This window comes from Xenopus tropicalis, chromosome 7 (assembly GCF_000004195.4).
Source record: "Xenopus tropicalis strain Nigerian chromosome 7, UCB_Xtro_10.0, whole genome shotgun sequence".
Lineage (NCBI taxonomy): Eukaryota > Metazoa > Chordata > Amphibia > Anura > Pipidae > Xenopus > Xenopus tropicalis.
The window spans coordinates 116,555,950-116,700,128 of NC_030683.2; the positions used below are offsets into that span (position 1 = coordinate 116,555,950).

Genomic DNA, 144,179 nt, shown 5'->3' on the forward strand with positions numbered 1-144,179 from the left:
TTCAGTCATTAATCAGATGTCAAAGCCCAGGCAAAAGACAAATACTTGAACTTTATCAGTAAAACAAAACATACAGAACAATGCTGTCTTCCATTTAGCATAGGGCATGTAGGATATATATATGTGTGTGTGTGTTTTTGTTTACAGCATTTACAACTGACCTTGACTTTGTGCTCATCTGTTGTGAAAAAGATTGGAACAAAATGTAGGTGTAAAATAAATTAAGTTTACAAGGTCTAAGTATATAAGTCTAAGGGATTGGATGAAATGTCCCCCCTAAGATGTCCTGATAATTTACAATAGGGGTACGGTATTCCCACAACTACACACAAGTCATGGATATCTTGTAAATAAAGTCCTTATACGTGTTTCTTAATGATGTAATCGGTTATATAATCTCTGCTTGTAACTTCTATTGTAATATCCTTATGTGTTCCAATAGGGGGTACATTATACATGTTTCTTAAAGGAGAATTTAAATTTAAAAAGCACACTGTCCAATAGTCCTCCTATTGTTTAGTACAAACGCCACACTTTTGGCTCACCTAATCAAATATTTACTCAGTCACACTTACTTCACATTTTCTAGAACATGCAGCCATCTCTAAAAAGGTATTCTCCCTTCCTTTCCCTCCTTGCTTCATACTGCACATGTGTTTCATTCCCTCCCCCCCCCTCCCCTCTGCCAGATCCGCTTCTGATTGGCTGGTGGGCATGTGTAGCTCAGAACAGGAGACAGGATCAAGTTACACACATGCTCAGAGAATAGGAAGGCTGCCGCTGGCACCTACAGGAAGGGGAGAGAGATTTCAGTGATGTCACTGTAGGCTTCACACTGCTGTAGGCTGCCAGCACCATATCTCAGAGAAGCAAGCAGGGATCTGGGAATTTAGATATGCAGTAAGTACTTAAAAAGAATGCCTTTAGACTTACTTTTAATTTATATTAACCTTTCATTGTCCTTTAATGATGTAATCGGTTTTAAAATCTGTGCTTGTAACTCCTATTGTAAAATATAAGGACTGGTAATATCCTTATATGTTCCAATAGGGATACATTATTCCTACATTATCCCACTATAAAGAGAATACCTGAATAAATCTGCAGCCCTGATTGTCTCCTGCTCCTCTCAACCTTGTTTCATGGCCACTTTGCTGGGTTCTCCATTCAAAATGTAAATTCCCCTTTACTTCCATCCCTTCCAATTCCCTTTGTCCAGATTTTATTTTAGAGCTCAGCTTTGCCAAGTGAAGAAGGCATCACTGTATCCAAAGAGTACATCTCAAGTCCTGTCCCTTGTGGTGAGCAAAAAAACACAACTATGGGTGAACCATAAAGCAAACCATAAAAGGACATTCTGAGTTCGATGCCGGCCGGTAACACTTAATACTAGTCTATGAATTAAAAAAAAAACATAGGCAACCAAACAGGTCTGGACTGGGATTTAATTTTAAATAGGCCACTGCCTTTCAAGTACCCAGAGGCCCAAACTAGCCCCCACTAGCCCTATAAATAGTGACTGTCTATGGCATCTTACAGCAGCCCCTCTGACATTTGCCAGAATCCACAGATTTCCCGCCCAGGCCTGCTACCAGCAGCTAGATTAATGCCCTACCTATAGGGATTCCATAGGACATAGTTCTGTCTTGTACAAGAGTCCCAGAATTGTAGTTTATAATCTTACTTGCCCTTTAAATTCTGTGGCTCTCACTCAAATGTAACACATGTTCCACTTCTGTTTCCCCGGATGGATGTCTGCACTGCATCACTTTCAGTGCTGGTAAGTAGCCTCATACTTCATCCCCATTTTAGCTCTCACTCTGCCTGATTAGAAGACATCTGGTTGGGAATGGTTCCATGGCTGTTGGCCAGAGCAAATGTCAGTGAAGGAGCCCCCATGCACTCTGCACAGGATCGTGCAATAAGGCAGAAGGAAGAGTCAGACCGGCTGAAAATGAGGTCCCCGCTGCGCAGCACTTGCTGATGATTGGGTGCCATGACCCTCTTTATGCATGAAAATGTGTTGCTCAAAGCCATTTTACATCCTACAGAGCCAGCCATGTATCTGCATCCTAGAGAGCCAGCAGGGACTGTGCATTGAGGATACCCACACAGGCTGCCCTCTAACCCTTACACACTGAGCCCCTAGAACACTGAGGACGATGGTGCAGGTTGGATAAGTTGATTTATTTTACTCTCAGAATTATTTTACTCGCAGAATAATATGCAGGGTGCCAGCTGTTCTAAAACAAACAGTAACTGATTTATTGCATATCCAGGCAATAAACCTACAGCAGTGCAGTTCAATCATGGTATAGTCACCATTCAGGCAGCAGTCACATATAAATGATGTCTGGAATCATTTATATTTTTTAACCCTAGGGTTGCCCTCCGGCCGGTAAAACACCCGCCAAGGTCGGGCCGGTATTAAAAATTTACCAGCAATGTAGTTGCCAGTAAATTTGTGATATCATTAAATTAGCCCCTGACCCGCCCACCTAAGCCCTCAACCTGCCCCAATCCTACCTTGTTCCTTCCCCAGTCTCTCCTGGATCCAACCGCTAGCTCTGCATTGTGTCATAGCCCTGCCCATTTTGATATCATCCGCCCTATTGCCTTGCATATGTTACATGGCTGATACAGTATATAGCTTTAAGAAGGGGCTGGATGGATTCTTAGCAAGTGAGGGAATACAGGGTTATGGGAGATAGCTCTTAGTACAAGTGAGGGAATACAGGGAGAATGGGAGATAGCTCTCAGTACAAGTGAGGGAATACAGGGAGAATGGGAGATAGCTCTCAGTACAAGTGAGGGAATACAGGGGTATGGGAGATAGCTCTCAGTACAAGTGAGGGAATACAGGGAGAATGGGAGATAGCTCTTAGTACAAGTGAGGGAATACAGGGTTATGGGAGATAGCTCTCAGTACAAGTGAGGGAATACAGGGGTAGGGGAGATAGCTCTCAGTACAAGTGAGGGAATACAGGGGTAGGGGAGATAGCTCTCAGTACAAGTGAGGGAATACAGGGTTATGGGAGATAGCTCTCAGTACAAGTGAGGGAATACAGGGTTATGGGAGATAGCTCTCAGTACAAGTGAGGGAATACAGGGGTATGGGAGATAGCTCTCAGTACAAGTGAGGGAATACAGGGGTAGGGGAGATAGCTCTCAGTACAAGTGAGGGAATACAGGGGTAGGGGGGATAGCTCTCAGTACAAGTGAGGGAATACAGGGGTAGGGGAGATAGCTCTCAGTACAAGTGAGGGAATACAGGGGTAGGGGAGATAGCTCTCAGTACAATTGAGGGAATACAGGGGTATGGGAGATAGCTCTCAGTACAAGTGAGGGAATACAGGGGTAGGGGAGATAGCTCTCAGTACAAGTGAGGGAATACAGGGGTAGGGGGGATAGCTCTCAGTACAAGTGAGGGAATACAGGGGTATGGGGAGATAGCTCTCAGTACAAGTGAGGGAATACAGGGGTATGGGGAGATAGCTCTCAGTACAAGTGAGGGAATACAGGGGTAGGGGAGATAGCTCTCAGTACAAGTGAGGGAATACAGGGGTATGGGGAGATAGCTCTCAGTACAAGTGAGGGAATACAGGGGTAGGGGAGATAGCTCTCAGTACAAGTGAGGGAATACAGGGGTAGGAGAGATAGCTCTCAGTACAAGTGAGGGAATACAGGGGTATGGGAGATAGCTCTCAGTACAAGTGAGGGAATACAGGGGTAGGGGAGATAGCTCTCAGTACAAGTGAGGGAATACAGGGGTAGGGGGGATAACTCTCAGTACAAGTGAGGGAATACAGGGGTAGGGGAGATAGCTCTCAGTACAAGTGAGGGAATACAGGGGTAGGGGAGATAGCTCTCAGTACAAGTGAGGGAATACAGGGGTAGGGGGGATAGCTCTCAGTACAAGTGAGGGAATACAGGGGTAGGGGAGATAGCTCTCAGTACAAGTGAGGGAATACAGGGGTAGGGGAGATAGCTCTCAGTACAAGTGAGGGAATACAGGGGTATGGGAGATAGCTCTCAGTACAAGTGAGGGAATACAGGGGTAGGGGAGATAGCTCTCAGTACAAGTGAGGGAATACAGGGGTAGGGGGGATAGCTCTCAGTACAAGTGAGGGAATACAGGGGTAGGGGGGATAGCTCTCAGTACAAGTGAGGGAATACAGGGATATGGGAGATAGCTCTCAGTACAAGTGAGGGAATACAGGGGTAGGGGAGATAGCTCTCAGTACAAGTGAGGGAATACAGGGTTATGGGAGATAGCTCTCAGTACAAGTGAGGGAATACAGGGGTATGGGAGATAGCTCTTAGTACAAGTTGCCCCAGGGACTGGTCCGATTGCCATCTTGGAGTCAGGAAGGAATTTTTTCCCCTCTGAGGCAAATTAGAGAGGCTTCAGATGGGGTTTTTGCCTTCCTCTGGACCAACTAGAAGTTAGGCAGGTTATATATAGGCATTATGGTTGAACTTGATGGAAGTGTGTGTTACTATGTTACATTATGGCCTTCCCCCTTTTGTCATCGCCCCCAGCCAGCTGGTAAAAGGAATTTTAAAAAGGCGGCAGCACTATTTACCCCTATTACTTGGGGTGACCCCACGTACTTCTATCATTAGGGCTCACCCACCAGAGTATAAGCTTTACTACAATTCCTCAGTGGAGTTGGGGGCTCTTGTTATTAGGGATGCACAGAATCCAGGCCTTTTTCAGCAGGATTCGGCCGAATCCATGGTCTTGGTCGGACCAAATCTGAATTCTTAAAATCATGTGACTTTTTGCCACATAAACGCAGAAGTTGAAAATTTTCCTTGTTTTTACGTTTTCTATGCCTTTGTTTGTACAGGTATAGGACCCATTATCCAGAATGCTCGGGACCAAGGGTATTCTGGATAAGGGGTCTTTCCATAATTTGGATCTCCATACCTTAAGTCTACTAAAAAATTAATAAAACGTTAATTGAACCCAATAGGATTGTTCTGCCCCCAATAAGGATTATTTATATCTTAGTCGGGATCAATTACAAGGTTCTGTTTTATTTCTACATAAAAAAAGGAAATCAGTTTTAAAATTCTGAATTATTGCTTATAATGGAGTCTATGGGAGACGGGCTTTCCGTAATTCGGAGCTTTCTGGATAACGGGTTTCCGGATAAGGGGTCCGATACCTGTATATGCAAGTTAGGATTCAGTCTAATCTTTCACAAAGCATTTGGGGTTCAGTTGTGGATTTGGTACATCCTTACTATTTCTCTTACATTTCTGTGGATCTCCCACCAGCCCTCGCTACTCCCGCTCTCGCATAGTAACCTACTGTAAATGAATCTGTTACTGGACCATGTGAGCTCCTAGAAACTTGGTCTCATATCCCTGTTATTCTTTAATTAATATCCTGACCCCTCCCCTGCCTTACATACAGTAGAACCCCTTATTTCGGGGAAAATGTAAGATCAGGGACATATATTATGCATTATATTGGAACCACAAAGGAAATGTGTAAAATCAGGTTTTACTGTACTATGCTAGAGGGGGGTCACATGGTCCTGTGTATCACATGGGGCACTAGACACGCCCATGCAGGAATTACTCACAATGGGACTGCCCTAAGTTCACCAACTATATTTTACCTCAGACAAGTTGGTTCCTCACTCTCTATTATGTGACACTGCCCCAGGGATACAACACGGATAGTAATTCCATGATACACACCATTATACCCTTTATAGCTTTCCATGTTTAACTTTCTAGATTTCCTCTTATCCTTACTAATAGGTACAGTGTTGGACTTGCCCCCCTGGCTACCAGGAAACTCCCCATGGGCCCAGCTGTCAGTAAGCCCTCCTGCTCTCTACCATTTGGCCTATTTCATGGTCATTCTTTATTTTGGTACAGGAACAAGGATAGGTTATAGTATGTAAATAAAACAGACTAGGAGAATAAATTGGTTAAGTTATGAGTGGAAGAAAAATTTTTGGAGGGTGGGCCTATGGTCTAAGGCTTTCTGATGGGCCCTCAAGCACCCACCCCAGATGGTGGGAGATTGAAGGAAGGTATAAGCCTGTGCTAGAGGACATTACTTTTACATTTGGAGGTTTTGAGCAATAATAACAGATATCCGTTAGGTGCTACGGAGTTTTGAGTCACATCTAAAAGGAGTTGGGAGTTGGCAGTTTGAAGGATTTGAACCAGAGCTAGAATAGGTGACAGCTAGATGATGTGACTGTTTGAAGTTTGAAGGCTGTGATCTAGAGCTAGAAAAGGAAAATTAGACATAGCTGAAAGGGGTGATTTTCCAGTCTGCAGGCTGTGAGCCATAGTTGGAGGTGTGAGCTAGAAATTCGGAGCAAGGCAAGAGACAGAAGGTGGGTGTTTTAGGTTCTTAGAGAGAGACAGAAGATGTGACTTCAAAGGTTATAAAGCAGAGATAGGAGTGAGTTTTGAGGTGCAGATCACCTACATGCCCTAAGTACTTCAACAGGGAACATGTTTTTCAGGAAGGAGACAGCTGAAGGCTCCAGTGCAGGAAACTGCCCCTAGTATCTGGGTTCCGCGCAAAAATTCGCCGCACGTCCAAAAATTGTCGCCGGCGTCAAAAAATAATAGTCGCGAGCGACAAAATAATAGCCGCGGGCGACGAAACAATAGCGCGCGACAAAATAATAGCCGCGGGCGACGAAACAAGAGCCGCGTGACGAAACAAGAGCCGCGGGCGACGAAACAAGAGCCGCGGGCGACGAAACAAGAGCCGCGCGCGACGAAACAATAGCCGTGCGACAAAATAATAGCTGCGGGCGACGAAATAATAGCCGCGCGACAAAACAATAGCCGCGGGCGACGAAACAAGAGCCGCGCGACGAAACAATAGCCGCGTGCGACGAAACAATAGCCGTGCGACAAAATAATAGCTGCGGGCGACGAAATAATAGCCGCGCGACAAAATAATAGCCGCGGGCGACGAAACAATAGCGCGCGACAAAATAATAGCCGCGGGCGACGAAACAAGAGCCGCGTGACGAAACAAGAGCCGCGGGCGACGAAACAAGAGCCGCGGGCGACGAAACAAGAGCCGCGGGCGACGAAACAAGAGCCGCGCGCGACGAAACAATAGCCGTGCGACAAAATAATAGCTGCGGGCGACGAAATAATAGCCGCGCGACAAAACAATAGCCGCGGGCAACGAAACAAGAGCCGCGCGACGAAACAATAGCCGCGTGCGACGAAACAATAGCCGTGTGACAAAATAATAGCTGCGGGCGACAAAATAATAGCCGCGCGACAAAATAATAGCCGCGGGCGACGAAACAAGAGCCGCGGGCGGCGAAACAAGAGCCGCGCGCGACAAAATAATAGCCACGCGACAAAACAATAGCCGCGGGAGACGAAACAATAGCTGCGCGACAAAATAATAGCCGCGGGCGACAATTTTTTTTGTCGCACGACATTTTCGCCGTTTCGCGGATCTTTTCAAAGATTCGCGAATTTTTCGGCGAAGCGAAACGGAACAGATTCGCTCATCACTACTCATTAGGGCTTATATACCAAATCTCCTGCTACAGAAATAAAATCCAACTCCTTAGTACTGGTGGACAGTTCCTTGCACAATGTGCAACACTGCAGATCTGTCCATACTACATGCTATAGACAGCAGCAACATGCACCCAGGAGGGGCAGGAGATCGGAAAGAAGATGTCTATGGGGCGTGTTTACTAAGAATGGAGATAAATATAACTGGTGATGTTGCCTGTAGCAACCAATTAGGTATTTGCTTTAATTTCTAACTTGTAGGTGACTGTTTAAATCTTATTGCTGATTGGTTGCTATGGGCAACATCACAGGAGATATTTATCTCCAATCTTAGTAAACAAGCCCCTAAGTGCCTCCCCAGGCTGGCCCTCTTGTATGTTAGGGTTACCTTTTCTGTGGTCCCTTATTGGGCAATGACGGGAAGGCAGGGAGGAAAATAGGTGGGGCTGTGAAGTGGAGGGGGGCGGGGCTATGACTGTCAGGAAAGAGGGGGATTGTGGGGCAGGACTGTGGCAGAATTGGGGGGTGCCAGTGGCAGAACATTACAGTTTACAAATTTACATTGCTGGTAAATTTGTGATACTGGCCCTGGCCCTGGTATTTTTCTGCCTATGCTGGTGAAAAACTAGCCGGGTTCAACCCTATTGAGAGCTGTGCTGTATTTATTGGGGGAGTGCTGGTTTTTGTAATCCAACCTGGAGAAGAGACCTGCACCTATGGGTGCTCACAACTAGGCAGGGTGCAAACTGTGAAAAACATGGCAGTTTGCTCCTTTTCTTTTGCACTTTGTATCCATCCCACAGCTTGTACATGAGCCCTTCATGTTCAAGATCTTTGTTTGAACGTCATCAACACAACTCTTTTATCTACAACAACAAATGAATACAAACAGCGCAGTATTTCATTCGTCACCGTGAAAAATGTGTGCATGTTCAAAAAAAAAAATGTTTATGAAAAGGTGAAAGCAACAGACAGAGATGTAGCATATAGTCATAGAGGGGGGAAGGTATTTTACTCTGAAAGCTTTTCATTCCAGCTAATAACTGCACTCATTCTGAAGCAATACACTGTGTTGGAATGTGCAAGGATAAAACCAACCTACCTCATCTGATGTAGAGAATTCTATTGTGCGACAATTTGCAATTGGTCTTTATTTTTATTATTTGTGTCTTTTTAGTTATTTCACTTTTTTGTTTGGCAGCTCTCCAGTTGGGAGTTTCAGCAGCTATTTGGTTGCTAGGGTCCAAATGACCTTAGCAACCAGGGGGCGGTATGAATGAGAGGCTGGTAAATGAATACAAGAGGGCCTGAATAGAAAAATACATTTAAAAAAAAGTACCAATAACAATAAAGTTGTAGCCTTATCAAGCAATAGTGTTTGGCTGCTGGGGTCAGTGACCCCCATTTGAAAGCTGCAAAGATTTAGAAGAAGAAGGCAGATTGTTCAAAAACTATAAAAAAATAAATAATGAAGACCAATTGAAAAGCTGCTTAGAATATGCCATTTTATAACATAATAAAAGTTGACTAAAAGGTGAACAACCCTGTAAACACATTAGCTGTGACCACATACTGAAGCAGAGGAAGGACTCTGGAAAACTCATTACCCCATGATACACAAATAAAATACAATAAAATACCCGTTATCCAGAAAGCTCCAAATTACAGAAAGCCTGTCTCCCATAGACTCCATTTTAATCAAATAATTCAGATTTTTTTAAATTGATTTCCTTTTTCTCTATGAAATAAAACAGTACCTTGTACTTGATCCCAACTAAGATATAATTACCCCTTATTGGGGGCAGAACAGCCCTATTGGGTTTATTTAATGGTTAAATGATTCCCTTTTCTCTGTAATAATAAAACAGTACCTGTACTTGATCCCAACTAAGATATAATTACCCCTTATTGGGGGCAGAACAGCCCTATTGGGTTTATTTAATGGTTAAATGATTCCCTTTTCTCTGTAATAATAAAACAGTACCTGTACTTGATCCCAACTAAGATATAATTACCCCTTATTGGGGGCAGAACAGCCCTATTGGGTTTATTTCATGGTAAAATGATTCCCTTTTCTCTGTAATAATAAAACAGTACCTGTACTTGATCCCAACTAAGATATAATTACCCCTTATTGGGGGCAGAACAGCCCTATTGGGTTTATTTAATGGTTAAATGATTCCCTTTTCTCTGTAATAATAAAACAGTAACTGTACTTGATCCCAACTAAGATATAATTACCCCTTATTGGGGGCAGAACAGTCCTATTGGGTTTATTTCATGGTAAAATTATTCCCTTTTCTCTGTAATAATAAAACAGTACCTGTACTTGATCCCAACTAAGATATAATTACCCCTTATTGGGGGCAGAACAGCCCTATTGGGTTTATTTAATGGTTAAATGATTCCCTTTTCTCTGTAATAATAAAACTGTACCTGTACTTGATCCCAACTAAGATATAATTACCCCTTATTGGGGGCAGAACAGCCCTATTGGGTTTATTTCATGGTAAAATGATTCCCTTTTCTCTGTAATAATAAAACTGTACCTGTACTTGATCCCAACTAAGATATAATTACCCCTTATTGGGGGCAGAACAGCCCTATTGGGTTTATTTAATGGTTAAATAATTCCCTTTTCTCTGTAATAATAAAACAGTACCTGTACTTGATCCCAACTAAGATATAATTACCCCTTATTGGGGGCAGAACAGCCCTATTGGGTTTAATAATGTTTTATTGATTTTTTAGTAGACTTAAGGTATGAAATTACTGAAAGACCCCTTATCCGGAAAATCCTTGGTCCCGAGCATTCCGGATACCTGGTCCTATACCTGTACTACTTTTGGGCAGGGTTGGACTGGGGTGTCTGGGGTCCACTGGGGCTGCCGTCTCAGGGCCCCCCACCCCAGTCACGAGCTCCTATACAATGTCAGCCCCCGCGCGTACTACACTTTCTCCTTGCAGCTATAATTGGGGGGAGATGTGCCGGCGGTTACTGGCAGAGGGAGTGGGCCTGGGTCGGAGGAGGCCGCGGGGCCCCCAAGGTGCCCCGCTGGTTCAGTCTGACCCTGCCTCTGAGGAATGCTGGGTAAGAGAGTGACACGGCACTGTAAGCCAATGCACCATAAAGTATATGTATATTGAAAAATCCACATGTAAGCACAAATGGATACAGCATGTTATTTCAGTGAAAGAAAAGCAGGGCCAAAGCATTCTGTGCTGTAGGGTGTGGATAAGTCTATAGAACTAAAGAAACTACAAAGAGAAACAAAGACATGTTGGGAGCTGCAGTCACATGGTACACTGTAAATACAGAGTAGGGTTACTTTGTTCTATTCACAGTGCCTCCGAAATATGTAAAAGAGTTAAAGGGGAAGGTTCCCAGATATCCAAAGTGAAATCTGGGGACAGGAAGGGGCAGTGGCACACCATACAACATTGTCATATGCCACACCCACTTTGGGCCACTCCCCCTTTGAAATACACCCACCCAACATCACAGCCAGATATTTTAATCTTAATATATTTTTCCTGCAAAAGCCCAGGAATAATTGTATACATATTGCCCAGGTGTAGTGTCCCATAGCATGTTATTTGACAAATAAAGTTCATTTTACAGTAAAAAAGAAAAATATACCCCCATTTTTGACATAAGTTCATTCATTTGGGTTTATCTATTCCAATTTGATCAATGATTCCACAGATTAAATAGGAACCATGATGGTCTAATGAACCATTTCCATCCCCTATCAGGCTCACAGTGTAATGCAAACCCTCCCTCGCCTTCTTCCATTGGGAAGTGATGGATTCTGGGATTGAATGTCCAGGGCTTTTCATAGAGCGTGGTGCACAAATTCATTAAAAATTCATTATTTTTAGAAGCTCATGTAGGATGGGGGGGGGGGGTTAATCTGAAATTTGTCTCTTTTAGTGCAGAAAGTGTAATTTTGCTCTTTGCACTGGTGATACCGTCTCTGAGCTATAAATATGGAGGGATGTGCCGGGGGATACGGTTGCCACCTTTTCTGGAAAAAATTACCTAGATTTTTACCTTTTTTCCTATTAAAAGGGTTGTTCATCTTTATGTTAACTTGTTATATGTTATAGAATGGCCTATTCTTAGCAACTTTTCAATTGGTCTTCATTTTTTCTTTTTTATAGTCTTTTTCTTTTTTCATTTTCCTTTTCAGCTTTCAGATGGGGGTCACTGACCCCGACAGCCAAAAAACTATTTATCTGTGAGGCTACAATTTTATTGTTACTATTACTTACTACTTACCTTTGTATTCAAGTCCTCTCCTATTCATATTCCAGCCTCTCATTCAAGTCAATGCCTGGTTACTAGGGCAATTTAACCCTGGCAACCAGATAGATGCTGAAATTCCAAACTCGAGAGCTGCTACATAAAAAGAGAAATAATTCAAAGACTACAAGTAATAAAAAATTAAGCCCAACTGCAAACTGTCTCCGAAATCATACTAAAAGACAAAGAGTGAACAGCCCCTGGACTATGGGTAGGCAGAAATTAAGCATGTTCCTAGTACCCCTCCAACCCCCTACCCACTCACCCCCCGGATTTCCTATGGACATCCATGCTGGAGGTTGTGGGAATTTTCTTTTTTCTAAAATTAAAAAAAAAAGAAAATAGAGGCACCTGAGGGCCAACCCCCTAAGGCTGCCCCACCCAAGGCACAGGCCCTCAGGTGCCCTGTGATAAATGCGGCGTTCTGCCTACCCAAGGTTGGCCTGGGCGGCTGGGAAAAATCCAGGTGGGCCCCGGCGGCCCAGTCCCAACCCTTGCCGGCCCTCCCCCTGCCTGACCATTCCTCTACCCTCTCCTCCTCTGCACCCCAATCAGGCAAGAGGGGATATAGGGGGCCAATCAGGCGGGGGGGTCAGTGTGGCTCCCCAATACCATAGGGCGGCTCTTCAGACTTGTCGATGCTCCAGCCAAGAGACAGGGGAAGAAATGTCATAGCGAGGGGAAACCCATGTGGAAGTGAAATTCCCCGGTGCTGCTGTGGCTTCTTAGGGGAAGACATTGGGTGGGGGACCCTGCGGGGGGTTAGGTGGGACCCTGTGGGGGGGTTAGGGGCCCTGCAACTGCCCCATCCGACCCTGTGCCTACCCCTGGTTGTGGCCCTGCCCAGCCTTCAACAGGATTGATAAATAGTGAGTATCTTTGGCATCTTACAGCAGCCCCTCTGGCATTCCCAGTACCCAGAGGCACAAACAGCCCCCCCACCAGCCCAATAAATTGTGAATGTCTATGGCACCTTACAGCAGCCCCTCTGGCATTCCCAGTACCCAGAGGCCCAAACAGCCCCCCCACCAGCCCAATAAATTGTGAATGTCTATGGCACCTTACAGCAGCCCCTCTGGCATTCCCAGTACCCAGAGGCCCAAACAGCCCCCCCACCAGCCCAATAAATAGTGACTGTCTATGGCACCTTACAGCAGCCCCTCTGGCATTCCCAGTACCCAGAGGCCCAAACAGCCCCCCCACCAGCCCAATAAATAGTGAGTGTCTGTGGCACCTTACAGCAGCCCCTCTGGCATTCTCAGTACCCAGAGGCCCAAACAGCCTCCCCCCCAGCCCAATAAATAGTGACTGCCTATGGCACCTTACAGCAGCCCCTCTGGCATTTGCCTCAATCCTCAGATTGCCAGTCCTAGCCAGGCAACAGTGCATTAGTGCTAGCCAAACATACCTGGAAGCAACTATCTGCCCACAGGCCTCCAGCTGGACAGCCTGCCCCTTAAGTCACTTTCTTGTTGCTAGGATAAGTTAGGCTAACAACCAAACTCCAACCCTAGGGGCAGAATGCAAAAGAAAAAGGTAAATCTTTTTTTAAATGAGGCGACTATTAATTAGAATAGAAAGGTTTGTAGCATGCAGGGGTTAACTCCCTGTCCGTGTGTGTGTGAGTGCGATGGTAGGTGGAGTGTGTGTGGCTCCATGCAAAGGTGTGTGTGTGACTCCAGCCCTACTGAGCCGGGGAGTCTATAGAGGGAGGGAGGGGGAGAGGCAGAGACGCTGCACGGAGGGAGGGAGGGGAGAGAGGCAGAACCGACAGTGCAAGGTGAGAGCAGCGCACAAGGCAAAGTTTTCCCCGAGTGCCGGGCCGCGATGCTGCTGAAGGAGTACCGGATCTGTATGCCCCTCACGGTGGAGGAGGTAAGTCCGGGAATCCAGTCCGCCTCCAGCCCCTGTCCGCTCCGGCAGCCCAGCGCCTATGTACTGTACATCCCACTGCTGCTGCCTCTAAATCGCAGCGCCTGCGGGCTGTAGGGGAGCGATCCGTACGCTGCGCACTTCCACTTGCGAGTCGTCTGTGCCTACTGCGCCAGTCGTGGGTATAAGGCATGGCAGTGCCAGCATTGCTATGTACTGAATGCTTTTATATTACTGATTAGCTAACCCCTGCGTTTTGCTCAGCTGCAACTCTTACAACCCCCCCCCCAGCTTCTTGCGATTTCTGTATCTGCAGCAGTTAGACGATCTGGACCTGAAGAAGCAGCAGCCAGCTCTCAGGGGGGTGTAGGGAGCTGTAGTTCAGCACCAGCTGGTTGTGCTATAACATTAACAGGAATGAGTGGGTATTGCGGGGAATTTGTCACTCTCAAGCCATCAAAACTTGAACTAGTTATGTCAAGACATCCTCATTGATCTGAATTATGTATTTGTGCTACAGCCCCCCCCCCCCTTGCAACCCCCTGCTGCCTTTAACTCTCAAAGTGCCACTGCGTTCAGTGTAGGCATTGTGTTATGTAATGGGAAACCCCGCCAGTCCCACTGTTGCCCCTTGGCATCTCCTTAGAGAAGTGTCTTTTGCAAACATGGGCACATTAAATGTTCAGCTGTAACTATTAACCGTGAAAGAATGTGGTGCTGAATCCTACCCCCCGCCGCTACGCAGAAACTGCCCTGGGACTGCAGCCGCTCACATTGTCTATGGAGGAAGGAACACAGAGACCCCCCCCATACCCACCCATACCCCCTTTTTTTGGTGGAAACTAAACATGGAATGCACCCTAATATCAGAGGGGAGAAAGCAGAAAGAAAATAGTGGAACTGGAGTCACTGCTACAATCTTGGTTACACAGGGAACCCTACAGCAGCCCTATGCTGTGCTACAAGCCCCCCAGGCAAAGCTTAAATTCCTGGCTTTGTTCTACACTACAGAGAATGTTGGAAACCGTGGGATAATGGGTTAATATATTTTATGCATAGGGAGTCAATGTTTGTTTTGTAATGCCTCATTTTGTTTTTAACTCTTGAAAGGTGAAGCACAAAAATTCCCTTTGATGTTAATGGCACAAACAGAACGCCGGGCGATTATAAATTGTGCGTGCCGTCATTCTGAGGTTGGCCTCTTGCTGAGAAACTATTCATTAGTATAAGTAAACTTTGTACGGAAGTTAGGGGAATAGCCCTACTGAAAGGCCAGATGGGCCAGAGTTGTCCAGAGGCCCCTTTGTGGCTTATGGAACTGTACTTAGGATTGCTGCCCTGGGAATCAGGCCCTTGCTTTGTAGTGGCAGGGCCCGGGGCAAAATAGTCTTTATGGGGCGCTGTTATAGCCACTTGGGCTGTGTTGGCTAAAGACTCAGCATGGCTGATAGAATCCAAAAAGTAGGAAAAAAGCTTCAGCAGATTTACTGCAAACCATTTATTGTGGGTAGTGGTAACACAACATGTTTTGGGTCAATACACTTTATAAAGTGTACCAAAGAAGTTGTTCCCATCTTTCGAAATGTCTACTATTACCTACACTCTACCAACGCCCACCATTCTGCCAGTCCTTGTTTCTTTGGGGCTCAGAACAAAATTGTCTTCCTGTTTAAGGTGGCCATACACAGGCAGATTTAAGCTGCTGATTTGGGCCCCTGGGCAGATGTTTATTGTCAGATCAGGGACATTTCTGCTCATCTATGTGGCCCTTGTGCCGACGGGTCCCATTCCTGTTTTTGGTCCAAAGGCGAAACAGTTGGATTTTGCATATATCGGCCACCTTAGGTGGGAATGTTGGTGGAAAGAGGTTGCCAAACGAGGGGATCTTATAGTGTATGCAGCGCCACCTCAGGGGTCCTGGCCGCCAAGTTAATGCCACCCCCTTCACTCACCCCCACACTTAGCTTTATTGCGTCAGATTGGGGTGAGGAGGGGACGCATCGGTAATGCAGATAGCACAATAGTGCTCCCTGCACTATAGAAGAGTTGAAATTCCGATTTAGAAATCGGAATTTTGGCTCTTTAACTTACCAGGAGAGGCTTTTTGCCACCCAAGGTAAATTGCCGGGCACCTTTAGTCTTCAGTAGCTCTCTGGGAGCCAGCCAAACAGTTCAGATGTCACCCACCTTAGGTGGGAATGTTGATGGAAAGAGTTTGCCAAACGAGCAGATCTTATAGTGTATGCAGCGCCACCTCAGGGGTCCTGGCCGCCAAGTTGATGCCGCCCCCTTTGCTCCCCCACGCCTAGCTTTATCGCGTCAGATGGGGGCACAATAGTGCTCCCTGCACTAGAAGAGCCAAAATTCCAATTTAAAAATTGGAATTTTGGCTCTTTAACTTACCAGGAGAGGCTTTTTACTGCCCCCGGTGACTTGCCGGGCACTGCTGCCTTAGGCAAGTAAGGCCATCTTTAGCCTTCAGTAGCTCTCTGGGAGCCAGTGTACATTACAGGACGGTTGATTTACTGATGCTCGGAACAGCGCTGCCCAACTTTTGCCAAGCTTTGGGCCAAATATCATATACACCAAATGCACGGGGTCCAAATTTTTTTGAAAGCATGGTTACACACAGAATGTTTCATGGAACCTATGTGGCGTGGCGTTAGCATTGCTGCCTTTGCACGGAGGTGGTCCTTGGTTCAATTCCAGGCAGGGCACTGCCTCTGCAACTTACTTGAAGGTTAATCGACCATCGTGTGGGTGATCGGGACCTTAGACTGGAGCAGTGACTGCTGGGAATGATGTATAATCTCTGTAATGTGCTGTGTGAATATGCTGGCGCTATATAAATAAAGGATAATAATAACTCTGGGGCCCACAAAGATCCCCTGGAAAGCTGAATCAAACCACAACCAGCCTGTTTTATGCCGACATAGCATGAATTCTGCTTTATCCAGCAATAACCAGCTAGGCCAGTGATTTAACATTTTTTAGTTTAGTTTGACATAGCACCTGCTATCCATCTAATGCAAGATGATTCATGATTCTGCAGGCTCTCCTTTAAGTGCAGTTGCCGCAGCTTCCATCTCCCCGGCTGCTCGTGTGCAAGAACTAAGCCAAGACTTATGGGGTGTTTACATTTAATGACATACATATGTCACGGGCTTGACACGTAAGGAGAAAACGCAAGGAAACGCTTCGGCGTGTGAAGAATGTTCAGATCCAGCTTCGCTCTCCTTAATCTGTTTTCAGCATTAAACTGACGGATAACTTTGTTGATGATGGAGTGGGATGAGTGGAAAAGTCTATGATTGGTCACGCGGTTGGCGCTAATGGAAGATAGTGACAGCACACACAGGCAGTGATGCACGGTATCTGGGTGGTACAGCGGCTGCCAGCGGTGAGAAATCGGCCCCATTACTGTTCTTGGGTCAGAACAAATAAAGGCAGTATGTGACGAGTGCGGGGGTTCTTAACCCCTTTCTTAAGGGGACCAAAAAGAAGTTGCAGGATCAGCTTCTCAGCACTAAAATGAACCAGCTGTACATGTTGTTTAAAGTCTCTGTTGTAGGACAGAATATAGGTTATTTATTATTATTATTAACATTTATTTATAAAGCGCCAACATATCCCGCAGCGCTGTACAATAAGTGTTTTCATACATTGGACATACAGAGTAACATATAAAGCAATCAATAACCGATACAAGAGGTGAAGAGAGCCCTGCCCTAAAGAGCTTACAATCTTAGTGGGGTTATGGTGACCAATCAGAAACAGCATAGAGACCGGAAATCACCCTCTTCCTCTCCCATAGTGAAAGTGATAATTGCAATGCATACCATATGCTTTTGGGCATTGACCCCTCCAAGCACAACCAGCTAAACCCTATAAGTGCCACCAGCAGTAGAATCAACAGTGTCCATATTAGAGCACCTTGTACCAACGCTATAGATTCTACAGCTGTGGGTTATTATTATTGTAGCCCACTATTAACATTTATTTATAAAGCGCCAACATATTCCGCAGCGCTGTACAGTAAGTCCTCTTTGACCCACGCCATACCTTGTGTTCAATGGCAAGACCAGAGGACCCTGGCATGTAGAGGCACTGTTCTTCCTACTTTAAAGATTTAGAACAGCAGCTGCTTTGCAAAGGTCATCATGCCCTATAGGCTCGTTGACGAGGTCTTCTATGGGTCTGCATAGGAGTGTAGTATGTTCCAATTTTTTGCCTTGGGGCCAAATGATTGGATCAAGCTGATATGGTCCGGTATGTGGATGGCAAGATTCTCATTGGAATGACTGAAGAGCGGAAGGAGGAGATATGGGTCCTCTAACTTCTTTATTTACCCATACATCCTCCACCTGGTGAGAAGGTTAATTCTCAGTTTGGTTAAATTTGCTCCTTTGGCGAGATCGCCAAATAAGCAATCTTTCCCTTATATGCATACCTGAGGTGGTAGATATCAAGCTAAGGGCCAAATGATCAAATTACAACATAGAAAGGAGCAGTCGGAGTAAGGGCCACATCAATGATCCAATGCAGTACCCTGATCTGACTTAAAAAAATCAAACCTTCCCGATCAACACCTGGCCTATTTTGGCCAAATATCAGTCAAGTAGGGCCATCGGGAATCCCTATACACAGGCAGATAAGCTTGCGAATCGGTCTAGTTAGTCTGCAAGGACAGGTGACTAACTGCTCCGAAATGCCTTTCCACCAGTAACAATAGGAGTCGCCTGCGGTAATAGAGATCTATCACGGGGGTGACTAACTAGCTCCGTGGGACATTAGCCTAATGGACTTGAATTGGCAGCTTAAATCAGTGGCCATCAAAAAAACTACCTCTCTACAAAGTCAGGCAGCATGGTCTAATTTGGCCAAATTGCCCTCCAAAATCTGGGCATATCTGGCCAGCTTTTCAGCTTTTAGAATCATACTAAAAGATTCAGGTGAACTTTCCCTTTAGCTGTTTTTAAATCCAATTGCAAGTCTCTTAAGCTGCTCAGTCTCTCATCTTTGCTTTTCCACAGCCATGTATCATTTATTTGCAGAGTTTTACAGCCGCGGCGTAATTATGGTACAGATAACAATGGGCATCTGCCAGAAACTGGCGCTGTACATTCTCTTTAATGCACTGAGAGATATCCTCATTTGACTCATGTTGGAGCTGATGTGGGGATGGATTTTGTTGTTTTAAAACTCTGCCTGTCTGTGTTCCTTCTGGCTGCGTATGTACAGTATAATCTCTGCCTGCTAGGCCGTGTCTGCTTATACAGTTGGAAGGATATATTGTTATCATAATAACTGTTTACTTATACACTCCGTGCGCTGTGTAACTTTCCAATGTGCATTAACCGAACATTTTCGACGGCTTTTAAGTTATTTGTAAACGCGATTGCAATTGAAAGCAGCACTTGTTTACCTTTACTGATTCTGACTTCTGAGACAATGTACTTGAAGTTGGTTCTCCCCTGGGGTCTGTTATCTGCTTCCTGGTGCAATATTCTTTCAGTAGTACTAGGGCTGCATCTATTGGAATCCCTAGCCGTCGCTCAGGAGCGGGGCACCATACTCGCCAGTAGCCGGCACCATCACGGTCTTTGGAAATGAAATCACCTGACAAAGTCAATGTTTGCTGAGTACTGACTTTTCTGCAGTCGTGTTTGGCTTCGGCTTTGGTTTCCTGCTGAGAAGCTGCAGTTCTTGGAAAAGTGGCTGAAAGTAAAGTTATATGGAATGTGATCATATGTGACCAAATTGCCCACCCAAATCGCGGAATGTCTGGCCAGCTTTTCAATGCCAGTGTGTACATCATAATCACAGACTCAGGTGAACTTTCCCTTTAGCTAAAATTCAAAGTTAAATTCAAATTGTGGCAAATGAGATTGTACTGAAATACCCCAGGTTGGTACAGTTTTATGCTAACAGGAGCACCGGCCCAGGGTATCGGGTAAGCAGTTATAATCACTAGGCCTCCTACCTTGCCTTAAGCGCAGCCATGCAGCATGCATCTAAATGAATTGCTAATTAGCCATGCAGGGTGTGAATTTGTGGCTGGTATTAACGAGATGAGGTGGAAACCCTAGCCAAATGACCAAACTCACATTCTCATACATATACAGTATACAGGTATGTGACTTGTTATCCAAAATACTCGGGACCTGGGGTTTTCCGGATAAGGGAGCTTTCTGTAATTTGGATCTCCATACCTTAAGTGTACCAAAAAATGTATTTAATTTAAACATGAAATAAACCCAATAGGATAATTTTGCCTTAAATAGGGATTAATTATATCTTAGTTGGGATCAAGTACAGGTACTGTTTTATTATTACAGAGAAAAGGGAATCATTTAACCATGAAATAAACCCAATAGGGCTGTTCTGCCCCCAATAAGGGGTAATTATATCTTAGTTGGGATCAAGTACAGGTACTGTTTTATTATTACAGAGAAAAGGGAATCATTTAACCATTAAATAAACCCAATAGGGCTGTTCTGCCCCCAATAAGGGGTAATTATATCTTAGTTGGGATCAAGTACAGGTACTGTTTTATTATTACAGAGAAAAGGGAATCATTTAACCATTAAATAAACCCAATAGGGCTGTTCTGCCCCCAATAAGGGGTAATTATACCTTATTTGGGATCAAGTACAGATACTGTTTTATTATTACAGAGAAAAGGGAATCATTTAACCATTAAATAAACCCAATAGGGCTGTTCTGCCCCCAATAAGGGGTAATTATACCTTAGTTGGGATCAAGTACAGGTACTGTTTTATTATTACAGAGAAAAGGGAATCATTTAACCATTAAATAAACCCAATAGGGATGTTCTGCCCCCAATAAGGGGTAATTATATCTTAGTTGGGATCAAGTACAAGTAATGTTTTATTATTACAGAGAAAAGGGAATCATTTAACCGTTAAATAAACCCAATAGGATTGTTCTGCCCCCAATAAGGGGTAATTATATCTTAGTTGGGATCAAGTACAAGTAATGTTTTATTATTACAGAGAAAAGGGAATCCTTTAACCATTAAATAAACCCAATAGGGCTGTTCTGCCCCCAATAAGGGGTAATTATATCTTAGTTGGGATCAAGTACAGGTACTGTTTTATTATTACATAGAAAAATTAGAATTATTTTATAAAGTGGAGTCTTTGGGAGATGATCTTCCCATAATTTGGAGCTTTCTGGATAACGGGATTCCGGATAATGGATGCCATAACCCACACTTAGGTTCAGCAGGAGGCTAATTGCCATCAGCAGAAGCGACGTGTCATTACATTTTAAGACATGCAACTTCAAAAGCTGGAATTTCTGCTCCATTTACACATTATACGGTCTCAAGCGGAACTCCCATACCATCACCAGGAGAGATTGGGGAGGGAATGATGGGGGTAACTGCACATTCTGTCTCATTCTGTTGATACCCAAGCACATTCTGTTGCTTGGATATTGATAATACAGCAAACAGAGGCAATTGCCCATTATATGGTAGAATAATAAGAATAATAATGCATCCCCCCTTTCTATTGGGACACTGAGTAAGTAATATAGAACAGACTCACCACTTAGGGAAACCAGGTTAGTGACTGGGGTCACTTGGGGATGCCTTGCAAATTGGCACCCTTGAGGTTGAGTTCTCCTTTAAATGAGCAATTAGCCGAATTACTCTATGAATACGTCAATCCATTCACAGGCTCCAATTAAAAAAAATAGCAAAATTGTGTAAAATTACAGAAAACAATTTCCTTAAGTATTGGCAAAGAGTTTTAGTAAGGGAACTTGTCACATTAGCATAACTGATTTGCCAATTATAATCAAGTGCTTAAATAATTGGGTAACGAGCCGCCAACCCTGCCGAGTGAGGCTTTGCTTAGACAAGTTGACTTTATAAGACGGATGTGGGAAGGGAAAACCTGTGGGACAATGTCAAATATTTGATGTCATAATTCGCCTTACGTTTATTGTCATTCTTATTTACTTTTCGTTTGTGATGCAGGTATGTTTGCCCATGGGCAGAATTGACAAATAAAACATTTGTTTGTTTTTTTTATGCATTTTTAACCCCAGAGTTGGGTTCAAGGGTTTAGGATATCGGAAGCTAACACAATTTGCCTCAGCCGTCTGCACTTGGAACCACATTCCTGTAGCTCTCTTTGGTCTACGTATGTAAATAAAAGGTTATCTATTAACTTTCCCCATCATTCCATGCTTTTTGGTGGTGCCTATGTCGTTCAATAAGATATGGAATCATTATTCTGGGCTGGCCATCCTATCAAATCTAATACTAATACTAATAAAGTGGTGGCACTTTATATGACCTGTCTCCTTATTTCTGTGATGTATTACCGAGAGCAAATGGTGGCCTAAATTGTATTCTGTGGCCTAAGAACTGGAACAGTACACAAGGGCCTGTTTATTTCTTTGATTCCGCTATCCAGTAACCATCTCTGTGGTTGGCCGGTGTCCATGTTGAGGTGTGCAGAACATAATTGTGCATCAAACCAGTCAAAATGGACTAAATGACTACATTTGGATTGGTTAAACACACAGATTAGTGCCCATACACACTTCAGACTAGCTTTGCTTAAATCCCATTTATTTGTGGCTAGCTCACACAATATAGGGCTTGTACTTGCCACCAGGAATTGTGAATGCCCTTACTTCATCAGGAAGTGCTCCAATAAAGATATTGTTTGGGGTAAAAACACTGATTGGCTGGAAAGATCTCACCCCATGTATTTCTTTGCAGACGTAGGTGTAGGGAAGGGCACTTTTTCAGCCCCAGAGGTAACTATTACCAAACAGGTTATTTACATAACAAGTGATCTCTCTCACTGATGCCATTATGCTCAAATAGTTGTCACTTCAGATTTAGAGATACAGGTTCTTCCGTAATGTGGTACCAAAGCAGCACTCTGTGAACCCATAATCTTGTCTGCAGTCACGTCAAACACTGTTTCTCAGAAACCACTGTGTAGGGACAAGTGAACTACTATAAAAGCAAAATAAAAGGCAGTATTAGTAGGCTATGGTGGAAGCAGTAACACCTAATATCAATAGCAGACCTTCAATTGTTGCCATCAGTGGTTACTGGGAACTGTACTTCTGTATTTGTGTTGTTGGTTGAAATGATAGCTAATGGGATCCAGCAAAGTCGGAATGTTGTATGTATGCCTATTGATATTTCTATAGAACCATAAGGGATAGCCATGAACAAATACATTTTACGGTTGATCAATAGGAATATCAGATAGAGTTCCCCATGAAGATAAGTGTCCCTGCCTACACTGTAAACACTAAGGGGGACATTTATTAATGTACAAATGCTCCGAGCGTATTTTCTGCGACAATTTCGTACCTTGCAACAAAATTTGTGCAACAAAATTGTATTGTTATTTCCTTGGGCCGGGTTGGAGCTGCAGAGTGCCATTGAGCCCTATGGGAGACTTTCCTTGGGCCAGGTTGGAGCTGCAGAGTGCCATTGAGCCCTATGGGAGACTTTCCTTGGGCCGGGTTGGAGCTGCAGAGTGCCATTGAGCCCTATGGGAGACTTTCCTTGGGCCAGGTTGGAGCTGCAGAGTGCCATTGAGCCCTATGGGAGACTTTCCTTGGGCCGGGTTGGAGCTGCAGAGTGCCATTGAGCCCTATGGGAGACTTTCCTTGGGCCGGGTTGGAGCTGCAGAGGGCCATTGAGCCCTATGGGAGACTTTCCTTGGGCCAGGTTGGAGCTGCAGAGTGCCATTGAGCCCTATGGGAGACTTTCCTTGGGCCGGGTTGGAGCTGCAGAGTGCCATTGAGCCCTATGGGAGACTTTCCTTGGGTCGGGTTGGAGCTGCAGAGTGCCATTGAGCCCTATGGGAGACTTTCCTTGGGCCGGGTTGGAGCTGCAGGGTGCCATTGAGCCCTATGGGAGACTTTCCTTGGGCCGGGTTGGAGCTGCAGAGTGCCATTGAGCCCTATGGGAGACTTTCCTTGGGCCGGGTTGGAGCTGCAGAGTGCCATTGAGCCCTATGGGAGACTTTCCTTGGGCCGGGTTGGAGCTGCAGAGTGCCATTGAGCCCTATGGGAGACTTTCCTTGGGCCAGGTTGGAGCTGCAGAGTGCCATTGAGTCCTATGGAAGGCTTCCAAAATCATGCACAGAAGGATCAAAGTCGGAAAGGTTTCCCCGCTGTTTACAATCGTTCGGTACAAAAATTTTGTGACTTTTTGAGCGCCAATACTATATTATCCTGACTATTACGATTTTGTTCAGAAATTATAATATCCAATCCGAATTTTACCCATTTCGTGATCATGATTTGATGAATGTGCCCCTAAGAGACGTACGGACAAAACTGATGAGAACTAATAGCGATTGACAGCACAGAAATGCTTCCGTCAGAAGGGTTTTTGTAGCTGCTCCTGTAAGATGAGCTTGTGGTAGCCTGGCCCATAATGCTGCTACGAGGGAGAGTGTTTCAGAGCAGGAGGGAGAAGGCTCTTTGGAAAGGATTCTAGTGGAATTTGAAGCATGCAGTGGAGAGCTGAATTTATCCGTAGAATGGCGAAAGAGGTGATTGCGTTGTAAGGTGGAGCTCCAGCAGTAGGTCAATATAAACACAATAGCTAGCCAGATGGGTGGAGCTTATATGTGTAGAAGAAGACAGCATGATCTGTGGGGTCTTAGGATATTACAGAGGGGAAAACTAAAAAAACAAGACCCCCTAAGTATTAAGCTGCCATGTGAAATATAGGAAAAATATTTTTAAAAAGCAAATATAGCTTATCAATAATGCCATTTTATACTTCTTTCATTTCCCTTGAATAAGGCAGAAGGCATGTGTTGATTTTCACACCTAACGTTCTTTCTATTTATATTTGAGGGTTTTTGCATGTGATGTAATTAATTTACCGTATTTATTGAAAACAGTGTTTTTTTTTTCTTAATGTTTTTGCTCACTAGCTATAGAACAAGTAATACAGGTGTGGGATCCATGTCCGGAAAGTTCCAAATTTTAGGAAGGTCATCTCCCATAGACTCCATTTTAATCCAGTAATTCTTTAATTATAAAATAGTAGCTTGTACTTGATCCCAACTAACAAATAATTAATCCTTATTGGAGGCAAAACAATCCTATTGGGTTTATTTAATGGTTAAATGATTCCCTTTTCTCTGTAATAATAAAACAGTACCTGTACTTGATCCCAACTAAGATATAATTACCCCTTATTGGGGGCAGAACAGCCCTATTGGGTTTATTTAATGGTTAAATGATTCCCTTTTCTCTGTAATAATAAAACAGTACCTGTACTTGATCCCAACTAAGATATAATTACCCCTTATTGGGGACAGAACAGCCCTATTGGGTTTATTTAATGGTTAAATGATTCCCTTTTCTCTGTAATAATAAAACAGTACCTGTACTTGATCCCAACTAAGATATAATTACCCCTTATTGGGGGCAGAACAGCCCTATTGGGTTTATTTAATGGTTAAATGATTCCCTTTTCTCTGTAATAATAAAACAGTACCTGTACTTGATCCCAACTAAGATATAATTACCCCTTATTGGGGCAGAACAGCCCTATTGGGTTTATTTAATGGTTAAATGATTCCCTTTTCTCTGTAATAATAAAACAGTACCTGTACTTGATCCCAACTAAGATATAATTACCCCTTATTGGGGGCAGAACAGCCCTATCGGGTTTATTTAATGGTTAAATGATTCCCTTTTCTCTGTAATAATAAAACAGTACCTGTACTTGATCCCAACTAAGATATAATTACCCCTTATTGGGGGCAGAACAGCCCTATTGGGTTTATTTCATGGTTAAATGATTCCCTTTTCTCTGTAATAATAAAACAGTACCTGTACTTGATCCCAACTAAGATATAATTACCCCTTATTGCGGGCAGAACAGCCCTATTGGGTTTATTTAATGTTTACATGATTTTTTAGTAGACTAAGTATGTAGATCCAAATACAGACCCCAGGTCCTGAGCATTCTGGAAAACAAGTACCTGCATTAAACAATACACCATTAGTATGTTTTTATAGCACAACTAGTGTTAAATGCGCCCCTTGGGCATCTATCATTATTCTAACTGCATTAGACCATTCTGAGGAAACGTCTTAATTTTTTTTTGCTTAAATATGGAGAGATATCGGCATCAAATCCTCACCCTTCTGTAATTGGAGACATAAGTATGCCCCTTTGAATAATGATCAGGGTTGCAAAAAAAAAAAAAAATTTTCCATTGAGGACCACATCAAGCTTGAATTTGGTCCCAGGCCAACAGGTCTGCAAAGCTAAGTTATTTGATAATGCAATAAAATCAGACTGGTTTGGCCCAGCACTTGGGTAACCAGAGATTGATGGCAGTGGCCAACTTTCTGGAATAGGGCAGATCTTGCCCATGTAAAGGTGCCCACAGGCTGAATTTTAGATAATTGTATGTGGTTTTGTAGGCCAAGTCTAGGACCATGTCTGCTCTACTGAACCATGTCTGCTCTACTGTGAAAGAAATGATATGTAACCCCTGTTTGGCTGTAAACAGTCAAACCCAGGCTAGTAGAGGTTTAGAGTGTGGGGTACATGCGTACTTCAGGATGGGCCTTCGATATATGGAAATAACCAGGGAGCCAGGGGTGTAGTGAAACTACAACTCACTGTAGCTGTGTGCAGTGCAAATTAGCAATAATGGACACCAGAAGGTTCTTGCAGTTGAACAACAGAACTAGTTAATCTTCAGAGACTATCAATGTGCAGGGTTATTGCAGTATACTCACATACAGGTGTTATATGATAGTAGTACTCTGAGGACAGCAAAGAGAGGATGCACCCTGGTTTATCCCACCTTCTTTAGAGACTGGGCAGGATAAATGCACCTGGTCAGCTTGGTACCCCTATGGGAGCAGTCAGGATAGATAGATATTTCCAACTACTTTCCTTGGTGGAGCCAAAACTGCTCTTGCTTCCTTCCCTTTCTATTGCACTTTCCTAGAAAGTGCTTTACAAGAGTAACTATCTAACTGGTCCTCATTCACGGGGTCCGTGTCCCTGACTTCATTAGAGTAGGTGATGACTCTAGGGTAAATTATGGCTTTACTGGGGCCCTGTTGATCCCAGGCTCAGTGGACCTTCACCTGAGACACAGAGGCAGCCAAAGAGGAAGACCCATCCCTTTGCTAAACACTATATCAGAGTGCAAGAGGTGTGGTCAACCCAAATAACCCATAAGGCAAACTCTAAACCCAGTAGCAGCATAACTGAGGAAGCTGTAGGGTTCAAAGCCATAGGGGCATATTAACTCTATGGGTCCCTACAGATACATATTAATTTCTGAGGTTAGTTTATATTTATATTTGGACTGCAAAGATGGTAAAGTGAAATGAGTTGCAAAAGCAGAATCCATTCCATGGAGTAAGCTTATCCCTGTTTTTGTTGTAAGCAGTTTCCTATAGACAAATTACACTTTTGAGATCAAATAATTTATCAGAGGATAATTTAGGGAGGAAGACAAGCATAGCGGGAGGGTTTATATAGATAGCAGGGGAGAGACTGTCAGATGAAAGGGAATCTAATTAACAGAGTGTCCCTGTAGCGGAGAATGCACAGGAGCAACGAAAATGTTGATTTATCTACTAATGCTGTCTGCAGGTGAAGGTAACAGAACTTGGGCCATTACAGAGCATGAGAAATGGAGGCAGCGGATTTAACCTGAGAGACAGAGAAGGGGACACAGTACAAATTTATATAATCTATAACCTTGTGGCAAAGATCGGCTTGCAATTTACTGCCCATACGTCGATAGTCATGAAATACATAGCAGAAAGCCAATGATGTGTAAATCTATCTCTGGAGGTTCTGAGCTATAAGTGGGACCATCGTGAAATTGCTCATTTAATATGAAGGCTGAGTAAAATAAAAACTGGTACTTTAGTCTTCAGAACAGAAGTAATAATATTGGTCTGATGATGAAAATGATATGCATACTGTATATTCTGTCATTTGTATTTATTATTTTTTTGTACAAAATTCATGTAGGGATCATAAGAGATCATGAAAGTGTGACCAGGGGTTCCCCTACTTGGCCCTCTACCCTCTCTCTAATTCTGCAAAGAAAACCCACTAAACAGGGTACAGGGTTGGCGGCCACCATGACTAGCCCCTCAACTGCTGTGCTCTCTTGGAGAAATCTCTGACCACAATAAAGGACAAAATGGACGCTTTATGAAGACCTCAAGAGAATGTGCTTTTAGTGAACATTCATTAACACTTTTAGTTGTGCTCTTCACCTCACTTTTCTTGAAAAATCCATGGGGTTGTCATAAGTACAGGTCCCCATCGCAGCTTGCATTCGTCAATGCTCCCAAACGTGGGTGTCTGAATGATAAGTAAGTTAGATGACAAGAGTGGAAATGCGTATGTGCCCACCACTTGTGCTTACGGCACTGTGAAATATATGCAGTACTATATTCATGGTTGAAGACTCTGAACTCTTTGCTCAGAAAAGAAGACATCTGTGGCAATTCATCTAGGGTGAAGGCAAAAAATGGTGGTTTCTACCAATTTTTTGCACTTTGCATCCTGCTTTACACATCATCAGTGACCCCTAAAATGTTCCATGCCCATGCTCGTGGTTGGTCATTGCCACTACGGAGCAAAGGACAGAAAGTCATGGTGGCAGTCAATCCTGCTGAACGAGCAGTACTGGGGAGTAGGGCTTTCCCATGTGGTTTCTGTGCTTTGGGATAAGGGAGAAAGGCGGACCTTTGGTTAAACCTTGCATTTCTTTCTCTTGTACATTAAGGGGTCACATTTTGTACCTGCAAAGGGAAAATGCCATGGAATCTTTCTCTACAGGCCACTTGTACCTGCAAGTGACCTTCGAATATTTCATTTATTAGGAAGGTCCATTAAGCTGCCCATACACGCGTTGATATTGTCGTATGAAACCTCGTTTCGTACGATATTTGGTGCGTGTATGGCGGCTCGACGAGACGACCGATATTACAAAGGCTGCGGATATCGTCCGTCTCATTTATTGTCCATCTCATTTATCGGCCGGGTTGAAAGATTTTGATTGGTCGCAGTTGAAGGCACTCGAGAAAAATCTATGAGGTAGGTAGTAGGTGGAGGTAGAATTCCTATTGTTTCCACCTCCATATCTGACGATTCAGCCCTGAACGTCAGTCGGGGAAACAAACAAAATTGCTATGTGTATGGCCACCTTTACACTACTCAGTCCTGAATTTAGAAAGCAATCCATTCTCTGTATGGCTTTTCTTCCTGAATACAACAAGGAGACTCCCAAGCTTCAGAGATGCTTCATTCAGACATTATTGCTCATTACAGCCAATTAAGTCTTTTTCCATGATAATATCACAACTGTAGGGTATTAGAGTATTAGTTTGTCTCAGTAGATCTCCCTGATTTAAATATATGTCTGAGTCCCATACAATGGACTGTTTTATAGTTTGGCGGCCAAATTGGGCTGGGTTGGTCCTAGTGGAAGGCTGATGGTTTTGCTAGCAGTTGTAGTTTAATAGCATCTGGAAGGCAGCAAATTGCCCGTGTCTGACTTTAGCCAATATGTTATTACCGAGCATTTCTAGGAATGTAAAGTGAATCCAAATTCCAATAAGAGTGCATTGCTCCTTCATAAAACCCCTGGGGCAAAGTCAGAATCGTGACCTCCTATTTATGCCCTAGACTTGAGTCAGCCCTGACTTTGTTGATTTGACATTTAGCAAGATTGCGTCTCAGTTCAATGCACGATGCCTCTTGGCCATGGTGAAATGCCTGAAATAGGCCTTTTAAATGACTTGTGCTCATGGTCTAAATGACTTGTGCTCTTGGTATAAATGATTTGATCTCATAGTTTAAATGACTGGTGCTCACAGCATATTCTCCTCTACAAATGGCATAACTGTAGATCAAAATAATAAAAACCTTATTACAAAAATTGCCTTAACCCACACATGTCCCTGCTATTTTTAGCTTAAATCTAAGAACAGGGTGGGGGAGGAGGAAAAAAAATCTGCTGCTGATCCTTAAATTATACGGTGCGGCTTATGGCACCCGTAGCTTTATTCTGCCAAGTGTCAAAGTCAAAGTTTCCCTGCCTTACAGAATGCACCGATCAGGAGTAACTTCCCTCTGGGTGATGGTTTTTCCAATAGGGAACCCCAGTACTTGTGCGGTTTATTGAATCAACTATTTTTTTTTATATCCTTACGCTTATTGCAAAAACTGATGTGACGCCAACCTTTAAACAAAAAAGAAACACTGCGGTTTCCCTGTTCCTTGCCATGAATTGTATTGCTGCGAAATGCAATCCCGGAAAATGGCAAGCGGGAGGCTTGGCAACACCACTAACTATCGAGCCCATTGTGTTGGATACTGTAGATCCGGTGCCATATGATTTTTAGATTTAATTATAATTCACAAGCCAAAATACTTTGGCACCGTGTGACATTAGGATGGGCCGGAAGGCAAATTGAGAGCCAGTGTTTTATTATAAGTAACTGTGCAGTTTGTAGGTGTGGCCTTTTGCTGCTTCCGTGTTTATGCATTTCTCCCATTACGGTCTGTACTGACTAGGCCTTGATGGTCCTTGGTTTATTTAGGTCCGATGCTGCCTTAAGGTGCACATACACGGAAAGATCCGCTCGCCTGGCGAGGTCGCCAAACGAGCGGATCTTCTCCCGATATCCCAACCTACAGGTGGGCGATATCGGGGGAATTTAGGCTAATTCGGTAGTTTGGCAAATTGAATTATATCAATATCTGTGCGATCTCAGGCCAGATATCGGTCGGGCAGGCCAGTCGTTGTTTCCCCTACACGGGCCGGAAAGCTGGTGAATCGGTCCAAGGGACCGATATCGACAGCTACAATCAGCCCGTATACGGCCACCTTTAGGCCCTAGGCCCCTAGATTGTGCGCATGCCATCAAAAACTGTCCCTACTCCTCTCCCCCCCAGCCTCGTCGCTTGATTTCCTATGGAGATCCATGGCGGAGACTGGGGGGCATGCATTCAAGAGCTGCCCCCCTAAGGCTGCCGCCCTAGGCGCCGGCCCTTTGGTACCCCATTATAAATATGTCAATAATTGAAAAGCAATGGCACTTAATGCTTGATAAAGGGGTTCCTTTGCCCCGAAACGTTGCACCTCCGCCCTGCATGTAATTGCTCTGAGTGCCAGTGCTTTTCAATTATTGAATTGTTTGGGAGGGTCCCTCCAGCATTGTACACCGAGCGCTAGGGTGTGCAAGGAAGGTTTTCAATTTGTCTACATGCCATTATAAATATGTCCCTGAAATGCATTGTAGGTCCCTCAAGGATATCGTCAGATACACAATACATGCGCAGATTTTATTGCTAGCCGACCAAACTTTTCTAACTGATCTAGCTGATCTAACTGATTTAGCTGTGAAGATCTATGTGTCTAATATTGCCCGCCCTTAGCCCCCTATTATCTTTTCTGCTGCACAGTACATGCCTGAGCTTAGGGACCAACTTACAGTATGTAGTATGTATATAATATAAAAACGCACAGTTCAAAGCTAATGAGTAATTCATTGTGTAAATTGGCAATTCACATTAGCTCAGTAATCAGTACATACTACCTTTTGAATTTAATATTAATCAGCCTTGTAGCATCAGCTTCTATGACAGGGGAACCTAATTTTTAGCTTGACCCCCAAGTTTAGCTGCCCAGAGCACACTGAGCATGTGCAGTGCCACTGACAAAGATCATTATTATTATTATAGGGCTGCTTTCTGCTCGTAACCATTGGTTACATATGTAAAATATAGCCTACCTTGCTTTATGGTAGGTATATAATATTAGAGCCTGTGTACTAGAGCCGAAACAGGATCAAATATGCTTTATCTTAATGGTTCATAAACATTTGCTGCACTGCTGGCTCGAATGTCTGCGGCTGGCTTAAAAATGAGAGTGAAAGAGATAAGGAGGCTTAGCTGAGGCAATGTAAACAGATGTATTATACTTGTATACAATATAAATGCATGAAATTTGAACCTCTGGTATAATACAGGATAAGAGAACACTTACACAATGGTGTTGCTATAAAAGGGGATCATTTTATGACGGCAGTATCCCTTTAAGCCTGAACTCGGATACCGGCTTATTCGTATCACTGCGACACCTCCAAACATGGTTTAGCAAACAAATCAGATTCACGTTTTGATCTCTTTGATTTATGTTTCCTTTTGGAGTTCGGCGTGGTTTATGCAGCGCGGTAATGTCAGAAAAGCATGTGTGTGACTAATCAGATGTAATGACTAATGGCTTAGTTAGAGACGGGGAAAGTTTGGCACAAGATAGGGATTATAAAACAGACCTGCAGTGTTTGAGCTTTTGGCTTTGGAGTTTCCCCACCAGGTTCACATTAAAGATAAAAGGCAAAATCTTACTTGCAAAAAGGCATGTAATGTACTAAAGTGCTACATCTCTCTCTCTTTGTACAATTCCTTTTTTAAAGGGGCATAACCCCTTTTTGCAACATGATTGCACCAAATAAGGCTTTTGCCGAAAGTGCTTTTTATCTACTGGTTTAATCAGGAAAAGTCTATGGAATTTGATTTCTTGAGCTAAACAGGGAAAATTGAAGCTACTCCATGTTTGGTCCTTGTGACGTAGATTATTTCCTGCTATACAACCCCCTCCCTTCACTCTCTGTCATGACTGATTTGTTAGCAGGAGTCCATTATGCAGGAGGATTATGTCTACACTGGTTATCTAATTGTCTGGCTTGCAAGGACCAAACATGGAGCCTCTTTCTCGTTCCCTATTTGCCCTGGTAAGCTCGAGAAATCCCACCCTTGTTTAGCGCCTCAAAAATTACCCAAGGGGCATCTTAACACTACAGGTAAAGAATGCTCGGGACCAAGGGTATTCCGGATAAGGGGTCGTTCCGTAATTTGGATCTCCATACCTTAAGTCTACTAAAAATCGATAAAACATTAATTAAACCCAATAGGATTGTTTTGCATCCAATAAAGATTCATTATATCTTAGCTGGGATCAAGTACAGGTACTGTTTTATTATTACAGAGAAAAGGGAATCATTTAACCATTAAATAAACCCAATAGGGCTGTTCTGCCCCCAATAAGGGGTAATTATATCTTAGTTGGGATCAAGTACAGGTACTGTTTTATTATTACAGAGAAAAGGGAATCATTTAACCATTAAATAAACCCGATAGGGCTGTTCTGCCCCAATAAGGGGTAATTATATCTTAGTTGTGATCAAGTACAGGTACTGTTTTATTATTACAGAGAAAAGGGAATCATTTAACCATTAAATAAACCCAATAGGACTGTTCTGCCCCAATAAGGGGTAATTATATCTTAGTTGGGATCAAGTACAGGTACTGTTTTCTTATTACAGAGAAAAGGGAATCATTTAACCATTAAATAAACCCAATAGGACTGTTCTGCCCCAATAAGGGGTAATTATATCTTAGTTGGGATCAAGTACAGGTACTGTTTTCTTATTACAGAGAAAAGGGAATCATTTAACCATTAAATAAACCCAATAGGGCTGTTCTGCCCTAATAAGGGGTAATTATATCTTAGTTGGGATCAAGTACAGGTACTGTTTTATTATTACAGAGAAAAGGGAATCATTTAACCATGAAATAAACCCAATAGGGCTGTTCTGCCCTAATAAGGGGTAATTATATCTTAGTTGGGATCAAGTACAGGTACTGTTTTATTATTACAGAGAAAAGGGAATCATTTAACCATTAAATAAACCCAATAGGACTGTTCTGCCCCCAATAAGGGGTAATTATATCTTAGTTGGGATCAAGTACAGGTACTGTTTTATTATTACAGAGAAAAGGGAATCATTTAACCATTAAATAAACCCAATAGAGCTGTTCTGCCCCCAATAAGGGGTAATTATATCTTACTTGGGATCAAGTACAGGTACTGTTTTATTATTACAGAGAAAAGGGAATCATTTAACCATTAAATAAACCCAATAGGGCTGTTCTGCCCCCAATAAGGGGTAATTATATGTTAGTTGGGATCAAGTACAGGTACTGTTTTATTATTACAGAGAAAAAGGAAATCAGCTTTAAAATTTTCAATTATTTGAGTAAAATGAAGTCTATGGGAGATGGGCTTTCCATAATTCGGAGCTTTCTGGATAACAGGTTTCCGGATAAGGGATCCCATACCTGTACTACTCTTCCTGCAGGAATTAGGAGAAAAAAATTATGCTAATATGATAATAGCCTTGAAAAAACCATATACACATTTTTGGAGGACATCATTGAGGACAATGAGATACTTGCGCTAGTGAGTTTCATTAAAATCAATGAAACGGAACTTCCCAGCATTTTGCAGCTACTATTTCACATAGACAGAATAACTTGGCTATTACCCCCAAAATCCTGCTACATGGAAGTGCTCTATACAGAAGAACTGATTTGCTGATGCCAGATGGGCCAGGATTCACAGTGTCTGCTTCTTGGGTACTTGGGCTAATTAGGGAAAACGATGCCTTATTTTGTTGCTTTAACATTTAATCACAACAAGAGAGAGAGAGAGTTGAAATGAATAAACACTGTGGGAATTCCAATAAACATACTGAACATACTTTTTGCCTGTTGTTTTGATCCTCCAAAATCCATGGTTTTTCTTATTTCTTGAGCAAAACAGGGGAAATGAAGCTACTCCATGTTTGATTTTGCAAGGTAGATAATTAGACTAATAGTGTACATTCCCCCTCTCTAGTTAGGGTTGACACCTGGTTGGTATTTCACTTGGCTATATGATAAAAGCTAAGGCCAGGGCCGGTAGTAACCAGTAACTAGGCCTCTGATCCTGGTGCAATTGTGATCTGCCCCAAATCCCCTCGTGATCCAATCGAAATCCCTATCCTAGCTCCTCCTCTACATGCTGAACTTACATATTATCCTCTGATACTGACCCTGATGGCAAGGCCCCTCCCTGTATGTGTACCACACCCCTTATGGCACAGACCTACACCCTCAAGGACCCACCTCCTCCAGTTCTAGGGTCCTGAGTTTGATTCTGGCTTGGGCACTATCTGAAAGGAGTTTGTATGTTCTCTCCGTGTCTGCATGGGGTTCCTTCAGGTACTCCGGGGTCCTCCCACTCCCCAAAAACATACAGGCAGGTTAATTGGCTCCTGATAAAAATTGTCCCTTCTGTGTATGATTGTTATAAGGACCTTAGACTGTAAGCTCCACTGGGGCAGGGACTGATGGGAATGTGATAGGGACCTTAGATTGTAAGCTCCACTCGGGCAGGGACTGATGGGAATGGGATAGGGACCTTAGATTGTAAGCTCCACTGGGACAGGGACTGATGGGAATGGGATAGGGACCTTAGATTGTAAGCTCCTCTGGGGCAGGGCCTGATGGGAATGGGATAGGGACCTTAGATTGTAAGCTCCACTGGGGCAGGGACTGATGGGAATGGGATAGGGACCTTAGATTGTAAGCTCCACTGGGACAGGGACTGATGGGAATGGGATAGGGACCTTAGATTGTAAGCTCCACTGGGGCAGGGACTGATGGGAATCAGATAGGGATCTTAGATTGTAAGCTCCACTGGGGCAGGGACTGATAGGAATGTGATAGGGACCTTAGATTGTAAGCTCCACTGGGGCAGGGACTGATGGGAATGTGATAGGGACCTTAGATTGTAAGCTCACTGGGGCAGGGACTGATGGGAATGGGATAGGGGCCTTAGATTGTAAGCTCCACTGGGGCAGGGGCTGATGGGAATGGGATAGGGACCTTAGATTGTAAGCTCACTGGGGCAGGGACTGATGGGAATGGGATAGGGACCTTAGATTGTAAGCTCACTGGGGCAGGGACTGATGGGAATGGGATAGGGACCTTAGATTGTAAACTCACTGGGGCAGGGACTGATGGGAATGGGATAGGGACCTTAGATTGTAAGCTCACTGGGGCAGGGACTGATAGGAATGGGATAGGGACCTTAGATTGTAAGCTCCACTGGGGTAGGGACTGATGGGAATGGGATAGGGACCTTAGATTGTAAGCTCACTGGGGCAGGGACTGATGGGAATGGGATAGGGACCTTAGATTGTAAGCTCACTGGGGTAGGGACTGATGGGAATGGGATAGGGACCTTAGATTGTAAGCTCCACTGGGGTAGGGACTGATGGGAATGGGATAGGAACCTTAGATTGTAAGCTCACTGGGGCAGGGACTGATGGGAATGGGATAGGGACCTTAGATTGTAAGCTCACTGGGGCAGGGACTGATGGGAATGGGATAGGGACCTTAGATTGTAAGCTCCACTGGGGCAGGGACTGATGGGAATGCCGTATAATCTCTGTAATCACTGTGGAATATGTTAGTGCTGTATAAATACAGGAAAATAAATAAATAAAAAATTCAAGGTATAAAAAGTCACCTTGGATTTGGAGTTGCTTGTCTAATTCAGCTGTAAGGCTCATGGGATAAGTTCTCGGCTAGCAGCATGTTTCACCCTGTGTGCCATAAGCCTAAGAGATAAGCATTCTGGCTGAGGCAGAACACACAAACCATGGGACTTCTAAAATGCGTAATCTAAGCCTCTAATATGACGGCCACGTAGCCAGCGATATATAAATGATATGTTTAAAACAAGAAATACATTTAGTGATTAAAAAGCTTAATGAGACTACAGTATCCCTTTACCGTGACCGCTTTGGAATTGTAAGATGGAAGCCGGAGCTCTATACATATAGGAATAATAATAATGCTTTACAGCAGCGTGAAATGCAGCGCGTCCACATCGATGCTTCCGCCGCAGCCCAGTGTGCAATCTCGCACTCTCTCCTATATCATTTTCCATTCTTAATTGAATGCTCAATAATTCAAGACGGATAACAAAGCAGCCAGGGCCTGGCTAATAAGATAGCCTCGTGTTTACTCATACACTAAATGGATTTGGCAGCCGAGCCCTGGCTCACGTTGGAAACCAGATGATTATAGAGTGACTAGTTAAATGCCGTATAACAGTAGCTGCTAGTTAAATGCTTTTATTTTAAATCATTGCACTTAGATATTATCTTTTTTTTTCAATCTCTTCCTTATTAAAACGCCAACATAACATTTGTGCCTGGGAGCCAGAACATAGCGCTATTTCTCTACAGGAATGACATGGGAGGCATAGCGAGCTATTATGTGCAAACTCTTTGCATTTTAGCTCATATCAACACAGTTATTTCCACAGGGTGATAACCTTGCAAAGTGCCATTATGCTAAGTGCCACCTAGGAATGCGCCGCGGAGAAACCACACAGAATGGGATTGCATAATACCGTGCTTAGGGCTGAAAGGAAGAAATTCATATAAGACGTTGCCTTTTTAGGAGTAGCTTCAGACTCGGCCTGTGCAATGGGGGGATATTACAGAGCTTTGAACATTTAAGAACATTTAAACCCCCCGTAATTTTATATTATCGCTGGGAGAGGAACAGAGCAGTTGATTGCAATGATGGGGTTTAAGCGTTCCATAGGTGTGGGATAGCATTACAGTAATCCCTCGCCCCCGGCTGTGACCCACGTTATGTTTCGGGCTCTATCTCAGACATTAGATATGGATGGTACCATTTTCCACAGCAGACAGGGAGGCTGTTGATCCAGGGACTGGTCCGATTGCCATCTTGGAGTCAGGAAGGAATTTTTTCCCCTCTGAGGTAAATTAGAGAGGCTTCAGATGGGGTTTTTGCCTTCCTCTGGATCAACTAGCAGTTAGGCAGGTTATATATAGGCATTATGGTTGAACTTGATGGACGTATGTCTTTTTTCAACCTAACTTACTATGTTACTATGTAATATTCTCAATTTGTGTAGAGGTTTTTGAAACCACGGCTAAACTCATTTCCACTAAAACTATGAATGTCTAGTCATTTAGTTAAGGGTTGGTTAACCTATGGGGCACATTTACTAATTCTCGAATCCGAATCCCCAATGGGAAAAAAACGGATTAGAAACGAAAATTTGGTGATTTTTTTCGTCGCTGTCGCGATTGTTTTGTATTTGTAGCGACTTTTTCGGCGCCGCCGCGACTTTATCGTATTTTGCGTGATTATTTTTTGCCGTCGCGATTTTTTTCGTATTGCGCTATAGTAAACGGCGGAAAAACCAATTCGAATTTTTCGCGCCCGTGACGAAGAAGTCATGGAAAATATACGATAAAGTCGTAACACCGACGAAAAAGTTAAGCAAAATACGAAACAATCGCGACAGCAACGAAAAAAACGCAAAAATACTGATCACTACGAAAAAACGCATTCGGACGCTTTCGGACGTTCGTGGATTAGTAAATGTGCCCCTACAAGTTGACTTTTAGTATGTTATAGAATGACCAGTTCTAAGCAACTTTTTAATTGGTCTTTATTATTTTTTTTATATAGTTTTTTAATTATTTGCCTTCTTTTGCTGACTCTTTCCAACTTTCAAATGGGGGTCACTGACCCCAGCAGCCAAAAATCTATTGCTCTGTGAGGCTACAGTCTTATTGTTACTTTTTAGAATTTATTTTTCTATTCAGCCCCTCTCCTATTCATCCTGGTTGCTAAGGTAAGTTAAACCCTAGCAACCAGATAGAGGCTGAAACACCAAACTGGAGAGCTGCTGAACAAAAAATGAAATAACTAAAAAAAACTACAAATAATAAAAAATCGAGACCAGTTGCAAATTGTCTCAGAATATTATTCTCTACATCAAACTAAAAGTTAATTTAAAGGTGAACATTCCCTTTAAAAGACCCGAAGTGAAAAAGGACGAACGAAAAAATAAAGTGGAAACTGTGGCTGTTTCATATTGTCACACATATACAAGCGTCAAAAAAACACCTCCTCATTTAGGATCCTCGATGGAAATGCTGCTCCTGTTCTGGCCTAGGAGGGGGAGGAGCTAATGCCCAGCCCAGTGCAGTTCTCTTTGATTTCCAGTAGCTCCGCCTACACTGAGAGATCAGGCCATGTCAGCAATCTGATACTGGCACATATAATAAATGGACTATGGGAAAAACACTGTGTATTGACAATGTGGGGAGCATTAGAAATCAGACAGATTTGTGCTGGTGTGAGATCCCTTATTCGGAAACCCATTATTCAGAATACTGGATACTGGAATACTAAATTAATTATGGGAAGGCCATCTCCCATAGACTCCATTATAATAAAATAATTCAGATGTTTAAAAATGATTTCCCTTTTCTCTGTAATAATAAAACAGTACCTGTACTTGATCCCAACTAAGATATAATTACCCCTTATTGGGGGCAGAACAGCCCTATTGGGTTTATTTAATGGTTAAATGATTCCCTTTTCTCTGTAATAATAAAACAGTACCTGTACTTGATCCCAACTAAGATATAATTACCCCTTATTGGGGGCAGAACAGCCCTATTGGGTTTATTTCATGGTTAAATGATTCCCTTTTCTCTGTAATAATAAAACAGTACCTGTACTTGATCCCAACTAAGATATAATTACCCCTTATTGGGGGCAGAACAGTCCTATTGGGTTTATTTAATGGTTAAATGATTCCCTTTTCTCTGTAATAATAAAACAGTACCTGTACTTGATCCCAACTAAGATATAATTACCCCTTATTGGGGCAGAACAGCCCTATTGGGTTTATTTCATGGTTAAATGATTCCCTTTTCTCTGTAATAATAAAACAGTACCTGTACTTGATCCCAACTAAGATATAATTACCCCTTATTGGGGGCAGAACAGCCCTATTGGGTTTATTTCATGGTTAAATGATTCCCTTTTCTCTGTAATAATAAAACAGTACCTGTACTTGATCCCAACTAAGATATAATTACCCCTTATTGGGGCAAAACAGTCCTATTGGGTTTATTTAATGGTTAAATGATTCCCTTTTCTCTGTAATAATAAAACAGTACCTGTACTTGATCCCAACTAAGATATAATTACCCCTTATTGGGGGCAGAACAGCCCTATTGGGTTTATTTCATGGTTAAATGATTCCCTTTTCTCTGTAATAATAAAACAGTACCTGTACTTGATCCCAACTAAGATATAATTACCCGTTATAGGGGGCAGAAGAATCCTGTTGGGTTATGTTTAAATTGTTTTTTAGCAGACCTAAGGCATCCAAATTACTGAAAAACCCCTTATCTGGAAAACCCCAGGTGCTGAGCATTCTGGATAATAGGTTATATGGAAGGTGGGAATGCCCTCACAAGCAGCTGTTAAAGGCTGGTGAAAGTTTAGCTGATGCCAACAAACCCCATGTATTTCTATGGCAGCTGTTGGTCACAGAGTTAACATTGTGTAAAGGCTCTAGTTTAACCCTGTTGGTTGGCAGCCACTGTTGTGGTGCCCTACAGTACAATATAGGGTGGTATTGTGTACGGTTTAAAAAAACCCTCATTTGGCCAAAAAATGACAGGTTATTGGGATTTGGCTACTGTAATTTTGTTCATAGTGATCTCCCAAAAAAAATGGAACAACAATTTTTGTGCCTTTTTTTTAAAAAAGAACTTTTGTATTTTTTTTTTTATAAGCTTCAGGGGAACTCTTTAAAAAACCTTTGTTCTTGACTGGAGGCATATTCATTACATGTAAGCTTAGACTCCGGAATCACTCTTCTCCTTCTTGTGAAATGACACAATGTTCCATATACAATTCTTCCTACAAGTTCAACAAAAGCTCCTTAATTACCAGTATGGCTCGTGCCAAGTGGCTGAACGTTGTAGCAGTTCTGAAATACAATATCTTTTGGAAAGTTCCATCCTTTATCGGGATGAGCGGTGTAGGAACCTGGCGCTGGTTATTAAGAGAGCTTTGGCGGGGGGACGGGGAAAAAGGGCCCCAGCTAATGCAGGATTGCTTATAAAATAACACATGGTTAAGTATAAACTACAGTCCTGTCCAAGATTCTGGAATTGATATATACAGTACACCCAATCAAATCAGCTCTTTAATGTTAAAGAAGGGAGAGGGTAAGTTAGAGGTAATGTGGGGGGAAACATTCTATCTTTCCTACCCTCAGTTGTGGCATTTGCACTGGGAATGTATGTATGTATGTACAGGTATAGGACCCGTTATCCAGAATGCTTGGGACCAAGGGTATTCTGGATAAAGGGTCTTCTGTAATTTGGATCTCCATACCTTAAGTCTACTAAAAAATCAATAAAACCCAATAGGACTGTTCTGCCCCCAATAAGGGGTAATTATATCTTAGTTGGGATCAAGTACAGGTACTGTTTTATTATTACAGAGAAAAGGGAATCATTTAACCATTAAATAAACCCAATAGGGCTGTTCTGCCCCCAATAAGGGGTAATTATATCTTAGTTGGGATCAAGTACAGGTACTGTTTTATTATTACAGAGAAAAGGGAATCATTTAACCATTAAATAAACCCAACAGGGCTGTTCTGCCCCCAATAAGGGGTAATTATATCTTAGTTGGGATCAAGTACAGGTACTGTTTTATTATTACAGAGAAAAGGGAATCATTTAACCATTAAATAAACCCAACAGGGCTGTTCTGCCCCCAATAAGGGGTAATTATATCTTAGTTGGGATCAAGTACAGGTACTGTTTTATTATTACAGAGAAAAGGGAATCATTTAAACATGAAATAAACCCAATAGATCGGTTCTGCCCCCAATAAGGGGTAATTATATCTTAGTTGGGATCAAGTACAGGTACTGTTTTATTATTACAGAGAAAAGGGAATCATTTAAACATGAAATAAACCCAATAGGGCTGTTCTGCCCCCAATAAGGGGTAATTATATCTTAGTTGGGATCAAGTACAGGTACTGTTTTATTATTACAGAGAAAAGGGAATCATTTAACCATTAAATAAACCCAATAGGGCTGTTCTGCCCCCAATAAGGGGTAATTATATCTTAGTTGGGATCAAGTACAAGGTACTGTTTTATTATTACAGAGAAAAAGGAAATCAGTTTTAAAATTCTGAATTATTTGATTAAAATGTAGTCTATGGGAGACAGGCTTTCCGTAATTCGGAGCTTTCTGGATAACGGGTTTCCGGTTAAGGGATCCCATACCTGTATATCTTTATTTATAAAGCGCAACTTAAGTACGCAGCGCTGTACAGTAGAATACATTAATACAAACGGGTTATTAAGATAATAATAGATAAATACACAGTATAACAATAAATACAGATAAATACAAGATACAGCTGCAATAAGTTAAGAGTCAAAGACACAAGAGGATGTAGGTCCCTGCCCCGTAGAGCTTACAATCTATATGGGTGTGTAACTTACAGACACAAATAGGCAAATATAAGTGCTGTAGGTCACAGTGGGTGATACTAGGAATTAATGTTTGTTCCTGCGGCCAGGGGTGTATGGGAAAGAAGGAATCGCGCCATGCCTATAGCTAAACTGGATTCTGATTACTAGGCAGAAAATGCTGTGCAGCCAGTAGAGACTGCAGTAAAGGCTTAGAGATCAGTAACATGAATATCCCGGAGCCCTGCACATCAAACCAGGTGCTTGGCAAGACTTTGTAAGTGCTGTGCTGGACAAAAGCGCTCGGTGGGGAGCAGCCTGGGAAATACTGGCTCGTTTGTTTTGCAGACTGAAAATGAAAACATCAACAGAACATGCTCTGTTTGACCAATTTATTAAAAAGGGACAAATTTCATTTGACGGCACCAGATCGGAACTCTTTTTTTTTTTTCTATCCCTTATTTGCTCTTTTCTTCTGGGAAAGGCTGAGATATTTCAGAATCCTGTGGAATGCAATTATAATCAGGCATTTGCAGGCCCTGGGCACTATAACTTTGGCAATGTTGCCTATACACAGGCCAGCTTAGATTGGTAAGTCTTGATGGAGATGGCAGCCTATTGGCTTGGCCAAAAATTGACCAGGAAGGCCATTGAATATGTTCTTTCCTGATGGGATCACACTGGCCCTCATGTGACATTAATAATGGCTTTGGGGCCAACCTTAGAATCAGGGATTGAGGTTTTCCCAACAGTAGGGAAGCCAAATTAGGCAATAGTTGCGTGTTCAGCAATTTTATTAAATACTTAGATCTACAATTGTTGCAAAAAGAATATTCCTTGGGTACTTACCTTTACTATTATATATATTCACCTGAATATTATTGTCATATTATTTAATTGGCTTTTATATATTAAAAGAAAAGGAAAGTCATTTTGGCATTTTTTGTGCCAATAGATTTGCTAGATTAGTGCTACCTAGAACACTGTATTTATTCTGCAGAAAGCATTACCATACCTGAGTAAAGAGCCCTAGAAGCTCCCTCCGTTTGTTTAAGATTGCAGCTGCCCTTTTAGCTTGGTCTCTGTAGCTTCCTGCTGCAGCTCTAGTCGTTGGTAACTCAGATCACACATTCCTGAGGGGGAGTGAATTTTATGGATTCTTATGGGAGGGGGGAGCAGGAGAGGGGAGAGAACTGCACAGATTCTGGGTCCAGGAATGACGGATTTGACGGAGAGGAAGTCAGATACCCAAAGAAAATGTTTACAAAAAAGGAGACAAGAAATCCTGTGTTTCCTTTGATAGAGGACTCAGTGCAGCTTTTCTGTGAGTGCTTATGGCTGTAATTGCATCCCTTAAATTAATTACTTTAATTGCATAATATGCATGTCATCCACATTTTTGGAGGGGTCACTGAATAAGGGAATCTTTCTCATGCAGAGGAGATTCTGCCTTGATATTAAATACCTCCATGTCCCTTAGATGGGGCCCCCGCCTATTAAAGCTGACAAAGGCCCACATTTCTCATAAACTGCTTTACATTTTCTTTGCTTTACTCGCTCAGTAGATCCTGATAAATCCTGTTAAGGGCCCAGAATGCCATGTTTTCCTTGGGGCAGTGCCACAAAAGGGACCTGGCTTACAGCAATGTTGGCTGAGTTTCAGGTTGATTGTGGCTGGGGACGTGCTAAATTGTCCTAAATCTCAGCCATAAAGCATGGCAGAACTGCTGTTTATAAACATTATTCATTATTTTCTGGCAAAAATGGAAAGTAAGGCTAAGTGCAAACCGGTTACATAATATTACATAATATTTTAGAACATTTTCGGAATGTAATAAGATGGTTTTCATGTATCATGATGAATTGGGCCTGTTCAGTATTATGTTTGCCCATAGCATGGTATTGTATAGATGTGTTTTATTCAATATTCACTGCCCTCAATGCCTGAGACACAGGATCAGGAAACATATAATATTGCTGCTATTCGGTTTCCCCATACCCATAGCCCCTGGCGAAAAATGCCAGCTGCAAAAAGAGATTTTCAGTGTCAGTTCCCGCTTTGATGTGCGCTTAGCAGAGGAGCTGTGCCCTGCTGGAAAGTAGTCGGCTTTACATATTTATAAAGATAATAGTCTGTTCTTAGCACTCGTCTTGGCAAAGCTAAACTGAAAGATGTTTTTTCCACCAGTTCTCAGATTAAAATGCGACATACTCCAAAATAAGGTTACGGATCATCAGAAACCGATATTGGCCTCTTTGTTGAACCACAAGAAAGCTCAGTAGTCCTTCTGCATCCTATTCAGATCCCTCGGTGCTGTATTAGAATCTTTATTAACATTCAATTTAAACTCTATTTAATCTCTGGCTTGGAACCTGCAGCAGCAGAGAACATTAGATTGCGTTGGGCAAGGAAGGGGATGTACAAAGAGTGGTTGTAAATGGAACATTTTCTAATTGGACCAGTGTGGTTAGTGGAGTACCGCAGGGGTCAGTCCTTGGGCCTTTGCTGTTTAACTTGTTTATTAATGACCTGGAGGTGGGCATAGACAGTACTGTGTCTATTTTTGCTGATGACACTAAATTGTGCAAAACTATAAGTTCCATGCAGGATGTGCCGCTTTGCAGAGCGATTTGACAAAATTAGATAACTGGGCAGCAAACTGGAAAATGAGGTTCAATGTTGATAAGTGCAAAGTTATGCACTTTGGTAGAAATAATATAAACGCAAACTATCTACTGAATGGTAGTGTGTTGGGGGTTTCCTTAATGGAGAAGGATCTAGGGGTTTTTGTAGATCACAAGTTGTCTAATTCCAGGCAGTGTCATTCTGTGGCTACTAAAGCAAATAAAGTACTGTCTTGTATAAAAAAGGGCATTGACTCAAGGGATGAGAACATAATTTTGCCGCTTTATAGGTCCCTGGTAAGGCCTCACCTTGAGTATGCAGTGCAGTTTTGGGCTCCAGTCCTTAAGAAGGATATTAATGAGCTGGAGAGAGTGCAGAGACTGCAACTAAACTGGTAGAGGGGATGGAAGGGTTAAACTATGAGGTGAGACTGTCGAGGTTGGGGTTGTTTTCTCTGGAAAAGAGGCGCTTGCGAGGGGACATGATTACTCTGTACAAGTACATTAGAGGGGATTATAGGCAGTTGGGGGATGTTCTTTTTTCCCATAAAAACAATCAACGCACCAGAGGTCACCCCTATAGATTAGAGGAAAGGAGCTTCCATTTGAAGCAGCGTAGGTGGGTTTTTCACGGTGAGGGCAGTGAGGTTGGGGAATGCCCTTCCTAGTGATGGGGTAATGGCAGATTCTGTTAATGCCTTTAAGAGGGGCCTGGATGAGTTCTTGATCAATCAGAATATCAAAGGCTATTGTGATACTAATATCTACAGTTAGTACTAGTGGTTGTATTTATAGTTTATGTATGTGAGTGTATAGATTGGTAGGTGTGGGTTAGGTGTGCTGGGTTTACTTGGATGGGTTGAACTTGATGGACACTGGTCTTTTTTCAACCCTATGTAACTATGTAACTATGTAACTATGTAACTATGTTTTAATATTTGTAGATGATTCTGAAGGTCTTTGTTTTCTTTGCAAGTCTCTTGGAAGATAGGATGAATAGGTGGAATGACTGGTGCAATGCAGTATGGGTAAATGCAATCTTATTTATATGGCCTCCAGAGATGGGTTCGGCACTTGCCCATAAGTACTTGCCTCTGTACTGGTAATGTGAAAACTGTGGACTGGGCCTTGTCTAAGGTAGGCAGTAAGTGCTCCTCACGTGCCCTCTCTCTGCATACAGAATGGCTGTAAATCTTTTTCTGCATTCTACAAGAGAGTGCCTCAGTGGTATAAGGTACAGTTGGCTGAATCTGCACCCCCGTTGGCTAATAATTGGTGCAAAACAGCTCCCTGTATGATCAGGACTCGGCTAGAGGGATCACAGAATAGCTGGTGTATTAATGTGTCATACAGAACATGTTGTGGGAATGTGGCTCCTCCATTAGGGGTTGATGCATAGTGTCTTGAAGCCTGAGCACTGAGCACCCATTAAATTGATCAGGACTCATTCACGTGTCAGTTTGGCTAGCTAGTAACTGCTTCTGTCAACCCCCCGTGTGATCCCATTATTTGCCTGAGTGGGTGTTCGGATAACCTTGGCCTATCACTAGGCTGGCCAACATGATCGGTTGGTTTGGCAAGTTGTAGGCTGTTTAAGGTGGCCATACACCTTACAATCGTTCATTCCCTCCACTGACGTTCAGAGCTGAATCGTATGGAAACAGAGGTAGAAACTATAGGAATTCTACCTCCACCTAACGATTTAGCTCTAAAAGCAGATTTTACTCGGGCACCTTCTACGACGCCCAGGCAAAATCTTTCGTCCCACCCGATCAACGAAACGACCGATATCCCACGCTCCTGCAATATTGGTTGCCTCGTCGATAAGCCATACACGCACCGAATATCGTACAAAACTATAGTACTGATCCTATAATCTTGCATACACCAGTATTTTTGTGGTAAACCATATGTAGCCTGTCTAAAGTAACCATGTTCACCAATACCCAAGTAGAGGCCACCACAAGGCATAAAAATTTGGATAGCAAGTGCAGTCATACTTCAGTGGTTTTGACCTTCTGTCCTGTAAAACAGTTTAGTTCTTTTGTTATGACCATGAACCAACCCCAACACATGTTCCCACTGATAACCATGCCCATTTGGCATTCTGTGTATTGGGCACACAAACTTTTGTGGCATAGTTCCTCTGGAATATTGGCATACTATGCCATGAATAGTATTATGCAGTTTCTTGATCCACAGTTCAGTTGAAAGGACTCCACTTTCCCACAGAGCTTTTATATTCTGACAGAGCCTTCTGGCCACGTAACGTAACAATAGTTTTGTCCGTCGGCTGTATGTGACTCTTAGCTTTGTCCCTTTCTTTCTCATTAAATCTTTAGTATCACTGAGAACTGAGATTGCACTGATGTTAGGTAGTCTCTGTATATACTCCTTTTTGTCAAGTCTTTACCTATAATCCTACATTTTGTTTATCAGAGAGTCCGTAATTATAGTGAAAGGCAGCTACTGGCTGTGCTGTCATTGGGGGTGGTCACTTTTATAACATTGATGTTGCTCCCAGTGGCCTCAGAATAGGTACCCACTTTTACATTTTGGCTTGGAGAACACAGAGACACAGTGTTAACCCAAGCAGAGCCTCCTGCAGGCCAACAGTCCCCATGGGGCTACCAAATAGCCAATCACAGCCCTTATTTGGCACCCCAAACAACATTTTGTCATGCTTGTGTGGCTCCCCAACACTTTTTACATCTGAATGTGGCTCTTGAGTAAAAAAAAAGGTTGGGAATTCCTGCTCTAAAGGACTTTTCTTGATCTGCCTACGATTGGAAGCTGATATACTAGTAAATGGCGACGCTGGGTAGTCTTTTCCATTTTAAGTTCATTTCTTTTATTCCATAAATAAATTGCAGTCAAGGTTATCTCTGTGCTAAGGCATCAATTAGGGCTGCTGCATCTGTGCAGTTTAATCACTTTCCCTGGGTCCCTAGGGTCTGTGAACAAAAGGGAAATGAGAACATTTGCCAACAGATATTCCTTATTAAAGGAAAAGAAATCTGCGCCTCATTGTTGCAGTTAGCAAATACACGATTCTACCCATTTAATCTTACATGTTATTGTTTGGCACATACAAAGGGCTCCATATCATCTTGCCTCCCCCCCAGTTAGTTCTTAGGGGCGTAACTACAGAGGAAGCAGACCCTGCAGTTGCCCAGTAGGGCCCTAATGTATACGCAACTTCAGTATATTGATAGAATAGGTCAACTTACCAATGTTTTGGGGTCATAAATTTTATGTGGGAACAGCTAGTTACGCCACTGTGCAGTCTAACTGAATCAGAAGCCAGGGGGTGTTCCAGGGTATGAGGGGAATCTCCACCGTGCAAATTTTACCGTTGTTCACCGTTCTTGAGAAATGAGGCCTGGAATCTGAGAATTGTCTGCCAGTGCATTGAGACCAGATATCAAATACTGTGTATAAAACCCCAATGAAAATATTACCAGAACATAGCAGAAATGTGTAGAGGCTAATGGAAAAGAATCTTTTCTTTTTAAGAGAGACATGTTGGGTTTCTTTCCTATTATGCTCTCGAGTTGTTCCGCCTGAAGGCAGAAGGTTAGAACGGAGGAGAAGTTCCCTCGCGCAGATCACTTAGCAAAGCGAGACAATTGGAAGCGGTAGAGAGGATACCTTTCAGCAGTGAGGGGCAATTTCGTGCTACTGTTCAGTCATTTGGAATAAATGGCATATGCTGAGCGGCGGCACAGGGACCTTTGATATAGAAAGACAGAGTATGGCAGAGAAACTAAGCTGACGGGAAAGAATCCATCGGCTCATCATGCCTGCCCATGTACATTAATACTTCATTTATCTGTTTTTGTTTTCTTTGCTCCTTAATGCCTTAGATTTGCTTACCTATTTTCTAATGCAGGGGATCCTAGAGTACAATAAAGTTGGGCTTATATTTAGGGGCTCATTTACTAGCCATCGATTTTTATTTAATTTAAACTCAATTCGCATTTTCAGAGATTTACTTTGCGTCTAAACGGCTAAAAATCCGAATTCGACCATTCGCCAGATTATTGCTGAGATCATGTAGAAGTTAATGGCAGAGGTTCCCCTTCCCTTTCCTTGAAGTTCTTTGTTTTGTCTTGGAACGTTCAAAATTTCGCTGTTTTTTTTTTTTTACAGAAATCATAACTTTTTTGATTTGTCACAGCGACAGTTTGGATACAGTTTGGATTTTCGCATCGGCAGTTAGAAAGATGTGGGTTTTTTGCAGCTTTTCTCTCAACGTCTTTTCCTTACTACTTTTTACTGAATATTAGACAATCGGACGACTTTAGTCGAATTTGAAAATAAAAAAAAAGAGAAATTATGGAGTTTTAGTAAATCTTCCCCTTAGTGACGTTCTCTCTCCAGGGTTCTACTCTGATACTGAAGAATTGGTATTGAACTAAACCCCACCCATTAATCAAGCCGTTCTTTTTAAAAATGTGAGTGAGAAGCATACAGAAGGGGGGCTTAGTAGTAAGTTGGTTTTCAAAAGGAAATACAACCCTCACTCTTGACTGGTTGCTTAAAATTGAGTCCCAAAACTGAAGGGTGCAATGTGGAGCAGTGGCAGGGTTACTAAACGTCAGTTAGGGTGAGGATTGGGGACAGTGGCCAATTGCTCTCCTAGATAAACCTGAAAGCTCACTTGTGGGTCAGTTAGGGCGAGATAATGGGGTGTAGATTGTAAGCTCTTTTGGGCAGGGCTCTCTCCACCTTTTGTATCGGTTATTGATTGCTTTATTTGTTACTCTGTATGTCCAATGTATGTAACCCACTTATTGTACAGCGCTGCGGAATATGTTGGCGCTTTATAAATAAATGTTAATAATAATAATAATAGGATATGTCTTTGCTGCCCTGGACATTTATGTAACTATGACTTAACGATGGGTGCACTGTTACTTTCAAATATCTGTACCCATTATATGTGCTGAGGAGGGCCTGGGTAAAAGGTTGGACCTTTAAGTTGTGCTTGATATGAAAACTTTGACAACCACTGCCATGTAAAGCACAGTTGGCTGAAAAAAGATCTGACATGGGGAGATGGAGGTTGTTCAAGCTGGTAAGCTACTTACACACAGTCTGATTCTCTCATGATCTTTTCCACATGGCTGGCCGAATTGCCTGGTAGTCTTATGTCCTTTTACCACGAGCCACTGGATAAGTGCTAGCTCTCACTTTTGGGTCAGCTATTGACCTCCCATATACACTAATAAGGAAAGTCAGAAATCTACGTTTTTCGTTTTTACAAACCAATGAGATTATGGTCTGTCAAACACCCACCCCAAAAATAAACTCACCCAAATTAGCTGATGTCTGTTAAGGCTATTTCCAACAAAGGAAAGTACTCCCTGAAATGGGGCTGAGAAAAAGTACAATAAAGGAGGAAATAAACGAAGACTTATGTGTGCTTCATAAATAGATTTAGGTGTGAAATGAAAGTAGAATTTGTACTGTAAATACCTCTTTTAGCGAGTATGTTGTAACACAGGAAATGCTTATTGAGAAATGAGTAACCTAGGGTGGTTTTTGGTGTGAAAATAACAATAATATTTATAATTTCCTTTTAAAATTGTTTCAGAAAGACAGCAAGGAATATGCACAATGCTAAGGGTAATGAGAAATTGATTCTGTCAAGTCCACTTTTGATATATTTCACCCAAATTCAGCCTCTGATAAAACTATTTGGCTACTCTGCATCTCAGGTGTTTTTACCTTGTACATGTATAGGACCCTTTATCCAGAATGCTCAGGACCAAGGGTATTCTGGATAAGGGGTCTTTCTGTAATTTGGATCCCCATACCTTAAGTCTACTAAAAAATCAATTAAACATTAATTAAACCCAACAGGATTGTTTTGCATCTAATAAGGATTATTTATATCTTAGTTGGGATCAAGTACAGGTACTGTTTTATTATTACAGAGAAAAGGGAATCATTTAACCATTAAATAAACCCAATAGGGCTGTTCTGCCCCCAATAAGGGGTAATTATATCTTAGTTGGGATCAAGTACAGGTACTGTTTTATTATTACAGAGAAAAGGGAATCATTTAACCATGAAATAAACCCAATAGGGCTGTTTTGCCCCCAATAAGGGGTAATTATATCTTAGTTGGGATCAAGTACAGGTACTGTTTTATTATTACAGAGAAAAGGGAATCATTTAACCATTAAATAAACCCAATAGGGCTGTTCTGCCCCCAATAAGGGGTAATTATATCTTAGTTGGGATCAAGTACAGGTACTGTTTTATTATTACAGAGAAAAGGGAATCATTTAACCATTAAATAAACCCAATAGGGCTGTTCTGCCCCCAATAAGGGGTAATTATATCTTAGTTGGGATCAAGTACAGGTACTGTTTTATTATTACAGAGAAAAGGGAATCATTTAACCATTAAATAAACCCAATAGGGCTGTTCTGCCCCCAATAAGGGGTAATTATATCTTAGTTGGGATCAAGTACAGGTACTGTTTTATTATTATAGAGAAAAAAGAAATCAGTTTTAAAATTCTCAATTATTTCATTAAAATGGAGTCTATGGGAGGCGGACTTTCCAAAATTCAGAGCTTTCTGGATAAGGGATACCATACCTGTACTTTATTCTTCTTTTGGCCTCCAACAACACTTTTGAATGATTGAGGGTGCTACGGTATCAGTCTAGAAATTGATAGGTGTCCAATAAGTGATGTCTCTTGACAATATTGGATTAAATTAACTACAGAAGACTTTTGTTACATGCACTTGAATGAGTTAATGATGGCTTAGGATCAGGTCAAAACTTGTGGACTGAGAGCAGAAATGGTTTGAGTGACTCGGGCATGGCTGATGGAAATAATAAAGAGACATTACCAGCATTTCTGTCCGGATCTGGATGTTTTTCTGTCCAGCTTTTGTACTTGTAGCTGCCTATGGGCTATTAATAGGCACCCAGCTTGAGAAAACCAAACAATCTCCTTTCTTTACATTTTCTTTGCGGTATTGAGAGGAGCCAATCTCCTGCGGCTGAATGGCACAATTGCTTTTTCTGCGGTTCCTCCTTGCTTCGGGTATAGTTATACACAAAATATATATCTGACACTGAGGCTTTGTTCTTTACGAGACAACACCGAGCTGCCTTTGCCACCTATTAGTCATTGTAAATAAGCCTTTGGCCATCGGCTAGTACAAATGGAAACCGGATCGCATGTCGGGTAGTTCAGCATCTGATTCTGTATCCCTAAAGCTTGGACTGCAGCTTAGCTTTCTGAGTAAGTTTCCAGAATTACACAAATCTGTACACAAAAGAAATATAAAGATATCATTGTGTATAAATGCTAAATGTAGCCCCCCTGTTGTTACCCCTAGTCCAGCTAGTAATGCCCCTGATCCAACCCAGTCACACAGGTAGTTTTTGCTCTAATAAGGATTTTCCGTAATCATCTGAGGGGTCCAATAAAACTCCGCAACAGGTCTAAAAAATTGGCAGAACTGGAATTGCTAGCCAATACAATGTCTAAATTCATTGCAATTCAATGGATTCTGTCACGGCATTATAAATAATTTATCCTACCATTTAACATTTTATTCTTGAACCAACAAATGTATTTTTTAGCTGTAATATTGGTGTGTAGGTGCCATCTCAGTGCATTGTGCCTGAGTCTGAGCTTTCAGAAGGAGCCAGCACTACACATTAGAACTGCTGTCAGCTAACCTATTGTTTCTCCTACTCCCATGTAACTGGAGGAGTCCCAAGCCGGACTTGGATTTCTTAAGGTGGCCATACACGGACCGATTTTTTACTTACAAACGACCGATTCCCGAACGATCCGATGCTATCGTTAAGTTATCGTATAGTTGGTGGTGTACGAACGATCGTCGTCCCACTAAACGAGCCGACATTATCGTCCCCAAAATCGATCGGCCAGGTTTAAAAATTTTGGTCGTTTAACGATAAAATCTGCCAGTTGGTGTGAGTGTCAGACATTTGTCTTTCAACGATTGTTCTCTGCGCATGTCACGATTGCCAGCAGCGGAAGTCAACGACATTCGATCGTACGTAGATGTACGATCGTACGTATTTTCCGATAATGATGCGACGAAATCTTTCCCGAATTATCGTTGCTCGTGGATGGCATATCGTATGAGAACTCGATCGCCATACGATCGTTTGTCGATATAATCGTTCATCGCACAACGAGCGAAATCGCCTCGTGTATGGCCACCTTTACTATTGAGTGCTATTCTGGTACCTACTGGGAGCTGCTATCTTGCTCCCTTCTCATTGTTCTGCTGATTGGCTGCTGGGAGAGGGGGATATCACTCCAACTTGCAGCTCAGCAGTAAAGTGTGACTGAAATTTATCAGAGCACAGGTCACATGGCTGTGGCACCCTGGGAAATGAAGAATATGGCTAGCTCTATGTCACGTTTCAAAATTAAATATAAAAAAATCTGTTTGCACTTTTGAAAAATGTATTACAGTGCAGGACTCTGCTCTATTAACTGGTGCATTTAGTAAAAAAAAACATTTTCCCCCCTGACAGAATCCCATTAAGATCTATGTTTCCTTGGCTAATCAGGTATTTGTCATAAGGCTTGTTATGTTCCTCACATGTGAACACAGTTTAACATGGATGATACTTTGCATTTAAAATGTGGCTAGGAACCCCATATGCCTGAAGAAGAGGGTCTGCCTGGAAATATGACCCATTGTGTTTCTATACAAACCCAATGAAAGCCGACAAGGTGCCTGGTCTGCACTTTCTTTGTATTCATAAGCTCTGCTGTTTGGAAGCGCTGGTAAAGTTAAATATGTACCATGGCATTGAACATTTAGCTTAGATAAGAGTTTACTTCACCCTTAAACTAATGAGCACTTGTAAATGTCTTACATTATTGGAGAATAATTGCTTCTCGGAACTCTCAAAGCAATCTGTGTAATGAAAAGAAGGCAGGCCCCCCTGTTCTTCCAATTGCTTTGTCTCCTCATGTAGGGATAAGTTGTTTAGCTGCTATTTATTTCCCTTTATGTGAGCTGCTATTCATTTCTGCACTCTTTGTTTTTATTTTCTTAGGGGGAGGTTTTATACAGTCTGTTTAATCAAAAATTGTATACTTTGCCATTTGCTTTTTATATATAAGAATGCACAGTATATTGCCAACAACTGCATTTAACTTTAAGCGTTGAAGGGCATTTTGCTTCTCAATACATTGTATACCCAAACCTGTACTTATTGGGTTTAAGCCAGTTACAAACTGGGTGAGAGATGCTTATTTTTGTCACTACGTATAAAAGTTTCAGGCATTATAAGCAATTTGCGGCATTTTAAAATAGTACAATCCAGGAGTATTATTATTATTATTATTTATATAGCGCAATTCACACAGCGCTTTACAGAATAGAGGGGGACAAAAGACAGAACAGTTAACGTGTACATATAAACGATGCACAAAATGGTTTGCTGTTACATTGGATGAGGATCGGAGACACTAGGGGGAGGGTCCTGCTCGCAAGAGCTTACATTCTAAAAGGGAATGAGTGTACTATGAATGTCATTTGGTCACCCCCAACCCCATTATTATTTACAGGGCTGGACTGGTGGGTATATGGCCCACTGGGGCTACTGCCCCAGGGGCCCCTGACCCCTCCCCAAGGTGGCTGACGTGCCCCCCGCCACCCTCCCTACTTCCTCCCCTAGTGCAAAACTTATTTCAACACGTCAGGGGAGGGACGCCAATGGTTGGAGAAGCGGCAAAAGTATCGGGTATGGGACGTCTGGGCCCACCAGGTTTTTTCCCAGTGCTCCGATGGCCCAGCCCCAACCCTGATTATTTACATGCCAAGTCTATTTGTCCTTTTATTTTGCTACTGGTGCCATCTAAAATGATAAAATCATTCGATTCTCAATATTTACTTTTCATCGGACGTACTGTGACTTTGGCGAAGCAGTCGATGGTTGGCCATTAGACACATTATTAGAGTAAATCGAGTAAATTGTTGGCAACTTTGCCTTTATTCCTTTCTGGAGTACTTGGCTGTGGTTGAATGTAATGGAATCTATATGAGTGGTAATTAGTAGAAGAACAATGCAACTTGTATCCCAACCAGGAGGTACAGGTATGGGACCTGTTATCCAGAATGTTCTGGACTTGGGGTTTTCCGGATAAGGGGTCTTTCTGTAACTTGGGTCTCCATACTTTGGAGACTAAAAATCATTGAAACATTAAATAAACCCAATAGGACTGTTCTGCCCCAATAAGGGGTAATTATATCTTAGTTGGGATCAAGTACAGGTACTGTTTTATTATTACAGAGAAAAGGGAATCATTTAAACATGAAATAAACCCAATAGGGCTGTTCTGTCCCCAATAAGGGGTAATTATATCTTAGTTGGGATCAAGTACAGGTACTGTTTTATTATTACAGAGAAAAGGGAATCATTTAACCATTAAATAAACCCAATAGGGCTGTTCTGCCCCCAATAAGGGGTAATTATATCTTAGTTGGGATCAAGTACAGGTACTGTTTTACAGAGAAAAAAGGAATCATTTTTAAAAAATGTGAATTATTTGTATCAAATGGAGCCTATGGGAGATGGCCTTCCCATAATTCGGAGCTTTCTGGATAATGGATACCATATCTTTATTTTAAACATGGTCATACAGAGCTGCAGACATATATATATTTTTTTAAATAAATAGTCAGTATATATCTTTGGCCAAACATTGGTCTATTGGGGAAGCCTACACAGTCAATGATAGTATACTGTCTATGACTATATTCGTTAGCTGTAATTAACCTGTACAATACTGTATATTGTATGAAAGTAGTACATCTTCACAAACATTTATTGTGATGGAACATCATTATTTATTGTAAGATTTTCTATTAAACTGTTTAAAGTGAAATTTCCTGGAAGTTTTTGAGTTTTAAAGGCTAATCACACACAGTAAGCCAGTTCTGCAGCCTGTGTACCCATCCACGTGTATATTTTCTTTGCCTTTCCTTCCTATTTCTTTTTGCTTTAAGATATGCGGTTCTATCCAATAAAACATACTTTGAGCCAGGAAAGAAGTTAGCGGAACGTTCAAAACAACTTTATTTATTCAACTGTATTTAATCACGCCCTGAAGTTCAATGCAACGGAATCTCCTTTGAAGTGTGTGTGGTTTCCTTGGAATGCTTTTGTGGAATTTTTGTTGGGCAGCTTGGCTTAAGGTGGCCATACACGCACCGATAATATCGTACGAAACCTCGTTTCGTACGATATTCGGTGCGTGTATGGTATGTCAGCGAGTCGACCGATATCGCAGGAAGCTGCTGATATCGGCCGACTCGCCGATCGGACCAGTTGGAAAATTTTGATCGGGCGCCATAGAAGGCGCCTGATCAAAATCTCCCTTCAGAGCTGAATCGGCAGAAGGAGGTAGAAATCCTATTGTTTCTACCTCCTTACCTGCCGATTCAGCCCTGAATGGTGTGTGGCATATCTGACGATGTTTTGTGCGACCGATGGTCGCACGAAACATCGTCAGATCGCCACGTTTATGGCCAGCTTTAGTCTTTCACCTTCACCTGTTTGACTTCATGTTGAAAATTGCTAGAAATTGCAGGAAATAGAAACAAACTCATTTTCCGATTAACGAATATCAGCGTTAAGGAAAGTGAGATTCCCTGGGGTTTAGGGTTGCCAGCCTGGTATTCAGACTGTCGGGGTCAAAACCTCTCCTAATTTTGAAAACCAAGCAGGTTTCACTGAGATTGGCCAATCACCACGTCATAGCCCCGCCCAATGGTGTCACGGCCCCACCCCTTGACATCATGCCCAGCCGCTTCCCCACACCTGTTGGTTTTTCTTTTTTGCTTAAAGGGGACCTATCACCCTAAGAAATAATTCCAAAATATTTTCTATTGTGTTTGTCAAGCAAAATAAACTTTTTAAAACTGCAAAAAATATTTGAATTCAGTTTCCTTAAGTCTTGGTATTTACAATTGCAGCAAGCAGGCAGGCGCCATTTTGTGGGGCACTGTTAGTGAAACAAGCTTTGCATCATCCCAAAACCTTGTTTATGTACCAGAATGGGGGGACCTGATTCCCATGCACTGGGGCTCTGTGGAAAGTGAAAGAAACTGCCAGCCCACCTCTATGCCGCCCTAAGGCATAAGTCTAAGGCAAAGAGGCAGGGCAGGCAATGTATGATTGGCAGGTGAGGTTATTTAGTACATTTATGACCGTTATGGATGATTTAATAAGAAAGATATATTGATGACTTTAAAGTAGGGATGTACTGAATCCAGGATCCGGTTCAGTATTTGGCCAAGATTCTGCCTTTTTAGGCAGGGTTCGGCCTCATCGATTCCTAAGGTGACTTTTTGTCACGGAAACATGGCGACATTTAACCCTTCCAAAACTGTATTAGCATGCGCTAATTAGGATTTGGTTTGGTATTCATCCCAATGCTTTATTAAAGGAACAATAGCACCAAAAAATTTAAGAGCTTTAAAGTAATAAAAATATAATGCACTGGTAAAACTGGTGTGTTTGCTACAGTAACACTACTATAATTTATATAATAAGCTGCTGTGTAGCCACGGGGGCAGCCGTTCAAGCTGGAAAAAAGGAGAAAAGGCACAGGTTACATAGCAGATAACAGATAAGTTCTGTAGAATACAATAGTGTTTTATCTGTTATCTGCTATGTGCCTGTGCCTTTTCTCCTTTGAATAGCTGCCTCCATGGCTACATAGCAGCTTATTTATATAAATTATAGTAGACTTTCTGAAGTAAACACACAACTTTTACCAGTGCAGGGCAGCAGCACATTATATTTTAGTTACTTTTATACACTTTCATTTTTTGGTGTTACTGTTCCTTTAAGGTGCATCCCTACATTAAGGTAACCATAAGAAACAAACATTTCCTTTACATGTTGACCATAGTTGTTTGCAAATTTTCATATTCATATATGTTGTTAGTTTGATTTCTAAGGGTGACAGGGTGGCTCAGTGGGTAGCGGTGCTGCCTTGGAACCCTGGGATCCTGAGCTTGGGACTGACTGCAAGGAGTTTGGACTTTTCCTCATGTCTGTGTGGGCTTCTTTGGATAGTCTGGTTCCTTCCCCCCCCCCCCCCCCCCCCACTCCCACTTCCAAAAAATACAGGCTCCTGGAACTGACCTGAAATGTGTGAATGTGATTGGGTGTTTAGATTGTAAGCTCTGGGCAAGTTATGATGTGTATGATGTATAATCTCCCAAGAAGGATATTGTGTTGGCGTCGGGCTGCGCAGTATGTTCCTGTCTGTGTGTTTTGTTTGCTTTGCAGCTGTTGGGACTTTCATGCTGTTTTGATTCGCTTGCCGGATAGCAGCTTCTGCTTCATGTTAGCCTTACAGTACAGTTACACGTATGGGGTCTTATCAGAATGGTTTTGGACCTGGGATTTTGCTTAATCGTATATACTCTAATATAAAACATTAAAGCATTACAGAGTAACAGCTGGACACTGGATCACATGCTTGGGTCCTAGGTTTGATTCCATTTGTTCTCTCCGTGTCTGTGTGGGTTTCCTGCAGGTATTTTAATCTCCTCCCACACTCCAGAAATATATAGGCAGGTTAAAGGGGCAGTGGAAGCCCTTGCTCCATATGAGTGCAATGAATAGGGCTTGTGCTGAGCCTACTTTTTGCCTATTGGTTTAATCACAAATTATCTATGGGATTTGCTATTTCTTAAACTAAACAGGGGAACCAAAGCTACTCCATGTTTGGTTCTTGTGATGTAGACAGATTTCCAGTTCACAGGAAATTCCCCTGCATAATGAACTTCTGCTTATCTGTAAGCCAAAACACAAAAACAAAGGGTGAAGGTAGGGGGTTATTTATACAGAGCTCTCTAGTGAAACCAACTCTGCACTTGAATTGCTTTATGAGTTTGTAATTGGCTCCTGAACCCGTTGACCACAGTGTTTGTCTGTGTGTGTATATAATTGGGACCTTAGATTGTAAGCTTCACTGGGGCAGTGATGGATAGCCAAGCTTTAAAATTAAGAGATATTAATAACATTATGGAATTTTTTGGACCTATGTCAAGAGTTGGCACTAGTGATGAATTTTTTTAGCCAGGCATGGATTTCCACATTTCGCCATTGGTGAATTGTTTTGCGAAACCTCTGTGAAAATTTGTCGCGGAAAAATTTGTCGCGAGTCCACAAAAAGTAACGGCCACATCAGAAAATGGGCGGGGTTGTGTCAAATTGGGCACGGTCGCACCAAAAATAAGACGCGGGCGACAAGAAAAGTTGCGCGGCAAATGCATTTCCCGGATTTTCTGCCGTTTTGTGAATTTTATGGTGAAGCGAAATGGGACAGATTTGCTCATCACTACAGTAGTTGGCCCCCTTCCTAGTTTTGATGTCTGGGCAGAGGGTGGGGCAGATGATATTAGGAGAAGGGGCAGGTGATGTCAAAGGCAGGGCAATGATGCTTAGTGGGTGTGGCTATGACATTGGGGTGGTGCTGTGAAGAGGTAATAGCCAATTGGTCGATTGCCACGTCATTCAGTGCAGAGTCCTGTTTGCATTTTCTAATTTGGAAATCCAGAAAGGTTTTTTCAGAAGTGTAACAATAGAGAAAGCAGTTATTGTGGGGGGACAGGGGGGCTGGACTGCAGGTCCTGCTTCCTCCATTTAGCAGGTAAATCTCCATTTCATGCAAGCTCCAAGGTGGGAGGGTGAGACGCATCAGACCTGATCGGCGGATGAGTTTGCTACTTTGCGTTTGGCCCCTCTGAAGATTTTTTTGCTGTGGGGCCCAGCGCAGAGTAGTTATGCCACTGGCTGCCCAATTCAATACCAGGAAGGTGGCAATCCTATTTGTGCCATGTGTCAGCTATTTTCCACTGATAATTATTCTTTAAACTAATTTCTGGTAATTTTTTTATATTTTTAACTTAAACAAATAATTGAAATAATGGAATCTAAAAAAAAAAATGTTAACAAAAACATTAACTCTAGCAAGACTCTAAAGGTCCCCATACATGGGCCGATTCTAGCTGCCAATATTGGTCCCTTAGACTGGTTCGGCAGCTAATCGGCCCGTGTATGGGGACTACCGACGGGCCTGCCTGACTGATACCTGGCCTGAAATCAGCCAGATCTCGATTGGGCGGGTTAGAAAATCTAGTCTGATCGGGGACCGCATTGGCTCGCATTCTCCAGATAGCGCTCACCCGTAGGTGGGGGATATCAGGAGAAGATCCCCTCGCTTGGCGACATCGCCAAGCGAGCGGATTGGCCCGTGTATGGGGACCTTTAGAAAATGGCATTGCAAATGCTTTAGGAACCTCTGGACACACCTCTCCCCCCTTGAATACGTTGGAGCACTTTGCTTATGTGGGTCAGAATTAGACCTGAAGGAATCTATAGCAAGAGATTGTAGGTAGATAAGGTAATGATTCCTGCCTAGAGTCCTGCAAGATTATATAGCTTCTATTAGCACATATGTATTAAATACATTGGATTAGCACATTATATTGTAGCTTTTAATGCCTATACAATACTGTTTGCTGCTGCTCTTATGTGCAATGATCATGCTGTTCCCCGGCCGCAGGGTAATACTTGTACAGACCCAGTTCTCACAGCATGCCGACATCTCAAAAACCCACTCCTTTTGTTTTTAAATGAGTTTTCAGTTTCTTATCCTCTGCTTTCTACATGCAGAAGTTTGTAGGTTAGCATATCCTCTGGCATTCTCCCCCACCGACTCCCTACGCCCTCTCTGAGAACCAGTCTGTCAGACCTGCTTGGCAGCTTCCCCAGAATCCCCTACACACAAGATTTCTATCTCGTTTACCTTGTAAATGTCTTAAATGCAAGAAAGACAGAGACAGTAATTGCTTCGACTTCTAATCTTTTAATCATATCTGCAAATGTGTTTTCATTCCAGGCAAATTATTCAAGGATTTGTTAAAAAAAAAAAAAAAAAAGATGGTTAATAGAGTTTTATAGAAAAATATCAAATGTATTGAGCAAGAAGGAACCTGCAGACCAAATGGCAATTACTGAAAGACTTTAGTTATATTAAGATAACAACTACAAACTGTAAATGTCAGAGAAAACCTAATTTTCACTGCAGATTTCAGTTACATAGTAGCGAATCTGTTCCGTTGCGAAATGGTAAAAAAATTTGAGAAACGCGTCTATCGTGCAACTTCTTTTGACGTAACTGAGACTTTTTTTACACCACTGTTGTTAAGTTTTAAAGAGAATAAAGCACAACCATATTACAGGTATGGGACCCCTTATCTGGAAACCCGTTATCCAGAAAGCTCCGAATTACAGAAAGGCTCTCCCATAGACTCCATTATAAGCAAATAATTCTAAATGAAAAATTATTTCCTTTTTCTCTGTAATAATAAAACAGTACTTGTACTTGATCCCAACTAAGATATAATTACCCCTTATTGGGGCAGAACAGCCCTATTGGGTTTATTTAATGGTTAAATGATTCCCTTTTCTCTGTAATAATAAAACAGTACCTATACTTGATCCCAACTAAGATATAATTACCCCTTATTGGGGCAGAACAGCCCTATTGGGTTTATTTAATGGTTAAATGATTCCCTTTTCTCTGTAATAATAAAACAGTACCTGTACTTGATCCCAACTAAGATATAATTACCCCTTATTGGGGGCAGAACAGCCCTATTGGGTTTATTTAATGGTTAAATGATTCCCTTTTCTCTGTAATAATAAAACAGTACCTATACTTGATCCCAACTAAGATATAATTACCCCTTATTGGGGCAGAACAGCCCTATTGGGTTTATTTAATGGTTAAATGATTCCCTTTTCTCTGTAATAATAAAACAGTACCTGTACTTGATCCCAACTAAGATATAATTACCCCTTATTGGGGGCAGAACAGCCCTATTGGGTTTATTTAATGGTTAAATGATTCCCTTTTCTCTGTAATAATAAAACAGTACCTGTACTTGATCCCAACTAAGATATAATTACCCCTTATTGGGGGCAGAACAGCCCTATTGGGTTTAATTAATGGTTAAATGATTCCCTTTTCTCTGTAATAATAAAACAGTACCTGTACTTGATCCCAACTAAGATATAATTACCCCTTATTGGGGGCAGAACAGTCCTATTGGGTTTATTCAATATTTAAATGATTTTTAGCAGACCTAAGTTATAGAGATCCAAATTATGGAAAGATCCCTTATACATGATCTGCTGCTTTAAAATACACACTGGCTCTTGCTCTGGGCATGTACAGTACAGAGATTAGGTTGCCACTTTTCATTGGTGGATGTAGGGAGAGTGGGTGACATAGAGGGCAGCCTGGTGATCTCAGGGGTAGAACAGTGCTGTAAGGGGGTGGGTATGTTATGCTGGCCTGTGATTGGCCAAATTGCATGTCAATCAGTCTGGAGACCTGTTCAGTTTTGATCCGGATAGCCATGTAAAAACCAGACAGGTGCCAGCCAGTGATCAGCGAAAGTGTCCCTTTTTATTTTTTTTTACTATTTCCTTATTCTGATACTGCATGATCTGCTTCACGTACTTTCCCATAACATCTTCAGACAGTTGAATGGTGTCAGTCATTGAGTCTCCGTCAGAAAAACTGAATTATTAGTGTATTTTTAGCATTTCCATTTGTCAGACACCAGACAAACCTATGGGATTAAACTCTATTTTAGTGCACTTCTATTTCGGCATTGCCATTTCATAAGGAGTCAAACATATTCTCTCAGAAGGAAAGGGAAACAGCTGTGAGTATGAGAATGGGAATGGTATCGGAATAGTCACATGTTAATATTAACACTTTCCTACCCTGTCAGTGATTTCAGCTCCGATTCCATGTCTCTGGCCAAACCGAAATTGGGCAGATATCGATCGGCCAGGTTAGAAAATCCAGTCGGATCGGGGACCGCATCGGCTCGTTGATGCGGTCCCCAAACCGACTGTCCCATTGCCGCGTGCAGAATTCGATCGTTTGGCCCCAGGGCCAAACAATCAAATTCGCCTACATGCCTCCCCGATATTGCCCACCCGTAGGTGGTGATATCGGGTGAAGATCCGCTCGCTTGGCGACATCGCCAATCGAGCGGATCTGCCCGTGTATGGCCAGCTTAAATCTTTCGCAAGGGATTCAGGGTTTGGCCAGATCTTAAAATAGTGGATTCCTAAGTGGCGTTTAGAATGCAATTTCCATTTTTTTTTTTTTACTACAATTCTGGCATTATTGTGGGCAGGATGTCAAAACCAATGTAATTTGTTCGTTAATCGGAAACACGTAAAGCTTTATGCCATTAAGGCATTATCTTTGTCTGTTGTACCCACTGATGCAGCCCGCTTTTGGAAACTTGGAATTATCACCACATTCAGGATGGTGATATTGCCAGGGTTTCCTTGTTTCAATAGGCCAGGGCCGGAAGTAGGGGTAGGCAGAAGAGGCAGTAGTGGGGGTGGGTTGCTAGGCTTATATCTCTTCTGTGCCTAACCCCAGTCCAAGTGCTTGTCCCCCCACTGCCTGTACGTCTTGTACCTCTACCCCCCCCCCCACCCTTCTTGTCAACAAGTGTGCGGAGCTTGCCTAGGGCACCCATCCAGCGTGACACTGCACTGCAATAGGCACAACAGTATGAATATACCTTTAAAGGAGAAGGAAAGTCATTTTGGCATTTTACTGCCATTTTAAGTAGCTTCCTGCCTGCAGTCTAGCCGTTATAGCTCAGATCACACATTCCTAACGGAGGGGGGAGGGAGTTCTTAGCATTCTAGTTGGAGGGGGTTCAAGAGAGAGGAGAGAGCTGTGCAGACTCTGGCCATGGGAATTAAGGATGTTTCTGAGACTGGAACATCATGTTTACAAAAAAATAGACAAGAAATCCTGTGTTTCTTTTGATAGAGGACTCAGTGCAGCATTACTGTAAGGGCTTATGGCTGTATTTACATAGACCTTTCTGATAAAGCTTACTTAGTTTTTACCTTTCCTTCTGCTTTAATGAATAGCGTCAATATGTGCGCAGTCTTGCAACCATCTGAGCTTAGATGTACCTTCGTAGGGTTGCCACCCATCCAAACGACCCTGTTTTCGGAAGTACTGTCTGGGCCGAAATTGCCTGCCTGGTTTTTCTAATTTGGAAAACTGGACAGGACTTTCCTAGATAGATGTGGCGATCGGGCAATCGTTGCGTCATAGCCCCACCTCCATGACATCACAGCTCCGCCACCTCAGCAACGTCAATGTCCTGCCCCGTGATGTCACCGTCGGCAGGGGGAAAGGTGGCACCCCCCTAATATAAAGCAAGTTGCTCTGAGCTGCAGGTTAGGCGCCACTGGTTGGCGGTTACTGGGCATTAGTAAGCTCAAATAAACAATGGAAAATTCCCTTGTGTTGTTACTGTCACCTGATGTGTGTATATAATATATATATATAACATTTACACACAGAATCTTGGAAATTCTCACATAATACGTAGTGATACAATAGTAAAAGGAATGTAGAATGTCCTTCCTGTCAGCTAAGCCTTTCACGATGTGCATCTAAAAATGTTTCCGCATTCAGCGCAGCGCAGGACAAAAGTCCCAGGGATCAGCGGTGTGGCTTTCCGTGCTCTGTTGCCTGTAAATCGCACCGTGACAAAGGTCACACAGGCCGCGTTCTGCAGCGCCGCTACTATCTGGGGTTAGGAGGATTTGTTGCAGAATTTAAATTGCTCAAATTATTTAGTGAAAAGACTGCACCTTTGCCGGCAATCTCTCTGGCAGAAGTTACGAATTACGGAAATGCCCTCTCCTATAGACTCCATTATAAGAAAATAATTCTAATTTTTAAAAATGATTTTTCTCTGTAATAATAAAACAGTACCTGTACTTGATCCCAACTAAGATATAATTACCCCTTATTGGGGGCAGAACAGCCCTATTGGGTTTATTTCATGGTTAAATGATTCCCTTTTCTCTGTAATAATAAAACAGTACCTGTACTTGATCCCAACTAAGATAAAATTACCCCTTATTGGGGGCAGAACAGCCCTATTGGGTTTATTTAATGGTTAAATGATTCCCTTTTCTCTGTAATAATAAAACAGTACCTGTACTTGATCCCAACTAAGATATAATTACCCCTTATTGGGGCAGAACAGCCCTATTGGGTTTATTTCATGGTTAAATGATTCCCTTTTCTCTGTAATAATAAAACAGTACCTGTACTTGATCCCAACTAAGATATAATTACCCCTTATTGGGGCAGAACAGCCCTATTGGGTTTATTTCATGGTTAAATGATTCCCTTTTCTCTGTAATAATAAAACAGTACCTGTATTTGATCCCAACTAAGATATAATTACCCCTTATTGGGGCAGAACAGCCCTATTGGGTTTATTTAATGGTTAAATGATTCCCTTTTCTCTGTAATAATAAAACAGTACCTGTACTTGATCCCAACTAAGATATAATTACCCCTTATTGGGGGCAAAACAATCCTATTGAGTTTATTTCATGTTTAAATGATTTTTTAGCAGACTTAAGTTACGGAGATCCAAATTACAGAAAGATCCCTTATCTGGAAAAACCCAGGTCCCGAGCATTCTGGATAACAGGTCCCATACCTGTAATAGAAATCTCACAACCTGTGGTGGCTGGATCTTGTACACTGTATTCAGGGTCGCACTGGGGGGGTTCAGGGCCCACCGGGGCTACCGCCCCAGGGCCCCTGCGCCCTCCAACCCCCTGCAGGGGTCCCCGTCACTCACCCAAAGTTCTCCCCTGAGCGTGCATAAGTTAAACACATTAGGGGAGGACATCGGAGGCCAGGGGAAGCAGCAACAGGGATCGGGTCTGGGCTGCCAGGGCCCAACAGGTTTTTTCCCAGTCCGACCCTGCCTTGGCTTGTTTGTGTGCACTGTGAATCCTATGATCCCAGGGGGGCGGCCCTTAATTCTTAAAATGGCAGTTTTCAATTTAGGATTACCCAATGGCACATACTACTCATATTTATGAAAATGGGTTATTTAGATGAAGCAGGGCTTTACGTAGGAGCTGTTTATACAATATATTTTTATAGAGACCTACATTGTTTGGGGGTATAGTTTTTCAAAATCAACATTAGAAGCTATTTTTAATACAGAGTGTGTTATCTATGCACATATTCCATCAAGAAGAAGTACTGAGCCTACCATAATACAGTATTCCTACTGTATATACTGTGATCTTTCCTTAGACAAAGGCTGGGTTCATCTAATTACCACTCTAATTCCATTAGTTGAGTCAGTAGTGATCATTAGCTGACATATCTATATTATTTCAGAACACTGAAAAAGAATCCATTAATGACTATGAAGATTTTCATTCATCCAGGTCATGGTATATCTAGTATAAATAAATTTGAAGCAACTGGACTTGTTTAGTAATCATTGAAGACGTTTCACTACTCATCCGAGCAGCTTCTTCAGTTCAACTGACTGGTATGGGAAGTCCTAGCATATATACTCTTCCACTAATCCAATCACAGTGGCACTATGTAACTCTTCAGAAAGGTGACATCTGAAACTCACAGAGGTGTGAATGCTGTGGAGTTACTTTGAAAGGATTACCCAATGATTCTTCAATGATTACTAAACAAGTCCAGTTGCTTCAAATTTATTTATACTAGATAATCCATTAATGACTTGGAAATACACAGTGATATAACTAAGGGAGGGCTTACAGTACAAGGGCATAGGGGCCGGAGAACAACGAAACACAAAGCAGTAGAGATATTACTTTATATGGGGATTCAGAGCGTATGATTAAGCCTGGAAAATGGTATTACAGGTATGGGATCCCTTATCCGGAAGCCCATTATCCAGAAAGTTCCGAATTACAGAAAAGGCCATCTCCCTTAGACTCCATTGACTCCACTGTAATAATGATTTCCTTTTCTCTGTAATAATAAAACAGTACCTGTACTTGATCCCAACTAAGATATAATTACCCCTTATTGGGGGGCAGAACAGCCCTATTGGGTTTATTTAATGGTTAAATGATTCCCTTTTCTCTGTAATAATAAAACAGTGCCTGTACTTGATCCCAACTAAGATATAATTACCCCTTATTGGGGGCAGAACAGTCCTATTGGGTTTATTCAGTATTTAAATGATTTTTAGCAAACTTTGGCGATCCAAATTAAGATCCCTTATCCGGAAAACCCCAGGTCCCAAGCATTCTGGATAACAGGTCCCATACCTGTATAGATGATAGGGGAGGTAACACTGGTGTATCGCCAATTTGTACCTGACTGGGGCTGCCATATTTGTATACTCATCCAGACTCAGTTACCGGCACTGTGCACATTTGTGCATGGGCAGTAACCCAAAGCAACTATAACTAAAGGGGAACTCCACCCAAACACAATTTAAGCTTTTTGAAAATAAACATAATTTCAAGCAACCTTGCAATATACATACATTATAAAATATGCAGCCTTTTTATCATTTTTAATGTAATAATATGGTTTGGAACAGTTCCCTAAGCCCCGCCCCCTGTTCCCCTGTTGATCTGGCTGACTACTTTGTGACTCAAATAAAATGTAACAGTAGTCGCCTGTCCTCAGCCTGCCTTCAGCCTGCATCCTCCCAATCCCACAATTCCCTGCACACGTGATGTCAATAAGGAAAGGAACATCACATTGCAATGCATTGTGGGTTATGTAGTTCCTGCATGCTGTCTGTAAGCTGTGGAGAAGTTGTTACAATTTGTAACATCAATGTTTTAGTCCCTCCTCCCCTGCCAGGATTTCAAATGATGCAGAAAGAGAAGAACTGTTTTGTAGCTGGATTTCAGCATATACAAATGCTATTTATTCCTACTTTCTGAAGGAACAGGTTACAGTGATGTTGGCTCTTTAACAGATTTTGGTTCAGAAGCCGAGTTCCCCTTCAATACAAATGTTTTTCAGAGATGAAGGCGACATGCATGTTTCTCCATAACAAACCAATATACAAGGCCCGTGAATGAATTTCTTAGGGCCAAAACATTGTTCCCACACAAGGCTTTCAATGTATAACTAAAGAATTTACCGGCCGTTTCAGCCCAAGGCTATTGTACGAGGAAGATATATGTTATTCTAGATATTTTTTTTTTATAAATAGGATGTACAGACTGTCAGATAGTGAATATATCATCATTACTGGAGCAGCTTAACACGGATGTGCTTGGGCTTATATCCTTTAGAAGGATCAGAATCCATCAGAATCAAATTGCTCCATAGTAATTATACCAATCACAATTCATTCTCCAGTAATCCTTACTGTTAGAAATAGGGGTGAATTACAAATATTTCAGTATAAGGCATGAATTTGCCTGTGCCGGTGAAGCCAGAACATATGATTTTAGTTTGATATGTTTATAATATATCAATAGAATTTCCATTGTCCCTTAGTTCTAGCATCCGGTATAACTGCCACCTGTCCGGTGTTGACACGGACAGTTCAGTTTTTGGGAGGGCTTTCCAGGTCAGAACTGCCTGCCTGGTTTTCCAAATTAAGATTATATTGATGTGGTGAATGGCCAATTGCTGATTGCCATGTCATATCCTGCACCCCATGAAGTCAATGCCCTGCCCCCTATGACATCACTGCCTGCCCCCCCCCCCTGCTGAAAAGTGGCAACCCTAATAATCAGATCTTATATAAAACATCCGACACAACGTTTAACCATTATGAACATATATTAACATGGTATTAATAGGGATGCACCGAATCCCAGCTTTTTTTTTTTTCAAGGATTCGGCCGAATCTGTGGTCCCGAATCCTAATAGCATAAATGAACATGTGCTAATTAGGGCTCGGAAAGGGTTAAATGGGCAGTGGAAAAAAAAAAACTTTTTAACCCCTTCCGATCCTAATCAGGGATTCGGCCTAATCCTTCCCGGTGGGTTCGGCGGTTCGGCTGAACCCCCAAAAAAGTGGGTTCAGTGCATCCCTAGTTATTAATAACTAAATTAAGAACGTATATCCCAGTGGGTCTCAGGCCTCAGTTTGGGATTCGCCCAACTCCCATTTTACATGAATTGTAACCAATTGCAACAGAATACTTTATTCATTTCTTGGGGGTTTAAATATCTGGTGGGGCGTTAGAGCTCAGTGCTCATCCCATGGCAGTCACTGCTTTAACAGATGTTCCAATTTGTTAACCCTTTCCTGCCTGTTTCCCAAGTTCAGTTTATTTTTTTTTATACAAATCTGCCCCTGGCTGTGCGTTTCCCAGATGTGTATATTCACTTCAATGTTTCCAGTAAGTGTTCATCATTCAGCCAGCCTGGAATTGTGACCACCGTACTCCTTTGGAATATTCCATCATGTTCTTTTCCATTCAATTCCACTTGACACGTTGAATCATTTTGCGTGACTGACATGCTTTCACCGACTCAAGCGCCGACTATTCAGCCTCCTTGGAAATCATTCAGATCTCTTATTTTGCTTTAGAAATGAGATTGCAGTATTGATTTTCGCATCTCTGTGAAAACAGAAAACTAAAAATATGAGTGTTTTTTTTTATTAGGTATTTCTCTTATATTGTCTGCTTCTTATATATCCAATAAAGGCAAAGTTGTATTAAAACAATAAAGAATGGTTGTCAGCGGATAACAGACCAATCCGCCCATCTATTTTTCTTTTTAATTCCTATACAGAAGAGGATAGACCTTTACCTCCCAAGCATGTTAAATGAATTTACTGTAGCTGTCTCAGCCATTTCAGCTCGGAGCCTCTTCCAAGTAATCATTTCAGAGGTTCACAGTTGAGCTTTAGAAAGTATTTCTCTCCCCATCAAGCATTATTTGTATTCTGTGCAAAGACCTACTTGAAATGCACGCTTGTGTTTGCATTCCTTGCCCAGCTCCATAACTCTCAGTAGTTCCAATTCCAGTAGGTCGGTCCAGAAAATGGTCTGACTTTCTCTGAAGGTATGCTGTGCTCAGTCCAAGTTAGTCTCATCTTGAGTGACACTTTGCTCTCATCCAAGTCCCATCTTGTAAGAATGACGGCACTAACACTGGCAGAATAGGGAGATCTGAACTGAGCTGCCTAATACATGGACTCCATTGTTCTGCTTGGTAATGCCAGTCTACTTGGGTGATAGATTACAAAGAGTGGTATTAAACTCTTTTCTAGTAGTGCCGCTGTTGGTACCGGTCTGGTCTTGGTCCTTGTGATTTTTCATTTGTTCATAATTACCTTGAGGTTACTAGAAGAATTAAGTCTCAAACAACTGGACTTTTCTGAGTTTTTTCCTTGAAAACGTTTCACCACTCATCCGAGTGGCTTCTTCAGTTCAAATGACTGGTAGGGAATTCCCCAGCATTTAAACTCTTGATGGTAGTACAGTCATTTGAACTGAAGAAGCCACTCAGAAAAGTCCAGTTGTTTGAGACTTAATTCTTCTAGATACTGTATATCATGACCTGGGTGAATGAGAATCTTCATAGACATACCTTGAGGTTGGCATTTTACTTTAAAGGGAAATGAAACCGTACATTAAAAGTTTCTTCCCAGTTGATTGCCATAAGCCCCCCTCCTGAAACACCCGATAAGAAAATCATTTATCATAGTAGTTTACCGGCTGTAATCTCGTGATCTTCTATATACAGCCAAAGCTTGAGGGCACAAGGAAGATGTCCCAGTGGTCAGATCTTTGCCAAATATGGCTACCAAGGTGGTGGGCCAAATAAGGCTGATCTGAATGTTTGGCCCTCAGGCCATTGATCTGATCATACTAGAGGTCAATGCAGGCCTGTTGGGACAGGATCTCATAAATATGGCAGTGCGGTCCTTTCCCAGGGGAATTTTCAAACCTGCCATGGGGGGGCGGTTCCATACATGGGCTGAAACACTGCCAGATCTCCGTCAGAAGGGGCCTAATTGATAGCTTTTTTGTCTGTGTATGACCAGCTTCAGATCCCAAGATAACTATAATTACTTTGTAGGAATGCTCCTTTCATGGCCCATTGTGTGATCTTGGAACCTGATTTTGTGGCACTAGTGAAGTCAGTAGTAACTAATGATGCCTGCCCGGACAGGTGGATCATTCCTTCCCACGCTTTCTGCTTCCTGCATTGCTTTGCCTAGGAGCGAGGCAGCTTCTGACTAGTCAGCTTCTTTCACATTCCCATGGGTTGATACATGCAAAACTGAGTTGTCTTCACTCTCACCATGTCATGGACAGTCCTCGGGCACCGCAGGGCTTATACTTTATGAAATTATATCAATCTGATGCAGTTGTTTGTCTTTATTAACATCTGTTTTTGTTCTGTTCACTACAGTACAGGATTGGGCAGCTTTACATGATCAGCAAACACAGCCATGAACAGAGTTCTGACGGAGAGGGCGTAGAAGTAATCATTAATGAGCCTTATGAAAGCGCAGTCCATGGGAAAGGACAATACACAGAAAAACGAGTCTACCTAAACAGGTACTTTCTTCTCTTCTTCTCCCAAACTCAGTGATAGATGCACACGTTTCATAGAACTTTAGAACTTGTCATCAAATGGTGGGTTTTGAGTTGAGGCATCGAGAAGATCCATCAGAAACTGACTACTAATGGTTGAGATAAATAAGGAAAATCACTTTCTTAATGATTGTGTGATCGCTGCAAAGGTTCCGCTCTTTGGAAAGGTCACCAAATAAGTGGATTTTTCCCCAGATATGGCCAGCTAAGGTGGGAGGTATCGTTTTACAATAATGGGAATATGACCCTTTGGAACAAGGACCACATCAATGAACTGATATGGTCATTGATCCTACAGGAGAATCAAACCTGCTCAATCGATATCTGAGTGGTTTTTAGATAGATATTGGATATGTAGGCCTGTTGGAGGACCCCATACACAGGCAGATAAAGTGACAAATTGGTCTGAAAGAACCGAATCAGTATCTTAAAGCAACAGTAACACCAAAAAATAAAAGTGTATAAAAGTAACTAAAATATAATGTGCTGCTGCGCTGCACTGGTAAAAGTTGTGTGTTTACTTCAGAAAGTCTACTATAATTTATATAAATAAGCTGCTGTGTAGTATGGGGGCAGCCATTCGAAAGAGAAAAGGCACAAGCACATAGCAGATAACAGATAAAACAATATTGTATTCTACAGAACTTATCTGTTATCTGCAATGTAACCTGTGCCTTTTTTCCAGCTTGAATGGCTGCCCCCGGGGCTACACAGCAGCTTATTATATAAATTATAGTAGTGTTACTGTAGCAAACACACCAGCTGTACCAGTGCAGGGCAACAATGCATTATATTTTTATTACTTTAAAGCTCTTTTATTTTTTGGTGTTACTGTTCCTTTAAATCTGCCCGCATTTGACCACCTTAAACTTGATACTAGCCCTATCAATCAATGAGATTGCTTAATGTGTCTACACCAACATATAAAAAGTGAACACACCCACCCCCATAGCTGCTCATAATTAGTGCATTCCCATGATGCACTATATTCAAATGAAGTGTATTGACAGTCTCTTACAGTTGCCTCAAGGTTATTGTCTAGCACATTTGTATTAAAGTTTGCCCAAATTATCTACAGAACCTGTGTCTGATTACTTAGCCCAGTAAACCCCAGTTAGGGCTCTGGCACAGGGGGAGATTAGTCGCCCGCGACAAAACTCCCTGTTCGCGGGCGACTAATCTCCCCGTGTGCCAGAGCCCTTAAGTGAAAAAACAAAGTGATATAGCATTTTGCCTAATTACTTTATGAGTTAGCAAGCACCACTAGGTCAAATGTTCTTCTCATTCTGATTGGCTGTCTACATGGAGACAAGAGGAGCAGATACAGAATTACACCTGCTAATGTAAAAATGGGAAACATTACCCACAGTCAAGGGAAGCCTAGCGCTTAAAAATGTTAATGACCCCTAGTTATCTTTAAAGTGAACCTGACATGCCTAAAACCATGTGGTATTTGTATAAGGGATGTCACAGGAAGCATAATAAACAAGAGCAGCTGTGTTTGTGGCTAAATAAATAAAAGTACATACAAAGTTCACCTTTTCCTCATTCCTGGTTGCAGTGCTGTAGGGCGGCCATACTGGTGCAGACGCTTCTTTCCCAGCCTGAGAAGCTTTGAACCTGAAACAGTAGGGTCAACAGTGAACTGATTATATAAGAAATGAATTTCAGTGCAGGATTCTGCTGGAGAAGCTCTATTAACTGATGTGTTACATCATGTCTACACATTATAACATATTATTTATCACAAGGTGGCAAATTGATAGTTAAATTATCACATAAGTGTTATTACACAACCAATACTGTCCCCCAATTTCCAGCACTAATGAAGTCGTATTAATTGATCCTGATTTAGGTTGGTGGGGTTCCACTGGGAGGTGTGTGGGTAGGTAGGTCTAATGTTAGGTTGGCATCTAGCCAAGGGGCCCATATGGATTCAGATTTTATTGATACCCCTCTTGCAAGATATGTCCGTTTAATAAGGGGGAGCATTTTATCATATAAGTGCTAGCCAATTGGCCAGACCAGGCGAGGTAGGACTCATCCACTTCATAACAATCAGTTTCTTAGTGTAGAATAAGGTTGCTCTCATTGGGCTCAAGAGGGACCAGTTTATCCACCACTGCCAGGAGAAACACCTCTGGAGATGTAACTCTCGGTAATGCATGCTGTTCTGCTAAGTGTTGTACAACATCAGCACTGTCTATGAAAGCCCAGGTCCAAACCATGTGAATAAAACCTGAGTTTATGTTCTAGCATTTGGGACATTCTACGTTTGACCTGCCCATGCCTTTCAGTCTCAGGGGTGTGATGTATGTGAAAGAACTTAAACTGGATGAATCTATCTCTTGTGGCAATTAAGAAATCGTATAGGCAATGACTTGCTTCCTCCTATCGTTTATCATCTAATTGGGGGAGGATGTCCTTCCATTTAATTTTAACCCTGTCAAAGGGGAAGGGTGACATTTTATGTATCTCCTTATATAATTGTGAAAGTAACGTCTTGGGGTCCCAAAGTCTAGTTTCCCTTGCTGTGAGTGCTGTTTCACCGTAAGCCCTTTTTAGTGATAGACTGCTTAATACTGAATCTTTCACTGTTATTTGTTAATTGTTCTTTGTCTCATGGAGCCAATTAAAGCAATGGGAGAGTGGGATGATGAACCCTTAGGGTTCCACCAACACTATGAAACATTTAGGCATGGGCAGAGGTTGAGAATATTTGGAGTAGAAAGGGCTGAATTGTATGTGAAGTAGATATTAGAAAAAACTAGAACCAGCTTCTTAATTGTCTTCTCGAATGTTCCATAGCGCCTGAGAGGGGAACCAGGTACAGGAATGACCTGAGGATATAAACAATTAGAATGGGATTAGTAAAAAAACAAACTTTAAGGCCATGGCATGCAGCAAAGGTTCTGACTTTAGAGGTCAAGAATGGGCAGCAAAAGCTCAAGAAACCAGTAGAACAGGCCGGGTCTGACCATATAGCAAAAGGAACAAAGTTAATGTCAAAGAGGTCAGCTACAGGGAGACAGGAGCAACACTGAGCTTTGTCTCTCCAAAGGAGGGCAGGTAGGTAATTCCAAGGGGGTATTGTAATAGAAGTCTCCATGTTTGCTCCAGTCAGGGAGCACACTGGGGCACAGGGGGGGGTGATGACGGTATTAAGGCAGTGGGGGCCCTTGGGCGGCATCCTCAGTGGGCCCCGCACACCCTATACAGGTATCAGACCCCTTATCCGGAAACCCATTATCCAGAAAGTTCTGAATTACAGAGAGGCCATCTGCCATAGACTCCATTTTAATCAAATAATTCACATTTTTAAAAATGGTTTTCTTTTTTCTCTGTAATAATAAAACAGTACCTGTACTTGATCCCAACTAAGATATAATTACCCCTTATTGGGGGCAGAACAGCCCTATTGGGTTTATTTAATGGTTAAATGATTCCCTTTTCTCTGTAATAATAAAACAGTACCTGTACTTGATCCCAACTAAGATATAATTAATCCTTATTGGGGGCAAAACAGGCCTATTGGGTTTAATTACCGTTTAAATAATTTTATTAGCAGACTTAAGGAAGGTGATCCGAATTACGGAAAGACCCCTTATCTGGAAAACCCCAGGTCCCGAGCATTCTGGATAATGAGTCCCTTGCCTGTACTATAAACAGTGTTTTTGTTGGTGTGGTCCAATTTCTCTCAGAATAATGAGTGTGTCTTTCTTTTGCCAGAGGTGACATTTTCATTTTGAGTCAAATATTTTGCCCACTTTAATGAAGCATTTTTCTAATTCTTTTCACTAAAAACCACTATAAACTAGGAGAAACCCTAAAAAAAAACACTTACATTTTCTCAAGGGCTTCCCCTCAAGATAATATTATTATTATTATTATTATATTTTTCCCATATTTTCCCAATTATAGTGCCATTGTCCTAAAAAAAATGTTGACGCTATGAGATCCATCTCATTTCTGTAGGAAATTGGTGTGGGCTATCAGACCTGAAATCAGGGCTAGTAGCATGTTTCTCTCCAATTACAGACGAGGTGCCGGGGCCCCTGCAGGGACAGACTGTACTGTAGAAGCTTTGTATTGCTCATTTGGTATCTGAACCTCGCGAGGCATGAAACCTTTCTCCCCTGCCTGCTGCGTAAATTGTGCACCAAAAAGGGCACATTTCATATTATATGTTCCAAATGGATAGTTTAGCGGAATCATTTCACCCTCAGAACGGCACTGCTTTTGTAATACATCAACAATGAGTTGCACCAAGTCGGTTTTTAAGGTACCGTTTGTTGCATGTTATCTAACCGGTCATCTTTAAAAGAAAACTGTAAATGTAGGTGTCTACATATAAATAAATAAGGCTCCCTACCGGCTGTTTTCTAAAGCATTTGCTAATGTAAGGGCTAAGTGCTCGGACTTGGCTTTGTATCCACAATACAGCGTTAGTCTCAGAATAGCATTTGCCTGTAATAAATGGGCAAAAGGGGCATTTGCCCAGAGCCCCCCCCCCACCAGACCTTTCATCTGCTATAAGTTTTGACTTTAGCAGCCCCCTGAAATGGCAAACCCTTCATTACAGCACAGAACGTAAAGAAATTCTGACTGTTTTCTCACTTCGTAATTATAATTCATCAGCTACCATGACTGTTGGTCAAGGACAGTACGTACTTCTGCTTTGGTAAACACAGACCATTTCTTTATTGCCTGCCTTATTATATTCCAGTTTACCTGCCTGAGGGCAGCCTTGTTACAAATGTTTTGGGTCGTGACAGGGGGTCCACTAATGAGATCTTTGTTGTGGCCCATTGGCTCCTTACATCAACCCTGCACAACTGCAGTCACTTGAAGGTACAGGTATCGGACCCCTTATCAGAAAACCCTATATCCAGAAATTCCAAATGACAGAAAGACCATCTCCCATAGACTCCATTATAATCAAATAATTCACATTTTTAAAAATGATTTCCTTTTTCTCTGTAATAATAAAAAAGTACCTGTACTTGATCCCAACTAAGATATAATTACCCCTTATTGGGGGCAGAACAGCCCTATTGGGTTTATTTAATGGTTAAATGATTCCCTTTTCTCTGTAATAATAAAACAGTACCTGTACTTGATCCCAACTAAGATATAATTACCCCTTATTGGGGGCAGAACAACCCTATTGGGTTTATTTCATGGTTAAATGATTCCCTTTTCTCTGTAATAATAAAACAGTATCTGTACTTGATCCCAACTAAGATATAATTACCCCTTATTGGGGCAGAACAGCCCTATTGGGTTTATTTCATGGTTAAATGATTCCCTTTTCTCTGTAATAATAAAACAGTATCTGTACTTGATCCCAACTAAGATATAATTACCCCTTATTGGGGCAGAACAGCCCTATTGGGTTTATTTCATGGTTAAATGATTCCCTTTTCTCTGTAATAATAAAACAGTACCTGTACTTGATCCCAACTAAGATATAATTACCCCTTATTGGGGGCAGAACAGCCCTATTGGGTTTATTTAATGGTTAAATGATTCCCTTTTCTCTGTAATAATAAAACAGTATCTGTACTTGATCCCAACTAAGATATAATTACCCCTTATTGGGGCAGAACAGCCCTATTGGGTTTATTTCATGGTTAAATGATTCCCTTTTCTCTGTAATAATAAAACAGTACCTGTACTTGATCCCAACTAAGATATAATTACCCCTTATTGGGGCAGAACAGCCCTATTGGGTTTATTTAATGGTTAAATGATTCCCTTTTCTCTGTAATAATAAAACAGTACCTGTACTTGATCCCAACTAAGATATAATTAATCCTTATTGAAGGCAAAACATTGGGTTTATTTAGTGTTATCATTATTTTTTTGTAGACTTAACGTATGGTAATCCAAACTATGGAAAGACCCCATATCTGGAAAACCCATGTCCCAAATATTCTGGATAACAGGTCCCAAATGTAGCTTTTACTACAGTTATAAGTCCCTGTTAAAAACGAGAAAAACAAACAACCTATAGAATAACTGTATTTATTTGGCAGATAAACACAAACCATATAAGTAGCACAGTATATAATAAAGGCTGTGCATCAATGCAGGCTCTTTCTGAAGTCCTTGGGCTTCTGAATGGTGAGAATTAAGCGGCTTGTTCAAAGGGAAAGTGGATAATAGCTCAGCGAATGTGAGTGGAACAGGCAGTTCTTGTACATAACTGAAAACTTATCTCAGGGAGGGATTATAGCACCTTGATGAGGTTTAATGTAGTGCAGTTGTTCTCAACCTTCCTAATGCCGTGACCCTTTAATACAGTTCCCCATGTTGTGGTGACCCCCAACCATAAAATTATTCCTAAGACCATCGGAAATATGTGTTTTTCGATGGTCTTAGGCAACCCCTGTGAAAGGGTCATTCAACCCCCAAAGGGGTCCCGACCCACAGGTTGAGAACCACTGATGTAGTGTGTATGTGGCAACTCTAGTTGGGTGGCTACAATACACATAAGCTGCTCTTACTGGCACCAATACAGCTTCATGCACCATGTTGGGCAGAATATGGTCCTCTTCTCTTCCTGTAGTTCTGATCAGGCTGTTGGGCCAGACAATCGGAACAAAAGAAAGGTGGCCATACTGTTGGCTCTTACAGGGTGTCCGTCTGCTAGGGTCTTGTTTACCTTAGCAACCAGGCAGTGGGTTGAATGAAAGGCTGGAATATGAATAGGAGGGCTGAATAGTAAGATAAGTAATAAAAAGTAACAATATTAATAAATTTGTAAGCTCACAGAGCAATAGTTTTTAGCTGTTGGGGTCAGCGACCCCCATTTGAAAGCTGGAAAAATGTAGAAGTGAAAGGCAAATAGTATGAAAACTATACAAAATAAATAATGAAGACCAAATGCAGTTGCCAGGAATAGGACATTCTATAACATACTAAAAGTTAATGTAAAGGTGAACCACCCCTTTAGGTGCACCTAGAGGAAATTATGGTCCGCATTTGGCTTTATAGTCATTTGAAAGCCCAGTAATTCAGCAACCGGGTATTTCTTTTCATTGTTAAATGGGTTGTTAACTATTAGTATCTTATAGAATGTCCTTTTCCTAGCAACTTTGTAATTGGTCTTCATCATTTTTTTTATAGTTTTTTTTAATTATTTGCCTTCTTCTTCTGCCACTTCGCAGCTTTCAAATAGGGGTCACTGACCCCAGCTAGGGTTGCCACCTGTCCGGTTTTGACCTGCACAGCCCGGTTTTGAAAGGGCTGCCTAGGTCAAAACTTCCTGTTTGTTTTCCCAAATTAGGAAAACAGGCAGGAGGCCGATCGCCGTGCCATAACCCTGCCCCGCAACATCACGGCCCGCCTCATCCCCACCCTGCAACATCTCGACCACGCCTCCTCCCCACCCCCTGCCCGGCTAAGAAAGCCAGCGGAGGTGGCAACCCTAACCCCAGCTGCCAAAACAATATTACCTTGTGAGGCTCCAATTTTAAAGGTGGACTACCCCTTTAAGACTGCTCAATAGTCGTCAAACCTTGGAGCTTTCTGGATATCAGGTTTCCAGATATGAGATTCCATACCTGTACTTGTTGAATCTTCTACGCACTGGAAAGTGGAACACCTATGAGACCATTGCTCGTCTGTACTTCTAGTTGCCCATGTTTAGATGAAATTTGAGAATAACATATTAATTGGGAAGCGCGGAGTTGTGTACATTATGGCAGTGGGTGTAGATGTATCGCTTCGGCATCTCACATCTTGTTCCTGATAAGCAGACAGATCCGCAGACAGAGGCACAGCTAGCAAACTGTTCCGGAGACGCTAATTGCAGACAGGCAGCCATTCGGCACAAGGTTCTGACTCACTGATCAAACCTCGGGAGGAAAACACAGCGGCATAAGGTCGGCAAGAAATGAGCAATAAACAGCTAATGTTAATTTGTCCGGAACACTTTCAGCTGGGGATGTGAAGAAATATCTGCCGGGGTCAGTGCTTCTAAATGAGTAAGGCCGGCGAGGGCGCAGAACTTGACATTTCAGCTCGTAGCTTCTGGCACAGGATGATGCTCCGTTTGTGACATTGGCAATCTGGCACCGGCTCACTCACTAGCGCAGTGTAGAGAGGCACGAGGTTTCTGGGGACAGGGAACTTCCTGCAAATGACCCCCATTTATTCTGACCAACTGCACAGAAAATGTTATTGGTCTTAAAGCCAGATTTCACTGTCTGCCATCGCTGTACTTTAAGGTATAGCAAAACTTACCATTAGTGATGAGCGAATTTTTTCGGCAGGCATGGATTCGTAGCAAATGTCCACATTTTGTTATTGGCGAATTGTTTCGCGAAACTTCTGTGAAAATTTGCTATGGAAAAATTAGTCGCACAGGGCGAAAAACGATATCTATCGCACAGGGCGACAAACGATAGACGCGGGCGACAAAAAAAAAATTGCGTGACAAATGCGTTTTGCGAAATTTTTGCCGTTTTGCGAATTTTTTTGCCATTTTGCTAATTTTATGGCGAAGCGAAACAGGACAGATTCGCTCATCACTATTCGCTTTGCCAGAAAATTCACAAAACTGCTGAAAAATTTTAGACGCAACTTATTTTGACACGAACGCCACTTGACATCACTACGATTTCTTCTCACTTGCAACATTTTTGTTGCAGCGAATTTGAAAAATAACGCTCATCGCCCCTGGGGTTTTTGTGCGTGGAAACCCAGAAAGGTCTTTAAAACTGACCAACTGCACTGAAGAATTTAAATGGGTGGTCTACCATTAAATTAACTTTTAGTATGTTATAGAATGGCCAGTTTCAAGCAACCTTTCAATTGGTCTTCTTTTATTATTTTTTTTTTTTTTATAGTTTTTAATGACAGTATTTGCCCTTCTTCCTTTGAGTCTTTCAAATTTTCAGTTGGGGGTCACTGACCCCGGCAGCTAAAAAGACTATTGCTCTGTGAGGCTTCAGTTTTATTGTTATTGTTACTTTTTATTATTTATTTCTCTATTCATATTCCAGTCTCTCATTCAAACCACTGGTTGTTAAATGGGTTATTCACCTTTGAATTATTTTTTAGTATAATGTAGAGAGTAATATCCGGAGACAGTTTGCTATTGGTCTTCATTTTTTTTTTATTATTTGTGGTTATTATAATGATTTCACTTTCTGTTCAGCAGTTAATCTGGTTTATAGGGTTCAAGTTTTAACGACCGGGGAGTACAACGAGTAACTGGTATTTTTATAGGGCAGGCTTTGAATAGAAAAATAAGTAATAAAAAGTTACAATAACAATTAAATTTTAGCCTCCCAGAGCAATAGTTCTTGGGCTGCCGGGGTCAGTGACCCCCATTTAAAAGTTGGAAAGTATACAAAATAAACAATGAAGACCATGTATAGAATTGGCCCTTCTACAACAAACTAAAAGTTAACTCAAAGCTGACCCACCCATTTAAGGTACAGGTATAGGAACTGTTATCCAGAATGCTCAGGACCTGGGGCTTCCGGATTAGGGATATTTCCGTAATTTGAATCTCCATACCTTAAGTCTACTAAAAAATCATTTAAACATCATTTAAACCCAATAGGATTGCCTCCAAAAAGGATTCATTATACCTTAGTTGGGATCAAGTACAGGTACTGTTTTATTATTACAGAGAAAAAGGAAATCATTTAACCATTAAATAAACCCAATAGGGCTGTTCTGCCCCCAATAAGGGGTAATTATATCTTAGTTGGGATCAAGTACAGGTACTGTTTTATTATTACAGAGAAAAGGGAATCATTTAACCATTAAATAAACCCAATAGGGCTGTTCTGCCCCCAATAAGGGGTAATTATATCTTAGTTGGGATCAAGTACAGGTACTGTTTTATTATTACAGAGAAAAGGGAATCATTTAACCATTAAATAAACCCAATAGGGCTGTTCTGCCCCCAATAAGGGGTAATTATATCTTAGTTGGGATCAAGTACAGGTAATGTTTTATTATTACAGAGAAGAAAAAAGAATCATTTAACCATTAAATAAACCCAATAGGGCTGTTCTGCCCCCAATAGGGGGTAATTATATCTTAGTTGGGATCAAGTACAGGTACTGTTTTATTATTACAGTGAAAAAGGAAATCATTTTTAAAAGTTAGAATTATTTGCTTATAATGGAGTCTATGGGAGATGACCTTTCCGCAATTTGGAACTTTCTGGATCACAGGTTTCCGTATAAGGGATCCTATACCTGTACTTTGATTTTTCCTTTAGATTGAGGGCCACATTGGCTAATTGATCACATTGACTGCGCCTATGCACTTAATTTTAATGAGATCATTGGGCCCTATGGCCAAACAATCAGATTAGAATAACATAGCCCCCTAAGGTAGGCTTATTGGGGTCAAAGAACTGCTTATTTTGTGCCATAATCATGTGTCGGGTATCTTTCCAGAAAGAAATGCTGCGCATCATAGTATTTAGTGCTGTGTAATTGTTTTATGGGTTCTATCTTATCTTTGATAGCAAACATGGCAAGTAATAAATGTATTAAGTGCAGACTGTCGGGTGTAGTTATTTGCTTCTGGGTAAATTTCTCATTGGCTTCTGGAATTACCTCTGTTACATTATATTAAAGGCATAGACGTCCTAGGTCAGAATTCTGAATAAACCATTATAGCAGATCTAATGCTTATGCTATCATGCAATCAGATATGTCCATCTCTAGTGTCTTTTCTTATTAAAGGGGAACTCTGGCTTCCTAACAACTTCTCCACAAACAACATGCAGGAACTACATAACCCACAATGCATTGCACTGTGATGTTCCTTTCCTTATTGACGTCACATGTGCAGGGAATTGTGGGATTGGGAGGATGCAGGCTGAAGGCAGGCTGAGGACAGGCGACTACTGTTACATTTTATTTGAGTCACAAAGTGTAGTCAGCCAGATCAGTGGGGGAACAGGGGGCGGGGGTTAGGGAACTGTTCCAAACCAGATTATTACATTAAAATCTCGAAAAGGCTGCTTATTTTTTAATTGATATATATTGCAAAGTTGCTTAATTTTCAAAAACCTCAAGTTGTGTTTGGGTGTAGTTACCCTAGAGGGTATAAATCCACTTGCTCCTTATGATGGACAAATTAGTCCAAAAAGGAGAGTTCAGATATATGATGGTGCCTGGTAGGGTCAGTGATTATGTAAAATGATATTATCTGTATAGAGTTACATTTGTGAGCTACACGTATATAGAATATATGGGAACAGAACATTCTTGCAATTATTGGATCATGTCTTCAAATGTCTCCAGTAGCCACCAGGGGGCATCATTTATTGAGGGCTAAAGTGTGCAATGCCTACTGCCCTTTGGTTCCCTATCTGCTGAGCTACATTGGGGTGTAGGCTACTGTGCAAACCACTCCACTGATGTTTAGTGTAGAACTGGGTAATATAGAAGCAGTTCTTCCTGCTGGGAACACAAATTATCATAGCAACACAAATTACGCTAGCAACACATTTATGGCCTGAGCACTCGGCGCCCATTATGAGCCCGTGCCACTTCATTAAAGTTCTTGCACATTTCTCAATCGTGTTGGCAAGAGTTTGGCTCCTTGTTCCTGTAAGCTCATTAGAGTTGAGGAGGTTATCGCAGATACAAGGGTTTATGATTCATGCTTTGATTTGACACTCTAAACACAGGCAACATAAACACAAACCCAAATCCAGTTTTACTGGTTCCTATCACTTGTTTATATGAGAAGTAGGAGAGTCAACAGGAGGCAGAGCCGTCTGGGAGAATTTCCTGGAGGAATCAAGGAATTGGTTTGTGCTGGTTTGATGTTGAGTTCTTGAGTTCACTGAACAGTGAAGGCAATTTTGAGATGAACATCTCTTTCCTATTGGTTCAGTCTGACTACAGACAAGGCAGTGCCGCTATAACCTAGTTATTTGCAGCTGAAAGTAGTTACTACCTTGCAATAAATTGCAGCTTCACAGAGAATGATACGAAACCTGGAAATTCGATCAAACAGGGCATTTTTTGTTCCAGGGTTTTGGTTTTTCTTCAGATCTTTACAAAGATCAAGGAACGTTGGAATAAAAACTGTATTTTTTTCACCGTACTTTTAGGCTAAGGCCACACGGTGCTGATTGTGGGCCTGCGGAAAAACACAGGCAGAGAATCAGCCCCTCTGCTGCCATCAGCCTCCTACTTTACCCTCAGCCAGAAGAATTGTCTCCACCTGGCACAGGAGGCATATATCAGCGGCAAATGCAAACTCTTGTGGTTATTTCTTTTGCCCAATATCCACCGCACATGCCAAACCTGGGCCGACACAGTTGTTTCAGACACAGGCAAGGTGGAAGGCTGATGCCAGCAGAGGGCTTGTGATTTCCCGAGATCGAGAATCAGCCCTGTTGTGGTGTCCCTGAGCGCTGGACCAGTCTGTGGGCACATTAGCAGCACACTGGCAGGTATCAGTACAACAAAGCTTTATTAACAAGCAATCCCTTTTGTTCATAACTGCTAAACAGGAGCACAACTATAAGGAGTCTTTCCACACCTGAGATCCTAGGTTGCTGACAATATGGCCAGAAGAGCTATACTTACATACAGCATCAAGAACTTTTTTCCAGTGGCACCATCTAGGCTTCATCCTTATGTCTGGTGTAAAGTATATGGACCCTTTTTTGCACTGTTCTGTTGGGACCTTTTCATAAAAGCCGTAGGTTCTGAGACCTCTCTGGCCTCCATATTTTCTAAATGTCACTTTTTAGGTTTAAGGGCAGGTCTTGCCAGGTAGAAACTATTATTGCACTGGTGAAAAAGTGTGGGCATGGCAGATCGGATGTATCATATTCAGATTTTTGTTCCCCACCAAGAGTACGTATTTTGTGATACTGCTCAGCATGGACAATTGACACATTAATGTATGATACAGTCCAGCCCTGGTTACACAAACTGTACCCCCAAACTACACCTACTTTCCACTTAGTCCTCATCTTTTTCAGGTTGGAATCTCAAGACAGTCCCACCCTAAAGGTTGCCATACACGTTGGCGAGGTCACCAAGCGAGCGGATCTTCTCCCGATATCCTCACCTACGGGTGGACAATATCGGGAAAATGTAGGCTAATTCCCCAGGGCCAAATGATTGAATTAGAACGGGAGCAATGGGGGCAGTCGGTTCGGGCCCGCATCAACGAGCCGATGCGTTCCCCGATCCGACTAAATCTTTTAACCTGCCCAATCGATATCTGGCCAATTTCAGGCCAGATATCGGTCGGGCATGCCCCTCGTTCCTGTCCCTACATGAACTGATAAGCTGCCTTTGGTAGAAATAATATAAACGCAAACTATCTACTGAATGGTAGTGTGTTTGGGGTTTCCTTAATGGAGAAGGATCTAGGGGTTTTTGTTGATAACAAGTTGTCTAATTCCAGGCAGTGTCATTCTGTGGCTACTAAAGCAAATAAAGTGCTGTCTTGTATAAAAAAGGGCATTGACTCAAGGGATGAGAACATAATTTTGCCCCTTTATAGGTCCCTGGTAAGGCCTCACCTTGAGTATGCAGTGCAGTTTTGGGCTCCAGTCCTTAAGAAGGATATTAATGAGCTGGAGAGAGTGCAGAGACTGCAACTAAACTGGTAAAGGGGATGGAAGATTTAAGCTATGAGGTTAGACTGTCAGGGTTGAGGTTGTTTTCTCTGGAAAAGAGGCGCTTGCGAGGGGACATGATTACTCTGTACAAGTACATTAGAGGGGATTATAGGCAGATGGGGGGGGTTCTTTTTTCCCATAAAAACAATCAGCGCACCAGAGGTCACCCCTTTAGATTAGAGGAACGGAGCTTCCATTTGAAGCAGCGTAGGTGGTTTTTCACGGTGAGGGCAGTGAGGTTGGGGAATGCCCTTCCTAGTGATGTGGTAATGGCAGATTCTGTTAATGCCTTTAAGAGGGGCCTGGATGAGTTCTTGATCAATCAGACTATCCAAGGCTATTGTGATACTAATATCTACAGTTAGTACTAGTGGTTGTATTTATAGTTTATGTATGTGAGTGTATTGATTGGTAGGTGTGGGTTAGGTGTGCTGGGTTTACTTGGATAGGTTGAACTTGATGGACACTGGTCTTTTTTCAACCCTATGTAACTATGTAATCGGTTAAAGGGACCGATATCAGCAGCTACAATCGGCCCGTGTATGGGGACCTTAACAGCAACAATTGGGTGGTACTTGTTTTGTGGATATTCTCACTGTAGGACAGGTAGATAAGTCCCATGTTCCCCTACCCTACTGCTGCTGTGTGCCCAACACTATTTGTGAAGCCAGAGGTCCAGGCTGAGAAGAACATATATATATATTTTAACCTGCCAACCAGAAAGCAGGTTGGCTATGTAGCTTGATTATTGTTCTTATTGCATTTAATGGCGACATTCAAACAAATCATCATTGGTAGGGTCAGCGGAATGGTTTTAGTAACCAAATATGGCATAAAACATAAAAATACAAAGTGGAGGTTACAATCTTGGAATGCCATTTTTTACATCATTATAAAAAAAAGTGTTTTTATAAGGTTAGGTTTCCCTTGAGTTTGTTTGATAAAGAAATATATAACTTTCTTTTTTGAGTGTTTTCACTATTTCTAAACTTTTTTATTTTCCAGAAAGCTGCCAGCCTGGATACGAGGTTTTATTCCAAAGATATTCTACATCACGGAAAAAGCCTGGAACTATTATCCTTACACAGTCACAGGTAAGAGAGGCAGGACAGGCCGCGGCATTGTAAGTGCAAACATGATGCAAAGTAGCAAATGCCCCCAGCGAATCAGGGGGTCAGGGCTGAAGTCAAGTATTATGTTTACATAGATAAAAGCGAGGCAGCACTGCCACTAACTCATATATACAGAATATACAAATATTGAATATTTCATAATTACCATGCTTATACCTTATTTGAATTTTTACCCTGAATAGTACAAGGGATTGATCTGGGTTTGCCTGTAGAGCAGTGATCCCCAACCAGTGGCTCCGGGGCAACATGTTGCTCCCCAACCCCTTGGATGTTGCTCTCAGTGCCCCCAAACCAGGGAGTTATTTTTGAATTCCTGACTTGGGGGCAAGTTTTGGTTGAATAAAAACAAGATTTCCTACCAAATAAAGCCCCCTGTAAGCTGATAGGGTGCATAGAGGCTGCCTAATAGCCAATCACAGCCCTTATTTGGCTCCTCCATGAACTTTTATGGTGCTTGTGTTGCTCCCCAAGTCTTTTTACATCTGACTGTGGCTCATGAGTAAGAAAGGTTGGGGAACCCTGCTGTAGAGGGATCCGGGGCAGGGGCAGGTGGAGTTATCCCAGGTGGAATAATAAAAGGAGCATCTATTGATTAATTAGTCTGATTATCTGCCTTGCAGGTCTTTAGCCAAGAGCAAAAGGGATCCTTTCTATGAGAAGCAATGGTTGGATAAAAATAAAATGGATGTTATTCTTCCCAAGTTTCTCTTTTTAAAATATACTATTGCTGAGCAGATTTCCGTTATAGTATTTGTTTTGGTAGGTACCAGTTTGTTAGGGACCCCACAGTGACTTTAGTTGCTTACCAGGGATCCTAGGTCAGCACTTCTCTGCTTTGTACAACCACTGGCTCTGGGTAGATTATGCAGTGTGGTTACTGCCATATTAGTTATTTGCAGTAATTCTCTGTGCCCACCCAGGGCAGGGCTCAGGGTCAGTGGGAAGTAAAAATGATTTGTGCAAAACGTACCCTTTGTCAGCATTGCTCTTCTTTAGAGAGCTGAAAGCAGGAAGTAGTGTTCTGGCTATTATGTTAGACCCACTCCAGCCTTTATAGATTATATTTTTTTGTACAGTCTGTCTATCCCGTTCATTATTACACTGAATTGTTCCTTTAAACTTGTCACAGGACCTCTCCATCTTGGAAAGTGTCAGTGGCACTGGGCATGCTCAGTGGGCTCCGAGCAGCTGTTGAGAAAATGCAGAAAATGAGGTTGACCTGTCATGTAAACTCAGGGCTGATTATTAAAGTCTGATGTAAATTGCACTGGTTTCTGAGCTCCCATGTAGTAATTATCTGTATTCATTACTAATCAGTCTTGTATTGTGGCATTTATATTCTGTGTATACAGTGGTACAGAAGCACAACACGTAACGTACGCCATTTCTGCCCTGCTAGCTTTAGTTCTCCTTTAAGGACAGTTTGTCAGATATACGGCAAAACCTTCTGCTTCAGCTTTGCTTGACTGACGTTACATTGCTTTGGCCTTGAGCTTGAGCTTTAGGTCATTCTCCCGCTGAAAACAAATAGACGCTACAGTTTTATGTTCTCAGCAAACTGAAAAGAGCAGCCTCCTGTAATACCAACAAATGGCTACTGTAGCTCCTTCCCATGTTCCTCAGCTGTAAAACTCTCATCATGTCCTTCCCATGGAGTCGATAACATTGGGAGACTTAGCATAGTAGTTGCCTAACTTAAACTTATCTGGCCAACTTACATTGACTGCAAACTGGATATAATTACCCCTTATTGGGGGCAGAACAGCCCTATTGGGTTTATTTCATGTTTAAATGATTCCCTTTTCTCTGTAATAATAAAACAGTACCTGTACTTGATCCCAACTAAGATATAATTACCCCTTATTGGGGGCAGAACAGCCCTATTGGGTTTATTTCATGGTTAAATGATTCCCTTTTCTCTGTAATAATAAAACAGTACCTGTACTTGATCCCAACTAAGATATAATTACCCCTTATTGGGGGCAGAACAGCCCTATTGGGTTTATTTAATGGTTAAATGATTCCCTTTTCTCTGTAATAATAAAACAGTACCTGTACTTGATCCCAACTAAGATATAATTACCCCTTATTGGGGGCAGAACAGCCCTATTGGGTTTATTTCATGGTTAAATGATTCCCTTTTCTCTGTAATAATAAAACAGTACCTGTACTTGATCCCAACTAAGATATAATTACCCCTTATTGGGGGCAGAACAGCCCTATTGGGTTTATTTAATGGTTAAATGATTCCCTTTTCTCTGTAATAATAAAACAGTACCTGTACTTGATCCCAACTAAGATATAATTACCCCTTATTGGGGGCAGAACAGCCCTATTGGGTTTATTTAATGGTTAAATGATTCCCTTTTCTCTGTAATAATAAAACAGTACCTGTACTTGATCCCAACTAAGATATAATTACCCCTTATTGGGGGCAGAACAGCCCTATTGGGTTTATTTAATGGTTAAATGATTCCCTTTTCTCTGTAATAATAAAACAGTACCTGTACTTGATCCCAACTAAGATGTAATTACCCCTTATTGGGGGCAGAACAGCCCTATTGGGTTTATTTAATGGTTAAATGATTCCCTTTTCTCTGTAATAATAAAACAGTACCTGTACTTGATCCCAACTAAGATATAATTACCCCTTATTGGGGGCAGAACAGCCCTATTGGGTTTATTTCATGGTTAAATGATTTTTAGCAGAGCTTATGTTATGGAGATCCAAATTACGGAAAGACCCCTTATATGGAAACCAACCATTCTGGATAACAGGTCCCAAACCTGTACAGCATTTATTTTTAGATAGGTGGACTATAGCCTTTGTTTGCCAGTTAAATAATAGCGGACAGCTTAAAAAGGAAATGACCATACTACAAACAAGAAATTGGGGTGTTTCCAAAACAATTCAATAGTTCTTTGATGTGACCTCCGTACAAAAATAATATTCACACTGTGTATAGTTCCTCCAGACTGTTTTGAGAATCTATTTCCTACTCTAACCCAATCAGCCCCCTCCCTCAGGAATTTACTTTGGCCATTGGCTCCTGAGCATGCTCAGTTCTTCCCAACTCAATGTACTGAACTCACCCTCCAGTCTAACAGCCAATGAAGAGATAGCATCACTGGTTTCCATAGAAACTCTGCTCTAACTGGGCACTCTGCTGGGGGAACATATTTACCTGTGAGAGGGAAAATGGCTGCTGGGTAAAAAGCTGAGATAAATGTGATGGTGCTAGTAAGTACGAAATCTTCATATTCACCCCCCCAATGATTTTACCTTTCCTTCTGCTTTAATATTAGATTGGAGTTTGTATTGCAGGGCTTTATAGAAAGTGGGCAGAAGGGCACCTACTGTATTCAAGGATCATTAATTTTAAAACTATTTTTGAAACATTAACTTAGTAACTGTTTGGTATTCTTAACAAATTCTTGTTAGAAAAGAATTGCTACATTGCTACTGTACAAAGTTTACGAATGAAACGCAAAGCCTTAGTGGGCCACTATATTGCATTCATTTGTTGTACAGCTCAGTACTGCCCTATAAATATGCACTGATAATCTTTCCATTAGAAAAATCCATAGAATAATAGAAACGTAGGAATAGTGATTCTCTGATCCGCTTATTGGTGCCAAGGCCTTGGCTTCAGGCTGTAGCTATAACATGTAATACACGTTAATGACATTTTGCTTTTGTCATTGAGCTATGAAAAATATTGTGGAAATCCTTAATCCCAAGGGCTAAGCTTGGACCTATCACTTTATCCATAAGCCTATTCCACGTATCTCTCTAAAGCCTTTTGTGAGGCCAGCGAGTGGACTCATTACTCCTCATACATTGAAATATGTGCTGCTACTTATCAGACCCTATCTAATATTCCAAAATAATTATATTTATCTATGCAGGGATCTCTAACACGCAGATGTGAAAAGTACTGGGGAGCCATACAAACATGAAGAAAAGTTCTTTGGGGGTGACAAATAAGGGTTATGATTGGGTTTGAATGGTTGGCAATGGCTACTTATTAATGGCTAGATATTACCCTTAAATCTTCATCCTTCCAAAGCTGAATTAAGGTGGCCATACATGCACCGATAATATTGTATGATATTCGGTGCGTGTATGGTATGTCGGCGAGTCGACCGATATCGGCCGACTCGCCAATCGGACCAGTTTGAAAATTTTTATCGGGCGCCATAGAAGGCGCCTGACCAAAATCTCCTTTCAGCGCTGAATTGGCGGAAGGAGGTAGAAATCCTATTGTTTCTATCTCCTTACCTGGCGATTCAGCCCTGAATGGTGTGTGGCGGATCTGACGATGTTTCGTGCAACCGATGGTCGTACGAAACATCGGCAGATTGCCACGTGTATGGCCAGCTTTAGGTCTTGCATTTCCTACCACTGTTTTATTTTTATCTTTACGCCAGATGCATAATTTATGATTCTCTTTTTCTCTTTCTTTGGTGAAAAAGATTAGATTTTCCTTGAACTGTTATTAGGAGTTATATTGCACTCAGAGGGCTGTAAAAGTCGACACACTAATATACTTTCCGTTATGGCTTTCTACATCAATGTACAAATCAAAATCCATTAAAGAACCCATTTATTCTGTTTCCCTGGTTGAAGCAACATAGTCTCCAATTTAAGCAAGAAATAGCCAGATCTAATAGCCCTAAGTTCAAAACAGGCAGAGCCAAGTTCCAGTACTTTCGGCCCAATCGCCAGGACTTGTCTGCTGATTAATACAGTGTTCAAGTAAGAAAAGCCCTGAAATCTGAAGGAATCTTTACAAATAATGTACAAAGTGCAGCTTTTGGACATAAAGCAGAGTTTTTACAGTTGCACAAGGAATTGGACCTGTGTGCGTTTGTGTTAAAAAAAAAATATGGTTCTAGTCGAGGCACTTTAGCAGGGTCGGACCGGGAAAAAATCTTAAGTGCCCCAGCAGCCCATACCCGACCCTCACTTGCGCTTCCGTGGGCAGCGGTGTTCCTCCTCTGACACGTTAGGCAGCGGGGGCCCCTAGGCGAGTCCGACCCTGCACTTAAGACCTGCGGCGTAAGCGTGCTCTTCTTTTGGTGCACCGTAGGCACCAAAACCAGTAGCCCCCCATCCTTTCTTTGGCTATTGGTAGGTGTTAAATAGAGTTTTCATATTGCACATGTGCTGACCAGGTTCCCCCCCTTCCCGCTCCACCAGTGAGGCCATGGCCCTCAATTAAATATATATATGAATATGGCCCTGTACGCAACCTACTGTGGGAGCATTGGATTTACTTTATGGTGGCTATAACCTGAACACTGGTTCCCCATGTCAATAGGTGTACAGGTATGGGACCCATTATCCAGAATGCATGGGACTTGGGGGCTTCAGGATAGGGGGTCTTTAGGAAAAGGGGTCTTTCAGTAATTATTTTGCCTCCAATAAGGGGTAATTATATATTAGTTGGGATCAAGTACAGGTACTGTTTTATTATTACAGAGAAAAGGGAATCATTTAACCATTAAATAAACCCAATAGGGCTGTTCTGCCCCCAATAAGGGGTAATTATATCTTAGTTGGGATCAAGTACAGGTACTGTTTTATTATTACAGAGAAAAGGGAATCATTTAACCATGAAATAAACCCAATAGGGCTGTTCTGCCCCCAATAAGGGGTAATTATATCTTAGTTGGGATCAAGTACAGGTACTGTTTTATTATTACAGAGAAAAGGGAATCATTTAACCATTAAATAAACCCAATAGGGCTGTTCTGCCCCCAATAAGGGGTAATTATATCTTAGTTGGGATCAAGTACAGGTACTGTTTTATTATTACAGAGAAAAGGGAATCATTTAACCATGAAATAAACCCAATAGGGGCTGTTCTGCCCCCAATAAGGGGTAATTATATCTCAGGATAATGGGTTTCCGGACAACGGAGCCTATACATGTACTTGCACACCATTCCGTAGAAGAGTCTCTGTTCTCACCGAGGAACGTGTTTGGACAACATTAGTTCATTTTTAGCACAACTGCATTCAAAAATGATTCTTTGCTAATGGAACAATGCAGCATATGTACAGCTTTTAACATTTTCGGTCCCCCAAAGAAAGGTTTTTGTTATTGCATTAAATGATTAAGAGGTATATCTGTATTATAATCCCAAAAGCAACCGTGAGCTGCTGCCTTGTAATAAGCCGATTTATCTGTGTTTTGTCAAGTCAGTTTTAATATAATCTATGCCAGCTGATTGGGCAATAAACATATAAGTCTATAGGCAGAATATTGCTGGTGCTGAAGCATTAGGCTCAGTGTTCGGCCTCACCCCATTTATATCTGTGCTTGTCGCACAAGGAAAGGCAATAAAACCTGCCATGGGATATGATGAGGGATGCGGAGAAGGTTGCCACAGTTCAAAGTAGGAAATAATAGAGACAAAGCCATTGTCCTACATATAACAATCTGTATGGTACATAACTGAACAATGGGATTCATTTCCAGCTCCAGCTGGTGAAGCATGAACAAATGCTACGGGTCAGAAGTGTGTGTTGTTTCTTGGGCCAAGTACATTTTTCTACATGGAGAGAAAATTGCTAATAACAAGGCTGAAAATTAACTCTGTTCTAAATTAACTAAAAGAACAAAAACCGAGGGCACCGGGAGAGGAAAGGGAATGTAGAGAATGTAGAAACTTTTTTTCTGATTACGAAAAAACATTTTTAACAGGTGCCATTGACGTTAAAGGTATCCTTGTCCTAAATGGTTATTGTATATATTGAATCCTAATACAGGTATGGGATCCCTTATCCGGAAACCCGATATCCAGAAAGCTCCGAATTACGGAAAGCCCGTCTCCCATAGACTCCATTATAAGCAAATAATTCAGATTTTAAAAATTGATTTCCTTTTTCTTTGTAAAAATAAAACAGTGCTTTGTATTTGATCCAAACTAAGATGTAATTAATCCTTACTGGATGCAAAATAATCTTATTGAGTTTAATTAATGTTTTATTGATTTTTTAATAGACTTAAGGTATGAAGATCCAAATTACGGAAAGACCCCTTATCCGGAATACCCTTGGTCCCGGGCATTCTGGATAATGGGTCCTATACCTGTACTTTTTTTTAGTAACAGAGCGTATTAATAGACTTAAACATCTTTATGGTACTATTGATTATTACTCTATTATTTCACTATATCCTATAGTTACATTTATATGAATTTTTTTATATACTAGTTCTACAAAAAAACAAGTTATATGAATGACAGCACTTACCGTAAAGGCTATCCATTGTGCTGTATTCATACCCTCTTTTATAGGCAGTATAAAGTTTATGGCATCAGGGTCGGACTGGGAGGTGAAGGGCCCACCGGGGCTCCAGCCCCAGGGGCCCTGCAGGTGCCTGTTCGCAGGGCCCCCCACCCGACGTCCTCCCCCGAGCGTGTAAATTTAACACATCAGGGCAGGAGTGGTCGGGCAGGGGGAATGCCGCAAGGGTCGGGTCTGGGCCCAGTCTGACCCTGGATGGCATGCTAAAGGTACACAGGAAATAAAAGCTGCCAACTTGGCCCTTCTGGGCAGATAAATCTTCTACTTCAGCTTCTTGATGTGGTCTGATCCCAACAGTCTGCAATTAACTTCATTAAAAGCTGTTCATTGACTCAAGGGCCAAACGATTGAATCAGCAACAAATCGTCCATATCAGGGTGGCCATATTGCAGACCTCGTTTGGTGTATGGCCAACTTTCAACTTTTTAGCTAGACAGAATTAATGTATAACACTATATGAAAAACCCAACGCATTTTGACCCCTACACACAGGGGATTGAAATGTGTTGGGCTTTTATATAGTGTTATAAATAAATTGACTTGTTTCTCATTTGAGTGCCCTGTTTTGGATGCTTTTTATATTTAATATGGAGACTCTCTACAGTGCGCACCCATGTGTTTTAATTATTTTTGGTGTAGCAGTTAAACTTTGTAACCAACTGAACAGTGCCTCGAATTATCCCCCTTCCGTCTCCCGTTGATTGAAATGGGAAACCCTCTATAGCGATAGGTTTCTGGCTGAGGACAGCCACCGTAGGGTCACCCATTGAGGTCAAAAGAGACAGCAGGGTGCAATTTCAGGTGCTTTTTGGACAACTGAAAGGAGCTCTGGGTGCCATCAGCTTTAGTAGAAGCGCTAACTGGTAGACCTTCATTTTATTGATCTTTCTCCGTGTCTTATTTAGCCGTTTCTAGAGTCTACATTTATAATGAATTCTTAATTTTCCCATATTTGTAACCATTTATAGTTTACATTTATTATATTTACATAGGGACATGGTGATCTCATGTACATGTTTATTAAGCGCATATGGATCAGTGACTTGTATTTTGCAATGTTGCTCAATGAGGTTTACAACTAAAGTGAAAGTTGGAAATCATTGAGCTGAAAGGAAAAACAGTGCTATTTTCCCTTGACAGAGGCTATGCGGTTGTAAGCTGAGAGTGACTGTTCTACAGGCATACATGCCAATTGACAAATTTAAGGCACAAACAAACAGCAAGTTCAGCTGTCAAGAGATATGCTTCTAAGGCCAGACAATGGCATATTGTTGCACAAATTCTTTAGGAAGTTCAGTACACAAATGCGCATAGATAATACCAAATGTGGGAATCCAAAAAAAAGCCTAAAATAATGGCTTATGTCGCCACTTGCATCTATTTCTAACATTACGGTGACATTACGGTGACATTCCAGGGAAGGAAATATTACACCCCATTGAGAATAACACATGTATTAGCGGAGACACTCACATGCAGACATGGCTAATAGATCATCTTGTCCTCGCTTGCATGACATTTTTAGAGATCCAACCAAAGCAATGGGTTATTTTTCAACCCCAGATGATAGTAGTTGTAGTTGTCCCTGGGGCTCGTGCAGTTTTTTTTACAGTCCACGTGCAGCCAGTGACAGTAGGATATTCCTATTGATGGAACCCCCTACTAAAATTATAAGTTGATATTTTAGATTATCTGGAGCTGCATGTTCAGAAAGTAGGGGAATCATCCCTTCATATGGTCATGGAATACCTCTAGGATATCTGAACAGGGGTCCCCAATCTTTTTGACTCATGAGCAACAATTAAATATTAAAAAGGTTGGGGAGCAACATCAAGCATAAAAAAAAGTTCCCAGGGGGTGACCAATAAAGGCTGTGATTGGCTTTTTGGTAGGCTTGTGTGGACTGGCAGCCAGTTAGAGGCTGTGTTTGGCAGTACAAATGGTCTTTATGCCTCCAAAGCTAGCCTCCGACCCAAAAATGAGGTCACTTGGATCAACATCCATGGGGTTTGGTGGGCAACATGTTGCTCGCGAGCCAGTGGTTGGGGATCACTACCTTAGAAGTTCCAGTTGGGTGCGCTTTAACCACCTTCTACATTGTACCTGATTCTCAGCTGAATTTCACTGTGTAGTGTGTAGACACTGGTATGTTTCCAAAACTCCATATCACTAGGGCTGTGTATATGATTCTCTATAGCAGTGATCCCCAACCAGTGGCTCAGGGGCAATATGTTGCTCCCCAACCCCTTGGATGTTGCTCCCAGTGGCCTCAAAATAGGTGCTTATTTTTGAATTTCTGGTACGAAGGCCTTAAGAGCTAATCGGCCCGTAGAACAGAGCTGCCTGGCCGACCGATATCTGGCCTGAAATTGGCCAGATCTCGATCGGCCAGGTTAGAAAATCCGGTCGGATCGGGGACCGCATCGGCTTGTTGATGCGGTCCCCGAACCGATTGCCCCATAAGTTCAAATGTAATCCGATCGGATTATTTTTTTTTCAAGTCCCTTCCTACCCGATATCACCCACCCGTAGGTGGGGATATCGGGTGAAGATCCGCTCGCTTGGTGACATCGCCAAGCGAGCGGATCTTATAGTGTATGGGCACCTTTAGAGCAGTGGCACATAAGTCTCTTTTCATTGACACAAAGGGGGATCACATGAATTGTCCTAGGAGTTGTTATAGGTTATTGTCCCCAGATAGCTTGTGCCAAGACATTATCCCCCAGCTCCCAAAGCCTGAGCTAAGTGTAGCTAACTAAAGCTGCCCCTACACCCACTCATTTGGTGGGGTTGCCAAGCAAGTGGATCTTTCCCCAGAAATGCCAACAGAATTCAATGAATGGAATACAAGATGTCTGAGCAAGGATGACATCAATGAACCAATGTGGTCCTTCATCCGACAGCAAAATTAAACCTGCCAGATTGACATCTGGCTGATTTTCGGCCCCATTCATGGGCAGATGAATTGGTGTGAAGGGCCAGAATTGGTAGTTTAGGCCTATCTAAATAGGCTGGGACTCAGTACCTTTTATTGTACCACTGACCATATAAAAAAAGACCAACTAAATAAGGGCACATTTGGGTATAATCAGCACTGAGTTCTTTTTATAATTCTTGTTACAAATGTACGCTCTGCAATATAGTTATAAAAAACTCCTTTCTAAATATTGCTCTTTAATAGATAAACAGGGTTAAATGTTGGGTAAATGTTGCACATCCTCTAGTGATGAACTTCTGCCCAAGTGCCTCCGAGCTCATATCAATTGAACAGTAAATATTGCTATTTTATCATGGTTTCCATCGTTTAATGTATTTATGGATTCATTGTGGAGTGGAAACAGAAGCCCAACTGTTTCATTAGCATTTTGATCTGTTTAAACTTGTACCTCTCGGATGAGTCAACAACGGTCTCTGACACAAAGGACGGTTTCTGTAGTGACTCTTTAATAATACGCTGTCTCCAGTGATTGCTTACTTAACACTGAGCGCTTGGATCAAGCAGGTGCTCGGGGCTCGGAGAGCGAGGGAGTTGGACTGAAGCATGTCACTGAACTGGCACTGAGTAAATACAGAGCAAATGTTTATAAGATTGTCCCTGGAACAAGAGGAGCACGGGGGAGGAAGGCTTTATAAACAGAAAAGCCACTGGAAGGATTCTAAACTCGGCGGAAGGGCAGAGACTCACACAAAGCTGTCCAGCTGGTGCTCTGCAAGCCGGATGCGCCCGCCGTGGGGTTATTTTGGCCCCTTGAGCTCTGGAGATACTACTGTGTAGCCCCATTGTAGTGTAGAATCCAGCCCATGTATATGAAGTTGTAGAATATTCTGTACTAATATAAACTGAATTTCCTATTTTCGTCATATAAGAAGTAACTGGTGCCTGTGCTTGAGTTGCACTTTTCTTTTATTCTTGTATTTTAGCAGTGCAGCAAAGTTCCATTGCATTTTTTATAACCCCTTTGCATGTTAAAGGAGAACTAAAGCCTAACTAAAGTAATAGGCTAGACATGTTGTGCATTATGTTTTGGGTTTCAGTACCAGCCCAAGGCACCCGCAGCCCTTTAGCAGGGAAGGTCTGTGCCCCCAAAGCTGCCCCAGTAGCCCCCCATCTTCTTTTCTGCTGATTCCCTGCACATACTCTGTGCTGCTTTTACTTACCTGAGCTTAGGGACCCACAATAAATAGTGTATACTGTATACTGAATATAAATGTCTTGATATAAGGATAATTAGTAATTTATTTAGATTCACATTACATAGCAGCTCTGAAACCAGTGCAGTTAGCATCAGAATTTAACAGTCAGCCCTGTAGCATCAGCTGCTATGACAGGTCATTTTCTGCTAGATAATTTTCAACAACCACTAAGCTTACCTCCATACATACATAGGGGGCTTATTTATGTTCCCAACTGCAGTGAGCAAAGTGCAATTTGGCGCACAAAATCCATGTTTTTATTCCCACAATGCAGCAATTTCCCAGAATTCCAGCATGATTGTGGTCGCAAAAAGTTTTTTAAAACTTTTCAAAATTATTTCCTTTTTCTCTGTAATAATAAAAATGTCTTTTACTTGATCCCAGCTAAGATATAATTACCCCTTATTGGGGGCAGAACAGCCCTATTGGGTTTATTTCATGGTTAAATGATTCCCTTTTCTCTGTAATAATAAAACAGTACCTGTACTTGATCCCAACTAAGATATAATTACCCCTTATTGGGGGCAGAACAGCCCTATTGGGTTTATTTCATGGTTAAATGATTCCCTTTTCTCTGTAATAATAAAACAGTACCTGTACTTGATCCCAACTAAGATATAATTACCCCTTATTGGGGGCAGAACAGCCCTATTGGGTTTATTTAATGGTTAAATGATTCCCTTTTCTCTGTAATAATAAAACAGTACCTGTACTTGATCCCAACTAAGATATAATTACCCCTTATTGGGGGCAGAACAGCCCTATTGGGTTTATTTCATGGTTAAATGATTCCCTTTTCTCTGTAATAATAAAACAGTACCTGTACTTGATCCCAACTAAGATATAATTACCCCTTATTGGGGGCAGAACAGCCCTATTGGGTTTATTTCATGGTTAAATGATTCCCTTTTCTCTGTAATAATAAAACAGTACCTGTACTTGATCCCAACTAAGATATAATTACCCCTTATTGGGGCAGAACAGCCCTATTGGGTTTATTTCATGGTTAAATTATTCCCTTTTCTCTGTAATAATAAAACAGTACCTGTACTTGATCCCAACTAAGATATAATTACCCCTTATTGGGGGCAGAACAATCCTATTGGGTTTAGTTAAAGTTACATTCATTTTTAGTAGACTTAAGGTATATTGATCCAAATTACGGAAAGATCCCTGTGGAAAACCCCAGGTCCCGAGCATTCCAGATAATATATCCCATACCTAGCCCCTTTTTAGTTATATCTTCTAAGTGTATATCAATTAAATTGTAAATCACTTTCCTTATTTCTAACCCAAAAAGGTTCAGCCTTACATTTATTTGTATTATTTGCCCTTTATCGTCCCATTTTTTCCCCAAGTTCAGCATTTTCTGTTACTGAATCTCATTATTTCCGTAGCATTTCGACCTAAAATGAACAGGTCATAAAATATTAGCAGTTTCTACTACTGTATTTCCACTAAGAACAATGTCACGCTCCTCCAGGAGTGGTTTATAGCATGCTGAGACAATGAATATAATATACAAGGCGAGAGTGTAAGAGAGAAGATAGGGTGACATGGGCTGGCGAGGGATATAAGGTGACAGTCTCCCCGCGTGACCTTCCCATAAAGGAGAGAGATCACCGCTCCTCGCTGGAGTTACGACTGTATCAGGTGTCACGTAGCAGCAACGGAATTGTGTGTCACTGGATTAAAATAGAATAAAATAAAGTAACCTTCCTTTTTATAAGGACAACCCCGGGCCGTATTGTCCGTCTCCTTTATTGCATGCATCCGGATGTACTTTCCATGGCGACATTAATAATAACCCGCTAACCATCTGTCTGCCTATTATACAAATTGTAACCAAATGTAAGATTTGCATTGGTAAGTAGAAACTGATGACACACAGAGCAAATTGACCAAGAGAGATTTCCATGGAACCTCTGGAGAGATGAAGGGAGTTGTACAGTGTGGCTCCTCATTGCGGTGTTATCAGAGCCGGAAGCTAATTGGTCTGCTCTTTTATTTTCGGGGTAATTAGGATTTGCCAGTATGTGTCTGCAAGTAACGGCTTGTGTTGGATTTTTTAAAAAATAAAGTTTAAAAGGTGTAAGAGAGAACATTAAGGGAAAGCAGTGATCCCCAACCAGTGGCTCAGGGGCAACATGTTGCTCCCCAACCCCTTGGATGTTGCTCCCCGTGGCCCCAAAGCAAGTGCCCATTTTTACATTTCTGGCTTGAAGGCAAGTTTTGAAGACCATATACACTGCCAAACAGAGCCTCCTGTAGTCTGCCAGTCTCCATTGGGCTACCAAATAACCAATCACGGGCCTCATTGGTCACCCCAGGAGCTTTTTTATGCTTGCGTTGCTCCCCAACTTCATTTATATTGAAATGTTGCTCATGATTAAAAAAGGTTGGGGAGCCCTGCATTAAAGGAAAAGTAACACCAAAAAAGTAAAAATGTATCGAAGTAATTAAACTATAATTTACTGTTGCCCTGCACTGGTAAAAGATGAATGGTTCCTTCAGAAAGACTACTATAGTACTATATATATAAATAAACTGCTGTGTAGCCCCGGGGGCAGCCATTCAGAAGAGACACAGGTTATATAGCAGATAACAGATAAACTCTGTAGAATACAATGGTGTTTTATCACGCAACTTTTACCAGTGCAGGGCAAGGGTACATAATAGTTTAATTACTTAAAAACCCATACCCATACCTGCTTATGGCTGTTACTGGGTTTTGGGATGCTGCGTGGAAGAAGGACAACTAGAAAGTACAGTTTATGCACTAATCATGTAAAAGGCAAAAGTGATAATTTTACATGGGGCTTGGGCCAGACCTGGACTGGGATTCAAAATAGGCCCTGGCATTTCAAGTACCCAGAGGCCCAAACAGCCCCCCCAGCAGCCCAATAAATAGTGACTGTCTATGGCATCTTACAGCAGCCCCTCTGGCATTTGCCAGAATCCGTAGATGGCCAGTCCGGGCCTGGTTGGGGCTTATTACAATCCTATAGAAGTAGTACATGCACCTTTCCACACTTTAAAAAGTTTTTTGGGCCCTAGGGTGCTTTCATTGGTAGACCATATCCAAGGCAAGGCTGTAAGTGCACCTCCAGGAGTTCCAGCTTTTTCCTGTAAGGTGCTGCACTAGGAAGGAGCCGCCCATATGCCACCCCCTATCGTGGATAGTGTAGCTGGCACCTACTGGCATGCCAGCGGCACAGTTATAAACATCTGCCAGGGAATTGTGCATTGTGAACAAAAAACAGGACTGCTTCTGTGTTTTAGCTCTAAAGCTGGCCATACATGTTCCGATAAAATCGTGTGAAACATAGTTTCGTATGATTTTCGGACCATGTTGGGCTCCGAAATTTTCATCCTGATAAATTTCATACATAGCGACCGGTTGTTTAGTCGATTTAGACAGGTTAGAAAACCTTGGTCGGATAAGGATAAAATCTGCGAAGTGTATTGTGTATCCAATGATATCCTTGGGGGACCTACAATGGGAGTCACTTTCATACAGTGGATGCCAACTATTTTATGTTCAGAACATCCTCCCATTTGTATTTTTAGGGCTTTATCCTACAGTTTCAGTCTGGCTGTTAGTTTTCGATCATTGCATTTTGTCCATTCAGATGTAAATCATCTTTAGTGACTTTTCCTGTTCCCAATCAGTGTTGGCAGTTTGGCTTTGTTGTCGCTAAGCTTGGCACAGAGCTTGGCCCATTGCTGGAGCTGCACAGCCTGGGACTGCCATTAAAGCGCTCATATAAATCTATATTTCTAATACTGCTCTAGCTCTGTCTTTTTCTTCTCTTTTTCTGAAAACCTTTATCTGTCATGGCACCAGAGTGACTCAGCACATAATTACACAGGATGAGCGCCTGGAGGGGGCTAGAATAGGAGCCATGATTAGCGCACAGGCTGAACTTAGGGAGAGAAGCCGTCAGAATTCATAAACGGCTATAGAGTTATCTGTATTATTAGCGCATTAACTTTTACAAAGGTCTTTAAAGGATAAGTAAACCTTTAAAATAAGTGAATGTAGAGTGTAAGTGAATGTACAATTGCTCAGGGTGCTTTTCTAAGCACTTGTACAATTTACATTCATTATTTATTTATTTATTTTTTAATTCCAAGATATTAAGGGTTAATATATGTCAATATGAATTAATTTTGTCACAACAGCACCACCTGCGCTCAGTTTCTGACCACAAAGTAGTTGTGAAACTTGTCAGGAGAAAGGAAAAGAAAAACATTAGAAATTAGAATGTCCCACCTCCTGTTCCAATACCAGCCAATGTCCCACCTCCTGTTCCAATACCAGCCAATGTCCCACCTCCTGTTCCAATACCAGCCAATGTCCCACCTCCTGTTCCAATACCAGCCAATGTCCCACCTCCTGTTCCAATACCAGCCAATGTCCCACCTCCTGTTCCAATACCAGCCAATGTCCCACCTCCTGTTCCAATACCAGCCTATGTCCCACCTCCTGTTCCAATACCAGCCAATGTCCCACCTCCTGTTCCAATACCAGCCAATGTCCCACCTCCTGTTCCAATACCAGCCAATCTCCCACCTCCTGTTCCAACAGTACACTCTGATATATGGCACCTTGATATAACTGCACTTTACAAGGAGCATATTGATTAAATATAACTGGATATTAAGAACAGACTTTTGGCAAATTGCACTTTATGCATTTAGTTCACTTTTGGATGAACTTTGAAAGAATTTCATGAATTGAGGGGTCAAAGCAGTTATAATTTTTGAAAAAATGTTTTGTATATCATGTTTTTATTTGGATAACTTATTCATTCTAAGTGGACTGGACTAATGAATTACATGTGTTTATTATATGAAGTTAAGGGTGTCTGAATCCCACATAGAGTTGTTTATTCCAATACCAGCCAGGTGGCAGCCCAAGCCACAAGGGAACCCTGGAGCTAACGTCACCTTGAACCCAGGGGTACAGTTCCTTGCTGCTACAGTAAATGCTCAGCATGCAAGCTGCACCTTGGGACCTGGCAGGACACTGTGTAATTACCCCCATGTGAGTTATGTACCAATAATCTGATGCCCACCTCTCTAATATGTTTTTTTTTTCTTTTTATATTGTGTTCCTGATTTCCCATGGGTTGCTGCGCAGAATATACAGTAAGTGTCCAGTCCTTCTGTACTATACTTATATACTCTGCTTAGGTGCATCAGCCGTTGCCTTGTTATACCCTGCTCTGCTGCAAACAAAACATTGCAAAGATCATCAGTAAATCATTTATGTTCATAATCATATTCAGGCACTTTCATTATAGTACTTATTTGCAGTTGGGCTGTTATAAAAAGCAAGGCAAAATCTGGACACACTTGGCATCTATATACAGATTTATTTATATATGCCCTAATGCATGAAGTATAAATGTTACACAGCAATAATGGGGTGCAGATGTAGCTGGGTAGGTAGGTACCCACTAGAATAATAAGGGATTAGGTACCCGTGTACCTGCAGGTTTAATGGCCATTATGTACAAATGGCACTGCGGCGATGCAGGGGATTGTGTGTCAGTGTAACTGCAGGGATATTGAGGATTATGTAAAATTGTAGCTGTAGGGTTATGGGGATTACATGCAGTGTTATGTATTTAATATTTATATGGCAGATACTGTTGGATATAAGCCAGGCTGTGTTTTGAAGTTGATTCTATGTCCTCTGACACTAAGGGCTGCCTGGCACCCTATTGCTGAACTTAAATTCCCAGATTTCCATCTCATATCCATGTCATTAGTATTTTATTTAATAGGATATGTGGCCCCCCCCAGTTACACTTTCTGCTGATGGTAAAGTCTCCTGTGGCCCTTCAACTGATCCACATGACAGCTAGAATACAATTGGCTGAACACCTGGTTAGGGCCAGTTTTAAGGTCCCCATACACGGGCCGACTATAGCTGCCGATATCGGTCCCTTGGACCGATTCGGCAGCTAATCGGCCCATGTATGGGCAGAACAGAGCGGCCTGGACAACCGATATGTGGCCTGAAATTGGCCAGATCTCCATCGGCCAGGTTAGAAAATCCAGTCGGATCAGGGACCGCATCGGCTCGTTGATACGGTCCCCGAACCGACTGCCCATGGCCGCAAATGTAATCCGATCGTTTGGCCCCAGGGCCAAACGATCGGATTATTTTTTTTTAAAGCCACAAGCCACTTGCTACCCGATATCGCCCACCCGTAGGTGGGGATATCGGGTGAGGTTCCGCTCGCTTGGCGGCATCGGATCTTATAGTGTATGGGGACCTTTAGGGTGAAGACACACAGAGCCACTAGTAGCAGCTTCTTGTCAAGGCTACAAAAAAGACAATGCTGATTTACTGATAACTGTCTCTGAGTGTGTTTTAGCAGAGGCAATTCTCAGTAATTTCTATTTCAGGGGATTTTCTGGAGATTAGTAGCTGTGAAAAGGGGCAAAGGGGCCCAGGGCTATGCCCAAAGCTATAAGGAGAAAAAATATGTAAATAAGGGACGTGAGGCTTGTGCCTTTCAGCTGTTTTGAACTAATGCCCTGAGCATTCTGTTGAGCTGGAGGAACACAGGTTCGACAACCCTGATCAAAACTAGTGAGGAGGACCCTCATTTATTTTCCACCCTACCCTCCACTAATCTGGCCTAGACTCTTAGAAATCACGTCTGAATCCTGTGCTTTTTGAAAGCCCACACCGATAGACCAACAGATTACCTACCTTTGAAGGACTTTTAGGTTGCCCAGGACTACTGGCCCTATATAAAGCATATTGTACCCATCCATAGCTCATCCATAGTCTCCTATGAGTGCTCTGTGGCCATTTGAAGAACCTACTCTGCAGCTGTGTGCATTCTAGGTTGACCTCCAATATTAAATTAATATTTTAAAGTCAAGGGGAGTTGATTATAGCATATATTATTATGGCATTAATTATCACAAGGCACTCATGCTTCTATTGCCTTTTCCTTCTAGTGCTCGTTTTTGCCCAAGTTTCAGATTCGAATAGAAACGAAGTTTGAGAATAACAATGGAAGCAATGCCCAGGTAAGAAGGTGATCGTCTGGCCATAGGTTAACAGTTTCCTTCTGGGTATGAGATTATGGGCATGGTCTGTACATAACGTCAGGGGGGATTTATAAATCACAGGGACCAGATATAGCACAGAGCACCCCCCCCCCTGGCCTTTGCATTCTGGGAGATGCTGAGAACTCTGCCGAGGCCTCTGTATATCCTATATTTCTTCAGTCGTGGCTTAGATTTTTTTTTTACCCATTAGTAATATGCAATTACTGTCTAATTATGCATTGGAAATTATAATCCACTAAAGTAAAGCAAAGGGCACATTTAAAGCAAATTGGCTGCTTTGTGACAATGGAGTGCTCCAAGCAAATGACATTGTGCATTAAGGTCTTAAACTAACATTTTTAGAACACATTATGCTCATTATCCTTGTCATGAATTCATTTTCTTGCTGTAACATCCTTAGCTGTGACCTCTCTTCTGTCAGAACTGGTCCAGATAACCTAAAAATAGCAATAGGTTATATATATATATATACTGTATATATACTGTTGAATGAACATGCAGAGGGCAAAAATCAGTGAAAAGGGGGTGGTGTAACAGTGCAAGAACAAGACTCAGGTAATAAAATGCATCAGCTGGTGGAACTTACTGGGCACCTGTTTAAAAGCAAACATCTTATTGGTTGCTATGGGTTACTTCTCCTGGGCAAATTTAGTGCATTTTATTATATATAGGGGGTTAATCCCCTGAGTTATATAGAAGATTGGAGCATTTTTACAGGCTATGCTGAGATTCCTCCAGACCACACCGACCCAAAATCTCTCCAACCAGGTCTTTCAAAATATTAAATAAACTTTATATTCCCCTCCTTGTCTGAGGGTCATCTCTGGTAAGAGAATGTTATTACACGAATGGAATGCCCATTTACTTTTGCTCGTACAAGGGCATTTTATATCACAGCGTGTAATGGATTCATTTGTGTTTGCCTTGCAAAATGGAAAAATCCAAATCTAAATGCTATTTATTTGCATGCGTTTATAGTCAAATCAGTTGTGTGGGCGGCTAAACCTAAGGCCTTCAGCTCCATCAAAGCACATAGCGAAGCCTTGGAAGGCGTACAAGCTGTGCTTCAGGACTTGTTGGTAGCCAAGGTTAATCTGCCTGTGAACCGGCCCAGGTAAACCATCTAAATCCTTCCACCTGTTCCACACCGTAATGGCTGATATGCTCAATAATAATAACTCAAAATCTGATCATTAGGATATTTTGTTAAATAAAGCAGTTTATCTTGGTATAACTCCTATAAATAAAGTGTTATGTAGTATGGCAGAGCCTTAAATGGAATAATCCCCTATCTTTAACCTACGTTTATCTCCATCACACATACAAATATACTATATATATTAGCATTAAGTTACAAAGGATTGAAATGAAAAGGTTAACTGGGTTCCTTGGTGAAGAAGTTAACTATTGCAAGGACCAAAGCTGAATAAAAAGAGAGGCACAGTGTTCTAGCAGTTGAGGGCAGGAGATGGATGGCCAGTAGGTGCTATAACATCAGCCACTGATGACAATATAGGAAGGCCTGGGTGCAGGGTGCTTGGGTTATGGATATATTGTGATTCCCCCAACCAGTGGCTCGGGAGCAACATGTTTCTCACCACCCACATTTGATGTTGCTCCCAGTGGCCTCAAAGTAGGTGCCATTTTTTTCTCAGCCATTTTTCTCCAAGCCATTTCTGGCTCGGAGGCAAGTTTTGGAAGACAAGTCAAGTAAAACAATTTTACCCCAAGCAGAGCCTCCTGCAGGCCAATAGTCCCCATGGGGCTACCAAGTAGCCAATCACAGCCCTTATTTGGAATCCCCAAGGAACTTGAACTCACCACCACTTTATACATCTGAGTGTGGTTCATGAGTATATAAGGATGGGGATCCCTGGCATAGACCCACACATGAGGAGCTCAGTGATAATCATGTTCTCAGGACATTCAATTGATGGTAATAGACAGTCATTCCTGGCAGGTCATAGGCATTTTGAGCACTCCCACTAGTAGCAGAGATCAAAACCCCCAGTGCCATAGCACTTATGATGCCCAATGCCCACTCTTTATAAGCAGAGCAGTGCCTTGATGCTCTATATATAATGCTCTCTCATTCTGGGTTGATGTTACAGGTCTTTGGGGACAAGCCCACCCCAGAGGATGATGTTTGCTTCGTAGACATTGCTGCTGACGACATCACAGAAGGGTATTACAAGAAGTCGGAAGTAAGCAAAATGTTGTGATTTCCTTAACAGTTATTCAGGTATTGATATGGGTTGACATTAGCTGCTGACATGGTTACTCCCTTTATTGGGGCCCAAATACCAACAGGTTTGCATCACCTTGCTTGGTGCCATTTTCAAGCCTGCCAGATATCAGTTGGCCCCGCCATCATTTTTGCCCCATTCCGATGAAGTAACCAATTCAGAATTAATGTTGAGCCATGTAAGGCTTTACTATAGTCAAGTGGCCGTCTGACTTTTGTTTAGTGCCTGTACTGTATTCTGTACAGTAGTTGGTAATTCCCTTTTTGCTCATATTTGCTCCTACCTGCACTTTTATTAACATTTATTTATAAAGCGCCGACATATTCCGCAGCGCTGTACAATAAGTGGGTTTCATACATTGGACATACAGAGTAACATATAAAGCAATCAATAACCGATACAAGAGGTGAAGAGAGCCCTGCCCAAAAGAGCTTACAATCTAGCTGAATTGCACACCGCTGCTCATTTGACAATACCTTGGCCTTTACGGCCATCCTATTTTCTAGGCAGCAATGTATCTGCCTTCATGGCTCAGTTGGTTTGCTCCTCAATGTGTTGTTTCATTGGATCTTTGTTAATTATATTTGTGTATCGCTGATGTCTTCTCACATTAGCAACATCATAACTCTCATTGATTCCATTAGGATCTCCGCAGTTTCCATTCGGTGAAGACAGGTCGGGGGCCACTGTTAGATAATTGGAGAGAGACATCAGAACCCATTATGTGCTCATATAAACTGGTGGCAGCCAAATTTGAGGTTTACGGGTTCCAGTCTAGAGTAGAAAGCTTTGTCCATAAGGTAAGCCATAAACTATAACTGAATGTAATAGTGCACACAGTACATGCAGCTGGCATTTTGTATGTTATAATACAGTACTAACATCCAGGGGATAAATCCATGGAGCAGCGGGTGCTATTTTCTGTATGATCTTCAGATGTAATTTGCCTGTTCTCAAATCAACATTTTTATTACAATCTGCCTCGTGTGTATTATAATAATATGTTTAATGTGACACTTGCAATTTCCTGAGATCGGCTTTAGGTTTTCCATTTAGCCATAATTTAATGTGATTCTTCTATTTATTTTCTAGAATATCAGAGACATTTTACTTGCAGGACACAGGCAAGCAGTAGCCTGGATGGATGAATGGTATGGTAAGTTGAAACACTCAGCGGCCACGAATGTCTTGCATTGGCCATTGGTAGCTCTGATACAGTTTATAGCCAATAAATAGGGTATATTTTATATAGAAAAGGTAAAGTCTCCCTACTGTTAAAGCTTTAAAGTCTTGGTGATGGGTGGTTGGGGTTTAGGGGTTGTCTCTGAATTTTATGTGAAAAAATGTGTTTTAATTAAAGATGTGTATGTGAAGGACTAATGGCTTGAAGTTTACAATAGTTTGAGTATGAGTAGAGCAAAGCAGCAGGTAAATACTTATAGATGAGATTACAGAGGAAGGTTGAGCTTAGTTGGAGACAGTTCTTAGTAAGGTGTTTGATACTGGCAGCACTACTCATTATAGATATGGGTAGTAAAGCCGGGGAAAGCCAAATGAAGGGGTTTATTAATAAACATAGCAACCAATCAGATCTCTACTCTTTCCTAGCTTGTAGGTGTTCAAATCTAATTGCTGATTGGTTGCTATGGGCAGCATCACCCGTGATGTTTGTCTCCAGAGTTGCTAAATGCACCCCCAAGTGTTGTTGAGCAACATAATAACATTTTGTGATGTTGGGATTAGTAAGAGATTGTGTAGGGCAGGGGTCCCCAACCTTTCTTACTCGTGAGCCACAGTCAAATGTAAAAAGACTTGGGGAGCAACACAAGCACCATAAAAGTTCATGGAGGAGCCAAATAAGGGCTAAGATTGGCTATTAGGGGCCTCTATGCACCCTATCAGCTTACAGGGGGCTTTATTTGGTAGGAAATCTTGTTTTTATTCAACCTAAACTTGCCCCCAAGTCAGGAATTCAAAAATAACTCCCTGGTTTGGGGGCACTGAGAGCAACACCCAAGGGGTTGGGGAGCAACATGTTGCCCCGGGGCCACTGGTTGGGGATCATTGCATGTGATAGCAGTGGGATTTTCTAGTTGGTTATGCAAGAAATGTAAAACAGAGGACAGAAACAAAGATAACATGGTCATAAGTATTGGATGAAGGTGAGGGGTTGAGGAGATTACAAATAACATGGGCTTCTAAAATAACATGGAAGCTGGAGAGAGAAAAAAGCACCAAGGAGAAATAGCAGATAGCGGAGACCCATTCCATAGATGCAGGATGCATCCTAAACCCCTCAAGCCACATTAAGATCATCATAGACTACAATTAGCCTCAGCCTCACCCACTTTCCATAAATAATTCTGCCCCCCCCAGAATTTGTAATTATCCAATTATCTCAGAGATTGCAGTCATCGTCCTAGGCATGGCCATTGTGATAATAAATACATCTTCTTTGGCAACCCATTGTGCAGATATGAGTTGAATTCTGTGTTCTTGAGTGATACCTTTTTGCCTAGTGTTGCCATGGACCTAGCATTTCCCACTGAAATGAATGAGAAGTTGCCTGCCCAGAGATGTGCTGTTGTTTTCTTAGAGAGAACCTCAGCAATCACAGTCCCCAGAACCCCACCCTCCCCAACAATCTCTGTTATCTCCACCAGGATTTGCTTTGTACATGTGATAAAAATATGATTAAATCAGTTTAAAAACTAGAAATGCAAAAACATTTTCCAGCTGCTCATGGCTCTGCTCTTTGGCTTGTGCTAGGAATGTCTTTGGAGGATGTGAGAAGGTTTGAGAAGAAACTTCAGGAGGAGACAAACTGCAAAGTGAATTCTCAGAAGAAAACACAAGGTAAGAACTTTTTTTTGTTTGATATTTAAAGCAAATATCCTTCAACGGTAGCAATTACAAAAGGATACCGCTCCACCTTCTGATGTTTCTCCAGATTTAGGCGATGAACTAAGGGATCTTTCACAATTTGCTACAACATAAATTTCTCTGTAAATAACATAGAGTCTCCAACTAAAGCATAGGGAGAGACAAGAAGGTCTAAAGCTGGGGTCCCAAACCTTTTTTGCCTTTGAACCACATTTATATATGAAAACTGTTGGGGAGCCACACAAGCATGAATGAAAGTTCCTGTGAGATGTGAACTGTAAGCTTCACATGGCTCTTTTTGGAAGTAAACATGTGTATTATTTATTCCTCAGAAACTTGCTTTCGAGCCAGAAATTCAAAAATGAGCTGTTCGAGGCCACTGGGGGCAACAAATAAGGCGGTGGTGAGCAACATGTTGCTCGGAAACCACTGGTGCAAGAGGAAGAGAAGGAAAACAAATATATATTTTTTGTCTTGAAGTTGGCCATGAACTACAGCCTCCTGTTTGTCCCTTTTGCCTAACTGAATCAGAAAATCTACTTGCACCAGTGAATCTAGATTAGTGATCTAGTCTTAGATCATTTTCACCATTATTAGAGCTTAGTAGTGCTGTCCAACTATGTGACTATTTGGGCACAGATTATGAACTACATGGAGATGTTAGAGAGGTGCATACTATTAAACTGTGATATCCTGTCCTAAACAAGGTTTTGTTGAGCAATTAGGATATAGTTGAGAAAAGAGCACCTTACCCTCTTAAAAGAGCTGTCTAGGACAATAGGGGTGACTGCTCTAGGTTACAGGTTTGCAGTTGGTAGAACCATTGGAGAATATTAGATATAGGAGAATAAGATGATGCTCAATATGTGGTCCATCAGCTATTCTTGAAATAGAAAGTTTGGAAAGTCTTACTTTATATAAATAATGGGGTCCATTCTCAGGAGTGCTCTGGTTAGGAAAGCTCCACTTACTTCTTAAGATGGCGGCACCCATCATGTTCTGCTTTAGAGCAAAAATTCTAAATAAAAGGACGCCAAAGACTTGGGTTCAATGCCCAAATATAGGTATTTCCTCGGGAGTGTTTAAATAATTATTCTGGTTTGATCTTCCAGTTCCTGACTTTCTGCTTTGTTCCTGACTAAGTTGAGTGCTGCCTGCCCCAATCTTTTGCCTGAATACGACTTTCCTTTGGATACCGTGAATCGGACTCTCTGAATACAGCTTCCTCCTTGGTCCAAACTTCAACCCTGTTTAGGCCATTGGGCCTTGGCATCCCCAAAGTTTGTTTTGCCCAGGCAACACAACTGAAGCCAGCTTCTTCTTAAACACCAATTTTTGTTTGCTCTCCATGAAGACACGACTAAAAACTGACCTTGTGATGGTTTAATATAGGAGGTTGAAGTCTCTGTCTATCTTCATTACTACTTTGGGGAGAATGAAAAATATTATTTATATAAGTGTGACAAATAAAACATTGTTTTTCCAAGCACAATACATGTTTAATATAATATTAACAACTGTTGATTCAGGAAGGAATTTGCTTGGGGGTTATACTATTGCAGTGCAGTATAACTCCAAATACAGTGGATTTGTGTGGATAGAAAGCTGCTTTCTGTGGTCTCACATTATCACTGTGGTAGTAACAGGATATCCTGTTTGTTAGTCAGTGTTGACTGTGTATACATAGAGATTGGTAGGACTAGCTGATCTGGGAAGGGTTAGCACATGGTATATTTAGATATATCGTGTTACAGTTGGAAGGAGAAGAGGATTGCAGTAGGATCCTACAGGCACAAAGCCAAGGTTAGCTAGGTTGCATTTCTTTGTATTACTATATCAGTTAACGTAACAGCCAACAATAAAAAACTATACTTGCAAGTGGTTCTCCGAAAAGTGAATTATCGTGTCGGGACCGTAAGCTCTCAATGCCCAGCTTTTGCCAAAATGCCTCTAGGAACAGAACGTGAGCCTCCTGCTAGGAATATGTCATCTGCTTGTGTGTGACAGATCATAAATTGTTGGACAAAGACACAGCTCGTAGTGCCTTTTGAGGCAAAGCAAAAGCCTCAATGGGGGAAGCGAGGGGCAAAGATGAAGGGTATTATATATTGCAAGTATTAGCGGTATCCTAATAACTGTAGCTCTCCTGCGCAATGTTTCTTAATTTCCTGATATTTCAGAAAAGAAATGTAAAGCTGGCTATGCACATAACTTTATCCTTTACTCAACTCAGTGCGATCCGACAAAACCATTGAATTATCAGGGCTCTGGCACACGGGGAGACTAGTCGCCCAAGACTAATCTCCCCGAAATGCCATCCTACCGGCTAGAATGTAAATCTCCGGTGGGATGGCATACGTGGCGCCGCGATTTCCCCGAAATTGCGGAAGTTGCCTTGAGAGGAAACTTCATCGCAGCGCCGCGTATGCCATCCCACCGGCGATTTACATTCTAGCCGGTGGGATGGCATTTTGGGGAGATTAGTCGCCCGCGACAAGGGAGATTTGCCAGAGCCCTCAAAAGGCTGGTGTGCACAGAACGATTGTAAATCTGCCGATCTTTCTTCCAACATCTGTCAGAAAATTGATCGGACATGTTTAAACATTTTTATCTTTAAACAATGAAATTTGATTTATGCAATGGACACGTTTCAACTGCTTAACCATTTGGAAACTGCGCATCAACCGACTGTTTGTTCTTTGTTACGAATGTTCATTTTTATAAATTACAATTTATAGAGAGACGCAAAAGGAATCACAAATTTAATGTCACATTCTAAAGACCAACCGGCAAAGATTGGGGATGGGAAAATATAATGTGAGCTTCATTTCATGGAAATGAGAAACTTTCCAAATATTAAAAAATAAAAATTATAAAAAATCAAGTTATTCTTCTTTATCTACATCTCAGCAATTTGTCTTGCATCGTGCAGGAGTCGGAGATAGATTTTCACTGATAATTATTAGTGATGTGCTTCCTTACCCTAGATAATGTATCAGAGCTAACCGTCTTTCAAAATAACCAACTCCGACACAAATCTTACATGTAGAGAGACAGCCTGCCGAAACAGGGATAATGAAGAGTAGCTTTAGATGATTTTGCAGGAGTCAGAGATAGAATTTGATTGACAATTATGTGAAATGCATTGCTGTGTGCTCCCTTTGCCTAGATGGTTTATTTGAGCAAAGTGTCTTTTAAAATAACCAGCACCGACGCAAAACCTGCGCATAGAGAGACAGATTGCTGAGAAATGAATATTAAAGCTTGAATACAAAATTTAAACTGATTATATTTTAAAATCTATATTTTCCATGACATGAAGTTTATATTAAATTTTAAGTGTAATGCTTGTTCCTCTTTAAGGTGTAATATCACGCCCATCTAAAAATGAACGACACCTAAAAACTAATGCCACCTCTCTTAGCTCTTGGTATCTCGTTTTAAAAGTTTTTTGCAGCTCAACAAACCCAGACACTTGCCTATGGTTGGTATTTTTTCATGTTCTCCATAACGGGGCTTTATTGTGTTCACTGCCTGTAGACAAAGATCATGTATGACACACACTACCGGTATGGGATCTGTTATCCGGAAACCCGATATCCAGAAAGCTCCGAATTATGGAAAGCCTGTCTCCCATAGACTCCATTTTAATCAAATAATTCAGATTTTTAAAATTGATTTCATTTTTCTCTGTAATAATAAAACAGTACCTGTACTTGATCCCAACTAAGATATAATTACCCCTTATTGCGGGCAAAATAATCCTGTTAGGTTTAATTAATGATTTTTTTAGTAGACTTAAGGTATGAAGATCCAAATTACAGAAAAAAAAACCCTTATTCGGAATACCCTTGGTCCCGAGCATTCTGGATAACGGGTCCTATACCTGTATACAGTGCTTCCTGCCTGTAATACTTACAGGAGGTGCATAATTATAAGCCCTTACCTGGAGAAGACACTAAAGACAAGTGTTGAGTCTACGATGAGCTCTTGTATCTAAAAAGCCATTGTGGTGCCATTTATTTAAGATCTGAGTATGATAGTATGGGGATGTTATGTGTAGGATACTGTGTGTACTGATTTGTTATTTTATAATTGTTAATAGATTCCAAGAATGACACTTTGCTGAACATTGGTGGTGGGAGACATTCAATCAGCCGCTCTACGTCATGGAACAACGGAACGGAGCCATGTTCTTATGCAGCAACCAACGGATCAGCAGACATAAAGCCACGCCACAGATTGCCTTCAGCCCCCGAATAGTGTTTGCCAAGGAACTGCAATGTTCAAAAATGGCGAAGGACATTTCACAGAAAATGTCAGCGGTGGAGATACCGTCGTCTTCACAATTTACAAAAATGTCAGAACGACATTGTCGATGAGATCTGTTCTGTGCTTTACCTTCTCCCGACATGAGAGGACCAAAGGACTAGGAGTTGCCAATGTACAGATATATTTATATTATGAAAGAGTATAAGGTGCAATTATATAATGTATATTTGGAAAATACCTAGTGGGGTTGATATGTAGAACTACAACTTTTTTTCCAGGTGGTGCAAATAATCTCTGGAATGGTTAGAAAAAAAAAAAAAGATTAGGGTCAAGTGCTAGGATTGGACCATGAGCTCTCCTCTTTTGCATGCTACTACCCAGAATCCCTGGTTGCAGTAGAAGCTCTCGTTTGCTGTGGCAAAGCACGTTGTCCCTAAGAGACAGGACGATGCTTGTGTTTTTCTCTTTTTGCAGTACTTCTTATGGTGGAGGGTTTGTAATCCCTTTATTTTGTATCTTGTATATAGAAATATATCTGTAGAGTCCTCCTCAATAACGTGGGAGCTGAACGACTGACATTGAAAACGTTGAAATATCTACTTGTATGTTACAGAACATAGGTGCAAGATAGGACTCTTTCTTTATAGAATCTGGTGTGAAATGAATTTTTGGGATTTTACAGTCAATAGGGCTCTACTAATGTGATGTCAACAAATGTGCAATTGTGTGTACATATATATAGCTCAAGGGAACACACCGTACACCTATATGACTCAGGTGTAAGTGTTGCAAAAAGAAAACCCCCACAGGCCTTAGCGGAACAATGTTTTACTTGATCTCTCCCCTGGGATTCCGTACGGCCTACTACCAGCAACTGGTATTGATAAACCTTCTGACCATCACACACAAAGCCTGTTTGAATACATATATAGGTACATGCTAACAATAAAATTTGTGTGTTTGGAGCACATCTATTAGAGCTACAGGTGCCAAGAGCGGGTTTGGGTTCAGGTTCTCCCAAGTTGGTACATTCAAGCCTGGTATAAGCCTTCGTCTTATGCTTTTGGATGCATTCAACTTGCAGTCCCTTTGTAATATGGACATAACAACGGCAGTGTATGCGTTCTGTAAAACACAGGTGCGGTTGTTTTATTTTTGTTATATACATGAAATTTAAGTGGTTGTTTATATCTGTGGTTCTCCAATATATAGATGATACGAATGGAAAGTCTGAATACGTCATGGAAGAGACATTAAAGTTACGCTGAATATTTTCTCAGTCTAAGAAATAACGATGAATGTACAGTACAATGACATTGCTGTGGCCAACCTTATACAGTGTTGTACAAAGTGCTTAGTGATTGGTTCGTCTTATTTGAGCTGCATCTTGTCCTTCTTAACTCCTCCCCAAAGTCCGTGGGGCTCATTTATAAAGACTTGCTCCTGGGCAGTAACCCGTAGCCACCAATCAGTAGTTTGATTTTTTTTAGCCAGCTGCAGGTTGAACAGAGAAAGCAATTATCTGATTGGTTGCCATGCGTAACTACTTGCAAATTTGCCTATTCTTTATAAATGACCCCTAGGGGCCGATTTACTAATCCACGAATGGATCGAAAGCGACCGAATGCGTTTTTTGCGTAATAATCTGTATTTTGCGATTTTTCCATCGCCGTCGCGACTTTTCCGTAAATTGTTGCGACTTTTTCGTAGCCGTTACGACTTGCGGGAATTGTCGCAACTTTTTCGTAGCCATCGCGAAAAAAGGTTTTGCCCGCCGTTTACTAGCGCTCAATACGAACAAGTCGTAACAATTCGCGCAAGTCGTAATGGCTACGAAAAAGTCGTGATGGCGATGAAAAAATCGCAAAATACCGATCATTACGAAAAAAACGCATTTGGACGCTTTCGATACGTTCGTAGAAAAAAATCGCAAAAAACAAAATTGCTAAAAATACGAAAAAGTCGCAAAATGTTCATTTCCAATCCGATTTTTTCCTATTCGGGATTCGGATTCGTGGATTAGTAAATCAGCCCCGTAGTGTGATACAGCCAGTATGATGGACTAGTGAATAAGGGGTTGTGGCTAAGATCTTAAAAGGGATGCAAAAAAAATAGTAGCCAAAAAGGTCAAACTAAACAGGAAGGAGGGACATGGAAGGTGTCCAAAGCTTGTCCATAGTCATACATACAGGGAGTTTAGTTTCCCTTTAACTTTACAGACTACTAAGGAACATTAGACTTGCAGCTCAGTCCTTTGAGCCCAACTACTTATCCCAGAATGCCTGAGGATAACGGGAAATGCGGGTTAACAACAGGTGGTGCGCCATGGGCCGTATATACAATATTACAGAACAATGTTACCATGAAGAATAAAAGTATATTGATTAAAAAAAAACACTGCATATAAATAAGGCTTGGGATGGCGTTTTCCTCTCTGCATTATATTTTAATGCACTGGAGTGGAAATCATCAAAACTGCCATAATTATACTCTAGAGCTGTAACCCATAGCAACCTATCACAATTAGCAATTAGCCGTGATCTGTTGACTGCAGTAAGACTAATAAAGGCAAAATTCTGATTGGTTGCTATGAGGGAGTGCTATGGTCTTGTAATACTTTAACAAATATGGGTCTGCTAGACTAAATATCACTGGACCAGATACCATACTCTCTATTCTAGGGACTGGTTTATAGGTGAAGGTTGCAGCCATATATCCAACAAAGGACATTCAGTTAAATAGATTATATAATAAAGGGCAACTTCACCTTACAAAGAAAATATACCCTATATAAGAGTTGTTCCTTTTGTTTAATATATATACCCAATATGAGTATAGCTTTTGGCTCATTCTCAATTCATGATATGATGATATTCCCCAAGATACACCTTGAGGACAGGTTTTGGCTCGTTCTCAATTCATGATATAATGATATCCCCCAAGATACACCTTAAGGACAGGTTTTGGCTTATTCTCAATGCATGATATGGTGATATCCCCCAAGATACACCTTGAGGACAGGTTTTTTCACATTCTCAATTCATGATATGGTGATTATCCCCCAAGATACACCTTGAGGACAGGTTTTGGCTCATTCTCAATGCATGATATGGTGATTATCCCCCAAGATACACCTTGAGGACAGGTTTTGGCTCATTCTCAATGCATGCTATGGTGATATCCCCCAAGATACACCTTGAGGACAGGTTTTGGCTCATTCTCAATTCGTGATATGGTGATATCCCCCAAGATACACCTTGAGGACAGGTTTTGGCTTGTTCTCAATTCATGATATGGTGATAGCCCCCAAGATACACCTTAAGGACAGGTTTTGGCTCGTTCTCAATTCATGATATGGTGATATCCCCCAAGATACACCTTGAGGACAGGTTTTGGCTCATTCTCAATTCGTGATATGGTGATAGTCCCCAAGATTTACCTTGAGGACAGGTTTTGGCTCGTTCACAATTCATGATATGATGATATCCCCCAAGATACACCTTGAGGACAGGTTTTGGCTCATTCTCAATGCATGAAATGGTGATATCCCCCAAGATACACCTTGAGGACAGGTTTTGGCTCATTCTCAATTCATGATATGGTGATATCCCCCAAGATACACCTTGAGGACAGGTTTTGGCTCGTTCTCAATTCATGATATGGTGATATCCCCCAAATTCACCTTGAGGATAGGTTTTGGCTCATTCTCAATTAATGATATGGTGATATCCCCTAAGATACACCTTGAGGACAGGTTTTGGCTCATTCTCAATTCATGATATGGTGATATCCCCCAAGATACACCTTGAGGACAGGTTTTGGCTCGTTCTCAATGCATGATATGATGATATCCCCTAAGATACACCTTGAGGACAGGTTTTGGCTCGTTCTCAATGCATGATATGGTGATATCCCCTAAGATACACCTTGAGGACAGGTTTTGGCTCATTCTCAATTCATGATATGGTGATATCCCCAAAGCTACACCTTGAGGACAGGATTAGGGACCACTGCTTATGGCTTTGGATTTAACCAGGGTTTGGATTTAAGAGTCTGAAGTTCAAGGCTGCTTTAAATTTGCAGTTCTGGAAGCCCTGTTGGCCACCGGGGCATAAAGGAGTAAGTAGCATGTCTATGGTTTAAGGTAGTCCTATGTTTGTAGGCATTTTAATACCTTCTGTTTTAAGAAGGCTATCACTGCATGAAGTGCACAATACAAGCAATGCCTCAATACGTTTCTTAAAAAAAAATAGAAAATATAACCTAATGAAAATGATATTTTTCAGCCCATTTCCATACTGTAAATTCTATCCACTTTATCCCCAGCACAATGGCAGTCATACAGTGTACGTTTCTACCGCTGTACTACTTTAGGGTAGCCTTGAAATCCTGGGGTTTCCCTCTCTCCGTGAAAGCTGCCATGACGGTGTTGCAGTCCCGCCCACTGCTTGAGAATCACTAAAGGGGTTGGGCTTACCAGAAGGAAAGGGGCGTTACTTGCATAGGACACACACATTCAAGATCTTATTTTTTAAGAAGGACAAAAATGTGACTTTCTAACAAACAAGTTGTAGTAGTAACACTATTTCGGAAGAGGTTGGTTGCACTGAAATTGCTGAAAAAAAAAGTCTACAAAATTATAGCCAATAAGAGATCCCCGTTTATTCCAGTAGAAGTTGTTTTATTTCGTTAGAAAAGTCATAGGAAGATTATTATTATCACTGTCAGGCAATGTAAGGGGAACTAAGCCCCAGGACTCACTGCCGTACGTTATTCTACAGGAAGAGAACCGGCGTAAGGGCGCTACCTCTTCCGTAACATTGCGTATTTTGTAATTGTTTCTGTTTTCTAAGGTCTTTGTACGAATAAAAAGCCCAGTTACTGAACGACTTTTATTCTGTTGCCTTTTGTTCTAATAGAAGATTCTGCCAAAAGACACCGTCTCGTTCTTCCGAAACATCATCTTCGGGGAAAACATGCTCGGTGCAAACGCCTTCCAGAAAAACAATTTCATTTGTCGCGCAACACGTCTGAAAATGTTCCATTTCACTTGAGGGGGGTCTCAGTGGAAGCTACAGGTTCCCCACAGACAATTTTAATTAATCTTTTAAGGGGAATTTAGTCGTAAGTAGGGATTTACGGGCTTTTATTTGTCTATGAATATTCAGTGGAGGGTACTCGCAGATATTCCGCTACACGGGGAACCTTATTGCGCTCAGATTTATTAGAAAAGTGAAATATCATCCATTAACCTCGGTGATAGTGAGAGCTGCCCCTGGTGGGAGAAGCCAACAAAAAGAATAAATGATAAAGTAGGAGACCCCTGCTTTGTAGCAGTCGATAGGCCTGAAATAAACATATCTCTCCGACACGGGGGCACTCAGCGAGGAGAAACATTTGGAACTCCTGTTTATTTCAGAATCCATAGCTGTAGTCAGTCTTTGGAAGAATATGGAATTAATGGTAACAGAGGTCAGTGGGTAATAGCTAGTTTGGACGAGTGTCTGAAGTCCAATTTATTTTTATAGTGTGTAGCATCCAGCAGCAGATCATGAGTTCCAGGCTGTAGAGATCACAAGTCCCTCAGACATACTGTAAGGTTCTAATGGGGTTTGATCTTGGGACGTCCTGGTTGATCTCCCTAAGCCCTGGGCCAAGAGAGTACTCATCTTCTTTTCACCTGAATCCCTGGCTATATTATTTCACCCCTGCAGCCTTATTGGTTGGGTGGAGTTAGCCAATCAGGGCTGGATCTGCCCTGTATAAGCCCAGCCCTCCTCACATTCTGTACCTGAGCATTAGCCTCGGTTACTTGAGCACGGTGGTCTGTCTGTCCCAGATCCTTCGCCCACTCTGCCATGTTCCTGCCTGTTCTTCAACCTCTCCATCCTGCTTCTTCCTGTTCCTGGTTCTTCGCCCTCTACACCCCAAATCTGTCTAGCCTGCCCGTGTCACCCCTTTTTTGTACCTGTTGGCATAATATCAGTCCTTGCCTGAAGGACTCACCCACCATAAATCCTCACACAAACAGCCCACTTCACTACCTTGAGTTCACTTGTTCAGCTTCTACCCAAAAGTGCTTAGCGCCATGGTCCTGCAAGTGAGAGATGTATCGCTGATACCCCTTTGGCTGCCCAATCACACTAAGGCCAGCACCTTACATAATAGGAGCAACCCAGTCCCACCAGTCAATGAAAGCTCCATGAAGAGCAGAGCAAAGGGTGCCAGATTTAGATAAGGGCTGACCAGGTGGTGTAAGGAGGCAGCCATAACTCTGGGTCCAGTCTGAAAACACTGGCAACCACAACAAGATGGCTACCGCCATCAGTATGAGTAAATGGTGGATCCTAATGAACCCTTTGAACTGTCTGAATGTCAGTGGGATGCTAGGATTTGCAATCCAGTAACCAACCTAGAGTGTAATTGGCTGGACATTACATATTTAGGGGTTTTCCCCGCCTTTGGGTAGGGGCCCTGTATCAACAGGGAACTCCTCTACTTTTACCTTGAAGAATGCAGGCCCATGGGGAGAGGGCCACATCAATAAGCCAATTTATAAACCTGCCCAATCAATATCTGGCCAATTTTCAGCCATATGGCAACATGGTACATGGCAAATAACTTTTTTTTAACTATTTTTAGCATTAGCATTAATGCTAGGAACCCAATGACGCTGTGACTCGGATGCACACAAAGCTTCCCAAGTACCCAAGAACCATAATTGGCCGGTGTGACTGGGAGAGCCGTTGCTTCCCTCCTGGCTTTGCTTCCCATAGAAGCGCGCAGTTTGCTTTCCATGCACGAGTGAGGGAGTCAAGGGCCCTTATGTGAGTTACTGAGAGGGGCCGTTCCGCTGAGCGAGCTGCTGACACTCAGGCCAATATTTGCACGGGAGACATGGTCGGTAAATATTGGGATTGTGAGGAGTTTTGATTTAGTTTCCAATGAAAATTGTGAAGTCGATGCAGCTATTGAGAATGGGTTAAAACAGAAACGAAACCCATAAAATACTGTATATACTGTATTACCTTTGCCAGTGCTACTGCCCCTGGGACTATTAAATCCAGCTCTCTCCACGCAAGCTGCCATGACGGTGTTACATACCTTCCAACATTTGAAAAATGCAAAGGGACAAACAGAAATGGCGCGCGTACAGGGGCAAACATTTTTTACCACACCCATTTTTGCCACCACCCCAAAATGCCACTCCTATTTTACACAGTTTGGCAGGTTATGTAAAGTTTGAAACATTTCTGGGGGGGTTTGGGGTTGTTTTATGTGTTATTACAGTTTTGCTAATGAAGGTGAAATTGCCCTTTAAGCTGCGAATCTCAGTTCCCCCAAGAGACCTGTTTAGCTTATTAGTTACAATTGTATCTCAGTGCGGGGGTTGAGCCAAAGCTACTTATTTAATTCAGTTTGAGAAAATTTGTATCTTTTTGGGGTTCAGTGCAGGGGATCAAAGGGAAATGAGGGACTTTTCAATAAGGATCCAGGACTGCGGGCTGAGCTGTTAAAATAGAGACAGTCATGGGAAATGAGGGACAGTTGAGAGGTATGCAGTCTGGCCCACTGCCTGATAATGGGATGATCTCTACATAAGAGACCCCCTTGTGAGCTTTACACAGTACAAGACCCACCTTAGGACTGACTCTGATAAGTAAAGTACAGCATTTATTGGCAGTAGGGTTGCCATCTTTCTTAACTAATTATACCTGCTAGGGGATAGAGGGGGGTGGGTAATGATGCAAGAGGGGGTAGAGCAATGACATGATGGGGCAACGAGGGATGATTTTGGATAATGGTGCAGAATAGGGTGGGGCAGGAGCAGTATCAGAGACAACAGGGCTGAACTCAGAGCAGGAACTGGTGGGCGAGCCGGGGGTAAATTTGTAATACCGCCTCCAAACTTGCCTAGCCGGTAAAATGCCAGCCAGACGTCCACCCTAATTGGCAGCCATGTTAACTCCATAGAGGTTATTTACAAAGGCTGCGGAGTGTACTCCACTTTAGAGCACAAACTTCTGCACCCATGGTGCAACCCAGGCCTGGGACTGAAAATAGGCCCTGGCATTTCAAATACACAGAGGCCCAAACAGCCCCCCCACCAGGCCAATAAATAGTAAGTGACTATGGCACCTTACAGCAGCCCCTCTGGCATTTGCCTCAATCCTCAGATTGCCAGCCCTCGCCAGGCAACAGTGCATTAGTGCTAGCCAAACATACCTGGAAGCAACTGTCTGCTCCACAGGCCTCCAACTGGACAGCCTGCCCCATAAGTCACTTTCTTGTTGCTAGGATAAGTTAGGCTAACAACCAAACTCCAACCCTAGGGCCTAGTGCAACATGTGCTGCAGGATGTACAAAACATACTTTGCACCCTGTCTTTTGCAAAAGTAGATTTTTTTTTAAAGTGCATTTCTGAATAATTGGGGGGAAAGGAAGGTTCACTGTTATTAGTGATGCACCAAATGCAGATACTGAATGATTTGTGCGAATTCTTTGTTTGCAGTTTGTTTTCTGTCACTGACTTCTGTAACAATGCAGTAACTTATATATATGTATATGCAATATATTCATATATGATTAAAAAAACAAATTGCAGTATCCACAATGCATAAAAGGTTTGGTGCTTCCCTCCTGTTTCTATTTTTCTTTGCAGTGTTGTTGCTATTTTTGCTGAAACCACAAGGGGGCAACCCAAACCTCACTGTTCTAATACAGCCCAGCTTTTCAGTTTGCTGTGCAGGGATCATTGGTGTTGGTGGATGAATCCTTCCAGCAGTGTAAGATTTCTATATACAAATGTGAATTTGCAGTGTATCTACATTTCTTTAATCCATATTCAGCTTCTCATGGCGCCATGGCTGCTGCTATCTGTGCTTAACATGCACACAAGTAAGATCTACCCTTTAGTATGTTATAGAATGGCCCGTTCTTGGCAACTTTTCAATTAGTCTTTTTATTTTTTTATAGTTTCAATTATTTGCCTTCCTCTACTCACTCCAACTTTTAAATGGGGGTCACTGACCCTAGTAACCAAAAAAACGATTGCTCTGTGAGGCTACAATTTTATTGTTACTTTTTATTACTTATCTTATTATTATTTAGACCCTCCTCTATTCATATTTATTTCCCTGCCCCAGAGGAGCTTACAATCTAAGGTCCCTATCGCATTCACACATACTATGGTCAATAGTAAGCCAATTAACGTGCCTGTATATTTTTGGGGTGTGGGAGGAAACCAGAGTATCCAGAGGAACCCACACAGACAGGGGGAAACATATAAACTCCTTGTAGATAGTGTCCTGGCTGGGATCTATCTATCTGTCATCTGTCTATCTATCTCTCTCTATTTACTCCTCCTTTCTCTCTCTATTATCTATCTATCTATCTATCTATCTATCTATCTATCTATCTATCCTCTATCTATCTATCTATCTATCATCTATCTATCTATCTATCCTCTATCATCTATCATCTATTTATCATCTATATATCTATCTATCTATCTATCTATCATCTATCTATCTATCTATCATCTATATATCTATCTTTCTATCTATCATCTATCTATCATCTATCTATCTATCTATATATCTATCCTCTATCTATCTATCATCTATCTATCTATCTATTATCTATCTATCATCTATCTATCCTCTATTTATCATCTATCTATCATCTATCTATCTATCTATCATCTATCTATCTATCATCTATCTATCTATCTATTATCTATCTATCATCTATCTATCTATCCTCTATTTATCATCTATCTATCATCTATCTATCTATCTATCATCTATCTATCTATCTATCTATCTATCATCTATCTATCTATCTATGTATCTATCTATCTATCTATGTATCTATCTATCTATCATCTATCTATCTATCTATCTATATATCTATCCTCTATCTATCTATCATCTATCTATCTATCTATCATCTATCTATCTATCATCTATCTATCTATCATCTATCTATCTATCTATATATCTATCTATCTATATATCTATCCTCTATCTATCTATCTATCTATCTATCTATCATCTATTTATCATCTATCTATCTATCTTTCTATCTATCATCTGTCTATATCTATCTATCTATCTATCTATCATCTATCTATCTATCCTCTATCTATCTATCATCTATCTATCTATCATCTATTTATCATCTATATATCTATTTATCTATCTATCTATCTTTCTTTCTATCATCTGTCTTTCTATCTATCATCTATCTATCTATCTATCTATCTATCTATTATCTATCTATCTATCTATCTATCCTCTATCTATCTATCTAGGCAATTCATCGATCAGTGGGTGATTTGGGTTCAGTCCCCATGATAACACTGAGTTATTTGCTGAGGTGTAACTTTTTCATTGATGAGGTTGCCCTGTTTCCTGAAACACTAGCGCCCTCTGGTGGCTGTATCATATCATTGGAAGTAGAAAATTTTCAGGTAAAATCTGCAAATATTTCCAGTTAAGAATTCTCACACAGGACAGGACACATCCCTAAAATGCAGGAAAGCCCACAGATGTATGTGCAAGCCATGCCAGGGAGCTGCTCCGTTCCCCCAGCGCTCGATGCCAGCGACTCTGTTATAGGAATGGGACACAAACACAATGCAAAAAAAAAATCTGTGTTTAGAAAAAATCCACAAAGAGCAGTTTTAACACCTACTTACATTTAGCAGGGGGGGGTGTTGTCCCCTTTTAAAGTCTGGTATGTTGTATAGAGGAGGGGCAGGAGCTTCTCCCCATGTGGCCACAATTACAGTGGAATTCTGGGGGAAACATTGCTTTGTACAAAAAGAAACAGAGCAATTTGCACTCTGAGAATTGCACTCTCACTGTGAATGTAAATGATCCTTCCTGTCTGTGCCACATTGCCCCTGGCATCAGTGGAACCGGTACCCAGACCTGGGCATGAAACTCTTTGTGCTCCCAGAATGGGGTACGGGGCCACACTTTAACCTGTAGGGGGTGCTGCACACAGGGATAGGGAGCCCTGTACTTTCTCTATGGCTGCCTTTTCCTAAAGAGTTCTCTTAGGCGTGCCAGTGCCAGCGCCACTGCAAGGTGCAGAACACCAATGGCCACCCTGGGCTTAGGCGCAAGTTCTAGGGCCTTTAGCGCTCCTGCATTAGGGCTTACCCCTCAGAAATAGGATAGGAGCCCCAGCATTCCCCAGAAATGGCAGACTCCCCAATCCACTTGTTGAGGAGAACATTAATTAGTTATTTATAACAGCCAGTTTTTCACTTTTTGTTTCGTTTTGCCATTTTTTAATATTTTTGTATTTGTTCTCATGGCTGTTTGTCCTGACCCCATTTCTACTTATTATATCCTAGTTTATCAGCTTAAGCGTAGTACTATTGCCAATATTTTGGAATGGCCATAGGGGGCCCACCAATGAAATACTTGCCCTGCTCCCAATGCCCCACCTAAGGGCATCAGCAGACAATTAAGCCCAATGTGCCAGGTGTAACATAATAAGAACAGTTTAGTTTTCAAGTGTAGCGCAATTAGAAGTTCATTATCCTTTATTTATATAGTGCCAACACTAGGGGGGCCAATTAATTAGAACACAAGTTTGATTCTGAAGATCGCAAATATCACGAAAATGCTTACGAAAAAATCATATTAGTCACGATAATATCATATTGGCAATCCAAAAGTCACGAAATTTGCGTACCGAACGATTGTAAACAGCGGCAGAACCTTTTTTTCGCACAAGTGTACGAAAAAGTCATGAAAGCGTTCAAAAAAGTCGCGCGGGCGTACAATAAAGTCGCGCAAGCACAAAAAAAAATTGGTGAAAATACGCTAGGAGTGTTCGAATGAACGCTCTGAGCGTTCGTGTCTTAATAAATCTCCCACTAGGTGATGCCACCCCTCTGTACTTTTTGTGTCGGAGGGGGCCAAGGAGGGGCTGCATGGGAATTTCGTTTCTCGAAGTTACCAGCAGCGCCCAATGGCAGCAATGCCCCTGACTAATGGCATTCATTATCAGAAGCCAGTTAGGGTTACCACCTTTTCTGGAAAAAAATACCGGCCTTACTATATTCCCTATTAATAGCACTGGCATCAAGCAGCATATTTACTGGCCACGTGGCAACCCCAGAGCCAGTTAGCCTGTCTGTATGTTTATAGCATGTGGGGAACCCCACACAGACATATGGTCAACACGAAGCCATGATCTCTAGAGCAGAAAAAGTCCCAGACAGTCTATCAACTAAATATCAACGATAAACCAAATAGCTGGCTGAGCCAGACCAGTTCGGAATTACAACATGTTTTTCCTGTCTTCTAACGTCCGACCAGACAACAAAGCCTCTGAGACAATGAATGCAGGGCTGGTTATGCAAGGCACGACCCTGTGGGTATATATTGTCTCTTGTGAGTAGGTTCCTCCTAATGGCTTGATGAGAAGGTGGATAGAGAGAGACACTTACTGCATGGGCTTATATAGAGGTCTAGTGGGCAGGGACATTAGCACCACACACAGGCTTAAAGATCCAGGGGTTGCAGAAGAACGTTAATAAAATAAAACACCCTATTGGCTTTTTAGAGTAGCACAATATTGGGGACATCCATTCTATAAACAGGTGCCTACTTCTGCATCAAAGTAAAGCAGAACAATCCCAGAAGTACAAGTGCATGTTCTGCTGAAGGACGTTCTGTGTCCAAGAAGAACCTGATCTGGACCATCAGAACCTGCACTGTAGAGTGCTTAGGCAGAAGGATATATTAAATTAACAAAAAATATGAAACAGGTATGGTCAGATGAAAACTGGGGGCCTATGGTCTGGGCATATGCTCCTCCCATAAGATATCTTGACTTTGTTTATGGATAAGGATGAGTGCAAAGTATCAGGTGTAACAGAAGGCCACACTTGGCTTTATTAAATACATTTAAGACCAGCTTCCCCTCTTTCTATCTTCCTGTTGTGTCCTCTGCTCCCCAACTTCTCAAGGGATCCCTGGGGTGCCCCATACACGGTGCTTTCCTGGGAAGTCATTAGGCCTCAGTTACGCAAGTTGAACTTGACCCTTTACAGAAATCATAGCAAAAATGGCTTTGGAATGGGGTCAGGCTGGACAGATAGTGGGTGACTTTGACATTGTTGGACAGCTAAATACATTATATCCTCTCAATCCTTCTCCCAGACATAAGCTTGGTCTGGAGAGGCCTAGTTGGGCCGACCCACCTCTTCTATCACTTTAAGCCACCTCGTGGAGCATCTCAGCATGTTCCTCTATGGCCGCGACCCCCAACCCAACATGTTGCTCCCATTGGCCTCAAAGAGGGTGCCCATTTTTACATTTCTGGCTTGGAGACAAGTTTTGGAAGCCCAGAAACACAGTTTTACTCCAAGCAGAGCCTCCTGCAGGCTAGAAGTCTACATGGGGCTACCCAATAGCCAATTATCCTCAGAGTTGAACCCCGTGCTCCCCACTCCCCCTTCCCCGAACATGGCGAAGTGTAAGATGCACATGTGGATGGGGAAAGGGGCTGGCAGTGGGTGAGTAGGCCCTTAGCGGGTGTGGGGGGCCCCCAAAGGCAGCATCTTGCTCACCCCAGTCTGACCAGTGAATGGGTGCTTATCCGAAAACCAGATTTTCTCGGCTCAAAAAAAAATAAATAGAATTAGAAATCCGGGAGCCAAAATAATTTTTTTCCCCAAAAAAATATATGTTTTATTTCAGCTTATTTTTTACATTTTTTAAGAATAGCAAAGGTTTACCATTTTTACACCTTAATTAGCACTCTGAAATATATAAAACAATGTTATTTATATTTATACATGTGTATATATATATATATATATAGATTTTTAGATATAAAAATATGCCTTGCTGTATAAAACTGCTGTGGAATGATGGGTAACAAGCGATGTTCATATGTTTGGGAGACTAACCTTCCCCCTCCCTATTCTAATGAAACCAGGTAATGGTCGGCACCTTTAAAACAGGTGGGACGGGTATAGGGCATTTACCTGGCAGCCACAACACCTACATAATTGTATATAGTGAATATCAAAATTCTGGTTGCAAAAAGTACACTTCTCGTTGCGGGACATTAGTATTACAGCGCCATTTGGAGGCGGAGCCTTTGCATATAGACAAAAAGGGCCAAAAAACTAAATATATTAAGGGTTTTACTGGCTAAATGGGCTTTCAAAGTCAAGAATTTAGGGGGAACTTTAGGGCAATGGCGCCTGGGTAGCAGAAGGATCCCTATTGGTTCTCATGGCATTTCATTGCTATGACCCCAAGGAAACCAGATGTTCACAAGTGCCACTGCCCCTTAGAATATAAATAGTATCCCTCAAGGAGAGGTTTTTTTTATTATGGGGGAACGCTTTCTCGCTTTTGTGATACAGTTTGTAACAGACACGCTTCACTTAGACATTTATCTCAGCAGCAGCCCCAGCAGAGGTAATATGGGAAACTACAATAGCAATAGGGTCCAAGGGTGGAGCTACCACTGATGGAGAAGCATTGAGGGGACTAGACACACACATTCCTGCAATTAGGCCCATTTATTCCACCCTTGGTTCAAATGTAGCTCTACCATTCCTATTAAACCTTGGCATGCCCGGGGGTGTCAACTCAAAAGCACCATCCTTGTGCCCATATCTGTATTTTTGTTAGATGTTGGCCAAGCCAATAAGAGCTGTCAATGCTACATTCGCTCTACAGCACCGGTAACCACACTTTACAGTTGGATACAGAGACTGAATTGAAAAGCTTGTTATAGGACTTCAAATAAGGGGATTGGGTTGGCATTCTATAACACTACAGGCTGCCTTCTTCTTCAAGTCCATACCCACCTCCAGCTGCCAGATCATGGCCTTTATTGTATCTATATGGTTAATTCCCCCTTCATGATGGACAAGGCGGCAGTTAAAGTCCGACAGGCTCGAGATAGCATTATCATCAACACTGTCAAATCTTCCCATCAAACCCAATAAAGGGAGGAACATATGGCACTGGCACCACTAGTGATTGAATAGCAGACAACCAGAGAGCTGTATTCCAACAGATACCAGCATGATTCTAATATTAAACTGGGCCATACTATTATGATACAAAGTCACTATTTAGAATGTATTGATGTATTAGCTCCCCAACTCTTGCTTGTACCACACAGCAACCACCAAAACCTGCCCTGGGCAACTTGCGGCCTTCCAGCCCTCCATGAACTCCCAGCAACCCTTTGGCTGTTGGATTCCGAGAACTTTAGTTCGAGAAGATCTGGAAGCCCAAGGGTGCCCAATCCCAATATGATACATTGAATACAAATACATGGTTTTAAGCACTTTTCTCTTTTAATAGAAGCCCTTTGATATGCAATGGATTCAAACCCACAAAATGCCCTGTCATCACTGTTTTAACAGCAAGCATGTTTTTGTTTTTGTTTTTTGTACAGCATCTACAAAAGGCAAACTAACCCTTTAAAAATAAGGGACAATAACCACCCTTAAAACAGAGTATCAGATAAATATATTATAATCTTAAATAACGCATGTCCGTAAAGGAAAAAGTACAATCCGTTCAGTTAGCAGTACCACCGTGAAAATGGGTTAAGACTCCATCCATCCTGTGCAGATTGTGCTAGCGAGGTCCCAGCAAAGTCCCACTCATGTTTGGGCCCCAAACTCACTAAAGGGACCCCCCCTTCTGTTTATAAAACTGAACAGAGGGGGAAAAAAAAAAATTGCCAAGGTCCTAATTCCAAGTACCAGATACTTTTAAAAAAAAAAAATCTATTTATAAAATAATTTAGATTTATATATAAAAACCAAAAAAATAAAAATATCAAGACCTCAATATATAAGTAGATCTCGGACTGCCAGAAAGGGCGGGGCTGGGCGACGTTTAGCAGTTCCTTACCCCGTGATTGGGGCAAGCGTTGGCGGGACGCACCGTACGAATGCGACAGTAATGCAGCCAGTGGAACTTCAGAGCAGCATATCAATTCTTTGCATAGTTTGATGACCACAAAAAAAAAAAAAAATATGGAGGATTTCGTGATTTCATGCAGCCAGAAACGTCCTATAAATTATTTATGTTCCGAGTTCATTCGAATGATAAAGTCTTGCCTTTTTTCTCTTCTCCCTACTTTGTTTCCATGCCTTTGAAGCCGCAGCATCCATTGCAAAGTCCTTGGGATACCGTAGATGTCCGTATGCATTCTTCCAGGACAAATGGAGTTGGGTTTTTTTTTTCATGTTTTATCAAATATCCAGCACTTTGAAGACGAGGCTGCATCTCCGACTGTGCCCAGGGACAGCCTGCACATTACCGTTCAGTTTTCTATAGTGGTGATTTCTACATCAAACATTATTATAGAACATCCTCCAAATGATGGCAAGGATTTGATTTTTTTTTTTTTTTTTTTAGACAAAGAACAAAAACATCTTCCGTTTCATAAATACGCAGAATAAAAATAAATGTACATTTTATGTACCAAGGTATAGATAGTGGCTTATCCGGAAAGAAGTATTTTTTTTTTTTTTAATTTAGATACAAAGAGTCAAAAGTCACATGATATTGGGGGAAAGATCCACTCCCATCAAAACACAAGCAATAATTCCTTGGCATTTTGAGCAATATCAATTTCGCCTGTCCTTTCCTTTAGATTGGTTGCTTCTTTTAAGGCTACTCCATTGGGACTTCATATTGCTGTTACCATTCCTTTAATGAAAAAGGAACGACCTTTTGGATTTGCCCTCTTCCAAGAACGGGCCAAAATCAGAGCACTCTAAAGTCAATGGGTGCCGTTCTTGGCCATGTTTTCCATGACCACGTATCGACTTATTTAGACAGCAGCAAATAACTCTCCACTTGCAGTTCCGTATCACGGTCAACATGCCCTTTCCACCTTGCAGATGATTTTTTCCTCAAATAAAGGTAGCACGGCGTCTTCTTCAGACACTTCTTGGAAAACAGCATTGCATTCAAACTCATGGCTCTCCTTTTTGAAATAATACCTAGAAAAGAAAAGTCAAGAACTGTTTAGTAACATGTTAAATATGAATTTATAACAGAGCTCACTAATTCATAGAGGTCTACTTTTCCATCCTCTGACAAAATGGCTGTCCAGTTGTGGGCCTGTAGGATGTACGGTATGTGACCCTTCATAAAGTTTATTATGGTCAAGGGCTCCATAGACCTCAACGTTGTGCCATAACTTTAATATAACCCGAACCTCGAACATAATACATGTAAAATAATTGGTCCAGTACATGTAAAAAGTTGGAGAACACTGCTCTACAAGGAACATACCCATCAGAGAACTCCCCTATCTACCCTAGTGCCAACCTCTTCAGCAAGTCCAACCCCCCAGGGTCCATGACATTTCTAATAAATGTGCAGGAAATACTTACTTGTAACTTCCTTTCTTGCTCAACAACTCTTTGAACTCTTGTAGCGTCAAGCTTGGCTCCTTGGTACGGATCATGTACGGAATCCTTTCACCACAGAAGTAGTAGACGATGGCAAGTCCTTGACCCTGACAATCTGAACTTGCTTTCTTGGCTGTCTTATGCCTATAAAAAAATAAATATACAGGTGATTAGATTGTTATGATTTAGAGATGTGGGGGGCTATGGATATAGCAAAGCCTCAGTACAGTATATATAATGGAGGTACTTACTCATCTGAAAGTTTTAGAGTAGAGAAGGCAGATGACGGGACGCTTTCCACTGTTTTGCCTTTTTCTTTCATTGTGGCAGACTGTACACACCTAGAACACAAACAAATGGGTTTAAGCAAATGAAACACAGCCTTGGTATAATTCCTTTTTAATACACGGTGTCTCCGATTTGCAAATATGCCAAATTAATTTTAAGGTTGTATACATTTCCATAAAACAGGGAGAGACAGTGGCTGTAAATTATCTGAGGAGGGAAGAAGTTGCCAAAGCAAAAACGTGAGACTGGATTTGCCAAGGGAAGTCCCTCTTTGGCTCCTCACTGTAATTAATGCAGACTCAATAGAATGACATCTGCGAGAATGCTCTCACAAGTATTCAACCCCAACTTAAAGAGTCAGGCTGGATTCATTTTGATGGAGCAGTCTAAAATTGCAAAGTCTGAAAACTATGGAGGCTCAATGTCTTACCTCGACGAGGGCGATAGACTCTAACATATGACATGATTACTCTGTACAAGTACATTAGAGGGGATTATAGGCAGTTGGGGGATGTTCTTTTTTCCCATAAAAACAATCAACGCACCAGAGGCCACCCCTTTAGATTAGAGGAACGGAGCTTCCATTTGAAGCAGCGTAGGTGGTTTTTCACGGTGAGGGCAGTGAGGTTATGGAATGCCCTTCCTAGAGATGTGGTAATGGCAGATTCTGTTAATGCCTTTAAGAGGGGCCTGGATGAGTTCTTGATCAATCAGAATATCCAAGGCTATTGTGATACTAATATCTACAGTTAGTACTAGTGGTTGTATTTATAGTTTATGTATGTGAGTGTATAGATTGGTAGGTGTGGGTTGGGTGTGCTGGGTTTACTTGGATGGGTTGAACTTGATGGACACTGGTCTTTTTTCAACCCTATGTAACTATGTAACTATATCAGTTTTCACTAACTATTTTGTGGAAATGATGATGCTATTGAAATGAACGGTCTGGGGCAGTGATCCCCACAAGTGGCTCGTGAGCAACATGTTGCTCACCAACCCCTTGGATGTTGCTCCCAGTGGCCTCAAAGCATGGAGGTAAGTGTTGCATAAAACCCAGTGTAAAGCCAAACAGAACCTTCTATAGGCTGCCAGTCCACATAGGGGCTACCAAATAGCCAATTATAGCTCTCTTTTGCACCCCCAGGATATTTTTCCATGGTTGTGTTGTTCCCAAACACTTTTTCCATTTGAATGTGGCTCACTGGTATACAAGGTTGGGGATCCCTGGTCTAGGGCAATCATATCCTTATAATTAGAGTAGAAATATCAGAAAAGCGAGTGGTACTTGACTTTATACCTGGACTTATGAAGTTTGGGAACTCTCTTATCTTCTACAAGACGTCTTCTGGCCTCTTCCAGTTGATCCAGAGTGTTGGGAGCCGTAAGGGGCGGCATGGAAGTATCTTGCAGGAACAAATGTGCTGGTTGGGATGCTGCACGGTGTGTAGCCTTCTTTAGTTCAGGGCAATGAGTGACACTAGATAAAACGAAGAAAACACAAATAAATAATTATATTAGGGGAAATAAATGTAAATGAGCCTACTGTACATTAATAAATGCCCCAGGCCTATATTTTTTTTTCCTCTGAGCGTTTCATAAACCCACCTGGCAGGTGTTTCGCGGTGGTGCTTTTTCATCAACTTTGCGCTTTCTAGAACCCATTGCAGGACACTGTGGTTGCGCTCGGCTTCCTGCTCTGGAGAAAGAGGAGTGGTCAGCACGGCGGCCGAGGTTCCTTCCTCCGCTCTGTGGGACTGGGTGCAACCTTCTGGTTTTCTGGAGCTCCTTGGGAGTTGGCTGCTGAGAGAGAAGAGAAATTTTAATATAGGACATTCTTTGTACATCCACTGTAAAGGCTTCATTGTTTAAACATGAATGTATTTAGATGGTGCCAGAAACCACCTTTACTCTATCAGTACACTCTAGAGGAGGTCTAAGGTATCTTTCCCTGGAGATCTTATAGACTTAAGACTTGAGGCACTTTTAACATGAACACAAAAGGGTTGGGGACACAGATACCATTATCTAAACTGTCAATACATATTTCATTGCTTGTTTCCTCGTTTCACAGATGTACATACCTTACAGAGCTTCGGTGCTCTAACGTTGACGTAGTGCTGGATTCCATACCCTGAGGGACTTTGGGACGCAAGTGGCAAGATATGGAACTCTGCCCTTTCGAGAAGGCCGGTTGAAATTTGCCTTTTCTTTGAACGAAAGGGGACTGAGATCTTGGCGACAGATTTGCCGGCGTTTTCAAGACCCTGGATACGTGGTCATCAAGGATGGACTGTGGATCGTCCTCTACAGCGCTTCCGGGTACGGCCTCGTGACTGGACGGTGGGATGTCGTATTCAGCTTTTTCGTCTTCCTGTGGATCAGTTCAAACAGGAAACTTAGAATCACTCGCTCAACAATCTTATTAAAGTACAACATTAAAATACATTCTGCTGGCTGTATGACCATCTGAAAATGCTAATGCTTTACTTTGCTATGGGAGGTCCCCCCTTCAGCTTTTCAGTTTTTAACTTATGTATAAGGAATATTGCCTTTCCATAGAGCCATAGGTGTAGGAGTAATATTGCCTTTCCATAGAGCCATAGGTGTATGAGAAATATTGCCTTTCCATACAGCCATAGGGTCTGCCATTTAAGTTTCAGTATGTGTGTAGGGATAGTTTGCATAGCAGATATATAGGTCAAATATCATTCATCTATATATATAGCTATAAGATTAAAATCTCTCGTATGGGTAGAAGAAATAGCCAATTTGCAAATGCTGGGCCCCATAGAGTAAAAGAATTTTGACTTTGGGTACTATTGGCTCTTCAATAATGTACAAAGTTGATCCAATGACCAGTTTGTAGCCATTTTGCTTTTTACTAAGGTATTAAAAATCCATTCAACATTCCCCCCCACAAATCTCTCTGTTTTTATGCAGATTGGGATCAAACGTGATTGACTTTAGTAGCACGGGGCCACGCACGAAGCATATTTATACCGACAGATAAATGCCGCCATTCTTTGCAGGCGAGCAGGAAAATTATATGAAAGTCTTCTCTGCGGCATCACAGCCATCCCCCTGGCTTTTGAAGTTTACAATGTGATTGAAGATCCGCATTTCTTTAGGGCAGAACCTTGCCAAAAGCTATTCCAGTAGCATTCTTCATTCCTGCGAGCCTCGGCTTGTCAACCTGTCACAGTGCCAGGTGCATATCAGTGCTGTGCGCTACATTTCTCTTCCCCCCCTATGGGTGCTTCTTATCACTGTCTTCGGCTCTCCTTGAATTATTCACTTTTTGTTGACGTAAAGGAAGGGGGGTAGGGGGGTTCAGCTAACACAACACTGCACACTTGTTTTACACACCTCTTTTAACCTCTGCAACCTTTCTTCCAGTTTCTCTTCAGCCTCCCTCTGTTTCTTTACTCGCTCCAAAGCGATTGTTAGCTTGGCCGCAAACTCCGCCGGGCTGGCTGGCATCATCTCTGCCGGTGGGCGCATCGTCCTCTGCGGGAAGCAAAAGGCCAAGTGTAAGTATTGGTAGAAAGTCATTTAGTAGGACTCCCTTTTATACAGTAAGCAAGCAGCAACCTATAGTAGCAGCGATATGGAGTGGAAACTATAGTAAGAGTTATGCCGATGACAGACGAGGAGATTAGTCGCCCCACGATCAATCTCCTCTAGCGGTGGCAACTAATCTCCTCAAATGCTTTCCTACCAATGAGAATGTAAAATGCCCATAGGAAAACATATCCGTCACTTCGGATAGATGACTACTACCACAAATTGCCCCTTTAGGATGGCCAAAATATGGTGATATGGTCAGGAAGGGTCTAACCCTTGTAGATTGTGAGCTCTTTTGGGCAGGGCTCTCTTCACCTCTTGTATTGGTTATTGATTGCTTTATATGTTACTCTGTATGTCTAATGTATGAAACCCACTTATTGTACAGCACTGCGGGATATGTTGGCACTTTATAAATAAATGTTAATAATAATAACCCAAAAAGTAAAGCTACTGCCTAATGCCACTTTGGTGTTATCAATGGGGAGGGGGGATAGCAAGTCTGCCCACCCTTCACCTTTCAAACACAGCACCCGCTGACCCCTGGGAGCAAGGAGGTCACATCTGGGAGATCACACACGCTTGCCAGTGTGGCATTAGCCACATATTGTGAGGAACTGTTTACAGAAGTGCTTTACAGGTACTGCAAACAGAGACTGGTCTGCGTGGCCTTATCTAAGGTTATCAGAGGACATTTCCTCTTTGTTCACCACTGCCAGGTCATGTTTTATCTCACACGTTGGCCTAAAATGTTGCACTACAACCCTGTGAACGGATTACCATCAGGAAAAGTAAAAACAGTCAGACATTTACAGTACTGTCTCAATCTATCTATGTTTGCACACAAAAGGAATCTAGCGTGGCAAAGGAAGTGGGCAGAACACAGGGGGAAAAAAAAAGAAAATAGATCATTCCATTTGGACTTACTGGAACAAAAGGCAAAGGCACTTGGCCATTGGCACTGACACTCCGATGGATCTCCCTCTGCTTTTTTGAACGATACGGTGGAATCCCATCTCTGTTATAAAACATAAAATAAAAACATTTACAAAACCGGTAAATTCTGCTCATTGCATTCAGCAAAGTATGAGGCTTTATCTCTGGAGACTATGCTATGTACGCAGAGTCTTATCTATAGGAATGGGTATTAGCTCATCAGAATATCGGAGTTCTGAGGTCCAGAGCTTCTCAAGCTATTTCCTGCAGAACGTAAGAGAATCCCAACATCAAAGCACTTTATGAATGGTCTCCGACAACAGGAAGACAATGACCAAAAGGCTGGATGTTGCTTGACCTCTACCCTCTGGCAGTCAACTTGCTGAAAGACTCACGAGCCTGGAAACCCACCTGCCCAAGGGCTCGGCCTGTCTAAACCTGTCGGATCATTTCATTTCTAAACATGAGGATTTCACTAGGCATTAAAACTTTATATCATTTTTCTTATCTGCTACATATGAATTTAATGCCAGCTGGTGGAACCTCTAGACCACAGAACAACTGTCATCTTGATTGTGAGCCAGCGGTTCAGGTTGAGAGGACATTAAATGCTTTATCTGTCCATTGCCAGGTAAGGGGATTACAAGACACTTACACACTGCCATCTGTCATGGACATACTGTCTTCTGTCAGGGCATCACTGGATATCTCACTATCGTTGATACTGGCTGCGGGTGCAAAGTACTGATAGCTCGGTTCCGACTTCCGAAAATGAGACCTAAAAAATGATTTAAAGAATAAATCCATGTCACTTAAATATTAAGTATAGGTGTGTTTGATCCTAGATAATAATGAAGCATGTATCCCAGTGCTATGGTAGGCAAGTCTATAGGACATCATTTGTAATTCACATTTCTCATTAAATTTATAGGCAAGTATTATATGTCTTTATCATTATAGACTATAATCATTCCATAGAAAAAAGTGAGGTGGAGCATAGTTAGGTGCCCTTCTGTTTTTTGAGGGGGAAATAAAAGAAGAATAATTGGCCACTAAGAACTAAATTCAGCTCTAATCCTCCAGCGCCGAAACCATTTTTTTGCCATTTAATGCAACATAAGCCATAAAATAAAAAGAATAACTGTAATAAAAACAGTCATTATAAGATAAGAGGGCTTTGAAACAGCAAGGCATCTCGGGAGGGAGGGGGAAGCTCGGAGAGAAGAAAAAAAAAAAAAAAAAGTCCTCTTTATGGATGTTGTTCTTTGATCTCCCAAGCAGGGAAAGATTTTGTTCACATCAAAGATATGTGAGCTCAGGGAAAGGAATAACAGCTAAGTTAACCTTTAACACAAGGGGGGGGGGGGGATTAGAAACAAAGAAAATCTGAAAAAAGTAAAAAGAAAAAGAAAAAATACATATATTATATAGATATAAAATAGATGACTACCACTAAATATAAGTATATTGTTCCTTGCCCGGAACCATCCTCATCTGCCAATGCCAATCACAGCCAGAGCTGCCTCATTGCTGGCTTTAGTTGAGACATACTAGTTTATTTGCTCACTGACACACTGGGCAGAAACCAGGTGGATAGGACAATGGACAATCTATGGGTGGATAAGGCCTGAGAAGAGGCAAGAGCTCATATAATGGTGAACTTTCAAACTTTGTTCAACTGCAGGTATGGGATCTATCATCTCCCAACAACATATATAGGAATGTTATATGCCATAGTGTCTCATTTAAGCAAACTATTAGTAATCTCCCACTGACTTAGTACTTTGGACTTCAGGCTAACGCAACCCTATTGGGTTTTATGTAGAATTAAGGCATGGCATTCCACATTACAAAAAGATCCCCAAATGCCCAAGGCTCCAAATATTCTGGATAATAGCTCCCATATCTACATCTTTCAAAGCTCAAAAACCACATTATACCACATTATGGATGAACTATTTGCCAGCAAAACTTTATAAACTACACAAATAGATTCCAGATACTCCAGATGAAACTCATGGAATATGCCTCAGCCATGTAATGAACTTAAATATCCCCAAACACCCTTAGGGTGAGTATGTGCTTCTTCAGAGGAGCTCTCACCTTTGGTTTCTAGGAGGGATCCGACAGAAGGCACGATTTATTTTCCCCATTCCAGAAGAAAAATGGTGTAACCCTCCAAACTCCTCATCCTCGGCCAACGTTGGAAGCCCAGGCCCAGGACTCTCTGGAGTTGGACTGTCTTCAACACCACGAGCATACTCCTTGCATATATCGGACTGCAAAAAAGAGGTAAATGCCTCCTGCTCCATTGCCCTTTGTATCTCTTGTTGGGCCTGGTCAAACACAGTCTTATTCAGTTGCTGGTTCTTCACACACTCCTTCACTTGGGTACGGGTAGATGGCTTTAAGCGGCATGAAACTGCTGAACTATTTTGTACATACCAGCGATATATGGCTTTAGCAGTTTTTGATGTCTTGGGTTCCAACGGGTCCATAGCCCTAAATCCATTGCAAGCAAACCAAAAACTTAAAAGATCCACAAGACCTTCCCCTTCCAAGTACATGCGGAAAAGCGTAGCTCCATCCTGGTCATCGAGTAGAAGATTTAGAGACCTGCCCCATCTGGAGAAGCGGGAATCGTTGGCAACGCAGCCTTCAGCTTCACGGATATAATCTTCCTTGTGTCTTAAGTGCTGAGAATCCATGGTGAACTTTTCAGACTGAAAATAAAAATCACAGTCCGTTAGGTTGGGGGGGGTACTCGATTTTAGAAGATGCTTAGCCTAATATATCTACTCCTACTTCTTCCCCTTGACATAAAAATAATCAGCATGTTATTGCGTGTTCCTATCTTCAGGAAACCATAGTGACTTTCAAAAAGGCCAACAGATGGGACTGGGAGGGCTGATCAAAGAGAAGTTCTCAGCTGAGAGATAAATCACTTTGCCTCTTTTGAAATATAATTGCTGGTAAATTGATGAGTAACCAAAGAACTTCTGACTTCCTCCTATAAAAACATCACTCAATGACTGGGTACGGAGCAGAGATAAACAACTTTGTTTAGTATAAAGTGGGTGGGACAGTAAAGGCTAATTTACCCCAAGTTTACACTAGTGGGATTCTTAAGAACTGATGACCACATCAAACTCATGGAAGGACCTTATGGATACTAATTGATAAAAAAATGAACCATTATAAATGAACAGTGATGTCAGAGCTTTGAGAAATATTCATATATGATCTCCAGTTGGGACATCACTACTTGCTTCTAAGCTATCAGAAGAAGAGTATAGGCACACATCCGTTATGAAGGAGCAAGCCAAGCCCTAGACACATACCTTGTAGTTTTTAGTCTCCTGGCCTGGTACAGGTGGACGCAAAGAAGTTTCCCTGAAGATACGTCCAGAGTCTGGGATGCAGGTCAATACTCCAGCAGAACTCATGGCTGCCAGGAGTCTTTACAAATATCCTAAATAATGAAGAAAATATACATTGTAACAAAATGCCATCCTTAGAAGTAGTCAACCTTTTGCTTATCAACCCTATCTAGAGACTCAGTAACAGGCTGGGGGGGGGGGGGTTACATGTTAAGCTCACAGTGCTCCAGCTAATGGGTTTTACAACTCCATGAAAAGTTAGTCAGTTATTGGCTGAAGCTGAAGGTTGGGAGTTCAAAGCCCGTGGAGGGGTTGAGGTTAAGGTGGGGTTAGGAAGAAGATGTCAGTAAAGACAAATCTTTGAAGAGATATTGCAGCAGCTGCAATGAGACAAGACTACCCTTTGTGCTTTTTAAACCCATGTGTGACCATTGAAGATGCCAGAACCAGACAGAAGCCAACCTGTGATCATTAGTTCCAATGTATGCACTTTGTAACACTTCTACAATGGTTTAACCCACAAACATAACTTTGAGGAGATGTCAGCAGTGTTATCCAAAGTGGTATGGACCTGCCCATCTCACAATAATCTAACCCCCATCGCAAATATATTTTACAGAATGAACCATTTCATCAACTTCATGTGATACTTTGTCTTCTAGTGAGATGCCCAACCTGCAGCTCTTCATCTACTGTTGATCTACAGCCCCCAGCATTCCCAGGTCCTGGAATTAATCCAAAATATTTAGAATGCTGTGGCTGCAGAACCCAGTATAGCTACATTAACATAGGAACCACAATAGATAAGAATCATGAAAGTTCTATGGTATATACAAAAACCATTTACCCTAGTTTCTACATTCTCAAGCCAACACTGTCCCTAGAATGGCCAACAAGTACAAAGCAGGGGGGGGGGGGGGGGGGGGGGGGGGGGGGAATAAAATAATGTACTTTCATCAAGGCTGTCAAAAGTCTCTGGAAGTCTTAGGAGAACCCATTAAAGTTTTGCTTTGGAAGAAGAATCCACTTAAAAAAAAAAAAAAAAAAACTGCAGCTCAAACTTCTCCGGAACTCCAAGCTTCTATTACAAGTAATAGCCATCTGGGAACCATTTTCCTCTTTTTTAACATGACTTACGCCATACCCCTGTCGCCCCGTAGTGTTTTTCAGAAGAAAATTATTCACAACAGGTGGGCTTAAGTCTCTCTCCTCACCAACATACCAGGGAACGCGTCTAATATATCCAGATGTTGGAACAGTTTTATAGGTACAAGTTCACAGACGTTTGTGGATAAGGGAAGTTTAAAAAAAAAAAAAAAAAAAAATATTCCACCAACCCTCATGAAATCCAAGCCTGGAGAGGCCCACGTTGCCCCTTGAACAGGCCCATCATCCTTGGGATGCATATTAAGCACAGAACTGTGTAATCAAATTATCCACCCATGGCAAAGAAGGAAATGAGGTGATCACTTCCTTGTGACCAAAGGTACCAAATAAAATAAATGGGGAGAAGGGGGTAAGTGTGAAGGAATGGGGGTTATCAGGAGCCCCCCTGCTGCTGCTGCCTGAGCTACAGATGCACAAAACTTGCTTTCCTCCCCTATACCCTTGATTGAAACCCATATAAATGAAATAAATACCCCTGACTGTATATCTTTAATGACCCTGGAACTTTTTTTTTTTCTTTCCCCAAGCGTGCATTACAGCAAGGATCCCAAGACCTGCACCCATCCAGCAAACCAAGGGCAAGTATCCATTACAAACCACATGGAGAGAGAGCCAATAAAATGTATTCACACCTCCTAAAGGATGTTTAGACCCCCCCCCCTCCTCCTCCCCCTTAGAAACTATTTTTTAATGCAACCTTTGTAGCAGCAACTTTGATTTATTTAAAAAAAAAAAAAAAAAAAAACATAAACAAAGTTGTAAAAGCAAAAACAATGAAATACAACTGAAACCACAACTAAAAATAATGGGTGCAGTGATTAAATGAATTACAAATCAGGGTTCTGGACAACATGAAGCCACACACACTAGGATAGATATAGAGAGATACATTGTATTGGATATGGGAAGCTCAGACACCTGATTGATACAATGTGTTCAGAGGCTACAGACATGCTTAGCCAATAGCTGTTGCTGAACTGCCACCCCTAAACTCACAGGGAATGCCGGGAAATGTAGTTCAGCTAGCAGGCTAAAGGCAATAAAACAAGAGCCCCATGAAGTAGGAGCCTGTGGGTCGGGGAAGGGAGGGGGGTATTGTGTTCCCAGCGAAGTTATTTGGGATCCAAGCTCCCAGGCCAGCGGCTCTCCCTTCTCTCCCCCCCCCCCCCGGCCCCGGGCAGCACGTCTCCCCCATGAGCAGCCCCGGCAGTTGCAAAGTTTGCAGAAAGCATGGAGTTGCAGGGGGGGGGTGGGAGAAGCAGCAGTCGCAGCGACACTTACCTTGTTTGTGCAACAGCGGCTCCTTGCCCCGGGTCCCCCTTGCGCTAAAAGTCCACAAATAATCCCGTCGGCCGCTGATCGCTTCTCATCGCTGCGGCGGCTGCTGGGCGAGTGCGTCTTTAAGTCCAGATCCAAGTGGCAGAAAAAAAAAAAGAGAAAATCCAAAAGTGGAGGAAAAAAAAAACAGGAGAAGGGAAAAATCAGCTCACACCTTCTTGTTGAGTAAGTTCGAACTGCAAGGATCTCTCCCTCTCTCTCCCTCCCCTCTTCTCTCTCTCTGAACTTTTTTTTTTTTTTTTTAATCAAAACCAAAAAGCCCTTTTTCACTCCCCCTGGGGACAAAGCCAAAAGAACAAAGGGGTGTTATGGCTTTAATGAAACATCAGTGGAGATCACTGAAAGCTGCGTCCTGGCAGCGCCGTAAACGCCGCCGCCGTCCGAATGGGACATGAAACCGCTGCGAAAAATGCCAGCCTTCTTTTTTATAGCTTTCCACCGACCCAGACGGGCGAATGTATTCGGTCCGACGACGAAAATGCCTCGGTTTGATTTTTTCCCAGCGATGGGATCTCCGTGCCTGTTTCCGTGCAGCTGCCAGGACCTGGGATTTCTGAATTCCTTTCTTAAAGCCAGACTCCCCCCTCTGGTTAAGAAAAAGAGTCCTTTGAAGGGCGCCGGACCAATGGCAGCGCAGAGTCTCCAGCAGCTATTCCTTTCATCCCATCTTCAAAGAGCCTTCAATCACTTTTAACCCCTGAAGTGCTGCAAGGCAGGGAGGCAAAAGGAAAGGGGGGGGAAGGGATCTAAAGATTCTGCAACTTGCAACATCAGATCTTTCAGAGAACAGTAATAGCCGCATAAAAAAACTAAGAAAAGGCAAAAAAAAAAACTTTAAAGAGAGAAAGAAACTGAAGTCGGAGCTCGACTTGGCTGGGAGATCATATACACACACACAGCATTTGTGAATGATTAAGGAAGTTTTTTTTTTTTTTTTTTCTTCCCCCCCCCCTCCTTTGAGTTTAAGTGGTAGCATGTGTTTTAATTCGTATTTTTCTTCTTTTGAACTCTCTCACCCCTCAGTATTTATTTTGTGCGCCGTGGAAGGTTTTGTCGGTGCGACTAAAGTGCTAATGTGCGCGTCTGCTTCTTGTGTGTCCGATTCCGGGGGCCCTGATTCTGTAGGAAGGTCCCACCGAGGGGGAGAAAATAGGAATTTTAAGGAGAAACTCATTAAAAAAAAAAACAGTTTTTTTTTTTAACAAGTATATAAAAAAAAAAAAACGTATGAAGCCTGCAGCAAATGTAATTATAGCTTTTGGGAGGCGTGAATAAAGGAGTTTGTGCAGTAAGCCCTTTTTAGGGCTTGGTATAGACTCTCCCTGTGGTTAAACTGTAACTCTCAACAGGCCCAGACTGTCAGTCAGGCAAATGCCAGAGGGGCTGCTGTAAGATGCCATAGACAGTCACTATTTATTGGGCTAGTGGGGGGCTGTTTGGGCCTCTGGGTACTGGGAATGCCAGAGGGGCTGCTGTAAGATGCCATAGACAGTCACTATTTATTGGGCTGGTGGGGGGGGGGGGGCTGTTTGGGCCTCTGGGTACTGGGAATGCCAGAGGGGCTGCTGTAAGGTGCCATAGACAGTCACTATTTATTGGGTTGGTGGGGGGGCTGTTTGGTCCTCTGTGTACTTATAATACCAGGGTCTATTTTGAATATATATCTTTATGTTTGTAATTAATATAAGTAATTATATATATATATGCATGTAATTCAATTTTAATTAAAAAATAACATTTTCCATAACACATACATTTTCCATACAAAATAACGCAGTGGGGTAACTTGACTTTACTAATTCCTGCAGCAAAATCATTTTACAGCCCCTCTAATGTTGGGAATAAGGTGGGTAATTTACTAAATACAGGTATGGAACCCATTATCCAGAATGCTCAGGGCCTGCGGTTTTCCGGATAAGGGATCTCCATACCATAAGTCTGCTAATAAATCATTTAAACATTAAATAAACCCAATAGGATTGTTTTGCCCCCAATAAGGGGTAATTATATCTTAGTTGGGATCAAGTACAGGTACTGTTTTATTATTACAGAGAAAAGGGAATCATTTAACCATTAAATAAACCCAATAGGGCTGTTCTGCCCCCAATAAGGGGTAATTATATCTTAGTTGGGATCAAGTACAGGTACTGTTTTATTATTACAGAGAAAAGGGAATCATTTAACCATGAAATAAACCCAA

At 41.8% G+C, this 144,179-nt stretch overlaps 2 protein-coding genes across 5 annotated transcripts; one reads left to right on the forward strand and one right to left on the reverse strand.

Moving 5' to 3' along the window:
- The first annotated feature begins 13,550 nt into the window (after nucleotides 1-13,550).
- Nucleotides 13,551-115,448, forward strand: pitpnc1l (phosphatidylinositol transfer protein cytoplasmic 1 like). 3 transcript variants are annotated; one of them, NM_001016639.2, is given in 12 exon segments: nucleotides 13,563-13,711; nucleotides 70,915-71,063; nucleotides 85,735-85,823; nucleotides 102,520-102,527; nucleotides 104,361-104,432; nucleotides 106,586-106,678; nucleotides 107,365-107,520; nucleotides 107,813-107,876; nucleotides 109,490-109,576; nucleotides 109,936-110,069; nucleotides 110,071-110,200; nucleotides 110,714-111,095. In NM_001016639.2, coding segments are annotated over 11 exon segments (996 nt in total). In that variant the 5' UTR covers nucleotides 13,563-13,663; the 3' UTR covers nucleotides 110,167-110,200; nucleotides 110,714-111,095.
- A 13,757-nt stretch (nucleotides 115,449-129,205) lies between these two features.
- Nucleotides 129,206-142,818, reverse strand: axin2 (axin 2 (conductin, axil)). 2 transcript variants are annotated; one of them, XM_004916332.4, is made up of 12 exons: nucleotides 141,923-142,818; nucleotides 139,436-139,566; nucleotides 138,198-138,817; nucleotides 136,750-136,872; nucleotides 136,086-136,176; nucleotides 134,961-135,101; nucleotides 133,676-133,965; nucleotides 133,200-133,391; nucleotides 132,892-133,071; nucleotides 131,558-131,647; nucleotides 131,289-131,450; nucleotides 129,206-130,892 (listed from the first exon to the last, which is right to left on the reverse strand). In XM_004916332.4, the coding sequence occupies exons 2-12, from the start codon at nucleotides 139,538-139,540 to the stop codon at nucleotides 130,766-130,768; spliced, it is 2,121 nt and encodes a 706-aa protein (XP_004916389.1). In that variant the 5' UTR covers nucleotides 139,541-139,566; nucleotides 141,923-142,818; the 3' UTR covers nucleotides 129,206-130,765. The 2 variants fall into 2 exon arrangements, with proteins under 2 accessions (XP_004916389.1, XP_002935041.1); XM_002934995.5 differs by having other exon boundaries at nucleotides 133,200-133,394.
- Nucleotides 142,819-144,179: the final 1,361 nt, after the last annotated feature.

Excerpts from the sequence above, each read along its gene's own strand:
- pitpnc1l (XM_012966615.3), top strand. The coding sequence starts at position 13,664 with ATGCTGCTGAAGGAGTACCGGATCTGTATGCCCCTCACGGTGGAGGAG. Across the intron at positions 104,433-106,585 it reads ACAATGGAAGCAATGCCCAG|GTCTTTGGGGACAAGCCCAC; the intron begins GTAAGAAGGTGA and ends TTGATGTTACAG. Across the intron at positions 109,577-113,708 it reads TTCTCAGAAGAAAACACAAG|ATTCCAAGAATGACACTTTG; the intron begins GTAAGAACTTTT and ends AATTGTTAATAG.
- axin2 (XM_002934995.5), bottom strand. The coding sequence starts at position 139,540 with ATGAGTTCTGCTGGAGTATTGACCTGCATCCCAGACTCTGGACGTATC. Across the intron at positions 136,177-136,749 it reads TCCATGACAGATGGCAGTGT|AGATGGGATTCCACCGTATC; the intron begins GTAAGTGTCTTG and ends GTTTTATAACAG. Across the intron at positions 130,893-131,288 it reads AGCAAGAAAGGAAGTTACAA|GTATTATTTCAAAAAGGAGA; the intron begins GTAAGTATTTCC and ends TTTCTTTTCTAG.